The 143,581-nt window shown below is 42.7% G+C and overlaps 5 protein-coding genes and 1 pseudogene across 5 annotated transcripts; 2 read left to right on the top strand and 4 right to left on the bottom strand.

Moving 5' to 3' along the window:
• Positions 1-9,474: 9,474 nt before the first annotated feature.
• LOC139312584 (vomeronasal type-2 receptor 26-like) lies at positions 9,475-21,066 on the top strand. Its single transcript, XM_070937499.1, has 3 exons — positions 9,475-9,594; positions 15,756-15,885; positions 20,162-21,066. Exons 1-3 carry the CDS (start codon positions 9,475-9,477, stop codon positions 21,064-21,066), a joined length of 1,155 nt encoding a protein of 384 aa, XP_070793600.1.
• Positions 21,067-26,977: 5,911 nt separating this feature from the next.
• LOC139312593 (vomeronasal type-2 receptor 26-like) lies at positions 26,978-35,396 on the top strand. Its single transcript, XM_070937511.1, has 4 exons — positions 26,978-26,991; positions 29,429-29,524; positions 30,407-30,600; positions 34,492-35,396. Exons 1-4 carry the CDS (start codon positions 26,978-26,980, stop codon positions 35,394-35,396), a joined length of 1,209 nt encoding a protein of 402 aa, XP_070793612.1.
• Positions 35,397-58,496: 23,100 nt separating this feature from the next.
• On the bottom strand, positions 58,497-65,868 carry LOC139312599 (vomeronasal type-2 receptor 26-like; the record flags this gene model as incomplete). Its single annotated transcript, XM_070937524.1, has 4 exons — positions 65,847-65,868; positions 64,103-64,224; positions 62,874-62,931; positions 58,497-59,353 (listed from the first exon to the last, which is right to left on the bottom strand). Coding segments are annotated over exons 1-4 (1,059 nt in total), but the record flags the coding sequence as incomplete, so codon positions are not given.
• A 2,358-nt stretch (positions 65,869-68,226) lies between these two features.
• Positions 68,227-78,865, bottom strand: LOC139312603 (vomeronasal type-2 receptor 26-like). Its single transcript, XM_070937537.1, has 4 exons — positions 78,821-78,865; positions 77,886-78,035; positions 77,170-77,299; positions 68,227-69,131 (listed from the first exon to the last, which is right to left on the bottom strand). Exons 1-4 carry the CDS (start codon positions 78,863-78,865, stop codon positions 68,227-68,229), a joined length of 1,230 nt encoding a protein of 409 aa, XP_070793638.1.
• Positions 78,866-85,948: 7,083 nt separating this feature from the next.
• On the bottom strand, positions 85,949-93,671 carry LOC139312610 (vomeronasal type-2 receptor 26-like; the record flags this gene model as incomplete). Its single annotated transcript, XM_070937549.1, has 3 exons — positions 93,534-93,671; positions 87,677-87,806; positions 85,949-86,811 (listed from the first exon to the last, which is right to left on the bottom strand). Coding segments are annotated over exons 1-3 (1,131 nt in total), but the record flags the coding sequence as incomplete, so codon positions are not given.
• A 6,123-nt stretch (positions 93,672-99,794) lies between these two features.
• On the bottom strand, positions 99,795-100,641 carry LOC139308395 (vomeronasal type-2 receptor 26-like; annotated as a pseudogene).
• Between the last annotated feature and the right edge of the window lie 42,940 nt (positions 100,642-143,581).

Consider the following 143,581-nt stretch of genomic DNA (forward strand, 5'->3'; position numbering starts at 1 on the left):
ATCTTTCCTTCAATTTACAACATTTCCTTGCAGCTCACCTTTGTGCCCCAGACGATTCCATCAGATTTAATGGTGAAATCTTGTCCTGGGGGAGCCTCAGGATTTACTTGCCCAACCTTCTTGGGGAGAAAAGATTGATTGGGGAGGAAAACCCAGTTAAGAAGATCATAACGAGCAGATCCCAGTCCATCTTCTGAGAAGGAGACTTCCTCTCCAGCACTGTTGTTGAACTGCACATTCCTCAAATAGGGAAGAATCTGAAAGAAAGGAGACCTTCAGAAATAGGAGTATTTGGGCTAGAGCTATGGTTATGACTTCTATCAGAACATGATGACCATCTTGAGAAGATGAGTTCATGTCTGAAAAGCTAGAGGAGTTCTCTTGGTGGAGAACTGAGGAATCTGCAGTAACACCAAATATTTAACTCTGAAACTACAAATGGTTTTCCTTTGGTCCTTTGTATCATGGTTTCTTCAAATCAAGCTGTCAGCATTCCAAATTAGGCTCTCTTCCAGTTCTGACATGAAGACATGAAGCAAAGACCAGAAGCGCTGATTTATTGCTGAGATGAACTTTTACCTAGTTTTCTGCATGCAACAGATAGGGTTTCCTGGGGGACGAAGGTGGGGGCCACATTCCTGTGAGAAGTACGTGCCGGGACGTAGAGATGGATCTGCATGATGGCCAATGGGACATCGGGCTGGAGAGCAGAAGAGGAGGGGGTTGGAAGGAGGAGCCAGTTTGGCAGCAATTAGAGTCAGGAATGTCGGCTATTTCTGTTCTTAATAAAAAGTGATTTATTAAAGACTCTGCGCTTGATAATGGAACTTATTTAAGACAGAACCGAAACTTGACAGACTGCCAAACTCCCTCAAAGCCAGGCTGGCTGAGTTTAAATCATCCCGTTCCCTCCCAGACGTATGGTCAGATTGGAGGTTATCCCCCGACACTATGGCTGAAGCGAAGCTCTCGGAGGAAAGCCTGCTTCAAGCAACGAGTGGAGGAGAAGTGGTCGTGACTCCAGCCAGTTTGAAAACTACGAAGGCTCAACTCTCCCCTCCTTCCTTCTCGGAAAAACCTCAAACAAAGAAGCCTGAATCAGATAAGTACCCGGGGACTGTGCCAAAAGCTTCAGAGGCGGAATTTCCCTTTCCCAACGTGAGAGATAAGGGAAAACCTCTAAGTGAATTGGGCAGAGCTTCCTGGCTATGGGAGTGGGAACAAGCCAGAAAACAAAGTAAGCACCAAGAAATTCTAAGGAAGCCACTCGAAAGCCCCATAGATGAGTTGAAAGAAAAATTTGACCGTGCCACCCTTCAGGGGGAGGAACCATCCTGCAGACCCAAAGAAAAGAGAGAACCAGTCTGGGCTGTGGACCCGAGAGGACGTAGGCCAAGGCGCAGCCCTTCCCCCCTTCACAGCAGGAGGAGAAGGAGCCCAACGATGCATCCATGGGTCCCCCCCTCCCAGAAAGCAGCAAAGCCTAGATGAGGCAGCACCTCCCTACCCCAGGATGAGAGGTGAGGCAGAAGACTTTCAACACCGAGGGGGGCCCTACACAGCTCAGCACAGAGAGGAGCGGGTAGACAGGGAGGAGCCACCCCAGTTCAGAGGGAAGTTCGACGGTGACCCAGACAACCTCGCCCAATTTCTCGATTCAGCTGAGATATACATAGAGCATTTTGGACACCTTTTCCCTTTCCCTAGAGCCCTAGTGAATGCCATTTCGGAAGGGCTGGAGGGAGAAGCAAAGAGGTGGTCAGCATCCCTCTATAAAAACAGGGCCCCCCAGCTGCAAGATGCGGATGGGTTCTTGCAACTATTGAGAAACCGTTATGAGGAGGAGGAGGACGACCCCTATGTGGAAGATGAGCTCAGAAACCTAATGCAGAAGAGGAAGCCCATCAAAGAGCATATCCGTGAATTCAGGAGAGTCGTTGGGACACTGCCTCCCCTACCCGAGCGATTGCTGGTGTACTTTTTTAGGACAAGTCTAGATAAGAGAATTTCCCAAGTGACTGCTTATCGTGACATCCCAAACCGACTCTCTGAATGGTTCCGGGTAGCGATAAAAGTCGACAGAGGGTTGCGGGCGAGCGACACGCCGAAACCACCAGAGGGAAAGGAGAGAGGTCGATCAGACCAAGGGCCACTCAACAGATGGGAAACCCCAACATCACAGCCCTCCCACAGACCAACTGCCCCATGGAGCTCACTGAAATGCTACCGATGTGGGGGGAGCGGCCACATAGCAGCAAGATGTGGAACGCCTAGACCGGGACCAGCTCCACCGCCCAAAGCACGACCGGAACGAGGGCCCAAGCGCGCCACCCACGTATCGCGGGAAAACCCCCAAAACCCGGAGTTTTTCGCTCACCTGACCGAAACCAGAGGAACCCCAGATGAGGGAGATCAGTTCCCCGAACTCTACGACACAGAGGACGAAGGCGAAGATGATCCGATGGTGAGTGGACCTGTCCATCCTTTTCTTTTCCCCATACACCTAACAGCCCCCAAAACAGGGGCCCAAGAGACTTTCCAAGCCCTAATAGACTCTGGTAGCACACGGTGCCTAATCAACCTACCCACAGTTCTGAAATTGGGAATCCGAGCTAAACAGCTCAAACAACCAATTCGTTTTGAGCAAGTTGATGGGTCCCTAGTGGGGGGAGCGTACGCCACACACTTGACCGAACCCGTGAGATTAGAACTAGCAGATCACTGGGAGACGATCCGCTTCATAATAGCCCCCAAGATGACAGAACCAGTCATATTGGGACTCTCGTGGTTGGACAAATGGGGTCCAATCATTTGGTGGCAAGAGGGGACCCGCAGACTGAGAATAGCAAAGGGGCCCCAACCCCTGCCGCCCCGACCAGAAGAATTCCCTCCCACGCTGAAACCCCAAAGCAGCCCCCCACCACAAAACAAAACACCACCAACACAAGGGTCCCTCCCAGAAGGTACAGTAAAGCAATTAGCAGCCGCACCCACCACCGCTTGTAATGCAGATCAGATCCCAGGGGAGTACCAAGACCTTGCCGAAGTATTCAGCGAGGCCGACTGTGACATTCTGCCCCCCCACCGCGAGACCGATTGTGCCATCGAGATTATCCCGGGAGCGAAACTACCCAAACCAAAAATGTATGCCATGACGCCCCGAGAAATGCAGGAAATGCGGCACTACATAGACAAAAACTTACAAAGGGGATTTATTGAGCCAGTAAAACCAAGAGTAGCGGCGCCGGTCATGTTTAAAGAGAAAAAGGACGGCTCCATGAGATTGGTGGTCGACTTTCGAAGTATCAACGCTGTATGCGTACAAAACTTGTACCCCCTCCCCCTCATGAAAGACATGCTAGCCCACCTAGCCAAAGGGAAGATTTTCACCAAACTAGACCTTCGAGAAGCTTATTACCGGGTACGCATAAAGGCAGGGGATGAATGGAAAACAGCGTTCAACTGCCCCCTGGGTAGTTTCCAGTTTAAAGTAATGCCCTTTGGTTTGCAAGGAGCCCCAGCAGTATTCATGCAGTTAATAAATGAAGTTTTACGTGAACACCTTTACAAAGGGGTCCTCGTCTACCTGGACGATATTCTTATCTACACGGAGACCATAGATGAACATATACCCCTCGTCCGCCAAGTACTGAAAAAACTGCTACAGGCAAACCTATATGTCAAACTGTCAAAATGCGATTTCCACCAATCACGGCTAGACTACCTAGGCTACCGAGTATCAAACGAGGGGATAGAGATGGACCCAGCCAAGGTCCAATCAGTTCTACAATGGCAACCCCCTCGCACCCGCAGACAACTGCAAAGTTTTCTAGGCTTTGCAAATTTCTACAGACAATTCATCCCCTCATTCGCAAAGATTGCCAAACCTTTGACGGACCTCCTAAAAACAGGAAGTCCAGCGATGAAACCTCGCCCGGGACAACCCTTACAGTGGGACCTGACCTGCCAACAGGCATTCAAGACACTAAAAGGACTGTTCGCGAAAGAACCTGTCTTAAAACACTCGGATCCGGAACAGCCTTTTGTCATCCAAGCAGACGCAAGTGATGTGGCAGTAGGAGCCGTGTTACTCCAAAAGAACAACCAAGGTGATCTACAACCCTGTGCCTACACCTCCCGCAAACTCACCGATACAGAGAGACGATGGGCGGCGTGGGAGAAGGAAGCGTTCGCAGTAAGATGGGCCTTGTTGACCTGGCGGCACCTACTAGAGGGAGGCCAGAAACCATTTGAAGTCTGGACTGATCATAAAAACCTAGAGGCCCTAAAAACCCCACGAAAACTGTCGCCCAGGCAAGTGCGGTGGGCACAATACTTCAATCGTTTCAATTTCAAGCTTAAGCACATCCCAGGAGGGAGAAATTTCCTGGCTGACGCCCTCTCCCGGATGCCCCAATACAACAGTGAGCGGGAGCAGGTAGTGAATGCCATCATCCCCTCCACCCAAGCTGCAGCCCAAGTGATCACCAGACGGCAACGACGTGACCAGCAAGGCCAACTTGCTAGCGACTTAACTGCAAAATTAAAAAATGAAATGCTGACAGACCCCTGGTATCGGGACAATCAACATCTCTTAACAAAAAGAGATGAACTAGCATGGAGGGGGACAAAGCTCTATGTCCCACAAAGTTTACGCATCCTGATTCTCAAGAGGAGCCATGATGTTAAACCAGCAGGACACTTCGGGTTCCTAAAGACTTTGCACCTAGTACGAAGGCAGTTCTGGTGGCCACATATGAGAAAGGACATAGACAGTTATGTAAAAAGCTGCACCATTTGTGCCACAATGAAGACAAGGCCAGGGTGCCCGCCTGGATTGTTGCAACCAGTAGCTGAGCCAACAAGACCATGGGAGGAGATTGCAATGGACTTTATAGTAGACCTACCGAGGAGCAGTGGAAATACAGTGATCTGGACTGTAATAGACTTATTCTCCAAACAGGCACATTTCATTCCTTGTAGTGGACTGCCTTCAGCCCGTCAGTTATCCAAACTGTTCCTGAAGCACATTTACCGCCTACATGGAGTCCCCAGGAGAATCATTTCCGACAGAGGGGTCCAGTTCACAGCAAAATTCTGGAGGGAGTTTCTACGATCCATAGGTTCATCCCAAGGGCTCAGCTCAGTTTTTCACCCGAGCACCAATGGGGGGGTAGAAAGACTGAACGCTATGATAGAACAGTATTTAAGATGCTACGTCGACTACCAGCAGTCCAATTGGGCAGACCTCCTATATTTTGCGGAGGTTGCATATAATAATGCTGTCCACAGCAGCACGGGGCTAACCCCGTTCAAAATAGTGAGTGGCATGGATTTTGTTCCCATGCCAGAATACCCGAGGGAGCCCCTTCCTCAGTCAGTTTGACCGACTGGATGGCAATGTTGAGACAAACTTGGGAAAATGTTAAGAGGGCGCTGGCAAAAGCGGCTCAATCCTATAAGGACCAAGCAGACAAGCACCGAACTCCCCAAAGACCATTTCAGCTGGGAGAGAAAGTTTACCTCTCCACCAAGTACTTGAGACTTAGACTCCCGAGCAGGAAATTGGGCCCAAAATTTATAGGACCATTTCCTATAATAAAATAATTAACCCCGTTACAGTGCAATTGCAGTTGCCACGGCTTTTGGGGAAAATTCACCCCGTTTTTCACAGTAGCCTTCTAAAACCTGTAGTGGGGTCTACTTTAAGGCCAACGCCACGTGAACCCCCTGGGCTCCTGGTTGTTGGGGGCCAAACGCACTACGAAGTGCAGCGGATTCTTGATTCAAGATTGCACAGGGGGCGCCTTCAGTACTTAATTAAATGGAAGGGTTACCCATTGTCAGAGGCTTCCTGGGTGAAGAGTGCAAACATCCAAGCTGATCGCCTTATAGCAAAATTCCATGCAGACCACCCGGGAAAGCCGGGAGGGGGGGGTGCACAGCCAGGGAGGGGCTGATGGGACTAATCTTCTTGTGTTTTCCCTATGGGATAGGTGATGTCGCAGAAGTGAAGGGAGAGGGGCCGGATGTCAGCATTCCAAATTAGGCTCTCTTCCAGTTCTGACATGAAGACATGAAGCAAAGACCAGAAGCGCTGATTTATTGCTGAGATGAACTTTTACCTAGTTTTCTGCATGCAACAGATAGGGTTTCCTGGGGGACGAGGGTGGGGGCCACATTCCTGTGAGAAGTACGTGCCGGGACGTAGAGATGGATCTGCATGATGGCCAATGGGACATCGGGCTGGAGCGCGGAAGAGGAGGGGGTTGGAAGGAGGAGCCAGTTTGGCAGCAATTAGAGTCAGGAATGTCGGCTATTTCTGTTCTTAATAAAAAGTGATTTATTAGAGACTCTGCGCTTGATAATGGAACTTATTTAAGACAGAACCGAAACTTGACACAAGCTTTATCAGAATAAGTACACTGAAAGATTTTAGTGCCACATTCCAAAATTAATCATATTTTTTAAATTAATCAATTAATTAAATTTATTTATTTGTCAATCATATATAAGATAACAGGTAAAAGTATAAACAGAATTTGGATACATGAAAAGATTAAAAAAAAAGGAATATTAGGACAGGGACATAAGGCTTGTTGGTATGCTTATGCACGCCACTTACAGACGTCTTGGGAATGGGGTGAGGTCAACAGTAGAAAATCTAAGGTTAAAGTTTTGGGGGTTTGGGGAAGTAACCACAGAGTCAGGTATTGCATTCCAGGCATTGAGCACTCTGTTGCTGAAGTCGTATTTTCTGCAATTGTGTTTGGAGCGGTTTACCTTGAGTTTGTATTTATTGTGTGCTCGTGTATTATTGTGGTTGAAGCTGAAGTAGTCATTGACAGGTAGGACATTGTAGCAGATAATTTTGTATACTACATTTAGGTCAGACTGAAGGCGGTGTAGTTCTAAATTGTCTAATCCCAAGATTTCGTGCCTGGTAGCATAAGGTATTCTGTTGTGAGCAGAGGAGTGGAGGACTCTTCTCGTGAAATATCTCTGGACTCGCTCAATTGTATTAATGTCTGAAATACAGTGCGGATTCCAGACAGATGAGCTGTATTTAAGAATTGGCCTAGCAAAGGTTTCGTATGTCCTAGTTTGCAGTATAATATTACCAGAAATGAAGCTTTGCAAGATTAGATTAACAACTCTTAATGCTTTTTTGGCAATGTTGTTACAGTGAGCTCTGGCACTTAGAACATTTCAGATGAGTACTCCAAGATCTTTGACAGAATGAGGGTCGTCTACGGGGTCGTATATGGTTTTCCTCCTGTAATACTTGATTACATGTAGTTTTAAATATTTACTTTGTCCTGGGGTCTTGTAACCGATAAATTCACTTTAGGAACAATTAAATAATTGGTATGAGAACAGAGTATAATTCCTCTGATTTTCTCTGTCTGAGAATTCAACAGAGCAAGAACGAAGTCTGATGAAATGGGCATCAAGGAAAAGGAAAGGCTTGTTTTTTCTCTTCACTGTCCAGAGAAGTTCAACGTCTATCCATTAATGCAGAAAAGTCTGATGTGTTTGAGACAAAAAACCCATTAAAACTATTTTGAGTCCTGCTTTATGTGCTCAGGTGAACCAAGATTTGCTGCATTCACACCACAACCTGAGCCGTACGATAAATGTAAAACTGGACAAATTGGGTGGGGTCAAACAGGATGTTAACTGATAGAAACATAAACCAAGGTTAAAAGGAATTGAGTGTCTTTTTACAAGTTGGATTTGGGTTATATGGTAAGGGAAACGGAGGTTGTTATGCAACTGTCTCAAGTAGGACTTCTACTGACTTCTGGAAGCTTCTTTCTCAAACACAACCAGATTGTTCTTTTTGGTCTCAGCTGACATCTACTCCCTGTCATGGTTACCTCCTGAAACTCTGGCAACCATTGAAGCCTTTCAGGACTTTACGAAGGTCTTTCTTCTATGGATCTTATGGACAGCCCATTTGGTTTATTTCTCTTCTCCCCCCCCCCCAAACTCTTCCAACAAAACATTATTCTTATTTCATATATTTGTAATAAATGCTTTTAATATGTTTTCCTTTCTAAGGAAGCCACAGAAATTACCTGCCATGACTGGACATTAGAGATCCTCTTTCCAAGACTCATCATGGTCGGTCAGGCTCTGGGTCCATACATTGCATGTAAAGTGTGTGCCACAGCAAAAATGGCATTGTAGATATTGTAACTTTCAGCTGTCATGCTTGTTTCAAAAATGTAATTGGGCAGATTCTGCAGATTCTCCTTTCCTGTACATTGTTTTTCCCCCTTTGGAAGGATCTTGCCTGGTTGGTGAATCTTGCAGCGAAAGACCTTTTCCCACCATAGAGGGAGAAATACATCCCCTTGTGGGTTCAAGGGGTCTAAAGACAGAAGAAAATGTTTTAATTCTGAGACATCCCCGGTGTGGTCCCTGAAATGCAAGACTCCATGGAAAGACTTTAGAAATCGCAAGGTGTTTTTATATTCCCTCACACTAAGTTTCCAATGGGAGGTTAAGATCCAAACATTCTGAAATGTTTTTATCTTTAAATTTTTATGGAGAGACAAAATTGTCTGTACACTGAAAGTACAACTGGGGTCTCCAAAGAGAATAATCACTTCAGTTTTTGACCAAGTCTGGAAATTGAGAAGTAATTATTTGAATATAATCTCAAAATCATGTGATTTCAGCCTTTTAGTGAAGGCCAGGCCGATCTCCTTCTCCTTAAGCATTGGCATCAGAGTTGAGATGAAATGTTCTCCTCTGTCATCTTCAGAGGCCAGAAGCCCAACCCAGTTCCACTCGAAATACAGGAGCAGCTGGACTAAACCCACATACTGAGGAGATTCCTTAGGATTAATCGGGAAGAAGGAAGGATAAACTCTTCTCTCTCCCTGAGAGAACTCAAAGCTAACACCGAGCTGAAAAACAGTGAGATTCATCTTTCAAAGACAAAGTAAAGTCTTAGGGCAACTTTAGGAGTCACCATTGTGTGGATTTTGCTCCACCAGTCAGGCTGAGTGACCCTCAGTGGCAAGCTTCATCTCCTTCCCTTCTTAGGGAGAGCCACCACTTACACATCTTGACTAATTGTGATATGTCAGAAGACAAGAGACGAACCCAACAACCTGATACAGAGAATAAATGGCACTAAAATGATGGCTACTCTTTTATGAAGAAAAAATGAAGAGTCACAGGCTCATGATGTGCCTCCCCCAAACTACTTTTAATTTCCTCTTGGTTTATGTGTGTGTTTTCATCTTTGTCTTATCCATATTGTATCCAAGGGAGCTCTCTTACCTGTGGGACCTTGAAGATGCTGAAGATGGAGGCCATCAGCCTTGAGAGTTTGGAGTTGAGATCACCAATGACAGACAGCAGAGTGTCCTGCAGCTCACATTTGTACCCTGGAACCACTTGGCCTCGTGAGGAGAGCATGGAGAGGCTGTTTAAAGAAATAACTATCACAGTCTGGAAATGGCCATGGATGTGGAAGTCAAGGGAGATGTTGGGGAGCAGAAGAAAATCCTTATTGACCTCAGAGACAGCAAACATCAATGCAAGGAACTGCTGGTAGTTACTGGCAATGAATCTGTAGTGAGCAAAACATTGGCAAACATTACAAGAAAGCTTGTGCATGGCTGTAGAATTTGCTTTACTGTTTGGGGGGACTTTTGAGGGCAGAAACTCCCAAATTTCATTGGGTTGGGTTTTTTTCAGAGGATTTTCCTTGGCTAAACTTGGATGACTTTGTGAGAAAGGAAACAAGTCTTTCCGTAGATATCCGGACTGTTTTATACTCTCTATCATCCCAGCCATATTCACTTTGCTGCGGTGGCTGTAATCCTTTCCAACTGCTTCACTTTCAATGTAATTATTTAAGGTCTCTCTTGGAGCAGCTTCTTCAGGTGTGGTAAGGATTGCTGAGCACAGGACTACAGTGGGGATCACCTCATAGATTTACTGAAGGTCACTATTCATCAGCAATGCTGATTCCAACACTGAGAGGGATCTTTGTAACTCCTGAACACTTGAAGCGTGCTGAGCTTTTATTTGTATTTTCTATCAGAAGTTAGTGGTGAGATTAATATTATAATTTGACTTCTTCACTAGTCCAGCAAAGCTTCCCTCTTCATTTTTGTTGTTTATCATCTATCTGATGAGGAGATTGAGAATTCCAGCCTATTTGAAGAGCTTCCTAATTTATCGAGAAAAGCACAAAATATGCACTACACCAGAACAGTTCAAAACACTAGAAGTATTTTTTGAAAAAAGTCCCTGAATGTAAAGCAAAGAAACAATTTATCTCCATGTTTCCCCTTCAGCTGAAACTTACCCCTTTTTAAAAACAAGCTTCACTGTATTAAACTGTAGGACAGGAGACTCATTAATGCTTCCCAAGGGCAAATTCCCACCAATAACGAGATCACCAGCCCTGTAGTAGCTTCCATCTAATTCGATATAATCCCTGAACACACACATGGTTTGCAGCCTCTTTGCTGTAGTTGGAGCCAGGAGCCAGAAGAGCATCAGCATCAGAAGTAGCATAACTCCTGCCCAGTCTTTCTTCACACACATATGGTTTGCAGCCTTTTCAGAGAAGTTGGAGATAGAAGCAGGAAGGGCATCAGCAGTAGCATGACTCCTGCCCCGTCTTTCTTGTCTTCTTCCCTCCTAGAACAGAAAAGAAACTTTGTCAACTGACAAATGCCCTCCAGAGGCTCAGACATGGAAGTTGCTAGGCAGCAAGGAGGCTGGTACAGTAGTAATGATCCCAACTGGTCCTGTGAAGGAATCTTCCAGAAAAGAATTTCAGACCTGGCAATTTGGGGAGCAGCACCCCAAAAGACCCAAAGAGATGCCCGGATGACAATTCCTACCCTTAGGCTACAGCAACAGAAATTTTCAAGTCTTGCAATAAATTGCAGTTAATATCCTGAGATTCTTCCTAGGCTATTGCTTAACGCAGTGATTCCCAAACTTGGCTATTTTAAGATGCATGGACTTCAACTCCGAGAATTCCCCAGCCAGTATGCCTGGTTGAGGAATTCTAGGAGTTGAAGTCCATACATCTTAAAATAGCCAAGTTTGGGAAACACTGGCTTAACACATTGTAAGCCGCCCTGAGTCTCCAGAGAAGGGCAGCATATAAATCAAATTAAAAAAAATAAATCCATTTATGCCTTGTGCCACTATTTGCAAGTTGCCCTCCTATTATCTGACCAAACTAGGGCATAAGCCAAAATCCATCTTGTGCGCAGGAGTCACTTCCATGTAGGTCAACAACACAATTTCCCCATGACTCCATCTGCCCTGGGAATTACAAGAGACACAAAGATGTTTTCCATTCTGCTGCATGAAGAGAACCTGTTGCTAAGGGGACACGTCAATGGCTTTTCCCTGCAATTATCACAAGAACAGTCATTTTTCATTTATCCCCTGTGGATTTCCAGACACAAAGATCTTCCAGGATGAAACTTGCTTTAAAAATCATCTCTGAGTTCACCAGATGGGGGGCAGATTGTGTCACCTTAGCCTGTCTTGCAAAGAGCTCAGTCCTGGGTTTGAAGAGACTCACACGGCTTTGTTTCCTCTATGGTCACAGCCCAAACTCAGGTAAGAGGAATTATTTTTGATATAAATTTGTCCTGGTGCCATCCAGGTGGCACAGGTGGTGTCTGATCTGCTAAAGTTCCAGTGAGATTTCAACAGGAACCTTCAAATCAGTTTCTGCATAAACCTTGATTTCTGTTCTAGGAGGGAAGGTGAGAAGAATGACTGGGCAGGAGTCATGCTACTGTTGATGCTGATGCTCTTCTGGCTCCTGGCTCCAACTACAGCACAGAGGGTGCAAAACATATCTGTGTTCAGGGATTATGGACAGTTAGAGGAAAGTAACTACAGGCCTGGTGATCTCATTATTGGTGGGAATTTACCCTTGCGAATGATTTTAAAGCCTCCTGCCCTAGATTTTAATACAGTGAATCTTCTTTTAGAAAATATGTAAGTTTCAGCTGAAGGAGAAACATGCAGATAAATGTTCTCTTTGCTTAAAATTCTGGGACTCCTTTCAGAAATACTTCTTCTAGTGTTTTGAACAGTCCTGGTGTAGTGCGCATTTTGTGCTTCTCTCAGTAAATTAGCAAGCTCCTCAAATAGGCTAGAATTCTCAATCTCTTCATTAGGAAGATGATAAACAATAAAATGAAGAGGGAAGCTATGCTGACCTAGTGAAGAAGTTAAATTATAATATTAATCTGAACAGAAGCTTCTGGTAGAAAATTCAAATAAAAGCTCCACACTTTTCAAGTGTTCAGGGGTTACAAAAATCCCTCTCAGTTTTGGAATCAGCATTGCTTATGAATAATGGCCTTCAGTAAAGCTATGAGGTGACTCCCACTGCAGTCCTGTGCTCAGCAATCCTTACCACACCTGAAGAAGCTGCTCCAAAAGGGACCTTAAATAATGATGGTGAAAGGGGAGCAGTTGGAAAGGATTACAGCCCCTAAAGCAGAGTGAATATGGAAGGAATCGATAGAGAGTATAAAACAGTCCATGATATTTATGGAAAGGCTTGTCTCCTCTCTCACAAAATCATCCAAGTTTAGTCAAGGGAAATCCTTTGAATAAAAATGCAAACACAATGAAATTTGGGAGTTTCTCCCACCATAAGTCCCCCCAAACAGTGAAGCAAATTCTACAGCCATGCACAAGCTTTCCTGTCATGTTCTCCAATGTTTTTCTCACTACAGTCTCCTACCCAGTAACTACCAGGAGTTCCTTGCATTGATGTTTGCTGTCTCCCAGGTCAATAAGGAGTTTCTTCTGCTCCCCAACATCACCCTTGGCTTCCACATCTACCGCCATTTCCAGAGGGAGGAGATTATTTCCTTAAACAGCCTCTCCATGCTCTCCTCACGAGGCCAAGTGGTTCCAGGGTACAAATGTGACCTGGAGGACACTCTGCTCTCCGTCATTGGTGGTCTCAGTGCCAAGATTTCAATGGAGATGGCCTCCATCTTCAGCATCTTTAAGGTCCCACAGGTAAGAGAGCTCTCTTGGATAGAGTATGGAACAGACAAAGATCAGAAGCACAGACAGAAGCCAAAAATAAAACTAAAAGTATTTTTTGTTGGGGTGGGGAATATAATGAGCTTGTGACTCTTAGTTTATTTTTTATTAAACAGTAGCCATCATTTTAGAGCCATTTATTCTCTGTATCAGGTTGTTGGTTTCTTCTCTTGTCTTCTGATGTACCACAACTAATAAAAATGGCTAAGAAGGGAAGAAGATGAAGCTTGCCAGTCAAAGTGAGTCAGCCTGTCTATGAGGGCCATCAACCAGACAATGGTAACTACTAAAGTCAACATAAAACTTACTATGTCTTTGAAAAAATAATCTCACTTTCTCCAGCTCGGTGTTGGCTTTGAGTTCTCTGAGGGAGAGAGAAGAGTTTATCCTTCCTTCTTCCGGATTAATCCCAAGGAATCTCCTCAATATGTGGGTTTAGTCCAGCTGCTCCTGCATTTCCAGTGGAACTGGGTTGGGCTTTTTGCCCCTGAAGATGAGAGGGGAGAACGTTTCATCTCAACTCTGATGCCAATGCTCCAGGAGAAGGAGATCTGCCTGGCCTTCACTCTAATGCTGGAATTGGATGATACTGAAATCAATCATAAGAAGTTTATTCTTAATTTCCTTACCTTGTCTAAAACAGAAGTGTTTATTCTGTTTGCAGACTCAATTGTTACTCTCACTGTAATAGAGGGGATGTATTCTTTTGAAAACCAGAGGAAAGTATCATTTAGGAAAGTTTATATCTTCACTTCCCATTGGAAACTTGGCGTGGAAGAATCTGAACACACATTGCAATATGTAAAGCTTCATCATGGGGTCTTGCATTTTAGGGACCACCCCGGGAATGTCTCTGAATTCAGCCACTTCCTCCTGTCTTTAGACCCCTTGAACCCCCAAGGAGATGTCTTTCTCCCTGTATGGTGGGAAGCAGTCTTTGGCTGCAAGATACATAAATCAGGAAAGATCCCTCCGAAGGGGGAAAAACAATGTACAGGAAAGGAGAATCTACAGAATCTGCAAAATTACATTTTTGAAACAAGAATGACAGGTGACAGTTACAATATCTACAATGCTGTTTATGCTCTGGCATATGCTTTGCATGCAATGTATGGATCCAGAGTTCGACCGACCATGATGAGGCTTGGAAAGAGGATCTCAAATGTCCACTCATGGCAGGTAATTTCTGTGTCTTTTGACTCAGTCCACAGATAGAAACTAACCAAGGAGAGAAGCAACCTAGAACTAAGGAGAAATTTCTAAAGGAAGGGTTTACCTTTACAAATCGTAGGTGCCCCATTGCTGGAGCCATTTAAGAAGAGACAGGATGGCCACATGTCTAAAACTGTAGAGGGTCTGTTTCTTGAGCAGAGGGTTGGATTAGAAGACCTCCAATGTCCCTTCCAATAATAGGATTCTGTTTCTATGACAACCACAGCACAGAGCAAGATTCAAAGTGGTCCTAATGGGTTCCTGATCTGAAATTCATCAGAATTTTCTGCATCAAAGGCTAAAATGTTGGACATCTCTGAATAGTGAAGTGACCAACCAGGTCAGATGCTTCCTTCCATGTGGCCCAGTAGATCAAAACCAGTTCCTGCATTCTTCTGCCTGAGAATGAGCTAGAGAAAATCAGTGGAATTTTCCATAGTTCTGATAGAAATGATTTATTTATTTCAAACATTCATTAATCAGTCAACAAGACCTTGGAACTATTTCAAAGTGCACGTAGCGAAGTATACAAGAGGAAAATCCTAATATTAAATTTAGATTGTGGAACTAAAATTCTTGTATTTTAGTGAAATTGGAGTTGGAAACCATGCCCAGTGATAAAGGGAAAACTTAGTTTCAGAGTAAAATACACCCAATTCTTCAGATTGCCACCAAAAGGTGGAACTATGATGTTCCATTTGTAGCTCTAGCCCCAATACTCCTATTTCTGAAGGTCTCCTTTTTTGTAGATTCTTCCTTATTTGAGGAAGGTGCAGTTCAACAACAGTGCTGGAGATGAGGTCTCCTTCTCAGAAGATGGACTGGGATCTGCTCGTTATGATCTTATCAACTGGGTTCTCTTCCCCAATCAATCTTTTGTCCCCATGAAGATTGGGCAAGTAAATCCTGAGGCTCCCCCAGGCCACGATTTCACCATTAAATCTGATGGCATTGTCTGGGCCACAAAGGTGAGCTGCAAGGAAATGTTGTAAGTTCACAGAAAGATTAATTCTCTTCTTCTGATGCAGAACATCTTTCTCAATTGAAAAATATTCAGTTGAGTCAGAAATCATGGCAGTCATTTGGTGAAAAATCTGCTTTGAGGTCTGATTTGTGTCATTCCACAAAGGGTTAGCCTTGGGATCAATATCTGCTTGAAATGCAGGGTGCAATTACAGAAAGCAACAGTGATTTCCATGGAACTCAGTTGTATCCTCATGGTTCTTTCTTTTAGAAATGCTGCAGTTGAGTCACAAGCCTTCCTCCTCATGATGGAACCCCAGTTCCAATCTCCAGCATCTATTAATGTCTCAGGAATGCCAGTGGCCTGAATCCCTCAGGAGCTGTTCCATATTTCTGATAGACGGTGGCACTGTACCTCTTTAGAAGAGAATCTGAACATAAAAGTAGGAATGGGGAAAAGAATGAATGCAGCAGGTTTGTTCCTTAAGTAATTACAAATACTTATCTTTTAGACCATCCCCATTGCCAGGTGTGGACGGAAGAGGTGCCATGCAGGAGAGAGGAGAAGAGTTCCAGAGGGCAAGAAGGTTTGCTGCTACCAATGTGACCCTTGTCCAGAAGGGACCATTTCTAATCAGACAGGTAGACCATACTTCAAATTTATATCTTCCAGAATCCAGGAAGACATTCATAAAATCAGTATATTTTTGTTATTGTGACCATTTTTGATAAAATTGACATGCACTGATACTTTTCAATAGAAACTTTCTATTGATCTAAACTGCCCTGGCCTGCCATCGGCCAAAAAATGTCAGCTGACAGCCCCCAGGGGGAGAGCCTTCTGTGTGGGGGCACCCGCCATCTGGAACGAGCTCCCCCCGGAGATACGGAGGATCCCGGACCTGCGCGCTTTTCGCCGTGCCATCAAAACATTTCTTTTTCAGCAGGCCAGCCTGGCCTAACCTCTCTTTTAAACTTTTAAACTTTTTTTAAAAAATTAAATTTTAAATTTGTCTTAAGAATTTGGGGTGTTTTAAATTTCGTTTTCTGGGCCAAATTATTTAATTGTATTTTAATGCTTTTTAACATTTGTATTATATGTATTTTATCTGGCTGTTCACCGCCCTGAGTCCTTCGGGAGTAGGGCGGTATACAAATTTAAATAATAATAATAATAATAATAATAATAATAATAATAATAATAATAATAATAATAATAATAATAATAATAATAATAACCTCTGAGGAAATAGACCTGCCAGAGAAAGAGGAATTCCATCTATTTATGTCTATTCGATAGGGCAGAAAGGGAGGAATGAACAGATTTTTTAAAAGTTTTTTATATTTATCTATTTATTTATTTATTTATTTATTTATTTATTTATTTATTTATTTATTTATTTATATTTGAATTTATATACCGCCCTTCTCCCCCTAGGGACTGAGGGTGGTGAACAGCCAAAATTAAAATACATACAATATTAAAGTTAAGATAGCTATAATAAATTAAATCAATCGGCCCCCAATTTAAAACCCCAAAGCTATACAATTAAAACTAACCCATAAAAAACCTAATTAGGCTAGGCCGGCTTGCTGAAATAAAAACATCTTCAGGGCCTTACGGAAAGTGCGGAGATCCGGGATCAATCGTATTCCGGGAGGAAGCTCATTCCAGAGGGTGGGTGCCCCCACAGAGAAGGCTTTCCCCCTGGGGGCTGCCAGCTGATATTTCTTGACTGACGGCACCCTGAGGAGGCCCTCTCTGTGAGAGCATATTGGCCGCTGGGAGGTTATCGGTAGCAGAAGGTGGTCTCATAAATACCCTGGCCCTAAGCCATGGAGCGCTTTAAAGGTGAGAACCAACACCTTGAAGCGCACCCGGAAGTTCACCGGGAGCCAGTGCAGCTCGCGCAGGAGAGGTGTTATATGGGAGCACCATGTTGCTCCCGTAATCACCCGCGCGGCCGCATTCTGGACCAGTTGGAGCCTCCGGGTGCTCCTCAAGGGGAGCCCCATGTAGAGAGTGTTACAGTAGTCCAGGTGGGAAGTGACGAGAGCGTGAGTGACTGTGCATAAGGAATCCCGATCCAGAAAGGGACGTAACTGGCATATCAGGCGAACCTGATAAAAAGCCCCCTTGGCCACGGCCGTCATATGCTCTTCTAAAGACAGCCGTGTATCCAGGAGGACGCCCAAGTTGCGAGCCCCCTCTTTGGGTTTCAATGACAGCGATGACATCAGCTGGCTATATCGGGATGCCGGCATCCACAGCCACTCGGTCTTCGAAGGGTTGAGTCGAAGCCTGTTCCTCCCCATCCAGACCCACAAGACGGTGCCTCTCACCCACAATCCCTCCAGCCAGTGCAGCATGATACCATGGTCGATGGTATCAAAAGCCGCTGAGAGGTGTAATAGGACCAGAAAAGAGGAGCAACCCCTGTTCAACCAATGCGACCAATGCTGTTTCTGTGCTGTACCCAGGCCTGAAGCCGGACTGGCACGGATCTAGATAGATGGTTTCATCCAGGTACTGCGGGAGCTGTTGCGCAACCACACTCTCAACAACCTTCGCAATAAAGCGAAGGTTGGAGACAGGACGGTAATTTGCCAAAACAGCTGGGTCCAGAGAAGGCTTCTTGAGAAGGGGCCTCACCACCGCCTCTTTCAAGGCAGATGGCAAGAAACCCTCCCCCAGAGAAGGGGAGGGTTTTATACATCTCATTTTGTGAATGGTTTGATTCCTGGGTTTCATACATTTCAATATAAATAATCATAACAATATTATTCTTAATAATTACAGCCCATTTTCATTTTTAATTTTACTAACATAATTTCTACTGTCAACTTTCAACTCTAAACCTTCTCATAATTCTATCATACTTCATATCATCTTAATATCTGTTTCTACTATTTTCCCCCTCATATTTCTACTTCTATTTTAGCCCTCTTTTTCCCCCTTACCCCTATCATTCTAATAATCAAAGATTTTCCTTTTTTATTATTCAATATTCCAATATATCAATCATGATCTTTCTCTAGCTTTTTGTTAATAATTACATTTTTAATATATATATATATATATATATGTAGGTCTTTGGTTATTCGGGTCTTCTCCCACGTAAAATTGGAAGTGTCTTGGCGACGTTTCGACGAAGTCTCATTCGTCATCTTCAGGCTGGTGTTCTCGGCTTCGTGCTTCCAGGAGGTGTTCCTGGAAGCACGAAGCCGAGAACACCAGCCTGAAGATGACGAATGAGACTTCGTCGAAACGTTGCCAAGACACTTCCAATTTTACGTGGGAGAAGACCCGAATAACCAAAGACCTACATACAAACACCCGCGAAAACCTGAGAAAACAAATATATATATATATATATATATATATATATATATATATATATATAGTTAATATTTCGGGTACATACATACATACCCGTGAAAACTTACATAAACATATATATATATATATATATATATATATATATATATATATATATATATATATATATATATATATATATATATATATATATATATATTATCTCCAATCATTCATTTCTTATATTCATTATGTTACTACCAGTAGTGGGTTGCTCCCGGTTCACACCGGTTCTATAGAACTGGTAGTAAAACCGGTGGGAGGCTCTGCCCACTGACCCCGATGTCATCAAAATGCTTCTGCGCATGAAGCTTCAACTCCTTATGTTGTTCTTTTGTAAAATCCTTCATGTCTTGGTATGTCAGCTCCATATCATTATATCCACTTATTTCCATTTTACAGTCAGTCCAATTTTTTTAAAAAAATCCAGGGGTTATCCACGTCCCTTCCAATCACTTTTATTTCTTCAAAAGTTTTGTCTTTTGAAGTTTAAAATAAATTTGAACTAACTCCTTATAATCCAACAAAGATAAAAATTCCCATAGATGCACAGTTCTCCTCTTAGCAGCAGATGGCGCTCATGATTCAGCTTGGTATTGCCTCTCTGCATAGTGCTGATTATCCATTTTTAATTATTTTAGATTGTAAATCCAATAGGTGGGCGAACGAATAATAATAAAATTTGATAGTCATAAAATATAAACAATTTCCAGATCAAATTGCAGTATATATATTATTTAAAAAATACCTTTTCAATCTCACATCTTCACTTTGAGAGTTCAATTTTTAAACTTAGTTTTCTTTAAAAAGTTTTCTTCTTAAATATTATAGCTTTTATATATATATAAATAAATGTGCTTATTCCGCAGCTAGCAAATAGTTCCAGTATTCAGCTTCAGGCAGCCATGTTTGCTGCCGTTGCTCCCTGTCGTTGGCGGAGTGGGCTTTCCTAGTCAGGGAAGGGAGACGTGACTCCCCTCTACCTGCTAAGCTGTCCCCCTTTCCTTCACCACCCCTCCAGGGTGGCTGTGGTCCCGATTTGACCCCTCCAATAATGAGAGGTCAGAGCTGACCACGGAGCTCGCAGATCAGGCTTCCGAAGGCACCAGAAGTACAACCGGAAGTCAGGAATGAACAGATTTAAAGTACAAAGCAGAGATGTTAAGGCAGGAATAATCTACTCAAAACAAAACAGCAACATTTCTGGATAACGGATCTGCTGTTCTTCTTTGTGTTCGATTATAAAATGGCGGAAAGACAGACAGGAATCTCAGACTGAAAGCCACATTAGTCATGGAAGTGCATGGACAGCTGGAACTGAATAAATCCTTGTCTCTGGCTAATCTATCCCCAGGATCATCATAAATGAAGGATGATTTGCTCTTTTTGATGCCCCATAAATAGCACAGGGGATAGTTTCATTACTCCCTTTGTAGGAAGGTCAACAGCAGATAGGCAATACTCATATCATTTATGCGGGAGGGATAATGTGCATGGTAGTTGTTCAAGAAATCCTTAGACAAAGACTTTTGATTTCAGATGCAGCTCGCTGTGACCCCTGCCCAGAAGACCAATTTCCCAACAAGGAAAAGGACCACTGCATTGCCAAGAAGATCCACTTCCTTGCCTATCAAGACACCCTGGGATACATTTTAGTTTTTCTTGCTCTTTTTCTCTCTGTGATCACTTCTGCAGTCCTGGTGATTTTCTATAAACATCATGACACACCAATTGTCAAGGCCAACAACCGAGATCTCACCTACATTCTCCTGGTCTCCCTCCTGCTCTGCTTCCTTTGCTCCTTCCTTTTCATTGGTCGACCAGGGAAGATCACCTGCCTCTTACAACAATCTGCCTTTGCCATTCTCTTTGCCCTTGCAGTTTCCTCTGTGTTGGCAAAAACTGTCATGGTGGTTCTGGCCTTCATGGCTACCAAACCAGGGAACAGGTCAAGGAAACTCTTAGGAAAATCACTGACTAACTCTATTGTCTTAGCTTGTCCCCTGGTCCAGGCAGTACTTTGTGCCACCTGGCTGACAACTTCTCCCCCATTTCCTAATTTGGATTTCCACTCCTTGTTTGGAGAGACCATCTTAGAATGTAAACAAGGCTCAACTGTAATGTTTTATATTGTCCTCTCTTACCTAGGACTTTTAGCCTTTGTCAGTTTCTCAGTGGCCTTTCTGGCTAGGAAATTGCCTGATAGTTTTAATGAAGCCAAGTTCATTACTTTCAGCATGCTGGTCTTTTGCAGTGTTTGGATCTCCTTCCTCCCTACCTACCTGAGCACCAAAGGGAAATCCATGGTGGCTGTGGAGATCTTCTCCATTTTGGCCTCTGGAGCTGCTCTCTTGGGTTGTATCTTTTTCCCCAAATGCTACATTATTCTGCTGAGGCCGGATCTGAATTGTAGAGAAAATATAGTAAGAAACAAGAATTTCTAACTAATGCAAGGATAGTTCTCATTTATATTTATCTTTGAGATGTGAGTGTGATGATTTCTAAAAGATGATGGCATAAAGGAGGTATTTCTCCATTAAAAATTCCTTATCAAATGCTGCAACTGGTTAGAATTTAACTGTGGTCAGCCAGGCTCACCCAGTCTTTTATTTATCATGCCTTCAAAGTATCCTTGTGTTGTCCAGTGCCCAATGTGGATGGAAAACTGTTTATTAAAGATGTGTTCATTATTTCAAGGAGGACATTTCACATTCTATTCTTTTTAATTTAATTATTTTTAAGGTAGTGATTTAAAGGGTTGATATCAGTGCTTTTAAGCATGTATGGTTGTTTCCTTAGATGGCTGAGGCTTTATAGAGATCTCTACCAGTATTCAATTATTTTTAATAACATCTCCCTTTCCATAAAATGACCTCTCGTATGAGAAATAGAAACAATGGAGGAATGGATTCTAATTGGCCCATGAAGTATCAGACTTGAATTTTCTGGTTTTCAATGAGCTTTATCAAAAATTTCTATGGCAACGTAACTGACATACTTCTTCATTGGGAGAATATTTCTCTGCTGAAAAGTAGAAGAGTAGCAACATAATTGATAGTTTGTTAATTATGAATAGGTACTTACATCATCTATTCCTTATGCATATATCATTTTCTAGAAGCTCTAGCTCAGATATGTCGAACACAAGGCCCATCCCACCCCAATGCACACATAGGAGTTGGCAAGCACACTGGAGCCAATGGTGTTTTGTAGAAGCTGCAGCCTACTGGCGGACACTGTGGCTCCACAGCCCATTCTGGGCAGGTGGGTCTGAGTGCTGGGACCACTGGGCCGGCCCTCCAAGCAGCAGGCAGAGGTAGAGCCATGGGGTCAGGCATGTGATCCAGCCTGCTGAATGCACTGGCAGCCACCCACTCACCCGTCCACTCTGATCCACCGTTTGTTTTTGCTTGCACATGATTATCTCAGCTGGGATGGGGCAGGCAGCTGTATGACCACTTTGAAGGCCAAATCTCATGCCCCCCACCATGCATCTGCTTCCACCTGGTCCTTATGCTGCCACCATGGGTCTCAGCCCACACCGTCCAAACCTCCTCCACCTCCGCTAGACACTTGGCATGAGCCTCCCACCCACCACCCCACCTGCAATGGCCCCAGTTTATGGAAAGAGCAGAAGCCCCCATCCCCAACAGGAAGCTGGGACTTCCCTCCCCACTCTGCCTCTCAAAAATCAAATCAAAATTAAAAAAAAGATGCACACATAGGAGTTGGCAAGCATGCTGGAGCCAATGGTGTTTTGTAGAAGCTGCAGCCCACTGGCGGACACTGTGGCTCCACAGCCCATTCTGGGCAGATGGGTCTGAGTGCTGGGACCACCTGTCCGGCCCTCCAAGCAGCAGGCAGAGGTAGAGCCATGGGATCAGGCATGTGATCCAGCCTGCTGAACGCACTGGCAGCTACCCACTCACCCGTCCACTCTGATACACCATTTTTTTTTTAATTTGATTTATATGCCGCCCTTCTCCGGAGACTCAGGGCATCTTACAATGTGCTAAGCAAAAGCCTTCATCCTTTTGTATATTTATACAAAGTCAGCTTATTGCCCCCACAACTGGGTCCTCAATTTACCTACCTTAGAAAGGATGGAAGGCTGAGTCAACCTTGAGCCTGGGGAGATTCGAACCTGCAGTAATTGCAGGCAGCTGGTGTGACCACTTTGTTTTTTGTTTTTGCTTGCCCATGACCATCTCAGCTGGGATGGGGCAGGCAGCTGTGTGACCACTTTGAAGGCCAAATCTCATGCCTCCCACCATGCATCTGCTTCCACCTGGTCCTCGTGCTGCCACCATGGGTCTCATCCCACACCATCCAAACCTCCTCCACCTCCGCTGGACATTTGGCATGAGCCTCCCATCCACCACCCCACCTGCAATGGCCCCAGTTTATGGAAAGAGCAGAAGCCCCCATCCCCAACAGAAAGCTGGGACTTCCCTCCCCACTCTGCCTCTCCAAGGCCCAGAGCTGACTCACCACACCCTGAACCCACATATCTTGGAGCCCCACAGCTAGGCAAGCCATGCCTTGACCCCTGCCTCACCTTGCAGCAGCAACACCAGCAGGAACAGCCCCCTCCATCAGGACCCACACTGTCCCTCACCAGCCCCACCAGCCCAGGAAGCCCAGCCCAGGCAAGGAGAGTCAGCAGAACAGCAGCAGCCTGGAGCAAGAGGCAAGTAGACCCAGGCATACAACTGGGGAAGTGCGGCTGGGCTGCAGACTCCCAGTGCTCTTGGAGCTCAAGGGTCAGATTCCTGCTGCCCAGGACCCCAGGGAGCCCATGCTGCCATCCAGGGCTGTTCCCCATGGCCCAAGACGGTCAGTGAGGCTTCTCTGGAGGATGAGTGTCTGGCACGCACTCTGGTCCCACCCCCCACCCCCCGATGTGAGGAATGTCAAGCTGGCGTGGCCTACCTTGGCCACGCCCACACAGGCAACTGCCCCCCCCGCCCCCCTCAGGCAATAACAATTCTGATCCAACTCTCAATGAAATGGAGTTTGACATCCCTGCTCTAGCTCTTGTTCCACCAGATTCATCCCTCAGGTTTCTTCAGCAGAGCTCTAGATGTCTCTTGATCCGTGGTAGGATTCAAATCATTTAACAACCGGTTTGTCCAGGGTCACGTTGGCTGTTGTTGGAGGCATGGCCCATCCCATGGGAGGCCTGGCCCATCCTGAGCCTCCTGTGAGAAGCCAACCTGACCCTGGGCGAACCGGTTGTTAAATCTCTCCACCCCACTATCAAAGGGTTCCGGGCACTGCACTGCAATGGAGGAAAGGGAAATGGAGCAGCCAGCACAAGGGGAGGAGGAGGAGCAGTGAAAGAGGCCTCCTTCCCTCACTCTGGGCACTCCCTTTCCTGTTTCTCCATTGCAGCCCAAGGCCACAGAGCTTGCCCCCCCCCCACCACCACCCAAATGCCCTCGCTTCTCCCAAGCGTTTCTTTGCCTACCTGATTTCCAGCTCCGTCGCATTTCTCTCTTGCGTTTCTCTCTTGTGCAGAGAAAGAAGTTCGTGGGACTAAAAGAAATTACTCAATTCCAACTTCATGAGATCTTTTTTCGTGAGAAGATGGAATTGATTTATTGAACTTTTGTTTTCTTTAGTCCCACACATATTGTTTCACTGCACACAATGGTGAGAAACGTGATGGAGCTGGAAATCAAGTAGGCAAAGAAATGTTTCGGGGAAGTGAGGGCATCTGGGCGGTGGTGAGGCAAGTTCTTCGGCCCACAAAAACCTCGTCTTTGGCTGCCGACCCCGAAAAGTAGAGAAAGAGTTGCCAGGAAGAAGCCAGTCAGGCTGGGAGTTGCGGATTCTTTCTCCCCTGCCCCAGTCCTCCTCACCTGCCACCCCCAAATTGCATCAGTAAAGGTGGCTGGTGGCTAAGTGAGGGTCAGGAAGCTCTGCCATGCCCAGTGAGGGGGGAAGAAAGGGCAAGAGGAGCCTTGTCTCTCTCCATGTGACCCACTGAAAGGAAACGGCAGCCTGACCACTTTCCTTCCTCACCCTCTCTGGTGCTGGAAACCAACTGTCAGCGACAGGCCCAGCTGCCCATTTATACCTCTCACGCTTTGTGTTTCTGGGCTCACCCAGTGAGGGGAGGAGGAGAAGGAGGAGGAGGGGTGCTGAGATGGATCCATGGAGAGAGGGAGGGCTCACCTGCAAGCCACTGCCCATGAAGAGGCTGCCCAGGTAGCCACTCAGTGCCCGCAGCAGCTCGTGTATCATGGCGCAACACAGGAACCAAGCCTGAGCCCCTCTTTGCAGGAGCCCCAATGACACCCCCAACCTCCTTAGGGTAGAGCTGGCAACACTAAATTGGCCTGTGAAGCCCATTGTCTGCTGAGCAGCCCAGGTGAGGCCTTGCTCACAAGCCACCGAGGCGCCTGAACTCCAAGTAACAGATGGGGTCCTTCAGGCACTTAGCTCAGCTGCCTATTTATAACTCCATCCTCTCCCTCCAAGCGCCTTGTCAGAGTTCCCTTGGGGTCTTGCCTGCACCAATGGTGCTTGCTGGGAGGGGGAGGGGGGCAGTAAGAAGAGCGCTGAGCTGCCAAAATGGCCGAAGTAGAGCCGGGCAAGGCCAGGAGTGACTTGGAGGGGAGGGGCAAGCCATGGGGTTAGGGGGGCTGGGCATGGTTATGCACACAAAGTTAACTACTAGTTCGGCAAAACCAGTGCAAACCGGCTGAATCCCACCACTGCTCTTCATCCTATTTACCACCCTCAGTTGAATGATGGGGCAATGTTGGGAACAATGGACCAAGAGACGCTGCATGCAAGTGATCCTATCCAAGGCCTCAGTAGCTTTTCTATTCCAGGTTGTGGCCAGGGTCTCAGAAGGATCATAAAAGCCTCGGGTATAATCCTCGGTTCCCTTTGGAGCCCCATCAGTCACTAAGAGAAGAATGGTCAAATAGATCCGGCCTCCCTGCAGAGATGGGATGCAAAAAAGAATCTCAAAGCCATCAGGCTATGATCTGACAGGCCAAAGGGAAACAGGTTAGCTCCCCCTCAGATCCCATTGGAGGTGGTCTGCTTTGAGTTGAGCCAAGAATGATGGTGGCCATTTTGAGATGCCTGTAAAGCCTGCCCCAGGGATGGCAAATGGACATCGCTCAAGACCATCAGTCTGGGGAACCCCACAGTCAACTGTGAAATGTTCTCCAGAGGCTCAGAAACGGAGGTTGCCCTGCAGCAGGAAGGCTGGTACAGTGGCAACGATCCCAACTGGTCCTGTGAATGAATCTTCAAGAAAAGAATTTCAGACCTGGAAATATGGGGAACAGCACCCCAAAAGACCCAAAAAGACACCCGTATGACAATTGCTATCCTTAGGCTAGAGCAACAGAAATTTGCAAGTCTTGACAAAAAAATTGCAGTTAATAACCTGAGATACTTTCTCAAACTCCATTTCTGCCTCGTGCCATTTTTGGCAAGTAGCACTCCTATGATCTGACCCAACTAGGGCATCAGCCAAAATCCATCTTGTGTGCAGGGGTCACTTTCACATAGGTCAACTAGACAGTTTCCCCATGACTCCATCTGCTCTGTGAATTACAAGAAGAGACACAAACATGTTTTCCATTCTCCTGCATGAAGAGAAGCTGTTGCTAAGGGGGGAGGACAATGGCTCTTCCCTGCAATTATCAGAAGAACAGATACATGCTTCATGTATCCCCTGTGGATTTCCACACACAAAGATCTTCCAGGACAGCGGTTCTCAACCTGGGGGTCGCGACCCCTTTGGGGGTCGAACGGCCATTTCACAGGGGTCGCCAAAGCCCTCTCTCGCCCCCCCCCCCACACCTTCACTCACACTCACCCTCTGCCTCTGTTGGATCGCCGGTCGCCGTTCGCTTACCCCGCCCACTCCCAATCTATTGCTGCCTCTGGAGTCCCAGCTGATGGCTAGAGGGAAACAAACCAGTGGTGGGATTCTGCCGGTTCTAGGTGGTTTGGCCGAACCGTTTGTTAAATTGCTGGCTCGCCCCGCCCCTTGCCAATAAATAGTGGGGGTGGGGCGGGGCGAGGGGTGGGCGAGCCAGTAATTTAACAAACGGTTCAGTGTTTTTTTTGCAATTTATTGGCCTCGCAGCACACCGAACCGTTTGTTAAATTGCTGGCTCATCCGTCCCTCGCCTCCCACCCGCGCGGCATCAGCCTACCCTAGCCCAGGGCTGGGCAATTGTGGCTCTTTTTCAACCTGTGGACTTCAACTCCCGCCTAGCCCATTCTGGGGAATTGTGGAGAATTCTGGGAGTTGAAGTCCACAAGTCTTAAAGCTGCCAAGGTGGGAGACATCTGCTGTTACACTGTAGAATCCTTTCAAGCATGAAGATGGCCAAGTAAGTATCCTCCTTGAGAGACAATAGTTGAATATCAGGAGGGCTATTAGAGGGCAGGGCTACATTTGGAAATTTTTGCATTTTTGCAGGTGGTGCAATACGATCTGGTGTCTGCAATGGAGAGCAAAATCCGGCTTCTTCTCTCCGCTGTAAGTGCGGCATCAGGATTCCACCTTGGTATATTTGCAGCACAAGGCAGCCCTCCTCTCTTGCAGCTTGGGACTTGGAGCGGTAAACAGCGTCCGGTTTGGGGATCAGCGGATTTTGCTCTCCATTGCTCTCTCAGCCCCCTGCAAGCTCTCATCTCTCGAGGAGCGCTCCCTGAAGTGGGGCGGGAAACTTTGGTTGGGCTTCTCGAGAGATGAGAGTTTGCATGGGGCCGAGAGAGCAATGGAGAGCAAAATCCAGCTGCTCCCCGAACCAGACGCTGTTTACCGCTCCGAGTCGGGAGGAAACGAGGGCTGCCTTGCACCGCAAATATACCAAGGCAGAATCCTGATGCTGCACTTACAGCAGAGAGAAGAAGTTGGATTTTGCTCTCCATTGCAGACACCAGATCAGCCCCCTGCAAGAGAATGAGAGAGAGAAAGTGGGGGAGAGTGGCGGAGAGAGAGAAGGGGGAGAGAAAGAATGAGAGAGTGGGGGAGAGAGAGAAGGGGGAGAGAAAGAATGAGAGTAGGGGAGAGAGAGAAGGGGGAGAGAGAGAAAGAGAGAGAGAGAGAGGGGGGGGAGAGAGAGAAAGAGAAGGGGAGAGAAAGAGAATGAGAGAGAGAGAGTGGGGGAGAGAGGGAGAAAGGGGGGGAGAGAAAGAGAGAATGAGAGAGGGGGGAGAGAGAGAGAAAGGGGGGGAGAGTGCCTGAAGGACCCTATTCCATCACTGGGAGTCCAAATGCTTCAGCAAGTGGCGCACTGGATTCGTATTAGTGGTCTGCGAAATTTAAAATTATGAACTTGGTGGTCCCTGAGGTCCAAAAGGTTGGGGACCCCTGTTCTGGAGGATTTAAGTAGCTTAACTGTGCTTGCTTGTCAATACCAGAATTACAGAGTTGGAAGGGACCTTTGGAGGTTTCTAGTCCAGAGATCTCCAACCTTAGCAACTTTCTTTGCCTGGACCTGATGCTTCCTGAGAGGCAGTGGGTCTCTCCGAATGGGACCCCCTCCCCAAAAGGCTGGTCCCAAAGCCCTAGCTCAGAGGTCTTCAAACTTGGCAGCGTTAAGACTTGTGGACTTCAACTCCCAGAATTCTCTAGCCAGCATAGCTGGCTGGGGAATTCTGGGAGTTGAAGTCTGCCAGGCTTAAAGTTGCCAAGGTTGGAGATCTCTGGACTAGAAGATAAATGATGGCATAAATGATGACTGGTTAAAAGTGCGAGGACCTGTCAGAAATCACTTTTTTCAGCCCTCTGGATAGTCCCCATGTGCATATGGACTACTCAGAGGGCTGAAAAAGTTATTTTTGACCGGTCCTCGCACTTTTGACCAGTCCTTGAACTTACGACTGTCCTCACATTTCACATTTTGCGCCCTATCTTGTCACCGTGGTGAAGAGAAGTAGTGGTGAAATGATTGACATGGTTGTTAAGAATGCCACAATGGGCATAAATGTGAGGATGGTCATAAGTGCGAAGACCGGTCAAAAGTGCGAGGACCAGTCAGAAATCACTTTTTTCAGCCCTCTGGGTAGTCCTTTTGTGCACATGGACTACTCAGAGGGCTGAAAAAGTTATTTTTGACAGGTCCTCGCACTTTTGACCAATCCTCGAATTTACAACTGTCCTCACATTTTACGTTTTTTGCCCTATCTTATCACCATGGTGAAGAGAAGAAGTTGTGAAATGAGTGACATGGTTGTTAAGAATGCTGCACGGGCATAAATATGAGGATGGTCATAAGTGTGAGGACCAGTCAAAAGTGTGAGGATCTGTCAGAAATGACTTTTTTCAGCCCTCTGAGTAGTCCCTATACACATAGCCATGTCCACCCGGTCACATGACCAGCTAGCCACGCCCACCCAGTCACATGACCTCCAAGCCACGCCCACAGAACCGATAGTAAAAAAAATTAGAACCCACCCCCGGTTGGGGGTCACCATAACATGAGGAACTGTATTAATGGGTCGCGGCATTAGGAAGGTTGAGAACCACTGTTCCAGGATAAAACCTGCTTTAAAAATATCTCTGAGATCATCAGATGGGGGGCAGAAATGTCACGTTAGCCTGTCTTGCAAAGAGCTCACTCCTGGGTTGGAAGAGACTCACATGCCTTTGTTTCCTCTATGGTCACAGCCTAAACACAGGTAAGAGGAAGCATAGTTGCTATAAATTTGTCCTGGGGACATCCAGGAGGCACAGGTGGTGTCTGATCTGCTAAAGGTCCAGTGAGACTTCAGGAGAAATCTTCAAATCAGTTTCTGCATAAACCTTGATTTCTGTTCTAGGAGGGAAGGAGACGAGACTGACAGTCATGCTACTGCTGTTGCTGATGCTTTTCTGGCTCTTGGCTCCAACTACAGCGAAGAGTCTGAAAACCATCTGTGTGTTCAGGGGTTATATCGACTTAAAGGAAAGCTACTATAGGCCTGGTGATCTCATTATTGGTGGGAATTTGCCCTTGGGAACCATTGTAATGTCTGTTCTCCCAGCCTTTGATACAATAAATTTTCCTATTAAAAGTGGGTAAGTTTCAACTGGAAGGGAAATATGCAGATAATTGTTTTCTTTGCTTTAAATTCAGGGAGTTTTATCAGAAATACTTCTAGAGTCTGTACTGTCCTGGTGCAGTGCACATTTTATGCTTTTCTCAATAAAAGAGCAAGCTGTTGAAATATGCTGGAATTCTCAATCTCTTCATTAGGAAGATGATAAACAATAAAATGAAGAGGGAAGCTGTGCTGGACTAGTGAAGAAGTTGAATTGTAATATTAATCTGACCAGTAACTTCTGGTAGAAAATTCAAATAAAAGGTCAACACTCTTCAAGTGTCCAGGATACAAAAATCCCTCTCAGTGTTGGAATCAGCATTGCTCATGAATAATGGCCTTCAGGAAACCTATGAGGTGACCCCCACTGTACTCCTGTGCTCAGCAATCTTTACCCCACCTGAAGAAGCTGCTCCAAGAGAGACCTGAAAGAATTACAATGAAATGGGAGCAGTTGTAAAGGATTTCAGCTACCGAAGCAAAGTGAATATGGCAGGGATGATAGAGAGTATAAAACAGTCCATGATATTGATGGAAAGGCTTGTCTCCTTTCTCACAAAGTCATCCAAGTTTAGCCAAGGGAAATCCTTTGAAAAAAACCCAAACCCAGTAAATTTGGGAGTTTCTGCTCCCAGAATTCCCCCCAAACAGTGAAGCAAATTCTACAGCCATGCACAAGTTTTCCTGTAATGTTCTCCAATGTTTCTCTCACTACAGACTCATCCTCGGTAACTACCAGCAGTTCCTTGCATTGATGTTTGCTGTCTCCGAGGTCAATAAGGATTTTCTTCTGCTCCCCAACATCACCCTTGGCTTCCACATCTATGGCCATTTCCAAAGGGAGAGGTCTATTTCCTTAAACAGCCTCTCCATGCTCTCCTCACAAGGCCAAGTGGTTCCAGGGTACAAATGTGACCTGCAGGACACTCTGTTCTCCATCATTGGTGGTCTCAGTGCCAAATCCTCGAGGCAGATGGCCTCCATCTTCAGCATCTTTAAGGTCCCACAGGTAAGGGAGCTCTCTTGGATACAGTATGGAGTAGACAAACTCTTAGCTTTCCAATCCACATCTATGTGAACGCTGAAACAATCAAATCCAGTTCACTGTGTTTGGATGATCAGTGTTTGGTGTAATTCGCTATACACGGGAATCAGGAAAAGATGAGAATTCTCCATACAAAGTCGGCACTGAGAGCAAACACCTCTCAGCACAATTTAAACAAGCTGCGCCACCTGCACCCCTGCCTCGTAATGAGTCTCAGCTGTTTGGCAGCCACTTCCTGCTCACTCTAACCAGGATATGGGATCATGACACTCCCGAAGCTACAATGATGTTGATTCGTCGGCCACATATCCCCTCATCTCGCACCCGTTCTACCATCACCAGTAGTCCACTAGTGCCTCTACCACAACCAAAACCTAGCCACCCGGTGCACATCCCCTCCTGGAATCATTGCAGGAGCGTTGTGTGTGTGAACGTTCTCGTGATAAGCCATGTCTGGGCTCGACACAAACATCAGAAGCATACTCAGAAGCGAAAGAGGGAGTTTTTTCTGGGAGGGGGCATATAACGAACATGTGACATCAAAATGTGTTGCTGGGAGATCTTCCTAAAAAGGGGAGGAGATTAATCTTGCCACTCAAAATGAGTCAACCTGACTGCTGGGGCCACAAACCACACAATGGTGACCCCTAAAGTCAAATATCTACCTTTACTTTGTTTTTGAAAAAAGACTCTCTTTTTCTCCAGCTCGGTGTTGGCTTTGAGTTTTCTCAGAGGGAGAGAAGAATGTATCCTTCCTTCATCCGGATGAATCACAAGGAATCTCCTCAGTATGTGGGTTTAGTGCAGCTGCTCCTATATTTCCAGTGGAACTGGGTTGGTCTTCTGGCCCCTGAAGATGACAGGGGAGAACATTTCATTTCAATTCTGATGCCAATGCTCCAGGAGAAGGAGATCTGCCTGGCCTTCACTGAAAGGTTGAAATTAGATGATCTTCAGATTATAATGAAAAAATTACTTCTCAATTTACAGACTTGGTCAAAAACTGAAGTGATTATTCTGTTTGGAGACTTCGATTGTAGTTTCAGTGTACAGACAATTTTGTCTGTCCAGGAAAAATTGAGCAAGACAACATTTCAGAATGTTTGGATCTTAACCTCCCATTGGAAACTGAGTGTGGAGCAATCTCAAAACACCTTGCTATTTCTAAAGTCTTTCCATGGAGTCTTGCATTTCAGGGACCACACCGGGGATGTCTCAGAATTCAATCATTTTGTTCTGTCTTTAGACCCCTTGAACCCACAAGGGGATGTATTTCTCCCTCCATGGTGGGAAGATGTCTTTGGCTGCAAGATTCACCAACCAGACAAGATCCCTCCAAAGGGGGAAAAACAATGTACAGGAAAGGAGAATCTGCAGAATCTACCAAATTACACTTTTGAAACAAGCATGACAGCTGAAAGTTACAATATCTACAATGCCATTTTTGCTGTGGCACATGCTTTACATGCAATGTTTGCATCCAGAGCCCAACTGACCATGATGAGGCATGGAAAGAGTATCTCGATTGTCCAATCATGGCAGGTAATTTCTGTGGCTTCCTTAGAAAGGAAAACATATTAAAAGCAATTATTAGAAAGATATGAAATAAGAATAATGTTTTGTTGGAAGAGTTTAGAGGAGGGGGGGGAAGAGATTCATAAGATCCATGGAAGAAAGACCTTCGTAAAGTCCTAAAAGGCTTCAATGGTTGCTAGAATTTCTGGGGGTAACCATGACAGGGAGTAGATGTCAGCTGAGACCAAAAGAACAATCTGGCTGTGTTTGAGAAAGAAGCTTCCAGAAGTCAGTAGAAGTCCTAGTTGGCATATTTGCAGAACATCCTCTGTTTCCCTCAGCATGGAACCCAAATCCACCTTGTAGGAAGACACTCAATTCGTTTTAACCTTGGTTTATGTTTCTATCAGTTAACATCCTGTTTGACCCCACCCAATTTGTCCAGTTTTACATTTATCGTACTGCTCAGGTTGTAGTGTGAATGCAGCAAATCTTTGTTCACCTGAGCACATAAAGCAGGACTCAAAATAGTCTTAATGGGTTGTTTGTCTCAAACCCATCAGACTTTTCTGCATTAATGGATAGACATTGAACTTCTCTGAACAGTGAAGAGACAAACCAGGGCAAGCCCTTCCTTTTCCTTGATGCCCATTTCATCAGACATTGTTCTTGCATTGTGCTCTGTTCAATTCTCAGACAGAGAAAATCAGAGGAATTGTACTCTGTTCTCATACAAATTATTTAATTTGTTGCTAAAGTGAATTGATCAGTTACAAGACCCCAGGACAAAGTAAATATTTAAAACTACATGTAATCAAGTATTACAGGAGGAAAACCATATACGACCTCGTAGACAACCCTATAATAATAATATAATAATATAATATAATATAATAATATAATAATCAATTGAGTCAGAAACCTTGGCAGTCATTTGGTGTAAAATCAGCTTTGCATGTAACACATTTGATGCCTGATTTGTGTCATTCCACAAAGGGTTAGCCTTGGGAACAATGTCTGCTTGAAATGCAGGATGCAATTTCAGCAAGCAACAGTGATTTCCATGGACCATTGATGCTCAGTAGTATCCTCGTGGTTTTTTTTTTTTTTTTAGAAATGCTGTAGTTCAGTCACAAGCCTTCCTCTACAGGCTGAGATCCCAGTTCCAATCTCCAACATTTAATGGTAGGTTGGGAGTGCCAATGGCCTGAATCCCCCAGCAGCTGTTCCTGGTTTTTGATAGATGGTGGCAATCTATTTCTTAAGAAGAGAATCTGAAAATAGAAGTAGGAATAAAAAAGGGAAATAGGAATGAGGGAAAGAATGAATGCAGCAAGTTCATTGCTTAAGTAATTTCAAATATTTCTCTTTCAGACCATCCCCTTTGCCAGATGTGGCATAAAGAGGTGCCATGCAGGAGAGAGGAAAAGAGTTCCAGAGGGAAAGCAGGTTTGCTGCTACCAGTGTGACTCTTGTCCAGAAGGGACTATTTCTAATCAGACAGGTAGAGCAAACTTCAAAAGTAAATCTTCCAAGATCAAAGAAGACATTCATTAAATCTATTTTCTTTATTGTGATCATTTTTGATATGATTGGCATGCACTCGTACTTTTCACTAGAACTTTTCAGTTGATGGATCTAAATTGTTCTGGCCACAGAAGTCACCTTTCCCAATCCTCAGCAGTTCCATGCAGGACAGTTTTAGAGCAGAATTTATGAATCTCCAACTTGCATTTCAACTCCTCCTCTAATATCTAATTGTGAAACCCAAATTCTAATCTTTTCCTAAGGAAGTGGGGTTTTCAGTCCAAGCTTTAATTCTTATTACTTAGGGCACGCTTCATCCATCTATACTTTCAAACTCTGAGGAAATAGACCTGCCAGAGAAAGAGGAGATATGTCTATCAGTGTCTCTCTGATAGAGTAGGAGCGATCAAGTAAGTTTGAATGAACACTTTTGAAGCACAAAGCAGAGAGGTTAAGGCAAGGATAATGTACACATAAACAAAACAGCAACATTCCTGGATAACAGATCTATCGATCTTCTGTGGGTTCCATTATAAAGTAGGGGAGAAAACAGGCAGCAATCTCAAACTGAAAGCCACATTATTCATGGAAGTGCATAGTGAATGGATAGCTAGAACTGAACTAATCCTCGTCACTGGCTAATCTATCCTAGAATTATAAATGCAGCATGATTTACTTGAATGAATGAATTCTTAAACAAAATTCTTGATTTCAGATGCAGCTCAATGTGAACCTTGCCCAGAAGACCAATATCCCAACAAGGACAAGGACCAATGCATTGCCAAGAAGATCCACTTCCTTGCCTATCAAGACACCCTGGGATACACTTTAGTTTCTCTTGCTCTTTTTCTCTCTGTGAGCACATCTGCAGTCCTGGTGACTTTCTATAAATATCATGACACACCAATTGTCAAGGCCAACAACCGAGATCTCACTTACATTCTCCTGGTCTCCCTCCTACTCTGCTTCCTCTGCTCCTTCCTCTTCATTGGTCGACCTAGAAAGCTCACCTGTCTCTTCCAACAATCTGCCTTTGCCATTCTCTTTGCCCTTGCAGTTTCCTCTGTGTTGGCAAAAACTGTCATGGTGGTTCTGGCTTTTATGGCCACCAAGCCAGGGAACAAGACAAGGAAACTCTTAGGAAAACCACTGACTAACTCTATTGTCTTAGCTTGTCCCCTGGTCCAAGCAGTCCTTTGTGCCACCTGGCTTGGAACCTCTCCTCCATTTCTCAACTTGGACTTCCACTCCTTGTTTGGAGAGACCATCTTAGAATGTAAGGAAGGTTCAGCTTTAATGTTTTACATGGTCCTCACCTATCTAGCTTTTTTGGCCCTTGTCAGTTTCACAGTAGCATTTCTAGCTAGGAAATTGCCTGATAGTTTCAATGAAGCCAAGTTCATTACTTTTAGCATGCTGGTCTTTTGCAGTGTCTGGGTCTCCTTCCTCCCCACCTACCTGAGCACCAAAGGAAAGTCCATGGTGGCTGTGGAGATCTTCTCTATTTTGGCCTCTGGAGCTGCTCTCTTGGCTTGTATCTTTTTTCCCAAATGCTACATTATTCTACTGAGGCCCGATCTGAATTGTAGAGAAAATATAGTAAGGAACAAGAATTTCTAACTAATACAACAGCTGGCTCGTTTATATTTGTCCTTATATTTGCATTTTTAGAATGTGATAAAATTTCAGAAAAAATGATGACATGAAAGAGGAATTTGTCCCTAAAATAGCTGCTTATCAATTGCTGCTACTGGTTACAATATACCTGCTTTCAGCAACAATCACCCAGCCTTTTGTTTATCATGTCTTCAAAGCAACCTTGTGTTATCCAGTGTCCTGTGTGGGTAGAAAGATAGTTTTTAAAAATGTGTTTATTATTTCAAAGAGGAAATTTTCTCATGTTAATCTTTTGCCCTTTAGTTGTTTTTTCATAGAGTGTTTTAAAGGTTTTCGTTCAGTATCAGTTTTTTAAAATATATATGGATGTTTCATTAAATGTCTGAGGCTTCATGGAGTTCCCTACCAGTATTAAGTTATTTTTTATAACATCTCCCTTTCCTTCAAATGGTCTGTCATGTGAGAGAAAGAAACATAGAAAGAGTGTTTGCTAATTGACCCAAAAAATAGCAAACTTAAATTCTTTGGTTTTCAATAAGTTTTAACAAAACGTCTATGGCAATGTAAGGTAATGTAATATATGTTCTTTGATTAAAGAGAATACTTCTTTGTTGATGATAGTAATAGTAGATAAGTGGGAAAACACTTATCTGATAGGCTGTTAATTACGAATATGTATGATTACATCATTTATTTCTTACGCATAACTCATTTTCTCCTCCTTTCTCAAACGTACAAATATGAGTGCATCCTTTGGTCTTCAAGATTTCCTCCCACTATTCTCTGGATAGAATTTATCCAGGACATACTCATCATTGTCTTATTCTTTTAATGATCCCATAATGCTTTGCATTTTGGAGTCTGGGCAATTGAATGGAGCTAACAGAATGTTTACTGATTGGAAGGACCTTCTGCGACCAGTTTAGGTCTGGGAATACTTGAGATGCACATGGCTAATTTTCCCACATGGTAAATCTGTTTAGAGAATTGTCCCACAGTGAATTGCCCAGAGAGAGGCAGTGGGGGAGGGTCAGATATCAACTGCATAGAAGGAGAATTTGCATAAGATGTTTTATAGGTAGCACTTTCCACTGGAAAGATTAGCAAAGATGTTTAAAGATAAATCAGTCAAATGTTGGAAATGTCATCAGATACTGGGGTCATACTATCATAGGTGGTGGACATGTGTAAAAGCTAAAAAATATTGGACAAAAATTCATATGTGGTTGGAGAAGATGATACAACAACATATTGACTTTAAACCAGAATTATTCTTGTTGGGGATTTTATCAGAAATGTATAGTAATGAAAATGTATATTTGATTATTCATGTAATAACTACAGCTAGAGTTGTATTTGCACAAAATTGGAAAAATGAAGAGGTCCCTACGGATGAGAAAGTGTTTAAGAAAATCTTAGAATGTGCAGAAATGAATAGATTAACACTTGCAATTAAAGAAAAGGAAGAATCTGATTATTATAGTAAATGGGAGTTATTTTATCAATGGTTAGAGAATAAATATGAAAATTAGAAATGAAAGCAGAGGAGTGAAAGAGGGAAACTGTATTAATAGAGTTAAATAAGTTAAGGGGATTATTACAATAGTATGTTATGTGTTAGTATCAATTTAAGAATAGATAAGATAATGAACATGGCTGTAATTTTAATGTTTATTGCACAAAATATTTGTACCCAGACGACACGCTGTTTAATGAAAGATGGAATGTTTGTATTAAAATAAAAAACATTTTTTAAAAAAGAATTTACGCAAAGGACCACCTAGTCACAACTGTCACCTGTTCCTCAAGAAAGAGTTCTGAGACCAGGAGGGCTCTCACCAGCTCAGTCTGAAGCATTGCAACCCCTTAATGTCCAATGATGATAAACACTCAGCTAGAGGAACTCCCACCCACCCACAACCACTCCATCCTACCAAGGTTCAGTTGAAGCCCTTCGTTCCCCATCCAGATCCCTACAGCATCCAGGCACCATGAAGGAACATCCATAGTATCTGTTAGTTCACCTGGGACACAGATGTACAATAGGGTATCATCTGCATACAGATATATCTCATTCTATGGTAACATGTAGATGTTAAATGGGAACAAAGAGAGCACCAAGTCCTCTGGCATCTCACAAGGCAGGGGCTGCCTGGTAGACCTCTCATTCTCCTTTGAGATCCATTGGGACTGGCACAGGAGATCAACCAGCGAAAAATTCAAAAGCCATAGAAGAGACTGCAAGGACAAGAATGGACCCATGACCTCTGTCCTGCTTCCACCAGTGATCATACAAAAGTGTGACTAATGGTGTTGCTGTCCCTTATCGGGCTTGAAACCTGACTGGATGGAGTCTAGATAATCCATTTAATCCAAGATCCTCTCAAGGTGCAGCCCTACCACTTTCTCAATCACCTTCTCTTAAAAGAGGAGGTGGAAGACTGGATGAAATAATCAACATGGTGGGGTCTACCAAAGGTTTCTTGAGGAGAGGCCATAACAGCAGCTCTTTAAATGATGCTGGGAAGACCCTCTTCCTCAAGGATGAATTAACCATCATTAGGATCCACCCACATGTCACCTCCTAGGTGGCCTTGGCCAGCGAAGAGGGGCATGGATCTAGTTCAAAGGTGGTCACATCTACATCCCAAGGACTCTGTTGACTTCCTTGGGATCAAGAGGACCAAAGTGTTCCTAGATAACTGGATAAATCCTTTCCCAAGCCATCTCTATAGGATCTACACCATGCTTGGCCTCCAACAAGGAACAGATCCAAGGAATTTTGTCAACCAGCTGCATGGAGAATTCCTCTGTGAGGCCTGAAGGAAATCCTAAATGTGACCCTTACCCAGAAGGTTCCGGATAATCTTTTAAAAGTCCATAGGGTTCATTCAGTGTTCTAAGAAGTGCAATAAGAATGGAGAAATATTGACAGTTTGCACCTTGTACTGCCATGAGGTAGGCCTTAATAGAAGCTCTAGCTCAGATATGTCAAACACAAGGCCCCTCCCACCCTGGTGCACCCACAGGAAATGGTGAGAACATGGGGGCCAATAGTGTCTGGCAGTAAACGCATCCAACTGGCACACAGTGGGACTCTGCAATCCATGCTGTGCAGGTGGGTCGGAGCACTGGGACCACCAGGCCGGCCCTCCAAGGAGCAGGTGGAGGCAGAGGTATGGGGCGGAGGCATGTGATCTGGCATGCAGAATGGACCAGCAGCCACCCACTCACCCACCCATTCTGTCCCACCATTTGTTTTTGCTTCCCCGCGGACATCCCAGCTGGGACGGAGCAGGTGGCTAGGTGGCTTCCTTGCAGGCCAAATCTCGTGCCTCCCTCCATGCATCTGCTTCCACCTGCTGCTGGTGCTGTCACCATGGGGCTCAGCATGTGCCGTCCAAATATCCTACTCCAGCTCCACCAGACGTGTGGGATGAGCCTCCCCGCACCATCCCACCCACAATGGCCCCAGTTTATGGGAAGGGCAGGGAGACCAAGAGGCATCCCCGAGAGGCAGCTGGGACTCCCTTCCCCATTCTGCCCAACCCACGGCCAGCCCCAGTGCTGACCCACATGCTCTGCACCTGTGTGTATCAAGGCCCCGCAGGCAGACCACACCCACCTTGCCCTCTGCCTTGACTTCAAGCACTGGCACCAAAAGCAGAAGCCCCCTCCAGTTTTGAGTTGAGCCAAGAATGATGGTGGCCATTTTGAGATGCCTCTAAGGCCTGACCCTGGGATGGTAAATGGACATCTCTCAAGACCATAAGCCTGGGGAACCCCACAGTCAACTGAGAAATGCCCTCCAGAGGCTCAGACACGGAGGTTGCTCTGCAGCAGGAAGGCTGGTACAGTAGTAATGATTCCAACTGGTTCTGTGAATGAATCTCCTAGAAAAGAATTTCAGAGCTGGTAATTTGGGGAGCAGCACCCCAAAAGACCAAAAGAGACACCCGGATGACAGTTCCTACCCTTAGGATACAGCAACAGAAATTTTCAAATCTTTCAAGGGTCTAGATATTAAGAAATATAAATAGAATTTTCATGCATAAATTGAAATAAAAAAGGAGCTGTATTCAATTTAAAATTAAGATGTGTGATGATAAAATTGTAAGGTAAATAATCAGATTAAGAGATTAGAATATTTTTTTTTTAAAAAAAATATGCTTTGATATTGTTTTAAAAGGTGTAATGAAGGGAATTTGGGAAAGAACCAGATATAATTGAATCTATAAATGGTTAAAAAATGAATTTTGGTGGTGATATAAAAGAATGGTTCTGATCAAGATATTAGAATTTATGTTAAAAAAGTTTTTTATGTTTTGATTTTTAATCTTAGAAGATGTAATGGGAAATTGTGAATGGAGTCTTTTTTTTTTTTTTTAAAGAAAATTTAAGCGACTGTACCCATCTACGACCAGATCGAGACTTCGCTCTTGAAAGATATATTTTATGTTTATGTTGGGAAAAAAATAAAAAAATATATATATTTTTTTAAAAAAAAGAAATTTTCAAGTCTTGCCAAAAAAAAAAAAATGCAGTTAATATCCTGAGATTATTCCTCAAATTCCATTTCTGCCTTGTGCCACTTTTTGCAAGTAGCCCTCAAATGATCTGATGTGTGAAAAACAGTCATAAGTCACTTTTTTCAGGGCCTTTCTAACTTTGAATGAGGATGGCCTGTATAATGTCACATAAGGGTTTTAAACTCCTTCTGCGTTTAATTTTTATATTGATTGTATAGTTTTTGGTTTTTGGTTTATTTAGATCAATAGGCCAATTTTAAATAGCACATTTTCTCCTTTTATTGTAAGATGTTCTGCACTCAGAAAATAAAAGAAATAAATGAAATCACCGTTGTTGACCCCCACCTGAAACTTCCCCTTCGCTGGAGCTCCAGAGTTTTCTGCAATGCTGCACAAACAGCCAGAGGGAAGCAGAACGAATCTCTTTGTCACAAGGCCACCTGGTGCAATGACAGAAGCGGCCACCATATTCCAAGGGACCACAACTGAATGAGGCCACTGGTGGCTGCTACCAAAATCATGCTGGAAGTGCTTGCTTAGCGAATCTGTCCCAACATTGATGAAGAACATTATTTGTTTATGCATATTAAACCTGTGAACATGGTCAATGTGTAGTCTAGGATAATTGGCTACATCCACTTCATCCCAGCCCCCTCACCCCAGCTGACCCATGGCATTCACCCCTCCCCAGCTGCAATGGTTGATGCTCCCCTCTTTGCAAAGTGGACAACCCAGCCAGGCCATGGCAGGAGTGATCACGATTGCCTTTTGACTCCCTTTGAGCTGCCCCACTTTGGTGGAAGTGCATAAAATGAGCATGTAGGCCAGACAGATCTGCCCCCACCATGCAGCAGCCAATCCAGTGCTTCAGTTTGGTGACCAATTCTATGGCCTGGGGTGTCCAGTTTGCAAAGAGAGGCCTGCAAGCTGTAGCCTGCTATCAATACAGGACAGGACTGGGCTCTCTGTACAGTTATCTGGGAGGAAAAATAATTCAATCTCTCCTGGAGTGACAGAGCCTCTAATTTAGGAAGCATCATCTATGGCTCTCCAGTTGGGACCACCAGTTGTATAATGCCTTTGTTGGCCTTGCTGGTGGACAGAATGTCAGGCCTGTCCCAGCTTAGACATTTAGGAAAGAAAAATCCTTGACTCTATTTGTAGAGTTGAGTATACTTTTACTAAAATTCAAGTGGTTGCAGCATAAGCAAACTCAGATCTGAAGATTCCCTCATAAACCATGTGATTTTCCCTTCTCCCAGGACCTTCCCCAGATGTCATCCTGTTAGTGTCCAATGAGGTTAAAATGAGCTGTTTTGGTTTCTAAAGTTTGGAGCCGGTTTGGTGGCCCTTTGCATTCTGTTCCCATGCCTCTGTCCTTGGATCATTCAGTCATTGTCTCTGGTTGCCTCTTCTGTTACCTGTCATTCCCCCCTTTCCTATCTCCCTCCTCTCATCCTTTATGGCAGATATGACATAGAGCCTCTTACTGTCTGCCACCCATATGGCCCCGATCCCTCTTTGCTGAGAGTGATTCTCATGTGGGGGGGCAATGAAAAAAATGGGGAATGGGCCCCAAGTCCAGGAGTCAATAGAGGAAGAGGAGGTTGGTGCAGTGGGAAGGACCTTCTGAGAATGGTTTTTTTCTGGGAACAGTTGAGACACACAGGGCTAATTGTCCGATGTTGCAAATCTGCCAGAGCAATTTGTACTACAATGTATCACCCAGTGTGAGGCAGTGGGGGAGGGTGGCTGGAGAGGGGTGGCTAGAAAGAATCAGTGGGGGGGGGGGCTGATGGGGAAGAGCTACCAGGGAGAGACTGATGGTGAGGGGTGGCTATGATGGGTTAGCTGAAATGGGGAGGCTGGGGTGAGGTGTCCAGGGCAAGGCGACTGCATGCAATTGTCCCATTTCCATCAGTGTGTTGGGTTGCAAAGTTACTATTTCATCATTGCTGCTAAACAAGCACAATCTGTCATATTTATGCAGCTATTACAACTGCTTAAGCCTTCAGGCTTCAAATGCAGGACCAAAAACCAATAATCAAGTCTCAGAGCAGAATTGCTTGTTAAGAGTGTGCCCAGGATACATTTTCTCCAGAGAATAGTGGGAGGAACTCTTGGAGACCAAAGATTGCACTCATATTTATACATTTGAGAAAGAAGGAGAAAATGATTGATGCATAAGGTGGTATAATCATACTTATTCATAATTAACAAACTATCAATTATGTTGCCACTCTACCACTGTTATACTTAATAAAAAAGTATATCAGTTACGTTGCCATAGAAATGTTGATAAAGCTTATTGAAAATCAGAGAATTTGAGTTTGCTATTTTATGGGACAATTTGCACACATTCCTCCACTCTTTCTATTTCCCACACGAGAGACCATTTTATGGAAAGGGAGATGTTATTAAAAATAACTGAATACTGGTAGAGAACTCTATAAAGCCTCGGGAATCTAAGGAAACAACGATATAGGCCTAAAAGCTCTGATACCAACTCTTTAAAAGACTATTTTAAAACATAATTAAATTAAAAAGAATGGAATGAGAAAATGTCCACCTTGAAATAATGAATACATCTTTATTAACTAGGTTTGGATCAACATCAGGCACTGGACAACACGAGGATATTTTGAAGACATGATAAACAAAAGGCTGGGTGATTGCTGTTGACCACAGGTAAATTCTAACCAGTTGCAGCATTTGATAAGGAATTTTTTAATGGAGAAATTACTCTTTGATGACATCATATTCTAAACATGCCACAAAGAGAAATATAAATGAGGCAGATCCCGGCATTAGTTAGAAATTTTTGTTTCTTACAATATTTTCTCTACAATTCAAATCGGGTCTCAGCAGAATAAAGTAGCATTTGGGAAAAAAGATACAAGCCAAGAGAGCAGCTCCAGAGGCCAAAATGGAAAAGATCTCCACGGCCACCATGGACTTCCCTTTGGTGCTCAGGTAGGTAGGAAGGAAGGAGATCCAAACACTGCAAAAGACCAGCATGCTAAAAGTAATGAACTTGGCTTCATTAAAACTATCAGGCAATTTCCTAGCTAGAAATGCCACTATGAAACTGACAAGGGCCAAAAGTCCTAGGTAAGAGAGGACACCATAAAACATTACAGCTGAGCCTTGCTTACATTCCAAGATGGTCTCTCCAAACAAGGAGTGGAAGTCCAAGTTTAGAAATGGAGGAGAGGTTCCAAGCCAGGTGGCACAAAGGACTGCTTGGATCAGGGGACAGGCTATGACAATGGAGTTGGTCAGTGGTTTTCCTAAGAATTTCCTTGTCTTACTCCCTGGCTTGGTGGACATGAAGGCCAGAACCACCATGACAGTTTTTGCCAACACAGAGGAAACTGCAAGAGAAAAGAGAATGGCAAAGGCAGATTGTTGGAACAGACAAGTGATCTTCCCTGGTTGACCAATGAAAAGGAAGGAGCAGAGGAAGCAGAGCAAGAGGGAGGCCAAGAGGATGTAGGTGAGATCTCGGTTGTTGGCCTTGACAATTGCTGTGTCGTGATGTTTACGGAAAATCAGCAGGACTACAGAAGTGATCACTGAGAGGAAAAGAGCAAGAAAAACTAAGGCATATCCCAGGGAGTCCTGATAGGAAAGGAAGTGGATCTTCTTGGCAATGCATTTGTCCTTGTCCTTGTTGGGAAATTGGTCTTCTGGGCAGGGTTCACAATGAGCTGCATCTGAAATCAAGAGTCTTTGCCTAAGGATTTCTTAAGCAACTACTATTCACATTATCCCTCCTGCAAAGGTGAAATGCTTGTTGTCTTTCTGCTGCTCACCTTCCATCAAAGGGAGTAATGAAATAACCCACTGAGCAACTTATGGGACATCAAAAAGAGCAAATCATTCTTCATTTATAATGATGCTGAATAGCCAGTGATGAGGATTCATTCGGTTCCAACTATCCATTCACTTTGCACTTCCATGAGTAATGTGGCTTACAGTTTCAGGTTACTGCCTGTTTTTTCGCTCACTTTATATTGAAACCCACAGAAGACCAACAGATCTGTTATCCAGGGGTTTTAAATTGGGAGGCCGATTAATTTAATTCATTTTTAGTTATCTTAACTTTTATATTATATGTTATTTTAATTTTCGGCTGTTCACCGCCCTGAGTCCCTTCGGGGAGAAGGGCGGTATATAAATTCAATTAATAATAATAATAATAATAATAATAATAATAATAATAATAATAATAATAATAATAATAATAATGGTGTTTTGTTTGTGTGTACATTATCCCTGCCTTAACCTCTCTGCTTTGTAGGTCAGATCTGTTCATTCACATTTCTTTCCCTCCCTCCTGCTCTATCAAAGAGACATAAATGTACGGATCTCCTCTTTCTCTGGCAGGTCTAATTACTCAGAGGTTGATAGAGATGCCAGAAGAAGCTCACTCTAAATGACCAAATAAAAGCTACCCCTTTTCTCAGGAAAAGACTGAAAGTTGGTTTCCCAACTGGATGTGAAAGTAGAAGTAGAAACGGAAGGTGGGGATTGATAAATTGTGCCCTCAAACTATCCTTGATGAGGGTCAGGAAAAGTGGCCTTTGTGGCTAGGGCAGTTTAGATTTGGAAACTGAAAGTTCTCCTGAAAAGTGTGAGTGCATGTCAATCTTATCAAAAATGACACAATAACAAAAACATATTAATTTATTGAATGTCTTCCTTGATTCTGGAAGATTTAAATTTGAAGTCTGCTCTACCTGTCTGATTAGAAATGGTCCCTTCAGGACAAGCATCACACTGGTAGCAGCAAACCTGCTTTCCCTCTGGAACTCTTCTCCTCTCTCCTGCATGGCACCTCTTCATGCCACACCTGGCAAAGGGCACCTTCTGAAAGAGAAAAAAGGAAATACTTGAGATGGCCTAAGCAATCAACCTGATGCATTCATTTTCTCCCCATTCCTATTTCCCTTCTATGTTCCTACTTCTGTTTAGATCCTTTTCTAAGGAAATAGATGGCCACCATCTATCAGAAATCAGGAACAGCTCCTGAGGGATTCAGGCCAGTGGCATTCCTGACACACCCATGGACATGGGAGATTGGATCTAGAATCTCAGCCTGCAGAGGAAGGCTTGTGACTGAACTACAGCATTTCTAAAAGAAAGAACCAGAAACTGAGCATATGGAAATTTCCATTTCTATGGAAATCACTGTTGCTTGCTCTAATTGCATTCTGCATTTCAAGGAGATGATGTTCCCAAGCCTAACCCTTTGTGGAATGACACAAATCAATTGTGTTACATGCAAAGCAGATTTTTCACCAAAGGACTGCCATGATTTCTGACTCAAATAATTATTTTTCAAGGTAGAAAGAGGTTCTGCATCTCAGGAAGAGAATGAAACTTTCCCTCAAATTACAAGATTTCCTTGCACCTCACCTTTGTGACCCAGAGGATTCCATCAGAGTTAATGGTGAAATCCTGGCCTGGGGGAGCCTCAGGATTTACTTGCCCAACCTTCATGGGGAGAAAAGATTGATTGGGGAGGAAAAGCCAGTTGAGAAGATCATAACGAGCAGATCCGAGTCCATCTTCTGAGAAGGAAATCTCATCTCCAGCACTGTTGTTGAACTGCACATGGCCCAAATAGGGAAGAATCTTAAAGAAAGGAGACCTTCAGAAATCAGAGATTTTGGGGTAGAGCTACAAAGAGACATCATGGCTTTTATTCTATCTTGATGGCCATCTTGAGCAGATGGGTTTATGTTGAGTTCTCTTGGTGGAAATCTGAAGACCAGATATTTAATTCTGAAACCAGAAAAATTTCCCTTTATTACAGAGCATGGTTTCCAACTCCCTTTCATCAAAATACAAGACATAAAAAAATTTTTGTTCTGGATCCAAAGCTTAATTATATGGTTTTCCTATGGTGATTCTTGGCTACATGCAATTTCAAATAATTACTTTGGTCCCAGGTCTTGTTAATGGACAAATGGATTTTAGAAATGAATAAATAATCCCACTGACTTTCTCTAGCTCATAATCAAAGGCAGCAGAACGCAGGAACTGGGTCTGACCAAGTAGGACCATGTAGAAGGAAGCACCTGCTCTGATTGGTCACTTTGCTATTGAGAGAGGTCCATCTTTTGGCCTTTGATGCAGAAAATTTTGATGAATTCCCGCCTATGAGCCCATTAGGACAACTTTGAATCTTGGTGTGTGCTGTGGTTGACATAGAAACAGAAGCACAGTGTTTGAAGGAAGCTTGAGCTCTTCCAGTCCAACCCCCTGTTTAAACACTGGTGAGGTCTCATATTAAGACCTACCTAGTGGTGATAAAAACGGCAAAATCTAATTATTTTTCCGCGCTTATCGACTCTGATCAACAATTAATACAAAATTATAGGCCTATCTCCCTATTGAATTCTGACTATAAAACATGCATGCCAATAATTACTGATAGATTAAAAGTGATTCTGAACAAACATATTCATATGGATCAAAGTGGATTCTTGCCAGGACGTCAAATTAAAAATAACACATGTACGATAGTTGATATATTAGAGTTCTATGAAGCACATCCAGAAAAACAAATTTCACTGGTTTTCCTTGACCCGCAAAAGGCATTCGACAACCTGAATTGGAATTTTATGATACAACTAATAAAGAAATTGGAATATGGACAAAAATTTAGAAAACTGGTTGAAAAAATATATTCAAAACAGACTGCAAAAGTAATGTTTAATCAAGATATGACAGAAGATTTTGAGATAACAAAGAGAGTAAGACAAGGATGCCCACTCTCCCCACTTCTTTTTATTCTATCTCTGGAGCCACTTTTACATAGAATTAGGGAAGATCAAGAAATAAAAGGATTGAGAATAAACAAGGAGGAGTATAAAGTCCAGGCATATGCGGACGATATGGTTTTTATAATTGAAGAACCTTTAAAATCAGGCCCTAAATTAATTTAAAAAATAGAAGAATTTGGTGCAGTAGCAGGCTTAAAAATTAACAAGAATAAATCAAAATTATTAACTAAAAACCTTACAAAAAACAAGATATAGAATTAGAAAAGATTATGAATATACAAACAACAACAAAAATTAAATACTTGGGAATTTGGTTGACTGCAAGAAGCTCCTCAATTAAATTAAAGAAATTATGATAAATTAATTTGGCAAATTGGGAAAGATCTGGAAAATTGGTCAAATTTGAAAATTTCATGGATGGGGAGAGTGGCAGCAATAAAAATGAATATCTTGCCCAAAATTCTGTTCTTCTTCCAGGTTATACCGATAAAACTAGGGAAAAACTTTTTTGATCTATTAAATAGGGTGACTACAAAGTTTATTTGGCAAGGGAAGAAGCCTAGGATTAGACTAAAAGTATTACAAGACACTAGAGACAGAGGAGGAGCAGCCTTCCCTGACTGGGAGACCTATTATCAAGCAGCAGGTCTAGCTTGGATAAAGGACTGGATAGAGTTAGAAAATAAAAGACTTTTATTATTAGAAGGTCATGATTTATGTGGCTTGCATTTCTATGGGGGGAAAAACAGAATACCCATGAATATTTTAAAAGACACACAATTAGAAATTCATTATTAATAATTTGGAATAAAATTAAAAAAACAACATTATATGAAAGTACCGCCTTGGATTTCACCAGAAGAAACATTAACACACCCAAACTTAATTGACTGGACCAAAATAATCAGATATAAGGACATAATAAATGAGGAGGGAATATTAAAAACTAAATATGAATTGGAACAGGATCTAGGCAGGGAAGTGCAATGGTGGACATATCTTCAAATTAGATCAAAGTATACAGAGGAGATAAAAAGGGAACAAGTTCGATTAGAAAACACTGAATTAGATAAAATATTATTAGGGAATGAACAAAAATTGATTAGTAGAATTTATAAATTTCTGTTACGGTATAAAATGGAAGAGGAAACAGTGAAAGTTACGATGATCAAATGGGCAAAGAATTTTAATCATGCAATAGAATTAGAGAAGTGGGAGAAGATGTGGAATACAAATTTGAAACTGACAATTGCGACATCATACAAGGAAAATCAGATGAGAATGTTTCATAGATGGCACCTTCCACCAGCGAGAATTGCGAAAATGTTCCCCAATAACTCCCCGAAGTGTTGGAAATGTAAGAGCAGTTACGGAACATATTACCATCAATGGTGGACATGCCCAATTACAAAAGAATTCTGGGTGAAAATTAAAATTTGGATTGAAGAAATTAGTCAGAATTCAATAGAGGGAGAGCCAGAATAGTTTCTGTTAGGAATTGTGATAGAACATTATACTAAAGAAATACAATATCTTATACTGCATATATTGACTGCTGCACGTATTGTATATGCGCAATATTGGAAAAAAGAATATGCAACATCTGAAGAAGACTTAATTAAAAAAAATTGGAATGCGCAGAACTAGATAAATTAACTAAAGAAATTAAGGGGAAAGAAGAATCAAAGTACTATAAGGTGTGGGGCAGATGGTATGAATGGTTGAAAAATAGGGAAATTAGCTAAACGAGTGAAGAAAGGAAGGGGGAAATGTGATAGATCAATTTATAGGACAGAGGGAATGAAGGAATGCGATAAATGAATGGTGAATAAGTTGATATTTAAATATCTGTAAATATTGATACATAGTAAGAAAGGATCTCTGCAATAGCTGAAAAGAAGAGTGATATATTTTTATTTTTATCAATGTTGTATGTTTATGTTTTGTTTTTAATGTGTTCAAAATAAAAAGCTTTTTATAAAAAAAAAAGAAAAGAAAAGAAAACTAAGATCATGGCATCCGGCCCTCTCAATTCCTGTCAAATAGATGGGGAAGAAATGGAGATAGTGACAGATTTTATTTTCATGTGCTCCAAGATCACTGCAGATGGGGACTGCAGCCAAGAAATTCAAAGACCGCTTGCTCCTGGGGAGGAAAGCTATGGCAAATTTAGAAAGCAGAGACATCACCAAAAGTGCGTATAGTCAAGGCTATGGTTTTCCCAGTTGCAATGTGTGGCTGTGAAAGTCGGACCATAAGAAAGGCTGAGCATCAGAGAATTGAGACCTTTGAACTCTGGTGCTGGAGAAAACCCCTACGAGTCCCTTGGACTGCAAGGCAATCAAACCGGTCAGTCCTAGAGGAGATCGACCCTGACTGCTCTTTAGAAGGCCAGATCCTGAAGATGAAACTCAAATACTTTGGCCACCTAATGAGAAGGAAGGACTCCCTGGAGAAGAGCCTAATGCTGGGAAACATTGAAGGCAAAAGAAGAAGGGGACGACAGAGAATGAGGGGACTGGATGGAGTCACTGAAGCAGGAGGCATGAGCTTAAATGGACTTCAGGGGATGGTAGAGGACAGAAAGAATTAGAACAGTGGGACAAACTATGGACAAGGAACTGTAAACTTACAATAGCAGTTACCTACAAAGAAAACCTCTATAAAATGGCATTTGCCCTCAGCGATATTGGCCAAAATGTACCCAAATTTATCCCCCAAATGCTGGAGATGTAATCACAAATTTGGAACATTCCATCACATGTGGTGGATGTGCCCCATCAAAAGGAAATATTTTTGCAAAATTCAAAAATGGCTGGAAGAAATTACTGAGTAAAAAACAGATTTGAAACCGGAACTATTTTTATTAGGAATATTGGACTCAAAAATGAATAAAAAACTTCAATACATCACACTACACATACTCACTGCAGCAAGAATCATATTTGCACAAAACTGGAAACAAAATAATTTACCCTCAGACAAAATAGCAATCAGAAAAATTCTTGAATGCACAGAAATGGATAAAATGACTATGGAGCTAAAAGAGAGGGATGATTCAGACTATTATGAAGTATGGAATAAAATGTACAGTTGGTTTGAAAATAGAAACCAAAACAGGAAATGTTTAACTTAGTACTGATGAAACCTAACTTGGAGTAATTGAAAAAGATTAAACAAAGAGATGTAAATATAAATGAATATAAATTGGTAGACAAGAATAATGAATAACTACTATATGTGTTAATATACAGTATACGTTGATGTAAAATTATTATACTACTATCGAGAAGTAAATAGATATGATAGAATAGAGAACCACAAGAGCAAAATACATATGCAGATATAGAAAGCTGTAAAATGATCTTAGATGGTATATATTGTTTGCTGTGTTTTGTTTTGTTTTTATGTATTTGTGGTTGTTTTTTAGGTTGCTTTTAAAGAAAAAATTGTTTAATAAAAATTATTTTTAAGAAACAACAACAACAATGGGTCTTATGGAAAGCTCCTTTCTTTGCTTCTCTTTTCCCCCCTCTAAACTCTTCCAACAAGACATTATTCTTAACTCACATTTTTCTAATAATTGTTTTTAATATGCATTGATATAATAACATGCAGATATTTAATCAGTAATTGAAGGAATGCATATGGGAAGCTTCCTCTCTAAGGAAGCCAAAGAAATTACCTGCCATGACTGGATATTGGAGATCCTCTTCCCAAGCCTCATCATGGTCGGTTGGGCTCTGGATGCAAACATTACATGTAAAGCCTGTGCCACAGCATAAATGGCATTGTAGATCTTGTAACTTTCAGCTGTCATGCTTGTTTCAAAAATGTAATTGGGCAGATTCTGCAGATTCTCCTTTCCTGTACATTGTTTTTTCTCCATTGGAGGGATCTTGCCTGGTTTGGGGAGTTTGCAATGAAAGACAGTTTCCCACAATACTGGGAGAAAGACATCTCCTTGGGGGTTCAAGGGGTCTAAAGACAGGAGGAAATGGTTGAATTCTGAGACATCCCCGGTGTGGTCCCTAAAATGCAAGGCTCCATGGAAAGACTTTAGAAATAGCAATATGCTTTCAGATTCCTCCAGACTAAGTTTCCAATGGGAAGTTAAGATCCAAACATTCTGCAATGTTGTCTTGCTCAACATTTCATGGTAAACTAAAAGTCCCTGTACAGTATTACTACAACCATAGTCTCCAAATAGAATAATCACTTCAGTTTTTGTCCAAGTCTGTAACTTGAGAAGCACTTTGTCTATTCTAATCTGAATATCATCTAATTTTAAACTTTCAGTGAATGCCAGGCAGATCTCCTTCTCCTGGAGCATTGACGTCAGAGTTGAGATGAAACGTTCTCCCCTGTCATCTACAGGGGCCAGAAGCCCAACCCAGTTCCACTGGAAATACAGGAGTAGTTTGACTAGACCCTCATACTGAGGAGATTCCTTGGGATCAATCCTGAAGAAGGAAGGATAAACATTTCTCTCTCCCTGAGAGAACTCAAAGCCAACACCGAGCTGAAAAACAGTGAGATTCATCTTACAAAGACAAAGTAAAGTCTTAGGGCAACTTTAGGAGTCACCATTGTGTGGCTTTTGCGCCACCAGTCAGGCTGACTGACCCTCAGTGGCAAGCTTCATCTCCTTCCCTTCTTAGGGAGAGCCACCACTTACACATCTTGACTGATTGTGATATGTCAGAAGACAAGAGAAGAAACCAACAAACTGAGGCAGGAAATAAATGTCACTAAAATGATGGCTACCCTTTTATGAAGAATAAACGGAGAGTCAGAGGCTCATGATGTGCCTCCCCCAAACTACCTTTAATTTCCTCTTGGTTTATTTGTGTGTTTTGATCTTTGTCTACTCCATATTGTATCCAGTGGAGCTCTCTTACCTGTGGGACCTTAAAGATGCTGAAGATGGAGGCCATCTGCCTTGAGAACCTGGCATTCAGATCACCAATGACGGATAGCAGAGTGTCCTGCAGGTGACACTTGTAACCTGGAAGCACATGGTCTTGTGAGGAGAGCATGGAGAGGCTGTTTAAGGAAATAAATACCCCAGTCTGGAAATGGCCATAGATGTGGAAGCCAAGGGAGATGTTGGGGAGCAGAAAAAAATCCTTATTGACCTCAGAGACAGCAAACATCAATGCAAGGAACTGCTGGTAGTAACTGGTGATGGGTCTGTAATGAGCAAAACATTGGCAAATATTACAGGAAATCTTGTGCATGGCTGTAGAACTTGCTTTACTGTTTGGGGGGGACTTTTGGGGGCAGAAACTCCCAAATTTTATTGGGTTTGGGTTTCTTTCAAAGGATTTCCCTTGGCTAAACTTGGATGACTTTCTAAGAAAGGAGACAAGCCTTTCCATAGATATCATGGACTGTTTTATACTCTCTGTCATCCCTGCCACATTCATTTTGCTGCAGTGGCTGTAATTCTTTCCAACTGCTCCCCTTTCAATGTAATTATTGAAGGTGTCTCTTGGAGCAGCTTCTTCAGGTGTGGTAAAGATTGCTGAGCCCAGGAGTACCGTGGGGGTCACTTCATAGATTTACTGAAGGCCATTATTCATCAGCAATGCTGATTCCAACACTGAGAGGGATCTTTGTAACTTCTGAACACTTGAAGCGTGCTAAGCTTTTATTTGTATTTTCTATCAGAAGTTACTGGTGAGATTAATATTATAATTTGACGTATTCATTAAGCCAGCACAGCTTCCCTCTTCATTTTTCTTGTTTATCATCTTCCTGATGAAGCGATTGAGAATTCCAACCTATTTGAAGAGCTTGCTACTTTATGGAGAAAAGCACAAAATGTGAACTACACTAGGACAGTACAAATAGTAGAAGAATTATTTTTTTGAAAAAAAGTCCCTGAATGTCAAGCAAAAAGAATGTTTCCCATCCAGCTGAAACTTACGCAATAGAGGAAATACGATTCACTTTATTAAAGTCTTGGACAATAGAACTGTACATGGCTCCCAAGGGCAAATTCCCACCAATAATGAGATCACCAGGCCTGTAGGAGCTTTTCTCTATGTCAATATAATCTCTGAGCACGCATATGGTTTGCAGCCTCTTCGCTGTAGTTGGAGCCAGGAGCCAGAAGAACATCAGTATCAGCAATAGCATGACTCCTGTCTGGTGATTCTTATCACCTTCCCTCCTAGAACAGAAATCAAGGTTCATGTAGAAACTGATTTAAAAGTTGCTCCTGAAATCTCGCTGGAATTTTAGTAGATCGAACACCACCTGTGTCTCCTGGTCCAGGACAAATTTATAGCAACTATGCTTCCTCTTACCTGAGTTTGGGCTGTGACCATATAGGAAACAAAGGCAAGTCAGTCTCTTCAAACCCAGGAGTGAGCTCTTTGCAAGACAGGCTAAGGTGACATGATCTGCCCCCCATTTGGTGAACTGAGAAATAATTTTTAAAGCAGGTTTTATCCTGGAAGATCTTTGTGTCTGGAAATCCACAGGGGATAAATGAAGAATGACTGTTCTTCTGATAATTGCAGGGAAGAGCCATTGTCCTGTCCCCTTAGCAAGAGCTTCTCTTCATGCAGAAGAATGGAAAACATCTTTGTGTCTCTTGTAATTCACAGAGCAGGTGGAGTCATGGGGAAGCTGTCTAGTTGACCTATGTGAAAGTGACCCCTGCACACAAGGTGGATTTTGGCTTATGCCCTAGTTGGGTCAGATAACAGGAGGTCTACTTGGGAATAGTGGCACAGGCAGAAATGCAATTTGAGGAAGAATCTCAGGATATTAACTGCAATTTTTTGGCAAAACTTGGAAATTTTTGTTGCTGTATCCTAAGGGTAGGAATTGTCATTTGGGTGTTTCTTTTGGTCTTTTGGGTGCTGCTCCCCAAATTGCCAGGTCTGAAATTCTTCTCCTGAAGATTCATTCACAGGACCAAATGGGATCATTACTACTGTACCAACCTTCTTGCTGCACAGCAATCTCTGTGTCTGAGTCTCTGGAGGACATTTCTCAGTTGACTGTGGGGTTCCTGAGATTTATGGTCTTGAGAGATGTCCATTTGCTATCCCTTGGGCTGGCTTTAGAGGCATCTCATCATGGCCATCATCATTCTTGGCTCAACTCAAAACTGACCACTTCCAATGTGATCTGAGGAGGAGCTATCCTGGTCCCCTTTGTCCTGGCCAGATCATGGCCTGATGACTTTGAGATTCTATTATGCTGCCCCTCTCTGCAGGGAGGCTGGATCTCTTTGACCAGTCCACTCTTAGTGACTGATAGGGTTCCAAAGGGAACTGAGGATTATACCCCAGGCTCTGCTGAATGGTCCTTCTGAGGCCTTGGCCACTGCCTGGAATAGGAAAGCTACTGAGGCCTTGGATAGGATCACTTGCATGTAATCACTCTTGGTCCATTGTTCCCAACATGCCCCATCATTCAATTGAGGGAGCTGAAAAGGATCAAGGGACATCCGGAGCTCTGCTGAAGGATGAATGGATGAGGGATTCATGAGGGATGAATCTGACTGAACTTGAGCTGGAGCAGGGGTATCAAACTCCATTTCACTGAGGGCCAGATCAGGATTGTTGTTGCCCTTAGGGGAGCCGGGTGTGGCATGGTTGTGTGGTTGTGGGTTGATGGGTGGGTGTGGCCAGGGTGGGCATGTCGAGCTTAATGTCCCTAATGTTGGGGGTGGGACCAGGCTGATCCACTGGAGGAGACTCACTGACCCTCTCGGGCCATGCGGAGGGTACAGATGGCAGCATGGGTCATCTGACCTTTGAGCTCCCAGGGCACCAGGACTCCACAGCCCTGCCCCACTTTCCTGAAGGGATGCCTGGGCTCACTTGCCTCCTGCTCCAGGCTGCTGCTGCTGTGCTCATTCTCCTTGCCCAGTCTGGGCTTCCTGGATTGGGAAGAGGGGCTGAGGGACAGTGGGGCTCCTGTTGGAGGGCTCTGCTACTGCTGGTGCCGCTGCTTGAAGGCAAGGCAGAGTAGGAAGGGGAGTCCTGGCTGCCTCTTTGGGATGGGTCTCCCTGCCCTTCCCATATACTGAGGCCATTGCAGGTGGGGAAGTGGGTGGGAGGCTCATCCCCATGTCTGGTGGAGCTGGAGGAAGAAGTTTCGAAAGCACAGGCTGAGCCCCATGGTGGAAGCAACAGCAGGTAGAAGCAGATTCTTGGGGGAAGGCATAAGATATGGTCTGCAAGGAGGCCATGCATCTGCTTGCCCTGTCCCAGCTGGGATGGCCGTGGGCAAGCAAAAACAAATGGTGGGACAGAGTGGGTGAGTGAGTGGGCAGCCACGTGGTACATTCTGCAGGCCTGATCATGTGCCTCCCCCGAAGGCTCGGCCTCTGCTTGGAGGGCCAACCTGGCAGTCCCAGTGCTTGGACCCACCTGCCCAGCATGGGCTGTGGCTACTGCCAGACACTGTTGGACCCTGTGCACTCGTCCCCTCCTGTGTGTGGACTGGGGTGGGAGGGGCCTTGTGTTTGACATATCTGAGCTAGAGCTTCTATTAAGGCCCACCTCATGGCACTACAAGCCTCAAAATGTCAATATTTCTCCATTCTTTTTGCACTTCTTATAAAACTGAGTAACCCCCCTGGCCTTTTTAAAGATGATCTGGAACCTTCTGGGTAAGGGTCATGTTTAGGTTTTCCTTCAGCCCTCACAGGATGTTATAAAGATGGTGGACCGTAACTTTATATGTTTACAATCTATGAAATAAATGAGCCTCATGAAGATTTTTAAACTAAACTGTTTTATTTACGAAAATAAACAAAGCCTATTCAACAGAATATCAGTTGTCTGTCTCTTCCTTGAGTATCTTGTCAGCTCTTTCTACAGTCGCCCTGCATGATTGGAGTTTGGGCCTTTCTTCCTCAGAAGGGAGAGGCTTTAGGGCCTTCAGCTCTGCCTCTGATCCCGAACTGGGTTAGCCTGCTGGCAAGCAGCTCCTTATATACTGACAGTTAGTGACAGTTAGTGACAGTTAGGGAAGGCATAGAAAAAGGCCCGGAGATTCAAATCCAGGAGCTGCACTCTGATTGGCCTATTCAATTATCTAAGCCAAAGGCCATTAATAGGCACAGCAACTCTGAGGGAATTTTTTTTTCTCACACTCACAGAGGAATTCTGGTTGATAAAATTGCTTGGATCTCTTCCCAGTTGGAGGCCAAGCATGGTGTGGATCCTATGGAGAAGGCTGGGGAAAGGACTTTTGCAGTAATTTAGGAACAGTTTGATCCGGCTGATCCCAAGGATGTCGACAGAGTCCATGGGATGGAGTTGTGACCACCTGTGAACTAGATCCATGCCTGCCTGTTAATGACATGGTTGTTAAATGAATCTGGCTTCCCCATTGACCTGGCTTGTTGGAAGGTCAGAAAAGAGGATCCCAGGACACTGCAACCATCATAAATATGAGTCAGTTGCCAAGGGCCCAAATTTTGACCACATGCCCATGAGAATGCTGCAATGGTCGTAAGTGTGAAAAACAATCCTAAGTCACTTTTTTCATTGCCTTGTAACTTTGAACAGTCACTGAATGAACTGTCGAGGACAGCCTGTATGAATCACATATGGATTTTAAATTCCTTCTGTGTTTAATTTATATATTTGTTATATAGTTTTTGATGTTTTAAAATTTAGGTCAATAGGCCAACATTAAATAGCATATTTCTACTTTTAATATAAGATGTTCTACACTCGGAAAATGAAATAAATAAATAAAATCACTATTGTTGATCCTCACATGAACTCCATCTTCACGGGAGCTCCAGAATTTTCTGCAATGCTGCACAAACAGCAAGAGGGAAGCAGAACGAATCACTTTGTCATAAGGCCACATGGTGCAATGACAGAAGCGGCCACCATATTCCAAGGGACCACAACTGAATGAGGCCACTGGTGGCTGCTCCCAAAATCATGCTGGAAGTGCTTGCTTAGCGAATCTGTCCCAACATTGATGAAGAACTTCATTTTTTTATGCTTTATAGACCTGTGAACATTGTCAATGTGTAGTCTAGGACAATTGGCTACATCCACTTCATCCCAGCCCCCTCACCCCAGCTGACCCATGGCATTCACCCCTCCCTAGCTGCAATGGTTGATGCTCCCCTCTTTGCAAACTGAATACCCCAGGCTGTGGCAGGAGTGATCATGATGGCCTTTTGAGTCCCTTCGAGCTGCCCCACTTTGGTTCAATGCAAAGGGTGAGCACATGGGCCAGACAGCTTCTGTTCTCACCATTCAGCAGCCAATTCAGCACTTCAGTTTGCTGATCAATTCCATGGCCTGAGGTGTGCAGTTTGCAAAGAGGGGCTTGAAAGCTGTAGCCTGCTGTCAATGCAGGGCAGGACTGTGCTCTCTACAACTATCTGGGAGGGGAAAAAATTCAATCTCTCCTGGAGTGACAGAGCCCTTAATTTAGGAAGCATCATCTATGGCTCTCCAGTTAGGACCACCGGTTGCATAATGCCTTTGCTGGCCTTGCTGGTGGACAGAATGTCAGGCCTGTCCCAGCTTAGACATTTAGGAAAGAAAAATCCTTGACTCTAGCTGTAGAGTTGGATATACTTTTACTAAAAGTCAAGTGGTTACTGCGTAAGCAAAGCCAGGTCTGAAGATTTCTGTATAAACCATGTAATTTCCCCTACTCCCATATGTCCGATATGTCATCTTGTTAGTGTCCAATGAGGTTAAAATTAGTTGTTTTGGTAATAGTTCTAAAGTTTGATGCTTATTTGGTGGCCCTTTGCATTCTATTCCCATGCCTCTGTCCTTGGATCGTTCAGTCATTGTCTCTGGTTGCAAAGTGACTATTTCATCATTGTTGCTAAACAAGCACTATCTGTCATGTTTATGTAGCTATTACAACTGCTTAAGCTTTCAGGCTCCAAATGCAGGACCAAAAATCAATAATCAATTCTCACAGCAGTATTGCTTGTTAAGAGTGTGCCCAGGGTAAATTTTCTCCAGAGAATAGTGGGAGGAACTTTTGAAGACCAAAGATTGCACTCATATTTATACATTTGACAAAGAAGGAGAAAATGATTTATGCATAAGGTGGTATAATCATACCTATTCATAATTAACAAACTATCAATTATGTTGCCACTCTTCTACTGTTACTATCTTCAACAGAGAAATATTCTCTTAATAAAAAAGTATATCAGTTACATTGCCATAGAAATGTTGATAAAGCTTATTGAAAGCCAAAGAATTTCTATTTTATGGGCCAGCTAGCACACATTCCTCCATTCTTTCTATTTGCCACATGAGAGGCCATTTTATGGAAAGGGAGATGTTATTAAAAATAACTGAATACTGGTAGAGAACTCTATAAAGCCTCAGACGTCGAAGGAAACAACCATATAGGCCTAAAAACATTTATTCCAACTCTTTAACACACTATTTTAAAAAATAATTAAATTAAAAAGAATGGAATGAGAAAATGTCCTCCTTGAAATAATGAATACATCTTTAATAACTGGTTTTCCATCAACATTAGTCACTGGAAAACAAGAGGATATTTTGAAGGCATGATAAACAAAAGGCTGGGTGATTGCTGTTGACCACAGGTAAATTCTAACTAATTGTGGCATTTGATAAGGAATTTTTTAATGGAGAAATTCCTCTTTGAAGACATTATTATTTTTGTAGAAATCATCATATTCTAAACATGCCACAAAGAGAACTATAAATATAAAAAGCAGATCCCGGCATTAGTTAGACATTCTTGTTTCTTACTATATTTTCTCTACAATTCAAATCGGGCCTCAGTAGAATAATGTAGCATTTGGGGAAAAAAATACAGGCCAAGAGAGCAGCTCCAGAGGCCAAAATGGAGAAGATCTCCACAGCCACCATGGACTTCCCTTTGGTGCTCAGGTAGGTGGGGAGGAAGGAGATCCAAACACTGCAAAAGACCAGCATGCTAAAAGTAATGAACTTGGCTTCATTAAAACTATCAGGCAATTTCCTAGCTAGAAAGGCCACTGTGAAACTGATGAGGGCCAGAAAACCGAGATAGGCAAGGACAATGTAAAACATGAAAGCTAAACCCTGCTTACATTCCAAGACAGCTTCTCCAAACACAGAATGAAAGTCCAAATTAGGAAACGGGGGAGAGGTGATCAACCAGGTGGCACAAAGTACTGCTTGGACCAGAGGACAGGCTATGACAATGGAGTAGGTCAGTGGTTTTCCTAAGAGTTTCCTTGTCTTGTTCCCTGGCTTGGTGGCCATGAAGGCCAGAACCACCATGACAGTTTTTGCCAACACAGAGGAAACTGCCAGGGAAAAGAGAATGGCAAAGGCAGATTGTTGTAAGAGACAAGTGACCTTCCCAGGTTGACCAATGAAGAGGAAGGAGCAGAGGAAGCAGAGCAGAAGGGAGACCAGGAGGATGTAAGTGAGATCTCGGTTGTTGGCCTTGACGATTGGTGTTTCATGATGTTTATAGAAAATCACCAGGACTGCAGATGTGCTCACAGAGAGAAAAAGAGTGAGAGAAACTAAAGTGTATCCCAGGGTGTCTTGATAGGCAAGGAAGTGGATCTTCTTGGCAATGCATTGGTCCTTGTCCTTGTTGGGATATTGGTCTTCTGGGCAGGATTCACAGTGAGCAGCATCTGAAATCAAGAATCTTTATTTAAGAATTCATTTGTTCAAGGAAATCATGCTGCACTTATATTGATTCTAGGATAGATTAGCCAGTGATGAGGATTAGTTCAGTTCTAGCTATCCATTCACTATGCAATTCTACAAATAATGTGTCTTTCAATTTGAGATTGCTGCCTGTTTTCTCCCCTACTTTATAATGGAACCCACAGAAGATCGATAGACCTGTTATCCAGGAATGTTGCTGTTTTTTTTATGTGTACATTACCCTTGCCTTAACCTCTCTGCTTTGTGCTTCAGATATGTTCATTCAGACTTATTTGATTGCTCATACTCTATCAAAGAGGCACACAGAGATGAATCTCCTCTTTCTCTGGCAGGTCTATTTCCTCAGAGTTTGATAGTCTAGATGGATGAAGCATGCCCTAAATAATAAGAATTAAAGCTTGGACTGAAAACCCCACTTCCTCAGGAAAAGATTAGAATTTGGGTTTCACAACCAGATATTAGAGGAGGAGTTGAAATGCAAGTTGGAGATTCATAAATTCTGCTCTAAAACTATCCTGCATGGAACTGCTGAGGATTAGGAAAGGCGACTTCTGTGGCCAAGACAATTTAGATCCATCAACTGAAAAGTTCTAGTGAAAAGTACGAGTGCATGCCAATCATATCAAAAATGATCACAATAAAGAAAATAGATTTAATGAATGTCTTCTTTGATCTTGGAAGATTTACTTTTGAAGTTTGCTCTACCTGTCTGATTAGAAAAGGTCCCTTCTGGACAAGCGTCACACTGGTAGCAGCAAACCTGCTCGCCCTCTGGAACTCTTCTCCTCTCTCCTGCATGGCACCTCTTTGTTCCACATCTGGCAAAGGGGATGGTCTGAAAGAGAAATATTTGAAATTACTTAAGCAATGAACTTGCTGCATTCATTCTTTCCCTCATTCCTATTTCCTTTTTTTATTCCTACTTCTATTTTCAGATTCTCTTCTTAAGAAATAGATTGCCACCATCTATCAAAAACCAGGAACAGCTGCTGGGGGACTCAGGCCATTGGCACTCCCAACCTACCATCAGATGTTGGAGATTGGAACTGGGATCTCAGCCTGTAGAGGAAGGCTTGTGACTGAACTACAGCATTTCTAAAAAAAGAACCATGAGGATACTACTGAGCATCAATGGTCCATGGAAATGACTGTTGCTTGCTGTAATTGCATCCTGCATTTCAAGCAGACATTGTTCCCAAGGCTAACCCTTTGTGGTATGACACAAATCAGACATCAAACGTGTTACATGCAAAGCCGATTTTTCACCAAATGACTGCCAAGATTTCTGACTCAATTGATTATTTTTCCACTTAGAAAGATGTTGTACATCTCAAGAAGAGAATGAATCTTTCCTTGAATTTACAACATTTCCTTGCAGCTCACCTTTGTGCCCCAGACGATTCCATCAGATTTAATGGTGAAATCTTGTCCTAGGGGAGCCTCAGGATTTACTTGCCCAACCTTCTTGGGGAGAAAAGATCGATTGGGGAGGAAAACCCAGTTGAGAAGATCAAAACGAGCAGATCCCAGTCCATCTTCTGAGAAGGAGACTTCCTCTCCAGCACTGTTGTTGAACTGCACATTCCTCAAATAGGGAAGAATCTGAAAGAAAGGAGACCTTCAGAAATAGGAGTGTTTGGGCTAGAGGTATGGTTATGGCTTCTATCAGAACATGGTGACCATTTTGAGAAGATGAGTTCATGTCTGAAAAGCTAGAGGAGTTCTCTTGGTGGAGAACTGAGGAATCTGCAGTAACACCAAATATTTAACTCTGAAACTACAAATGGTTTTCCTTTGGTCCTTTGTATCATGGTTTCTTCAAATCAAGCTTTATCAGAATAAGTACACTGAAAGATTTTAGTGCCACATTCCAAAATTAATCATATTTTTTAAATTAATTAATTAATTAAATTTATTGATTTGTCAATCATATATAAGATAACAGGTAAAAGTATAAACAGAATTTGGATACATGAAAAGATTAAATAAAAAGGAATATTAGGACAGGGACATTAGGCTTGTTGGTATGCTTATGCACGCCACTTACAGACGTCTTGGGCATGGGGTGAGGTCAATAGTAGAAAATCTAAGGTTAAAGTTTTGGGGGTTTGGGGAAGTAACCACAGAGTCAGGTATTGCATTCCAGGCATTGAGCACTCTGTTGCTGAAGTCGTATTTTCTGCAATTGAGTTTGGAGCGGTTTACCTTGAGTTTGTATCTATTGTGTGCTCGTGTATTATTGTGGTTGAAGCTGAAGTAGTCATTGACAGGTAGGACATTGTAGCAGATAATTTTGTATACTACATTTAGGTCAGACCAAAGGTGGCGTAGTTCTAAATTGTCTAATCCCAAGATTTCGAGCCTGGTAGCATAAAGTAGTGGAGGACTCTTCTCGTGAAATATCTCTGGACTCGCTCAATTGTATTAATGTCTGAAATACAGTGTGGAGTCCAGGCAGATGAGCTGTATTCAAGAATTGGTCTAGCAAAGGTTTTGTATGCCCTAGTTTGCAGTGTAATATTACCAGAAATGAAGCTTTGCAAGATTAGATTAACAACTCCTAATGCTTTTTTGGCAATGTTGTTACAGTGAGCTCTGGCACTTATATCATTTGAGATGGGTACCCCAAGGTCCTTGATAGAGTGAGGGTCGTCTACGAGGTCGTATGTGGTTTTCCTCCTGTAATACTTGATTACATGTAGTTTTAAATATTTACTTTGTCCTGGGGTCTTGTAACCGATAAATTCACTTTAGCAACAATTAAATAATTGGTATGAGAACAGAGTACAATTCCTCTGATTTTCTCTGTCTGAGAATTGAACAGAGCAAGAACAATGTCTGATGAAATGGGCATCAAGGAAAAGGAAAGGATTGTCCTGTTTTTTCTCTTCACTGTTCAGAGAAGTTCAATGTCTATCCATTAATGCAGAAAAGTCTGATGGGTTTGAGACAAACAACCCATTAAGACTATTTTGAGTCCTGCTTTATGTGTTCAGGTGAATCAAGTTTTGCTGCATTCACACCACAACCTGAGCAGTACAATAAATGTAAAACTGGACAAATTGGATGGGGTCAAACAGGATGTTAACTGATAGAAACATAAATCAAAGTTAAAAAAAAATTGAGTGTCTTTCTACAAGTTGGATTTGGGTTATATGCTGAGGGAGGTTGTTATGCAAATATGCCAACTAGGACTTCTACTGACTTCTGGAAGCTTCTTTCTCAAACACAGCCAGATTGTTGTATTGGTCTCAGCTGACATCTACTCCCTGTCATGGTTACCTCCTGAAACTCTGGCAACCATTGAAGCCTTTCAGGACTTTACGAAGGTCTTTCTTCTATGGATCTTATGGACAGCTCATTTGGTTTACTTTTCTTCTTCCCCCCCCCCAAGCTCTTCCAACAAAACATTATTCTTATTTCATCTCTTTCTAATAATTGCTTTTAATACATTTTCCTTTCTAAGGAAGCCACAGAAATTACCTGCCATGACTGGACATTGGAGATCCTCTTTCCAAGCCTCATAATGTTTGGTTGGGCTCTGGGTCCATACATTGCATGTAAAGCTTGTGCCACAGCAAAAATGGCATTGTAGATATTGTAACTTTCACCTGTCATGCTTGTTTCAAAAACGTAATTTGGCAGATTCTGCAGATTCTCCTTTCCTGTACATGTTTTCTTTCCCTTTAGAGAGATCCTGCCTGGTTTGTGGATCTCGCAGTCAAAGATTATTTCCCACCATAGAGGGAGAAATATATCCCCTTGTGGATTCAAGGGGTCTAAAGACAGAACAAAATGATTGAATTCTGAGACATCCCCAGTGTGGTCCCTGAAATGCAAGGCTCCATGGAAAGACTTTAGAAATAGCAAGATGTCTTCAGATTCCTCCACACTAAGTTTCCAATGGGAAGTTAAGATCCAAACATTCTGAAATGTTGTCTTCCTCATTTTTTTATGGACAAACAAAAATGTCTGTATCCTGACACTACAATCAGAGTCTCCAAACAGAATAATCACTTCAGTTTTTGACCAAGTCTGGAAATTGAGAACTAATTTCGTCGCTATAATTTGAAGATCATCTGATTTCAACCTTTCAGTGAAGGCCAGGCAGATCTCCTTCTCCTGGAGCATTGGCATCAAAGTTGAGATAAAATGTTCTCCCCTGTCATCTTGAGGGGCAAAAAGTCCAACCCAGTTCCACTGGAAATACAAGAGGAGCTGGACTAAACCCACATACTGAGGAGATTCCTTGGCATTAATTCGGAAGAAGGAAGGATAAACTCTTCTCTCTCCCTGAGAGAACTCAAAGCCAACCCCGAGCTGGAAAAAATGAGATTCATCTTTTAAAGACAAAGTAAAGTCTTAGGGCAACATTGGGAGTCACCATTGTGTGGCTTTTCCTTCACTTGTCAGGCTGACTCACTCTGAATGGCAAGCTTCATCTCCTTCCCTTCTTAGGGAGAGCCACCACTTACACATCTTGACTGGTTCAGGTATGTCAGAAGACAAGAAGACACGAGAAGAAACCAACAACCTGATACAGAGAATAAGCATCACTAAAATGATGGGTACCCTTTTATGAAGCATAAAGGAAGAGTCACAGGCTCATGATGTGCGTTCCCCAAACTACCTTTAATTTCGCCTTGGCTTATGTTTGTGCTTGTGATCTTTGTCTATTCTACTCCATATTGTATCCAAGGGAGCTCTCTTACCTGTGGGACCTTAAAGATGCTGAAAATGGAGTCCATCAGCTTTGAGAATTTGGAGCTGAGACCCCCAATGACGGAGAGCAGAGTGTCCTGCAGGTCACATTTGTAACCTGGAACCACTTGGCCTTGTGAGGAGAGCATGGAGAGGCTGTTGATGGAAATAAATATCTCCCTCTGGAAATGGCCATAGATGCGGAAGCCAAGGGTGAAATTGGGGAGCAGAAGAAAATCCTTATTGACCTCAGAGACAGCAAACATCAATGCAAGGAACTGCTGGTAGTTACCAGGTATGAGCCTATAGTGAGAAAAATATTGGGGAACATTACAGGAAAGCTTGTGTGTTGCTTCACTGTTTGGGGCAGTGTTGGAGCAGCAACTCCCAAATTTTATTGGGTTTGGGGTGAGGGTTAGGGTTAGTGTTGAACTTCGATTTGAGTTTTCTAACAACAAGTTACTATTTGGGTTAATATTATAATTCAAGTTCTTCACTAAGCCAGCTATTTATCTTTTTCTTGTGGAGAGGTTGAGATTTCCACCCTATTTTAACAACTTGGTAGTTTATTGAGAAAAGCACAAAATATGAACTACACCAGGACAGTGCAAAATACTAGAAGGATTATTTCTGAAAAGGGTCCCAGAATTAAAAGCAAAGAGACCATTTATATATAAGTTTCTCCTCCAACTGAAACTTACGCATTATGTACATGAAGATTCATAGTATTAAAGTCTTGGACAGGAGATTTTAAAATAGTTCCAAAGGGCAAATTCCCACCAATAATGAGATCACTAGGCCTATAGTAGCTTTCTTCTAATGGGATATAATGCCTGAGCACACAAATGGTTTGCAGCCTCTTCACTGTAGTTGGAGCCAGGAGCCAGAAGAGCATCAGAACCAACAGAAGTAGCATGACTCCTACCAGTCATTCTTATCGCCTTCCGTCCTAGAACAGAAATCAAGGTTTATGCAGAAACCGGTTTGAAGGTTTCTCCTGAAATCTCACTGGAAGTTTAGCAGATCAGACACCACCTGTGCCACCTGGATATCCCCAGGACAAATTTATATCAACCATGCTTCCCCTTACCTGTGTTTGGGCTGTGACCATAGAGGAAACAAAGGCATGTGAATCTCTTCAAACCCAGGAGTGAGCTCTTTGCAAGACAGACTAAGGGGACACGTTCTGCCCCCCATCTGGTGAATTCAGAGATATTTTTATCCTGGAAGATCTTTGTGTCTGGAATTCCACAGGGGATACATGAAGAATGACTGTTCTTTTCTGATAATTGCAAAGAAAGGCCAGTGTCCTATCCCCTAAGCAACAGCTTCTCTTCATGCAGCAGAATGGAAAACATGTTTGTGTCTCTTGTAATTCACAGAGGAGATGGAGTCATGGGGAAGTTATGTTGTTGACCTTCATGAAAGTGACCCCTGCACAGAAGATGGATTTTGGATTTTGCCCCAGTTTGGTCAGATAATAGGTGGGCTACTTGGGAATAGTGGCACAAGGCAGAAATGTACCATATTTTTTGGAGTGTAAGACACACTCCCCCCCCCAAAAAAAGTGGGTGATAATGTTGGTGCCTCTTATACATCGAATACGGTCAGTTTTGCCCTCCCGAGGCCCCGCCCATCCCATTTTTGTGAGAAATGGGCCCATTTTTCACAAAAACAGGGTGCGCAGAGGGTTTGGGAGGCCTGCAGAGTGCTCCTGGGGACTGGGGAGGGCAAAAACCTGTTTTTCTTACTTACCTCTTCGAAATCTTTGGTGCATCTTATGCACCGATTTGTTTTATAGTCAGAAAAATGCAGTAATTTGAAGAAGTATCTCAGGATATTAACTGCAATTTTTTTTACTAGACTTGCAAATTTCTGTTGTTGTACCCTAAGGGTAGCAGTTGTCATCTGGGTGTCTGTTTCGGTCTTTTGGGGTGCTGCTCCCCAAATTGCCAGGTCTGAAACTCTTTTCTTGAGGATTCATTCACAGGGCCAGTTGGGATCATTACTAGTGTACCAGCCTTTCTGCTGCACAGCAACCTTCATGTCTGAGCCTCTGGAGGACATTTCACAGTTGACTGTGGGGTTCCCCAGACTTATGGTCTTGAGAGAGGTCCATTTACCATCCCTGGGGCTGGCCTTAGAGGCATCTCAAAATGGCCATCATCATTCTTGGCTCAACTCAAAACTGACCACTTCCAACCTGCTATTTCAAAAACAATTGAGTAGTGGTAGAGAAGTTCCATAAAGCCTCAAACATCTAAGGAAACAGCCTATATGTTTAGAAACACTGATATTGAGCCCAATCCTTTAAAACACTTCCTTAAAAATAAACTAAATAAAATAAGGAACAAAATAAGAAAATTTCCTCCTTGAAATAATAAACACATCTTTTTCCAGTTTAACATTTTTATTAGGTTATAAGATAAAAAAGAAAATACAAAAGTAAATAGGAAGACAGAGTGTGTTGAGGGGGAAAGAGGGAGAGAAAAGTGAGGAGAAATTGGGGAAAAGAAAAGAAGAAACATTGACTTCCGACTCCCTCTGTTGCGGTAAAAAAAACAAAGCATTAACATCAAACCACAACTTTTTGTCTTCCCATAGTAATATAAACTATCCATTTCTATAAAAACATATCAATCTAATCGGTAAAACCCAAAATCAAAGTTTCATTTTTATCCACCTCAAGAACAAAGTTCAGAAGTATTCTTTCCTTTAACCAAAATGATCAATTTTGCCACTTCTGCCAACTCCATCAGCTTCTGTAGCTATTCGTCCATAAGCGTCCTTCCATTTTTGTGCGTATAATAGTTTTGCTGCTGTCAACATATAGAAGATCAAAATTTTTCTCCAAGTCTTTTTCCATTAAACCCAAAGGAAAAGTTTCTGGTTTCATTTTTATTTTCTTTTTAATAATATTCTGTATTATAGTATGACTCTTACTCTTAAAATTTCTTAACTTACCACTATAAAAGGGTAGAAGTTCCTTCTTTCCTTTACAAATTCATTTGAAATGCCTTTTTGCATTCTGCATAACTTATCCGGTGTTAAATGCCAGCGATACATGATCTTATAAAATTTTTGTTTTTAGTGTAAATTTTAAACCTTTCATCCACATATTTTCCTATTGTTCAAGCATCATATTATATCCAAAATTCCTTATCCAGAGAATCATACAATGTTTTACATGGTCACTTTCCAAATTCAAGTTCAATAACATTTTATAAATCTTAGCAATAATATGCTCATCACTACCACACAGTAAGATTTCCAATTCATTCTTAGCAAAATCAAGCCCACAACTCTTTTTTGTTTTATTTAAATTATTCTTTCAGTTCTTGATATGTAAACCAATGGCAAACATAACCTTCTAATTCAAGTTCTTCCCTCAACTTTAATGTATCTTCACCAGAGTTGAAAGATAATATTTTACCATACGTCCAGCGGTCTGCCTTCGCCACCATTTATTTTCTTAAAAAAGCTTCTTGTGGGGACACCCAAAGAGGCAACTTCGTATAGAACCTTGTTTTATATTTATTCCAAACTCTTAGTATGGCACGTCTAGCAAAGTGATTACTAAAATCAACATTCTATGCCGCCCAGAGTCCCTTGGGAGTGGGGCAGAATAGAAATGTGGCAAAATAAATAAATGAATAAATAAACATTAACTTTAACTTTATCATACCATAAATAACCGTACCATCCAAACCTTAATTCGTGGCCCTCTAATTCAAGTAGCCTCTTAATCTGGAGGTTCATCAAGTCTTTTAATCAGGCCAGACAACATCCCTCAAAATACAATTTCAGATCTGGTAAACCCAACCCCCACTTTTTCCTAAGCATCTTGCAATAGTTTGTATCTAATTATTGGTTTTTTCCTGTTCCATATAAACTTAGAAATATCTGAAATAATAAACACATCTTTAATAACAAGGGCTTTGGAACTCACTAAGGAGACTTTGAAAACACAAAAAAGAAAAAACTGACCGCCGGAATATTGTAAGCAGTTGCAGAACTTCATAAGGATATTCTTTTATGGACAAATTCCTCCTTCACATCATCATTTATTAGAAATCTTATCACATTCTAAACATACCACAAAGACAATTATAAATGAGGCAACTCCTTGCATTGGTTAGAAATTCTTGTTCCTTACTATATTTTCTCTACAATTCAGATCGGGCCTCAGCAGAATAATGTAGCATTTGGGAAAAAAGATACAAGCCAAGAGAGCAGCTCCAGAGGCCAAAATGGAGAAGATCTCCACAGCCACCATGGACTTCCCTTTGGTGCTCAGGTAGGTGGGGAGGAAGGAGATCCAAACACTGCAAAAGACCAGCATGCTAAAAGTAATGAACTTGGCTTCATTAAAACTATCAGGCAATTTCCTAGCTAGAAATGCCACTGTGAAACTGACTAGGGCCAAAAGTCCTAGGTAAGAAAGGACACCGTAAAACATTACAGTTGAGCCTTGCTTACATTCCAAGATGATCTCTCCAAACAAGGAGTGGAAGTCCAAGTTAAGAAATGGAGGAGAGGTTCCCAGCCAGGTGGCACAAAGGACTGCTTGGATCAGGGGACAGGCTATGACAATGGAGTTGGTCAGTGGTTTTCCTAAGAGTTTCCTTGTCTTGTTCCCTGGTTTGGTAGCCATGAAGGCAAGAACCACCATGACAGTTTTTGCCAACACAGAGGAAACTGCAAGGGCAAAGAGAATGGCAAAGGCAGATTGTTGTAAGAGACAGGTAAGCTTCCCTGGTTGACCAATGAAGAGGAAGGAGCAGAGGAAGCAGAACAGGAGGGAGACCAGGAGAATGTAAGTGAGATCTCGGTTGTTGGCCTTGACAATCGGTGTGTCATGATGTTTATAGAAAACCACTAGGACTGCAGAAGTGATCACAGAGAGGAAAAGAGCAAGAAAAACTAAAATGTATCCCAAGATGTCTTGATAGGCAAGGAAGTGGATCTTCTTGGCAATGCAGTGGTCCTTGTCCTTGTTGGGAAACTGGTCTTCTGGGCAGGGATCACAGCGAGCTGCATCTGAAATCAAAAGTCTTTGTCTAATGATTTCTTGAGCAACTACCATACACATTTTCCCTCCTGCAAAAGTGATACGTTGTACTGGAAATGGCTGTATGTTCTACCTTGGCTTTCTAGACTATTGAATGGACCCCGAGTCATGCTTCTCGCCTCCATCTCTGACACTTGAGATGTACATGACAACCAGTCTTCTTGCACTGCGAGATTTCCCCCTCTTGCAGGCGTGGCCCTCCACATTATCGAGGGCCTTCCTCAATGACGGGTTTTGGGACCCAGAGAGATGACATGCAAAAAAAAGGGGGCTGAGGGTTTTTTTAATTAGGGTATCAGGGAAGTTTTTAAGGGGATCCGGGAGGGGGGAGGGGGCTGTAGAGATGGACCTGGGTGGGTCCATATGGCCACTGAATGGGGTGGTGAGTCAGATGGGTGTCACAGAGGGGATGGGGATGGAAGTTTGACTGGGGTGCCGGGGGGTGAAATGATGGGCAGCTCAATTGAGATAGTGAGTGGGAGGGGCAAATATGAGGGGCGCAGGGGGCCATATCATGTTTCGGGAGTACGCTCTTGCTGCTTACGAGCGATTGCATACTCCAGCCCCCAATGCGCTGCTCATTTCCCAGGTTGCACAGAGTCTCAGGCCCTGGGTCCTCGGCTGATGTTGTGCAATGCCAGGTCGGTGGTAAATATAGCCCCCCTCATTTACGATCTTATTTTGGAGGGGGGGTAGACCTGGCAGGGATTACGGAGACCTGGTTGGGCCAGGAGGGGGGGTGTTCCCCTCGTTGAAATGTGCCCAACAGGTTTCCGTGCATTCCATCAGCCAAGGGCTCAGGGGAGGGGCAGTTGGGGAGGGGCGGCGATTATTAGGGAAAGTCTTTGTCCAAGGGAAACCACTGTTCCTCAGATAGCCGGATGTGAGTCCCTTCTTGTGAAGTGGGGTTGTGGTATGCAGATGGGCCTGCTTACTGCATATCTGGCTCCCTGCCATGTAGCAGCGGCCCTTCCTGAGCTGCTCAATGTTATTGCCGGGGTGGTGGTGGATACCCCCAGACTTATTGTCATGGGGGATTTTAACCTGCCATCCGCTGGTGAAGCATCAGAGGCAGCGCGGGAGTTCATAGCTTCCATGATGGCCATGGACCTGACCCAGTTAGTTCAAGGCCCCACTCACATAGGGGGACATACTTTGGACTTGATTTTTGTCTCTGATCAGTGGTTGAATGATCTAGGAAAGGGGATTTAGACATCAAGCCCTTGTCATGGACAGATCATTCTCTCCTTCAATTAGACTTTCGAGCCGCTTCCACCTGCCACAGGGAGACGGAACCGACCAGGTGGTTCTGTCCCAGGTGCCTGATGGACCCGGAAAGGTTCCTAAAAGAGCTTGGGCCATTCCCTGAGACCCTGGCACACGACTTGATTGAAGACCTGGTGGCCACCTGGGATAGGGTGGCCGCCAGAGCTTTGGACCGCGTCGTGCCTTTGCGGCCACTGACCCGATGCCGATCTCAATTGGCTCCCTGGTTCTCTGAGGAGCTGAGAGAGATGAAGCGTCAGAAAAGATGGCTGGAGAGCGATTGGAGGACTAGCCAATCCGAATCTGACTGAACACTGGTGAGGTCTTATATCAAGATCTACCTAGTGGCAATAAAAGCGGAAAAATCTAATTATTTTTCTGCTCCTATCGCATCTGCAGAGATCCGCCCAGCTGCTCTGTTTAGGGTGACCCGCTCCCTTCTTTGGGGGGCGGAGCGTGGGAAGATCCCTTGCAGGGTCGGGCTGAGGATTTCGTGCAATTCCTGTATGATAAAGACACTCAGATTCGGGAAGGCTTGGACTCCAATTGGGTAAGTCCAGGGGAGGAGATGGGGGTAGGTCTTGAGAGTATTATCTAGGAAAAGTTTGACCCTGTGGCTCCCGAGGACGTGGACAGGATTCTGGATAGGCTTAGCGCTGCCACATGTTTATTCGACCCGTGTCCCTCCTGGTTGGTACTGGCCTCCCGGGAGGTTGCACGAGGCTGGCTCCAGGGGATTATTAATTCTTCTTTGAGTGAGGGTGCCTTTCCTGCTGCCTTGAAATAGGCGGTGGTGAGGCCCCTCCTCAAGAAGCCTTCCCTGGACCCGGATGTATTAGCGAATTATCGTCCGGTTTCCAACCTTCACTTTGTGGTCGGGATACAGCACGGAAATGGCATTGGTCGCATTGGTTGATGATCTCTGAGGGCTCAGGACAGGGGTTGCTCCTCTGTCCTGGTCCTATTAGACCTCTCAGTGGCTTTTGATATCATCGACCATGGTATCATGCTGCAGCGGTTGAGGGGGTTAGGCATAGGGGGTACCATGCTGTGGTGGTTCTCCTCCTTCCTCTCCGACCACTCGCAGTTTGTATTGACAGGGGGTCAGAGGTCAACTTCGAGGTGCCTTGCTTGTGGGGTGCCACAAGGGTCGGTCCTCTCGCCCCTTCTGTTCAACATTTATGTGAAGCCACTGGGTGAGATCATCCGTGGTTTTGGGGTGAAGGTCCATCAGTACGCTGATGACACTCCGCTGTACATCTCCACCCCAGACCACCCCAATGATGCCCTTAACGTGATGTCCCGTTGCCTGGAGGCCGTACAGATCTGGTTGGGGAGAAATAGCCTCAGACTCAACCCTTCCAAGACCGAGTGGCTGTGGCTCCCGGCATCCCGGTATAGACAGCTGGTGCCATCGCTGACTATTGGGGGTGAAACCTTGGCCCCCACAGAGAGGGCTCGCAACCTGGGTGTCCTCCAGGATGCACGGCTGTCCTTAGACGAGCATATGACAGCCGTGGCCAGGGAGGCTTTTTATCAGGTTCGCCTGATCTGCTAGTTGCGTACCTTTCTGGACCGGGATATCTTGCGCACGGTCACTCACACCCTTGTCACCTCCTGTCTTGACTACTGCAATGCTCTCTACATGGAGCTCCCCTTGAAGAGCACTAGGAGGCTCCAACTGGTCCAGAATTCGGCGTGCGGGTGATTATGGGCGTAACTCGTTGTGCCAATGTAATACCTCTCCTGTGCGAGCTGCACTGGCTTCCAGTGGTCTTCTGGGTGTGATTCAAGGTGCTGGTTACCACCTTTAAAGCACTCCATGGCTTAGGACCTGGGTACATACGAAACCGCCTTCTGCCACCAATAGCCTCCCATCGGCCAGTTCGCTCCCACAAGGAGGGACTCCTCAGGGTGCCGTTGGCCAAATTATGTCGACTGGCGACACCCAGAGGGACAGCCTTCTCTGTGAGAGCTCCTGCCCTTTGGAATGAACTGCCCCTGGAGATACGTAAGATCTCCAACCTCCGTGTTTTTCGCTGCGCCCTCAAGACCCTGTTGTTCTGACAGGCAGGGCTGACTATGTAGATGAATTTTAATTTGGAATTTTAACTTTGGGTTTTAAATCAAACTGGCCCGAAATTGTTTAATAATTTTAATAATTTTCAATTTAAATTTATGATGTTTGTATGTTTTTGTGTTGTTATTCTCGCTGTACACCGCCCTGAGTCCTTCGGGAGAAGGGCGGTATAGAAATAGAATCAAATAAATGAATGAATGAATGAATGAATGAATGAATGAATGAATGAATGAATGAATAAATAAATAAATAAATAAATAAATAAATAAATAAATAAATAAATAAATAAATAAATAAATAAATAAATGTGTTGCCTTCCTGCTGTTGATCTTCCTACAAAGGGAGTAATGAAACAATCCCCTGTGCTATTTATGGGGCATGAAAAAGAGCAAATCATCCTTCATTTATGATGATTCTGGGGATAGATTAACCAGAGACAAGGATTTATTCAGTTCCAGCTGTCCATTCACTGTGCACTTCCATGAGTAATGTGGCTTTCAGTCTGAGATTCCTGCCTGTTTTTCCTCCACTTTATAATTGAACACAAAGAAGAACGGCAGATCTGTTATCCAGAAATGTTGCTGTTTTGTTTTGAGTACATTATTCCTGCCTTAACATCTCTCCTTTGTACTTCAAATCTGTTCATTCCTGACTTCCAGTTGTACTTCCAGTGCCTTCAGAAGCCTGATCCGCGAGCTTCGTGGTCAGCTCCGACCTCTCATTATTGGAGGGTTCAAATTGGGACTATAGCCTCCCTGGAGGGGTGGTGAAGCAAAGGGGGACAGCCTAGCAGGTAGAGGGGAGTCGCGTCTCCCTTCCCTGACTAGGAAAGCCCACTCCACCAATGACAGGGATCAGCAGCAGCAAACATGCTGCCCTGAAGCAGAAGACAACCTGAATACCCAAGACTGAGCAGGAGCAGAGAAAGTGGGTGGCTTGTGAACTGGGCAAAAGAATAATTTTCTTTGAAAATATCCCCAAGAAATATGAGGGGGAAGAATACTGGAACTATTTGCTAGCTGCGGTATAAGCACACACACACACTCTGTTTTCTGAGGTTTTCGCGGGTGTCTTTGGTTATTCGGGTTTTCTTCCACGTAAAATTGCCAAGACACTTCCAATATTATATTATATTATAGCTTTTATATATATACAAAAGCTATAATATTTAAGAAGAGAAACTTTTTAAAGAAAACTACGTTAAAAAATTGAACTCTCAAAGTGAAGACATGACATTGAAAAGGTATTTTTTAAAGATTATATATACTGGAATTTGATCTGGAAATTGTTTATATTTTATGACTATCAAATTTTATGACTATTCGTTCACCCACCTATTGGATTTACAATCTAAAATAATTAAAATTGGATTATCAGCACTATGCAGAGGGGCAATACCAAGCTGAATCATGAGCGCCATCTGCTGCTAAGAGGAGAACTGTGCATCTATGGGAATTCGTATCTTTGTTGGATTATAAGGATTTACTTCAAACTTACTTTAAACTTCAAAATACAAAACTTTTGAAGAAATAAAAGTGATTGGAAGGGACGTGGATAACCCCTGGATTTTTTAAAAAAATTGGACTGACTGTAAAATGGAAATAAGTGGATATAATGATATGGAGCTGACATATCAAGACATTAAGGATTTTATAAAAGAACAACATAAGGAAATGAAGCTTCGTGCGTAGAAGCTTCTGCACATGCGCAGAAGCATTTTGATGATGTCGGGGTCAGTGGGCAGAGCCTTCCGCTGGTTTTACTACCAGTTCTGTAGAACTGGTGCAAACTGGGAGCAACCCACTACTGGGTAGTAACGTAATGAATATAAGAAATGAATGGTTGGAGATAATATGTATATTTAAAAAATGTGATTATTAACGAAAAGCCAGAGAAAGATCATGATTGATATACTGGAATATTGAATAATGAAAAAAGGAAAGATCACGTCTTTGATTATTAGATTGATAGGGGAAATTGGGGAAAAAGAGGGCTAAAATAGAAGTAGAAATATGAGGGGGAAAATAGTTAAAACAGATATTAAGATGATATGAAGTATGATAGAATTATGAGAAGGTTTAGAGTTGAAAGATAACAGTAGAAACTACATGTTAGTAAAATTAGAAATGAAAATGGGCTGTAATTATTAAGAAAAATATTGTTATTTTATTATTATTATTTATTATTATTATTTATTATTTTATTATTTCTATACCGCCCTACTCCCAAAGGACTCAGGGCAGTGCACAGCCAAACAATAAAAACACATACATACAAAATTTAAAAATAGAATAAAATCAAATTAAATAATTTTGGCCCCGACAAATTTAAAACCCCAAACTTTTAAAACCAATTTAAAATTGAATATATAAAATACTAAAAGATATTTAAAATTTTAAAAATCTTTTATAAAAGAGGGGGAAAATTAGGCCAGGCCAGCCTGGTGAAATAGTAAGGTCTTTAAGGCGCGGCGGAAGGTGCGCAGATCCGGGATCCTCCGTATCTCTGGGGGGAGCTCGTTCCAGATAGTATGTTTATTTATATTGAAATATATGAAACCTAGGAATCAAACTATTCACGGAATGAGATGTATAAAATAAAAATATAAAAAGCTTTTTAAAAATCTGTTCATTCCTTCCTTTCTGCCCTATCGAAGAGACATAAATAGATGGATTTCCTCTTTCTCCAGCAGGTCTATTTCCTCAGAGGTTGATAGAGATGCTGGAAGAAGCGGGCACTAAATGACCAAATAAAACCTTGGACTGCATTCTCCACTTTCTCACTGGGTGAGGGTGCCTTTCCTGCTGCCTTGAAAGAGGCGGTAGTGAGGCCCCTCCTCAAGAAGCCTTCCCTGGACCCGGCTGAATTAGCCAACTATCGTCCAGTCTCCAACCTTCGTTTTGTGGCGAAGGTTGTTGAGAGCGTGGTGGCACGACAACTTCCCCGGCACCTGGATGAAGCTATCTATCTAGACCCGTACCAGTCGGGCTTCAGGCAGGGGTACAGCACAGAAACGGCATTGGTCATGTTGGTGGATGATCTCTGGAGGGCTCGGGACAGGGGTTGCTCCTCTGTCCTAGTCCTATTAGATCTCTCAGCGGCTTTTGATACCATCGACCATGGTATCATGCTGCAGCGGTTGAGGGGGTTAGGAATGGGGGGCACCGTTTTGCGGTGGTTCTCCTCCTTCCTCTCCGACCGCTCGCAGTTCGTGTTGGCAGGGGGGCAGAGGTCGACCTCGAGGCGTCTCGCATGGGGAGTGCCGCAAGGGTCGGTCCTCTCGCTCCTCCTGTTCAACATTTATGTGAAGCCGCTGGGTGAGATCATCCGTGGTTTTGGGGTGAAGTGCCATCTGTACGCTGATGATACTCAGCTGTACATCTCCACCCCAGACCACCCCAACGATGCCCTTGATGTGATGTCTCGCTGCCTGGAGGCCGTGCGGGTCTGGATGGGGAGGAACAGGCTCAGACTCAACCCCTCCAAGACCAAGTGGCTGTGGCTTCCGGCGCCCCGATATAGTCAGCAGGTGCCATCGCTGACTATTGGGGGTGAATCTTTGCCCCCCACGGAGAGGGCTCGCAATCTGGGTGTCCTCCTGGACGCGCGGCTGTCTTTAGAAGAGCATATGACGGCCGTGGCCAGGGGTGCCTTTTATCAGGTTCACCTGATTCGCCAGTTGCAGCCCTTTCTGGATCGGGACGCCCTGCGCACGGTCACTCATGCCCTTGTTACTTCCCGGTTGGACTATTGTAATGCTCTCTACATGGGGCTCCCCTTGAAGAGCACTCGGAGGCTCCAACTGGTCCAGAATGCAGCCGCGCGGGTGGTTATGGGCGCAACTCGTTATGCCCATGTGACACCCCTCCTGCGCGAGCTGCACTGGCTCCCGGTGGTCTTCCGGGTGCGATTCAAGGTGTTGGTTACCACCTTTAAAGCGCTCCATGGCATAGGACCCGGGTACCTCCGAGACCGTCTTCTGCCACCAATAGCCTCCCACCGACCAGTTCGTTCCCACAGAGAGGGTCTCCTCAGGGTGCCATCAGCCAAGTTATGTCGGCTGGCGATGCCCAGGGGGAGGGCCTTCTCTGTGGGAGCCCCAGCCCTGTGGAATGAACTGCCCCCGGAAATTCGTAAGATATCTGACCTCCGGGTGTTTTGCTGCGCATTGAAGACCCTGTTGTTCCGCCAGGCCGGACTATCAATACAATAGTTTTAAATTGGGGTATTTAAATTTATTGGGGTTTTAAATTTGAGCCACTTATTTAATTATTTTAAATTTTATATCATTGTTTTGTCTGTGTTTTTAAATAGGCTGTACACCGCCCTGAGTCCTTCGGGAGAAGGGCGGTATAGAAATAAAATTATTATTATTATTATTATTATTTATTAAAAGACCGAAAAGTGGTTTCCCAATTGGAGGTGAAAGTAGAAGCAGAAACGGAAGTTGGGGATTAATAAATTGTGCCCTCAAACTATCCTTGCTAGGGATCGAGAAAGATGGCCTCTGTGGCCAGGGCAGTTTAGATCAAAAGAAAGGTTTTATTGAAAAGTATCAGTGCATGTCAATTTGATCAAAAACGGTCACAATAACAGAAATATATTGATTTTATGAATTTCTTCCTTGATTCTGGAAGATTTAAATTTGAAGTATGGTCTACCTGTCTGATTAGAAATGGTCCCTTCTGGACAAGGGTCACACTGGTAGCAGCAAACCTGCTCACCCTCTGGAACTCTCCTCCTCTCTCCTGCATGGCACCTCTTCATGCCGCACCTGGCAATGGGGATGGTCTAAAAGATAAGTATTTGAAATTACTTAAGGATTGAACCTGCTGCATTCATTCTTTTCCCCATTCCTATTTCTATGTTCAGATTCTCTTCTAAAGAAATGCATTGCCACCATCTATCAGAAATATGGAACAGCTCCTGAGAGATTCAGGCATTCCTGAGACATCAATAGATGCCGGAGATTGGAACTGGGGTTTCATCATGAGGAGGAAGGCTTGTGACTGAACTGCAGCATTTCTAAAAGAAGGAACCATGAGGATGCAACTGAATTCCATGGAAATCACTGTTGCTTGCTGTAATTGCATCTGGCATTTCAAGCAGATGTTGATCCCAAGCCTAAACTTTTGTGGACTGACACAAATCAGACCTCAAAAGGTATTACATGTAAAGCAGGTTATTCACCAAATATCTGCCATAATTTCTGACTCAATTTATTATTTTTCAAGTTAGGAAGATGTTCTGCATCTCAGGAAGAGAATGAATCCTTTCCCTGAACTTACAACATTTCCTTGCAGCTCACCTTTGTGGCCCAGACAATGCCATCAGATTTAATGGTGAAATCCTGGCCTGGGGGAGCTTCAGGATTTACTTGCCCAATCTTCATGGGGACAAAAGATTGATTGGGGAGGAAAAGCCAGTTGAGAAGGTCATAACGAGCAGATCCCAGTCCATCTTCTGAGAAGGAGACTTCCTCTCCAGCAGTGTTGTTGAACTGCACATTCCTCAAATAAGGAAGAATCTGAAAAAAAGGAGACCTTCAGAAATAGGAGTATTTGGGCTGGAGCTACAAATGGAACATCATAGTTCCATTTCTTGGTTGCCATCTGAAGAATCAGGTGTATTTTACTTTGAAATTCAGTTTTCCCTTTATCAGTGGGCATAGTTTCCAACTACAATTTCACTAAAATACAAGAATTTTAGTTCCACAATCTAAATTTAATTTTAGGATTTTTCTTTTGTGATACTTTGCTATGTGCACTTTGAAATAGTTCCAAAGTCTTGTTGATTGATAAATGAATGTTTGGAGTGAATAAATTATTTCTATCAGAACTATGGAAAATTCCACTGATTTTCTCTAACTCATTGATAAAGGCAGCAGAAGCCAGGAACCGGTCTTGATCTACTGGGCCACGTGGAAGGAAGCATCTGACCTGGTTGGTCACTTCACTATTCAGAGAGGTCCAACATTTTAGCCTTTGATGCAAAAAATTCTGATGAATTTCAGACCAGGAACCCATTAGGACCACTTTGAATCTTGCTCTTTGCTGTGTTTGTCATAGAAACAGAATCACAATCTTGGAAGGGACATTGGAGGTCTTCTAGTCCAATCCCCTGGTCAAGCAACAGACCCTCTACAGTTTCAGATGAGGGGCTATCCTGTCTCTCCTTAAATGGCTCCAGCTATGGGGCACCCACGACTTCTAAAGGTAAACTGTTCCTTAAGAAATTTCTCCTGAGTTCTAGGTTGCTTCTCTCCTTGGTTAGTTTCTATCTGTGGATTGAGTCAAAAGACCCAGAAATTACCTGCCATGAGTGGACATTTGAGATCCTCTTTCGAAGTCTCATCATTGTCGGTCAAACTCTGGATCCATACATTGCATGCAAAGCATGTGCCAGAGCATAAACAGCATTGTAGATATTGTAACTGTCACCTGTCATTCTTGTTTCAAAAATGTAATTTTGCAGATTCTGCAGATTCTCCTTTCCTGTACATTGTTTTTCCCCCTTTGGAGGGATCTTTCCTGATTTATGGATCTTGCAGTCAAAGACCTTTTCCCACCATGGAGGGAGAAAGACATCTCCTTGGGGGTTCAAGGGGTCTAAAGACAAGAGGAAGTGGCTGAATTCAGAGACATTGCCGGAGTGGTCCCTAAAATGCAAGACCCCATGCAAAAGCTTTACATATTGCAATGTGTATTCAGATTCTTCCATGCCAAGTTTCCAATGGGAACTGAAGATATAAACTTTCCTAAATGATACTTTCCTCTGGTTTTCAAAGGAATACATCACCCCTATTACAGTGATAGTAACAATTGAGTCTGCAAACAAAATAAACACTTCTGTTTTAGACAAGGTAAGGAAATTAAGAATAAACTTCTTGTTATTGATTTGAATACTATCCAGTTCCAGCATTAGAGTGAAGGCCAGGCAGATCTCCTTCTCCCAAAGCATTGGCATCAGAGTTGAGACGAAACGTTCTCCCCTCTCATCTTCAGGGGCAAAAAGTCCAACCCAGTTCCACTGGAAATACAGGAGCAGCTGGACTAAACCCACATACTGAGGAGATTCCTTGGGATTAATATGGAAGAAGGAAGGATAAACTCTTCTCTCTCCCTGGGAGAACTCAAAGCCAACACCGAGCTGGAGAAAGTGAGATTATTTTTTCAAAGACATACTAAATTTTATGTTGACTTTAGTAGTTACCATTGTCTGGTTGATGGCCCTCATAGACAGGCTGACTCACTTTGACTGGCAAACTTAATCTTCTTCCCTTCTTGGCCATTTTTATTAGTTGTGGTACATCAGAAGACAAGAGAAGAAACCAACAACCTGATACAGAGAATAAATGGCACTAAAATGATGGCTACTGTTTAATAAAAAATAAACTAAGAGTCACAAGCTCATTATATTCCCCTCCCCAACAAAAAATACTTTTAGTTTTATTTTTGGCTTCTGTCTGTGCTTCTGATCTTTGTCTGTTCCATACTCTATCCAAGAGAGCTCTCTTACCTGTGGGACCTTAAAGATGCTGAAGATGGAGGCCATCTCCATTGAAGTCTTGGCACTGAGACCACCAATGACGGAGAGCAGAGTGTCCTGCAGGTCACATTTGTAACCTGGAACCACTTGGCCTCGTGAGGAGAGCATGGAGAGGCTGTTTAAGGAAATAATCTCCTCCCTCTGGAAATGGCGGTAGATGTGGAAGCCAAGGGTGATGTTGGGGAGCAGAAGAAAATCCTTATTGATCTCAGAGACAGCAAACATCAATGCAAGGAACTGCTGGTAGTTACTGGGTAGGAGACTGTAATGAGAAAAACATTGGAGAACATGACAGGAAAGTTGTGTATGGCTGTAGAATTTGCTTCACTGTTTGGGGGGACTTATGGTGGGAGAAACTTCCAAATTTCGTTGTGTTGGGCTTTTTTTTTCAAAGGATTTCCCTTGACTAAACTTGGATGACTTTGTGAGAGAGGAGACAAGCCTTTCCATAGATACCATGGACTGTTTTATACTCTCAATCGATTCCTTCCATATTCACTTTGCTTTAGTGGTTGTAATCCATTCCAACTGCTCCCCTTTCACCATCATTATTTAAGGTTTCTCTTGCAGGACCTTCTTCAGGTGTGGTAAAAATAGCTTTACTGAAGGCTATTATTCATCAGCAATGCTGATTCCAAAACTGTGAGGGATTTTTGTAACCTCTGAACACTTGAAGAGTGTGGAGCTTTTATTTGAATTTTCTATCAGAAACTTTTATTCTGATTAATATTATAATTTGACTTCTTTACTAGGCCAACATAGCTTCCCTCTTCATTTTATTGTTTTTCATCCTCCTGATGAAGGGATTGAGAATTCCAGCCTATTTGAAGAGCTTCCTAATTTACTGAGAGAAGCACAAAATGCGCACTACACCAGGACCGTTCAAAACACTAGAAGGATTTTTTGAAAAAAGTCCATGAATGTAAAGCAAAGAGAACATTAATCTGCATATTTCTCCTTCAGCTGAAACTTACACATTTCGTAATGGAAGATTCACTGTATTAAAATCTAGGCCAGAAGACTTGAAAATGATTCGCAAGGGCAAATTCCCACCAATAATGAGATCACCAGGCCTGTAGTTACTTTCCTCTAATGGGATATAATCCCTGAGCACACAGATGGTTTGCAGCTTCTTTGCTGTAGTTGGAGCCAGGAGCCAGAAGAGCAGCAGAAGCATCAGAAGTAGCATGACTCCTGCCCGGTCATTCTTATCACTTTCCCTCCTAGGACAGAAATCAAGGTTTATGCAGAAACTGATTTGAAGTTCTTGAAATCTCACTGGAATTTTAGCAGATCAGACACCACCTGTGCCTCCTGGATGGCACCAGGACAAATTTATAGCAACCATGCTTCCTCTTACCTGAGTTTGGGTTGTGACCATAGAGGAAACAAAGGCATGGGAGTCTCTTCCAACCCAGGAGTGAGCTCTTTGCAAGGCAGGCTAAGGTGACACATTCTGCCCCCAATCTGGTGAACTCAGAGATATTTTTTAAAGCAAGTTTCATCCTGGAAGATCTTTGTGTCTGGAAATCCACAGGGGATACCTGAAGAATGACTGTTCTTCTGATAATTGCAGGGAAATGCCATTGTCCTATCCCCTTAGCAACAGCTTCTCTTCATACAGCAGAATGGAAAACATGTTTGTGTCTCTTCTTGTAATTCACAAAGCAGATGGAGTCATGGGGAAACGGTCTAGTTGACCTATGTGAAAGTGAACCCTGCACAGAAAATGGATTTTGTCTTATGCCCTAGTTTGGTCAGATAATAGGAGGGCTACTTGGGAATAGTGGCACAAGGCAGAGATGTAATTTGAGGAACAATCTCAGGATATTAACTGCATTTTTTTGGCAAAACTTGTAAATTTCTGTTGCTGTAGCCGAAGGGTAGCAATTGTCATCCAGGTGTCCCTTTTGGTTTTTTGTGGTGCTATTCCCCAAATTGCCAGGTATGAAAATCTTTCCTTCATTGGATTCATTCACAGGACCAGTTGGGATCATTACTACTGTACTAACCTTCCTGCTAAATAGCAACCTCCGTATCTGGGCCTCTAGAGGGCATTTCACAGCTGACTGTGGGGTTCCTCAGATTTATGGTCTTGAGAGATGTCCATTTGCCATCCCCGGGGCTGGCCTTGGAGGCATTTCAACATGGCCACCATCCTTCTTGGCTCAACTCAAAACAGATCACTTCCGACGTGATCTGAGGAGTTGCTATACTTGTCCCCTTTGCCCTGGCCAGATCATGGCCTGATGACTTTGAGATTCTTTTATGCTGCTCCTCTCTGCAGGGAGGCTGGATCTCTTTGACCAGTCCACTCTTAGTGACTGATGGGGTTCCAAATGGAACTGAGGATTATACCCCAGGCTCTGCTGCGTTGTCCTTCTGAGGCCTTGGCCACTGCCTGGAATAGGAAAGCTACTGAGGCCTTGGAAAGGATCACTCACATGAAACCTCTCTTGGTCCATTGTTCCCAACATGCCCCATGATTCAATTGAGGGAGCTGAAAAGGATCAAGAGACATCTAGAGCTCTCCTGAAGGAACATGAGGGATGAAACTGACTGAACATGAACACTCTTTTAACCAGACCAGACAACATGACTCAAAATACAATTTCAGGCCTGGTAAACCCAAACCTCCTCTTTCCTTAGCATCTTGCAGTAGTTTGTATCTAATTTTAGGTTTTTTCCTTTGCCATATAAACTTAGAAATATCCAAAATAATAAACACATCTTTGACAACAGGTTTTCCTTCCATACAGGGCACTGGACCTCACTAATGACACTTTGAAAACATGAAATACAAAAAACTGACCACTGGAATATTGTAAGCAGCTGCAGAACTTCATAAGGAATGCTTTCATGGACAAATTCCTCCTTCACATTGTCATTTATTAGAAATCTTATCACATTCTAAACATGCCACAAAAACAAATAAAATTGAGGCAACTCCTTGCTTTAGTTAGATATTCTTGTTTCTTACTGTATTTTCTCTGCAATTCACATCGGGCCTCAGTAGAATAATGTAGCATTTGGGAAAAAAGATACAACCCAAGAGAGCAGCTCCAGAGGCCAAAATGGAGAAAATCTCCATGGCCACCATGGACTTCCTTTTGGTTCTCAGGTAGGGAGGGAGGAAGAAGATCCAGCATGCTAAAAGTAATGAACTTGGCTTCATTAAAACTATCAGGCAATTTCCTAGCTAAAAACGCCACTGTGAAACTGATGAAGGCCAAAAAACCTAGGTAGGAAATGACAATGTAAAACATTATAGTTGAGCCTTCCTTGCATTCCAAGATGATCTCTCCAAACAAGGAGTGGAAGTCCAAGTTAAGAAACGGAGGAGAGGTTCCCAGCCAGGTGGCACAAAAGACTGCTTGGATCAGGGGACAGGCTATGACAATGGAGTTAGTCAGTGGTTTTCCTAAGAGTTTCCTTGCCTTGTTCCCTGGTTTGGTAGCCATACTGTTTTGTGGTTCTTTCCTTCATCTTAAGGTGGTTGCCATTTAAATGTTGGTTGGTGAGAAGAGACTGAGTCCAATCCACTGTAAGGCCTTCTCAGTTTAAGGTCAGGTATCATTTGTAAGCTGATTATATTCACTTCTATAACCCCAGACTGACCAAGCAATACTGACCAAGCAATACTGACCAGGTTTTATTGCCCTAGTGCACAAAGGCTGTTGGATGGGGAGGAACAGCCACGGTTTAAATCCTAGGCTGCATTAACAGAGGGATAGAATCAAGATCACGTGAAGTGTTAATGCCACTTTATAATCCCTTGGGAAGTCAACATGTAGAATTCTGCATCCAGTTTTGGTCGCTATGATATAAAAAAAAATGCTTAGACTCTAGAAACAGTGCAGAGAACAACAACAAAGATGATTAGGCAGCTGGAAGCTGAAGCCTACGGTCAGATCCCATAGATCCCAATCGAGACACTGCCATTCCTGTGGAGAGGGGAGCTGGGTGCATTCTTTAATTTATAGCCTTTTTCCTGGTGCCTATCTATCCTGTACTTTGATTTACCTTCTTGGGAATATAAAGGGGGAGGGCCATCTGTTTTATCTCAGCTTTGGAGCCTCCAGTAAGTGATACATGAGAACAACTTCTTATCACCTTCTCAGCCTGCAATTCTCAAAACAACTTCACACCTGTGAATTGGCCTATTCAACACCGGACTGAGGGGAGGGGTTTCTAACTGCTATAACTTAACCGAATTGCGTGGGACTCCTCAGATCCTGCTTTCTTTGTCTTGCTATCACTTTCCTTTTGATAAAAGCTTCCTTTTGAAATGCTAATTGTTTCAAGAGTTCTACTTTCTTGAATGGAGAGGAGAAGCAGTCCTTACACCTACGATGAATGATATCAGGAACTTTGTATATCTAGTCTAAGAGAGGTGACATGAAAGCAGTCTTCCAATATTTGAGGGGCTGACACAGAAAAAAAAGGGGGTTAACTATTCTCCAAAGCACTTGATGGCAGGACAAGAAGTAACGGATGGAAATTTATCAAGGAGTGATCCAACCAGAACTAAGGAGAAATTTCTTGACAGGGAGGACAATTAATCAGTGGAAAGAGTTGCCTTCAGAAGTTGTAGGTGCTCCAACACTGGAACCTTTTCAGAAGGGACTGGACAACCATTCACTCTAAAATGGTATGGGATCTCCTGCTTCAGCAGGGGGTTGGACTAGAAGACCTCCAAGATCCCTTCCAACTCTGGTATTCTGTTATAACATGAGGAAAAGGAAAGTATTTTCAGAATGGCAAGATTGTATTAAAACCAAGCAGGCGTGGATGATTGGTCCTCCCAGAAGTGGAATTTTTCATCTTTGGTTCTGAATGACAGTTCACTGTCCTTAAGACTCTTGTGCAATCTACAGTTTTTCTGGACTATTAATTTTTGCTGAAGGAGCAGTATGGTGGCTATCTCAAAAAAAGTCTTTCTAAATATTGTATCAGGTGCAAAACATTTAGACCACCTGTGAAGTTCCAATTAGGCTGATTTAGTACTAGTCATCCCTATCCATAGGAAGCTAATAAAGTAATGGTTAGTAACATCTTGGTGTTAGATAAGGGTCATGTCAGGGTTCCAGAAAACGCCCCCAACAAAAGACTCTGAGACTAACATTTCCTCAAAGGTCCATTTTATTAGAAATGTCATGTTGGAACATCTGGGAAAACCTGCATCTGAAAATTCTGGGTTTTCCCCACCCAAAATAAACTCAAAGATCCATCCCCTGCACCCACAAGTACATCACATGGTCCAATCATTTGTTCAACGCAATTGGAGACAGTCGCCAGTCACTCCCATCAAGGTGCAGGGCAGTTGTCCTTGACTCCCAGAGAAAGGAATGTTGTTATGGCTAATCTTCCACCGCTCCTTGCAAATCCCCCTCCCAATTTCCCAGGCACAAAAAATGTGGCAGCCCTGAAGCTCCAAAAGAAAAGATGGCTTCCAGGACTGACAGGTCAATGGAATTCATTTGTGGTTACATAGAGAGTTTAGGCTGATTCCTCTTTTGACTCCATGCCCAGGTTTTGTCAATCCTCCTACAGCTTCAGTTTGTTAAATAGAATGAAATTGAGCTCTGGAGAATCTGAATATCTATGAGAGTAACAGAGAGGACAGAGGCAAGAGTGGTGGAAGAGTGGAGGCAGAAAGTCTTCTATTATTGGGAACAACCTCACAGTTGAGATGCAGCCAACCTGCATTCATCAAGTAAAGTGCAACACTTGGTAAGGAATTCTTTAACGTATAAGTTCCTCCTTCTTGTCAACATTTTTTTTAAAAAAAATGTCACATTCTAAAGATGCTTCAAAGACAAATATAAATGAGGCCGATCCTTGCATTAGTTAGAAATTCTTGTTCCTTACTATGTTTTCTCTACAATTCAAATCTGGCCTCAGTAGAATAATGTAGCATTTGGGGAAAAAGATACAAGCCAAGAGACCAGACCCAGAGGCCAAAATGGAGAAGATCTCCACAGCCACCATGGACTTCCCCTTGGTGCTCAGATAAGTGGGGAGGAAAGTGATCCAAACACTGCAAAAGACCAGCATGCTAAAAGTAATGAACTTGGCTTCATTAAAACTATCAGGCAATTTCCTAGCTAGAAATGCCACTGTGAAACTTATGAAGGCCAAAAAACCCAGGTAAGCAAGGACAATGTAAAACATTAAAGCTGAGCCTTCCTTGCATTCCAAGATGATTTCTCCAAACAAGGAGTGAAAGTCACAGCTGGGAAATGGAGGAGAGGTTCCCAGCCAGGTGGCGCAAAGAAGTGCTTGGATCAGGGGACACGCTAAGACAATAGAGTTGGTCAGTGGTTTTCCTAAGAGTTTCCTTGTCCTGTTCCCTGGCTTGGTGGCCATGAAAGCCAAAACTACCATGACAGTTTTTGCCAATACAGAGGAAACTGCAAGGGCAAAGAGAATGGCAAAGGCAGATTGTCGGAAGAGACAGGTGATCTTCCCAGGTTGACCAATGAAGAGGAAGGAGCAGAGGAAGCAGAGAAGGAGGGAGACCAGGAGGATGTAAGTGAGATCTCGGTTGTTGGCCTTGACAATCGGTGTGTCATGATGTTTATAGAAAACCACCAGGACTACAGAAGTGATCAGAGAGAGGAAAAGAGCAAGAAAAACTAAAGTGTATCCCAGGGTGTCTTGAAAGGCAAGGAAGTGGATCTTCTTGGCAATGCATTGGTCCTTGTCCTTGTTGGGAAATTGGTCTTCTGGGCAGGGTTCACAGTGAGCTGCATCTGAAATCAAAAGTCTTTGTCTAAGCATTTCTTGAGCAATTATCATGCACATTTTCCCTCCTGCATAAATCATAGGAGTGTTGTCTTTCTGCTCCTGACCTACCTACAAAGGGAGTAATAAAATAACCTCCCTGTGCTATTTATGGGGCATCAAAAAGAGCAAATCATCCTTCATTTATGATGATCCTGGGGACAGGTTATCCAGAGACAAGGTTTTGTTCAGTTCCAGATATCCATTCACTGTGCACTTCTATGAGTAATGGGGCTTCCAGTCTGAGATTACTGCCTGTTTTTTTTCTCCCATTTTATAATGGAACCGACAGGAGACTGATAGATCTGATATCCAGGAATGTTCCTGTTTTGCTTGTGTGTATATTATCCCTGCCTTAACCTTTCTGCTTTGTATCTCAATTTGTTCATTCAGATGTTTTTTGCTCCCTCCTATTCTATCAAAGAGACATAGATAGATGAATGTCTGCTTTCCCTGACAGGTCTATTTCGTCAGAGGCTGATACAGCTGAAAGAATGAGCATATTCTGAATGATACAAATTGAAGCTTTGACCGCACAGCCCACTTCCTTAGGATAGATCGGAAGGCAGTTTTTGCAATTGGAGGTTGGAGTAGGAGTGGAAATCCTAGTTGGACATTCATAAATTCTGCCCTAAAGCTATCCTGCATGGAACTGCTGAATATCAGGAAAAGTGGCCTCTGTGGCCAGGGCAGTTTAGATATGTGAACTGAAAGGTTTTGCTGAGAGATATGATTTCATCTCAATCTCATATAAAATGACAACGAGAACAAAAGAAATGACTTAATGAATGTCTTCTTTGCTACTGGAAGATTAACATTTGAAGTCTTGTCTACCTGTCTGATTAGAAAAGGTTCCTTCTGGACAAGCATCACACTGGTAGCAGCAAACCTGCTTGCCCCCTGGAACTCTTCTCCTCTCTCCTGCATGGCACCTCTTCATGCCACACCTGGCAAAGGGCACCTTCTGAAAGAGAAAAGAGAAATACTTGGGATGAGCTAAGCAATAAACTGCATTCATTCTTTCCCCATTCCTATTTCCCTTTCTTATTCTTACTTCTACGTTCAGATTCTCTTCTAATGAAATAATTTGCCACTGTCTATCAAAAATCAAGAACAGCCCTGAGGTAATCAGGCCAGTGGCATTCCTGACACACCCATGGATGTGGGAGATTGGATCTGGAATCTCAGCCTGCAGAGGAAGGTTTATGATGGGATGAGAGCATTTTTAATGAGGATACAACTGAATGGAAATGGTCCATAGAAATCACTGTTGGTTGCCGTAATTGCATCCTGCGTTTCAAGCAGATGTTGTTCCCAAGTCTAACCCTTTGTGGAATCAGACACTAATCAGACCTTAAACGTGTTACACGCAAAGCAGATTTTTCACCAAATGATTGCCATGATTTCTGACTCAGTTGATTATTTTTCAAGATAGGATGATGTTCTGCATCTCAGGAAGAGAAGAGAAGAGATTGCAGAAAATACGACTTCAGTAACAGAGTTGTCAACTCCTGGAATGCACTACCTGACTCTGTGGTTTCTTCCCCAAATCCCCAAAACTTTAACCTTAGATTGTCTACTGTAGACCTCACCCCATTCCTAAAAGGGCTATAAGGAGCATGCATAAGTGCACCAGCATGCCTACCATCCTAATGTTTTCTTTTATTTGTATCCTTTTCATGTATTTATAATTATGTTTACACTTGTATCTGTCATAAAATGCATGCTTGATGAAATAAATAAATAAATAAAATAGGATGAATCTTTCTCTGAACTTACAATATTTCCTTGCAGCTCACCTTTGTGGCCCAGATGATTCCATCAGAGTTAATGGTGAAATCCTGGCCTGGGGGAGCCTCAGGATTTACTTGCCCAACTTTCATGGGGACAAAAGATTGATTGGGGAAGAGAACCCAGTTGAGAAGATCATAACGAGCAGATCCCAGTCCATCTTCTGAGAAGGAGACTTCCTCTCCAGCACTGTTGTTGAACTGCACATTCCTCAAATAGGCAAGGATCTGAAAGAAAGGAGAGCTTCAGAAATCGGAGTATTTGGGCTAGAGCTACAAATGGGACATCATGGCTTCTTTCATCACATAATGGCCATCTTGAGACAATGGGTTTATATTTGAGAAGCTATTTCCATCTCTTGGCGATCTGTAGAATCAGGTGTATTTAACTCTGAAACTAAATGTTTTCTCTTTATCACTGGGCATGATTTCCAACTCCAATTTCACCAAAACACAAGAATTTAGTTCCACAATCTAAATTTAATTTTAGGATTTTCCTCTTGTGATACTTGGCTACATGCACTTTGAAATAGTTCCAAGGTCTTGTTGACTGATAAATGAATGTTTGGAGTGAATAAATTATTTCTATCGGAACCATGGAAAATTACACTGATTTTCTCTGGCTCATTGTCAAAGGCAGCAGAATGCAGGAACCAGGTTTGATCTAATGGGCCATGTGGAAGGAAGCATCTGACCTTGTTGGATCCTTATCCTACAGTTGAGTAGATAATATATAGAAAACTATGTTCTGTAACTTTAACTGCTACAAAGATGACTAATTGGCTGTGCTAAGCAGACATATAAAGGAAGGCAGGAAGTTTATTCATTCCTGCTCCTGCTCCTGCTATTAGAAGGTTGAACTGCATTTGAAGAGAACTGGAATTGTAAGCAAACTATGTTTTTGTGTTGAACCGTGATTGTTTGAAGAAGTTGTTTTGAGAAGCCAAGTTTGTTTTTACTACAAGTAAAGACTGTTTATTTTTCTTTAAACGTTCAGAGTCTTTGATTATCTGTGTATTTTGCTAAGCATCGTATCTATTCGCTGTCTGGTCCATTGCACTAATTTGCAGAGGGCAGTTTTGCCTTCAACACTGGTTATGGGCCCAGTGCCAGAGTGTGTGTACCAGTTACAGCAATAAGAGAGTTGCGACACACATTATTGCTCCAGATGTTCTGATACTTATTAAATATCCTGGTGAGGATGGCACAAGGTCACGCTCCCAACTTATCGCTGGTTACCTGGCTGGATGGCACCAACTACAAATCCTGGTCCACCAAGTGCAGTCTCCTGTTGCACAAAGAAGGGCTATGGGATGTAGTGCAGAATCCACCAGATGTGACCTCCTGGAATGCTGACGATGCCGAGGATGCCAGGAAGATAGCCGAGTTCCAGAGGAGGAATGAGAGTGCATTATGTATTATTGGTTTGTCTCTAGACGATACCCAGCTTGTTCATATTGAGGGTGAACAGTCTGCTGCAAAATGCTGGGGAAATTTGAAACGTCTTTATGTTTGTGACACTGTAGGGGCGCAAATTAACATTACACGAAAGTTGTTTCGCACACGACTCCTTAAGGGTGGTGACATGTTAACACACCTGAATTGCATAAAAAGCATTTTTCAAGAGCTACAACAGAAGGAGGTAGTTTCCGAGCAACAACAGGTTTATATACTGTTATCATTGCTAGATGAAAGCTACGATGACGTAGTAACATCATTTGAAGTTCTCACACAGCAGGAACTAACTTTGGCCAATGTAACCTCACGACTACTAGAAGAGGCCAGAAGGAGAGAAGAAAGAAAACAATTAAGGGAAGAACCTGAGTTGATTAATGTAAATGTAAAGGCAAATAACCATGTATATGCTGTAAAACATTGTTTTAATTGTGGCAAGAAGGATCATATAGCCAGGTTTTGCAGAAGGCTGAAAACTAGGGGAGGATTTAAATTATCCCAAACTGATAAAATTAATAATCTATTAAAACAGTTCAGAATGGAATTGTATAAACCATCAAAGACACCTATGGTTCAAGATTATTGCAACACTGATGTGCAAAGTCCATTGTCTGATAAAGGGATATACCAATCATTGATTGGCAGTTTATCATACATTAGCAATTGGTCTAGACCCGATATTTCTTATAGCGTGAACCAATTAGCTAGATTCAACACGGAACTTACAGAAAGACACTGGCAAGGAGCAAAACGTATTCTTAGATATCTGAAATATACCATGCATCATGCATTGTATCTACAACCATCAGAAGAATTGCATGTAACCGCTTATGCAGATGCTAGTTTTGCAACAGATGTGAATACAAGAAAATCAACCTCAGGAATCGCTGTATTTCTGGGGAAAGCTTTGATATGGTGGCGTTCAATAAGACAGCAGCATTTAAGTATGTCTAAAATGGAAGCAGAGTTTTCTTATTTATCTTTGTTATGTACGGATTTGATCAGTATTAAGCAGCTGATGCTAGATTTAGGAATAGATATACAAGATCCTATAATAGTACATGAAGATAATCAGGCAGCGATAAAAATGGCAACAAATATAGTTGTAAAGACTAGAACAAAACAAACAGATCTTCAATATCTCAATGTAAGAGGATGTATAATGAACAAGATGATAGAACTTGTATATTGTGCATCAGAGGACAATGTGGCTGATCATTTCACAAAAGCACAGGGAAGTAGGAAACATATAGATACATGTGAACAGTATGGTTTAAGATTGTAAATATATTAGTCTACCCAAAGGGGAGAATGTTGGATCCTTATCCTACAGTTGGGTAGATAATATATAGAAAACTATGTTCTGTAACTTTAACTGCTCCAAATATGACTAATTGGCTGTGCTAAGCAGACATATAAAGGAAGGCAGGAAGTTCGTTCATTCCTGTTCCTGCTCCTGCTCCTGCTATTAGAAGGTTGAACTGCTTGAAGGAACTGTGTCTGTGTTTGAAGAGAACTGGAATTGTAAGCAAACTATGTTTTTGTGTTGAACCGTGATTGTTTGAAGAAGTTGTTTTGAGAAGCCAAGGTTGTTTCTTACTACAAGTAAAGACTGTTTATTTTTCTTTAAACGTTCAGAGTCTGTGACTATCTGTGTGTTTTGCTAAGCATCGTATCTATTCGCTGTCTAGTCCGTTGCACTACTTTGCAGAGGGCAGTTTTACCCTCAACAGACCTGGTTGGACACTTCACTATCCAGAGAGGTCCAACATTTTAGCCTTTGATGCAGAAAATTCTGGTGAATTTCAGACCAGGAGTCCATTAGGACCACTTTGAATCTTGCTCTGTGCTGTGGTTGTCATAGAAACAGAATCACAGTATTGGAAGGGACATTGGAGGTCGTCTAGTCCAACCCCCTGCTCAAGCAACAGACCCTCTACAGTTTTATACAAGTGGCTATCCTCTCTCTTCTTCAATGGGGCACCCATGACCTCTAAAGGTAAACCCTTCCTTAAGAAATTTCTCCTAAGTTCTAGGTTGCTTCTCTCCTTGGTTAGTTTCCATCCATTCTTAGTGAGAAGCTGTTTTCACACAGCAAACTGAGTAGCACAAGAAATGGTAAACTAAAAAGAAGGGTAGGGTCTCAAATAAGTTGATATGCAGACATTGAATCAGGAACTGAAGAAATTCATATGGGGAGCTTCCAATTAAAGTGTCTGCGGACTGAATCAAAAGCCCCAGAAATTACCTGCCATGACTGGACATCTGAGATCCTCTTTCCAAGCCTCATTATGGTCGGTTGAATTCTGGATCCATCCATTGCATGTAAAGCGTGTGCCAGAGCATAAACGGCATTGTAGATATTGTAACTTTCTCCGTTCATTCTTTTTTCAAAAGTGTAATTGGGCAGATTCTGCAGATTCTCCTTTCCTGTACATTGTTTTTCTCCCTTTGGAGGGATCTCTCCTGATTTATGGAACTTGCAGTCATAGACAAATTCCCACCATGGAGGGAGAAAGACATCTCCTTGGGGGTTCAAGGGGTCTAAAGACAGGAGGAAGTGGCTGAATTCAGAGACATCCCTGGAGTGGTCCCTAAAATGCAAGGCCCCATGCAAAGCTTTTATAAATTGCAATGTTTGTTCAGCTTTCTTCATGCCAAGATTCCAATGCGAAGTTAAGATATAAACTTTCCTAAATGATACTTTCCTGTATTTTTCAAAATAACGTACTGCCCCTATTACAGTACCAATAACAGCTAAGTCTGCAAAGAAAATAAACACTTCTGCTTTAGACCAGGAATGGAAATTGACAACCATCTTGTTCAGAGCTATTTGAATATTATCCAATTTCAGCATTAGAGCGAAGGCCAGGCAGATCTCCTTCTCCTGGAGCATTGGCATCAACATTGAGAAGAAACGTTCTCCTCTGTCATCTTCAGGGGCAAAAAGACCAACCCAGTTCCACTGGAAATGCAGGAGCAGCTGGACTAAACCCACATACTGAGGAGATTCCCTGGGATTAATCCAGAAGAAGGAAGGATAAACTCTTCTCTCTCCCTGGGAGAACTCAAAGCCAACACCGAGCTGGAGAAAATGAGATTCTTTTTTCAAAGACAAAGTAAAAGTTTCATGCTGACTTTAGTAGTGACCACTGTGTGATTGATGGACTTCCAGTCAGGCTCACTCACTTTGATTGGCAAACTTAATCTCCTTAGCCATTTTTATTGGCTGTGGCATGTCAGAAGACAAGAGAAAAATCAACAACCTGATACAGAGAATAAATGGCACTAAAATGATGGCTACCCTTTAATAAAGGATAATCTAAGAATCACAAGCTCATTATATGCCCCCCAACAAAAAAAACTATCTTTAGTTTAATCTTTGGCTTCTGTGTGTGCTTTTGATCTTTATCTATTCCATACTGTATCCAAGGGAGCTCTCTTACCTGTGGGAGCTTAAAGATGCTGAAGATGGAGGCCATCAGCCTTGAGAACGTTGCACTGAGATCACCAATGACGGACAGCAGAGTGTCCGGATAGTCACATTTGTACCCTGGAACCACTTGGCCTCGTGAGGAGAGCATGGAGAGGCTGTTTAAGGAAATCTCAATCTCCCTCTGGAAATGGCGGTAGATGTGGAAGCCAAGAGTGATGTTGGGGAGCAGAAGAAAATCCTTATTGACCTCGGAGACAGCAAACATCAATGCAAGGAACTGCTGGTAGTTACTGGGTATGAGACTGTAGTGAGAAAAATATTGGAGAACATTACAGGAAAGCTTGTGCATGGCTGTACAATTTACTTCACTGTTTGGGGGGACATTTATTTATTTATTTTATTTATATTTGAATTTATATACCGCCCTTCTCCCCCTAGGGACTCAGGGTTTTTTTTTAAATGATTTCCCTTGGCTAAACTTGGGTGACTTTGTGAGAAAGGAGCCAAGCCTTTCTACAGATATCATGGACTGTTTTATACTCTCTATCATCTCTGCCATATTCACTTTCTTGCAGTGGCTGTAATCCTTTCCAACTGCTCCACTTTCAATGTAATTATTTAAAGTCTCTCTTGGAGCAGCTTCTTCAGGTGTGATAAAGGTTGCTGAACACAGGACTGCAGTGGTAGTCACCTCAGAGATTTACTGAAGGCCATTATTCATCATCAATAATGATTCCAATGTTGAGAGGGATTTTTGTAATTCCTGAACAGTTTAAGCGTGTTGAGCTTTTATTCGAATTTTCTGCCAGAAGTTACAGTTCAGATTAATATAATTTGACTTCTTCACTAGGCCAGCACAGCTTCCCTCTTCATTTTTTGCTGTTTATCATCTTCCTGATGAATAGATTGAGAATTCCAGCCTATTTGAAGAGCTTCCTAATTTATCGAGAAAAGCACAAAATATGCACTACACCAGAACAGTTCAAAACACTAGAAGTATTTTTTGAAAAAAGTCCCTGAATGTAAAGCAAAGAAACAATTTATCTCCATGTTTCCCCTTCAGCTGAAACTTACCCCTTTTTAAAAACAAGCTTCACTGTATTAAACTCCAGGACAGGAGACTTGTTAATGATTCCCAAGGGCAAATTCCCACCAATAATGAGATCACCAGGCCTGTAGTAGCTTCCATCTAAATCGATATAATCCCTGAACACACACATGGTTTGCAGCCTCTTTGCTGTAGTTGGAGCCTGGAGAAAGAAGAGCATCAGCATCAGAAGTAGCATAACTCCTGCCCGGTCATTCTTATCACCTTCCCTCCTAGAAAAGAAATCAAGGTTTATGCAGAAACTGATTTGAAGGTTTCTCCTGAAATCTCACTGGATCTTTAGCAGATCAGGCACCACCTGTGCCACCTGGATGGCACCAGGACAAATTTATAGCAACTATGCTTCCTCTTACCTGTCTTTGGGCTGTGACCATAGAGAGAACAAAGGCATGTGAGTCTCTTCAAACCCAGGAGTGAGCTCTTTGCAACACAGCCTAAGGTGACACGTTGTACCCTCCATCTGGTGAACTCAGAGATAATTTTTAAAGCAGATTTTATCCTGGAAGTTCTTTGTGTCTGGAAATCCACAGGGGATAAATGAAGAATGACTGTTCTTGTGATAATTGCAGGGAAAAGCCATTGACCTGTCCCCTTAGCAACAGCTTCTCTTCATGCAGCAGAATGGAAAACATCTTTGTGTCTCTTGAAATTCCCAGAGCAGATGGAGTCATGGGGAAATTGTGTTGTTAACCTACATGAAAGTGATCCCTGCACACAAGATGGATTTTGGCTTATGCCCTACTTTGGTCAGATAATAGGAGGGCTACTTGGGAATAGTGGCACAAGGCATAAATGGAATTTGAGGAATTCCATTTATATTAACTTCAATTTTTTTTGCAAGACTTGAAAATTTCTCTTGCTGTATCCTAAGGGTAGAATTGTCATTCGGGTGTTTCTTTTGGTCTTTGGGGGTGCTGCTCCCCAAATTGCCAGGTCTGAAATTCTTTTCTAGAAGATTCATTCACAGGACCAGTTGGGATCATTACTACTGTACCAGCCTTCTTGCTGCACAGCAACTTCCATGTCTGACCTTCTATAGGGCATTTCTCAGTTGACTGTGGGGTTCCCCAGACTTATGGTCTTTAGAGATGTCCATTTGCCATCCCAGGGGCAGGCCTTAGAGGCATCTCACCATGGCCACCATCATTCTTAGCTCAACTCAAAACTGACCACTTCCAACCTGATCTGAGGAGGAGCTGTCCTTGTCATCTTTGTCCTGGCCAGATCATGGCCTGATGACTTTGAAATTCTTTTATGCTGCCCTTCTCTGCAGGGAGGCTGGATCTCTTTGACCAGTCCACTCTTAGTGACTGATGGGGTTCCAAAGGGAACTGAGGATTATACCCCAGGCTCTGCTGTCTTGTCCTTCTGAGGTCTTGGCCACTACCTGGAATAGGAAAGCTACTGAGGCCTTGGATAGGATAGACAAATAAATAGAAGGGAGAGGCTTTAGGGACTTCAGCTCTGCCTCTGATCCCAAACTGGTTTAGCCTGCTGGCAAGCAGCTCCTTATATGCTTACAGTTAGTGACAGTTAGTGACAGTTAGGGACAGTTAGGGAAGGCATAGAAAAAGCCCCGGAGATTCAAAACCAGGAGCTGCACTCTGATTGGCCTATTCAATTATCTAAGCCAAAGGCCATTAATAGGCACAGCAACTCTGAGGGAATTTTTTTTTCTCACACTCACAGAAGAATTCTGGTTGATAAAATTACTTGGATCTCTTCCCAGTTGGAGGCCAAGCATGGTGTGGATCCTATGGAGAAGGCTGGGGAAAGGATTTACGCAGGAATTTAGGAACAGTTTGATCTGGCTGATCCCAAGGATGTCGACAGAGTCCATGGGATGTAGTTGTGACCACCTCTGAACTAGATCCATGCCCCCCTGTTAATGACATGGTTGTTAAATGAATCTGGCTTCCCCATTGACCTGGCTTGTTGGAAGGTCAGAAAAGAGGACCCTGGGACACTGCAGCCGTCGTAAATATGAGCCAGTTGCCAAGGGCCCAAATTTTGACCACATGCCCATGGGAATGCTGCAATGGTCATAAGTGTGAAAAACAGTCATAAGTCACTTTTTTCAGGGCCTTTATAATTTTGAACGAGGATGGCCTGTATAATGTCACATAAGGGTTTTAAACTCCTTCTGCGTTTAATTTTTATATTGATTGTATAGTTTTTGGTTTTTGGTTTATTTAGATCAATAGGCCAATTTTAAATGGCACATTTTCTCCTTTTATTGTAAGATGGGGGCGAATCATTGTCCCCCACGGAAAGGGCCCGCAACTTGGGCATCCTCCTGGACGCACGGCTGTCTTTAGAAGGGCATATGACGGCCGTGGCCAGGGAGGCTTTTTATCAGGTTCGCCTGATACGCCAGTTGCGCCCCTTTCTGGATCGGGACTCCCTACGCACAGTCACTCAAGCACTCGTCACCTCTCGTCTGGACTATTGTAACGCTCTCTACATGGGGCTCCCCTTGGGGTACACCCGGAGGCTCCAACTGGTGCAGAATGCGGCCGCGTGGGGGATTATGGGAGCGACGGGGCGCTCCCATGTGACTCCTCTCCTGCGCGAGCTGCATTGGCTTCCGGTGGACTTCCGGGTGCGCTTCAAGGTGTTGGTGATCACCTTTAAAGCGCTCCATGGCTTAGGGCCAGGGTACTTACGGGACCGCCTTCTGCCACCAATAGCCTCCCACCGGCCAGTTCGCTCCCACAGAGAGGGCCTCCTCAGGGTGCCGTCGGCTAGACAATGCCGGCTGGCGACCCCCAGGAGGAGAGCCTTCTCTGTGGTGGCACCTACCCTTTGGAACAATCTACCCCCAGAGATACGAGTGATCTCCGACCTCCGGACCATTCGTCGGGCCCTAAAAACTCATCTCTTTCAGTTAGCCGGTCTCTCTTGATTTTATGATTTTATGGTTGGTTTTAAATTTTGATATGGATTTTAAATTGATAAATTTTAAACTATGGGCCAAATTTAATTATTTTAAATCTATTTTTTAATCGCACTTATGTATAAATGTTTTTTATTTTGGCTGTTCACCGCCCTGAGTCCGAAAGGAGAAGGGCGGTATAGAAATTCGAGTAATAAATAAATAAATAAATAAAATGTTCTGCACTCAGAAAATGAAATAAATAAATAAAATCACTATTGTTGATCCTCACATGAACTCCATCTTCACGGGAGCTCCAGAGTTTTCTGCAATGCTGCACAAATAGCCAGAGGGAAGCAGAACGAATCACTTTGTCACAAGGCCACATGGTGCAATGACAGAAGCGGCCACCATATTCCAAGGGACCACAACTGAATGAGGCCACTGGTGGCTGCTACCAAAATCATGCTGGAAGTGCTTGCTAAGCGAATCTGTCCCAACATTGATGAAGAACATCATTTTTTTATGCTTTACAGACCTGTGAACATGGTCACTGTGTAGTCTAGGACAATTGCCTACATTCACTTCATCCCAGCCCCCTCACCCCAGCTGACCCCTGGCATTCACCCCTCCCTAGCTGCTATGGTTGATGCTCCCCTCTTTGCCAACTGGATACCCCAGGCTGTGGCAGGAGTGATCACGATGGCTTTTTGATTCCCTTTGAGCTGCCCCACTTTGGTTCAATGCAAAGGGTGAGCACATGGGCCAGACAGCTTCTGTTCTCACCATGCAGCAGCCAATTCAGTGCTTCGGTTTGCTGATCAATTCCATGGCCTGAGGTGTGCAGTTTGCAAAGAGGGGCCCACAAGCTGTAGCCTGCTGTCAATGCAGGGCAGGACTCTGCTCTCTGTACAACTATCTGGGAGGGGAAAAAATTCAATCTCTCCTGGAGTGACAGAGCCTCTAATTTAGGAAACATCATCTATGGCTCTCCAGTTGGGACCACCGGTTGCATAATGCCTTTGCTGGCCTTGCTGGTGGACGGAATGTCAGGCCTGTCCCAGCTTAGACATTTAGGAAAGAAAAATCCTTGACTCTATCTGTAGAGTTGGGTATACCTTTACTAAAAGTCAAGTGTTACTGCGTAAGCAAAGCCAGATCTGAAGATTTCTGTATAAACCATGTAATTTCCCCTACTCCCAGGCCTTCCCCCATATGTCATCTTGTTAGTGTCCAATGAGGTTAAAATTAGTTGTTTTGGTAATAGTTCTAAAGTTTGATGCTTATTTGGTGGCCCTTTGCCTTCTATTCCCATGCCTCTGTCCTTGGATCGTTCAGTCATTGCCTCTGGTTGCAAAGTTACTATTTCATCATTGTTACTAAACAAGCACTATCTGTCATGTTTATGTAGCTATTACAACTGCTTAAGCCTTCAGGCTCCAAATGCAGGACCAAAAATCAATAATCAATTCTCACAGCAGTATTGCTTGCTAAGAGTGTGCCCAGGGTAAATTTTCTCCAGAGAATAGTGGGAGGAACTCTTGAAGACCAAAGATTGCACTCATATTTATACATTTGAGAAAGAAGGAGAAAATGATTTATGCATAAGGTGGTATAATCATACCTATTCATAATTAACAAACTATCAATTATGTTGCCACTCTTCTACTGTTATTATCTTCAACAGAGAAATATTCTCTTAATAAAAAAGGATATCAGTTACGTTGCCATAGAAATGTTGATAAAGCTTATTGAAAGCCAGAGAATTGCTATTTTATGGGCCAGTTAGCACACATTCCTCCATTGTTTCTATTTCCCACATGAGAGGCCATTTTATGGAAAGGGAGTTATTATTTAAAATAACTGAATACTGGTAGAGAACTCTATATAGCCTCAGATGTCTAAGGAAACAACCATATAGGCCTAAAAGCACTGATTCCAACTCTTTAAAACACTATTTTAAAGAATAATTAAATTAAAAAGAATGGAATGAGAAAATGTCCTCCTTGAAATAATGAATACATCTTTAATAACCAGTTTTGCATCAACATTAGGCACTGGACAACACGAGGATATTTTGAAGGCATGATAAACAAAAGGCTGGGTGATTGCTGTTGACCACAGGTAAATTCAAACCAATTGTGGCATTTGATAAGGATTTTTTTAATGGAGAAATTCCTCTTTGAAGACATTATTTTTTTTTTTAGAAATCATCATATTCTAAACATGCCACAAAGAGAAATATAAATATAAAAAGCAGATCCCAGCATTAGTTAGACATTCTTGTTTCTTACTATATTTTCTCTACAATTCAGATCGGGCCTCAGCAGAATAATGTAGCATTTGGGGAAAAAAATACAGGCCAAGAGAGCAGCCCCAGAGGCCAAAATGGAGAAGATCTCCACAGCCACCATGGATTTTCCTTTGGTGCTCAGGTAGGTGGGGAGGAAGGAGACCCAGACACTGCAAAAGACCAGCATGCTAAAAGTAATGAACTTGGCTTCATTAAAACTATCAGGCAATTTCCTAGCTAGAAATGCTACTGTGAAACTGACAAGGGCCAAAAAAGCTAGATAAATGAGGACCATGTAAAACATTAAAGCTGAACCTTCCTTACATTCTAAGATGGTCTCTCCAAACAAGGAGTGGAAGTCCAAGTTGAGAAATGGAGGAGAGGTTCCAAGCCAGGTGGCACAAAGTACTGTTTGGACCAGGGGACAAGCTAAGACAATAGAGTTAGTCAGTGGTTTTCCTAAGAGTTTCCTTGACCTGTTCCCTGGCTTGGTGGCCATGAAGGCCAGAACCACCATAACAGTTTTTGCCAACACAGAGGAAACTGCAAGGGAAAAGAGAATGGCAAAGACAGGTGACCTTCCCTGGTTGACCAATGAAGAGGAAGGAGCAGAGAAAGCAGAGTAGGAGGGAGACCAGCAGGATGTAGGTGAGTTCTCTGTTGTTGGCTTTAACAATTGGTGTATCATGATGTTTATAGAAAATCACCAGGACTGCAGATGTGCTCACAGAGAGAAAAAGAGTGAGAGAAACTAAAGTGTATCCCAGGGTGTCTTGATAGGCAAGAAAGTGGATCTTCTTGGCAATGCATTGGTCCTTGTCCTTGTTGGGATATTGGTCTTCTGGGCAGGGTTCACAGTGAGCAGCATCTGAAATCAAGAATCTTTGTTTAAGAATTCATTCATTCAAGGAAATCATGCTGCATTTATAATGGTTCTAGGATAGATTAGCCAGTGACGAGGATTAGTTCAGTTCTAGCTATCCATTCACTATGCAATTCTACGAGTAATGTGGCTTTCAGTTTGAGATTGCTGCCTGTTTTCTCCCCTTCTTTATAATGGAACACACAGAAGATCGATAGACCTGTTATCCAGGGAATGTTGCTGTTTTGTTTATGTGTACATTATCCTTGCCTTAACCTCTCTGCTTTGTGCTTCAAAAGTGTTCATTCAAACTTACTTGATCGCTCCTACTCTATCAAAGAGATACTGATAGATATATCTCCTCTTTCTCTGGCAGGTCTATTTCCTCAGAGTTTGATAGTATAGATGGATGAAGCATGCCCTAAGTAATAAGAATTAAAGCTTGGACTGAAAACCCCACTTCCTCAGGAAACGATTAGAATTTGGGTTTCACAATCAGATATTACAGGAGGAGTTGAAATGCATTTTGGAGATTCATAAATTCTGCCCTAAAACTATCCTGCATGGAACTGCTGAGGATTGGGAAAGGCGACTTCTGTGGCCAGGGCAATTTAGATCCATCAACTGAAAAGTTCTAGTGAAAAATATGAGTGCATGCCAATCATATCAAAAATGATCACAATAAAGAAAATAGATTTAATGAATGTCTTCTTTGATCTTGGAAGATCTACTTTTGAAGTTTGCTCTACCTGTCTGATTAGAAATGGTCCCTTCTGGACAAGGGTCACACTGGTAGCAGCAAACTGGCTTGCCCTCTGGAACTCTTCTCCTCTCTCCTGCATGGCACCTCTTTCTGCCACATCTGGCAAAGGGGATGGTCTGAAAGAGAAATATTTCAAATTACCTAAGCAATGAACTTGCTGCATTCATTCTTTCCCTCATTCCTATTTCCCTTTTTTATTCCTACTTCTATTTTCAGATTCTCTTCTTAGGAAATAGATTGCCACCATCTATCAAAAACCAGGAACAGCTGCTGGGGGATTCAGGCCATTGGCACTCCCAACCTACCATCAGATGTTGGAGATTGGAACTGGGATCTCAGCCTGTAGAGGAAGGCTTGTGACTGAACTACAGCATTTCTAAAAAAAGAACCATGAGGATACTACTGAGCATCAATGGTCCATGGAAATCACTGTTGCTTGCTGTAATTGCATCCTGCAGCATTTCAAGCATTGTTCCAAAGGCTAACCCTTTGTGGAATGACACAAATCAGGCATCAAATGTGTTACATGCAAAGCTGATTTTACACCAAATGACTGCCAAGATTTCTGACTCAATTGATTATTTTTCCAGTTAGAAAGATGTTGTACATCTCAAGAAGAGAATGAATCTTTCCTTCAATTTACAACATTTCCTTGCAGCTCACCTTTGTGCCCCAGACGATTCCATCAGATTTAATGTGAAATCTTGTCCTGGGGGAGCCTCAGGATTTACTTGCCCAACCTTCTTGGGGAGAAAAGATTGATTGGGGAGGAAAACCCAGTTAAGAAGATCATAACGAGCAGATCCCAGTCCATCTTCTGAGAAGGAGACTTCCTCTCCAGCACTGTTGTTGAACTGCACATTCCTCAAATAGGGAAGAATCTGAAAGAAAGGAGACCTTCAGAAATAGGAGTATTTGGGCTAGAGCTATGGTTATGGCTTCTGTCAGAACATGGTGACCATCTTGAGAAGATGAGTTCATGTCTGAAAAGCTAGAGGAGTTCTCTTGGTGGAGAACTGAGGAATCTGCAGTAACACCAAATATTTAACTCTGAAACTACAAATGGTTTTTCTTTGGTCCTTTGTATCATGGTTTCTTCAAATCCAGCTTTATCAGAATAAGTACACTGAAAGATTTTAGTGCCACATTCCAAAATTAATCATATTTTTTAATTAATTAATTAATTAAATTTATTTATTTGTCAATCATATATAAGATAACAGGTAAAAGTATAAACAGAATTTGGATACATGAAAAGATTAAAAAAAAAGGAATATTAGGACAGGGACATTAGGCTTGTTGGTATGCTTATGCACGCCACTTACAGACGTCTTGGGAATGGGGTGAGGTCAACAGTAGAAAATCTAAGGTTAAAGTTTTGGGGGTTTGGGGAAGTAACCACAGAGTCAGCACTCTGTTGCTGAAGTCGTATTTTCTGCAATAGAGTTTGGAGCGGTTTACCTTGAGTTTGTATCTATTGTGTCCTCGTGTATTATTGTGGTTGAAGCTGAAGTAGTCATTGACAGGTAAGACATTGTAGCAGATAATTTTGTATACTACACTTAGGTCAGACTGAAGGCGGTGTAGTTCTAAATTGTCTAATCCCAAGATTTCGAGCCTGGTAGCATAAGGTATTCTGTTGTGAGCAGAGGAGTGGAGGACTCTTCTCGTGAAATATCTGTGGACTTGCTAAATTGTATTAATGTCTGAAACACAGTGCAGAGTCAAGGCAGATGAGCTGTATTCAAGAATTGGTCTAGCAAAGGTTTTGTATGTCCTAGTTTGCAATATAATATTACCAGAAATGAAGCTTTGCAAGATTAGATTAATAACTCTTAATGCTTTTGTGGCAATGTTGTTGCAGTGAGCTCTGGCACTTAGATCATTTGAGATGAGTACTCCAACATCCTTGACAGAGTGAGGGTCGTCTACGAGGTCGTATATGGTTTTCCTCCTGTAATACTTGATTACATGTAGTTTTAAATATTTACTTTGTCCTGGGGTCTTGTAACCGATAAATTCACTTTAGCAACAATTAAATAATTTGTATGAGAACAGAGTACAATTCCTCTGATTGTCTCTGCCTGAGAATTGAACAGAGCAAGAACAATGTCTGATGAAATGGACATCAAGGAAAAGGAAAGGCTTGCCCTGGTTTTTCTCTTCACTGTTCAGAGAAGTTCAACGTCTATCCATTAATGCAGAAAAGTCTGATGCGTTTGAGACAAACAACCCATTAAGACTATTTTGAGTCCTGCTTTATGTGCTCAGGTGAACCAAGATTTGCTGCATTCACACTACAACCTGAGCAGTACGATAAATGTAAAACTGGACAAATTGGGTGGGGTCAAACAGGATGTTAAATGATAGAAACATAAACCAGGGGTAAGAGGAATTGAGTGTCTTTCTACAAGTTGGATTTGGGTTATATGCTGAGGGAAACGGAGGTTGTTCTGCAACTGTCTCAAGTAGGACTTCTACTGACTTCTGGAAGCTTCTTTCTCAAACACAGCCAGATTGTTCTTTTGCTCTCAGCTGACATCTACTCCCTGTCATGGTTACCTCCTAAAACTCTGGCAACCATTGAAGCCTTTCAGGACTTTATGGATCTTATGGACAGCTCATTTGGTTTACTTCTCTTCTTCCCCCACCCCCGCAAACTCTTCCAACAAAACATTATTCTTATTTCATCTCTTTCTAATAATTGCTTTTAATACATTTTCCTTTCCAAGGAAGCCACAGAAATTACCTGCCATGACTGGACATTGGAGATCCTCTTTCCATGCCTCATAATGTTTGGTTGGGCTCTGGGTCCATACATTGCATGTAAAGTGTGTGCCACAGCAAAAATGGCATTGTAGATATTGTAACTTTCACCTGTCATGCTTGTTTCAAAAATGTAATTTGGCAGATTCTTCAGATTCTCCTTTCCTGTACATTGTTTTTCCCTCTTTGGAAGGATCTTGCCTGGCTGGTGAATCTTGCAGCCAAAGACTATTTCCCACCACGGAGGGAGAAATACATCCCCTTGTGGGTTCAAGGGGTCTAAAGACAGAACAAAATGATTGAATTCTGAGATATCCCCGGTGTGGTCCCTGAAATGCAAGACTCCATGGAAAGGCTTTAGAAATAGCAAGGTGTCTTCAGATTCATGCAAACTAAGTTTCCAATGGGAGGTTAAGATCCAAACATTCTGCAATGTTGTCTTGATCAATTTTTCCTGGACAGACAAAAATGCCTGTACACCAATAGTACAATCGAAGTCTCCAAACAGAATAATCACTTCAGTTTTTGACCAAGTCTTTAAATTGAGAAGTAATTTTTCCATTATAATCTGAATATTATCTAATTTCAACCTTTCAGTGAAGGCCAGGCAGATCTCCTTCTCCTGGAGCATTGGCATCAGAATTGAAATGAAATGTTCTCCCCTGTCATCTTCAGGGGCCATAAGACCAACCCAGTTCCACTGGAAATACAGGAGCAGCTGCACTAAACCCACATACTGAGGAGATTCCTTGGGATTAATCTGGAAGAAGGAAGGATAAACTCTTCTCTCTCCCTGAGAGAACCCAAAGCCAACACCGAGCTGGAGAAAAAGAGATTCTTTTTTCAAAAACAAAGTAAAGTTAGATATTTAGGGGTCACCATTGTGTGGTTTGTGGCCCCAGCAGTCAGGTTGTCTCATTTTGAGTGGCAAGCTTAATCTCCTTCCCTTTTTAGGAAGATCTCCCAGCAACACATTTTGATGTCACATCTTTGTTATATGCCCCCTCCCAGAAAAAACTACCTCTTTCACTTCTGAGTATGCTTCTGATGTTTATGTCAAGCCCAGCCATGGCTTGTCACAAGAACGTTCACACACACAACGCTCCTGCAATGATTCCAGGAGGGGATGTGCACCGGGTGGCTAGGTTTCGGTTGTGGTGGAGGCACTAATGGACTACTGGGGATGGTAGAACGGAAGCGAGATGAGGGGATATGTGGCCGATGAATCAACATCATTGTAGCTTCGGGAACGTCATGATCCCATATCCTGGTTAGAGTGAGCAGGAAGTGGCTGCCAAACACCTGAGACGCATTACGAGGGTGGGGTGCAGGCGGCGCGGCTTGTTTAAATTGTGCTGAGAGGTGTTTGCTCTCAGCGCCGACTTTGTATGGAGCATTCTCGTCTTTTCCTGATTCCCGTGTATAGTGAATTAAACCAAACACTGATCATCCAAACACAGTGAACTGGATTTGATTGTTTCAGCGTTCACATAGATGTGGATTGGAAAGTTGAGAGTTTGTCTACTCCATACTGTGTCCAAGAGAGCTCCCTTACCTGTGGCACCTTAAAGATGCTGAAGATGGAGGCCATCTGCCTCGAGGATTTGGCACTGAGACCACCAATGATGGAGAACAGAGTGTCCTTCATGTCGCAATTGTACCCTGGAACCAGTTGGCCTCGTGAGGAGAGCATGGAGAGGCTGTTTAAGGAGATAGACCTCTCCCTCTGGAAGTGGCCATAGATGTGGAAGCCAAGGGTGATGTTGGGGAGCAGAAGAAAATCCTTATTGATCTGGGAGACAGCAAACATCAATGCAAGGGACTGCTGGTAGTTACTGGGTATAAGACTGTAGTGAGAAAAATATTGGAGAACATTACAGGAAAGCTTGTACATGGCTGTAGAATTTGCTTCACTATTTGTGGGGAATTCCCCACTGTTTGGGGGGAATTCTGGGAGCAGAAACTCCCAAATTTTACTGGGTTTGGATTTCCCTTGGCTAAACTTGGATGACTTTGTGAGAAAGGAGACAAGCCTTTCCATCAATATCATGGACTGTTTTATACTCTCTATCATCCCTGCCATATTCACTTTGCTTCGGTAGCTGAAATCCTTTCCAACTGCTCCCATTTCAATGTAATTCTTTCAGGTCTCTCTTGGAGCAGCTTCTTCAGGTGTGGTAAGGATTGCTGAGCACAGGACTACAGTGGGGGTCACCTCACAGGTTTACTGAAGGCTATTATTCATGAGTAATGCTGATTCCAACACTGAGAGGGATTTTTGTATCCTGGACACATGAAGAGTGCTGAACTTTTATTTGAATTTTCTACCAGAAGTTACTGGTGAGATTAATATTATAATTCAACTTCTTCACTAGGCCAGCACAGCTTCCCTCTTCATTTTTGTTGTTTATCATCTTCTTGATGAAGAGATTGAGAATTCCAGCATATTTCAACAGCTTGCTATTTTATTGAGAAAAGCATAAAATGTGCACTGCATCAAGACAGTACAGACTCTAGAAGTATTTCTGAAAAAATTTCCTGAATTTAAAGCAAAGAAAACAATTATCTGCATATTTCTCCTCCAGTTGAAACTTACGCACTATCTATAGGAAAATTCATTGTATCAAAGGCTGGGAGAACAGACATTACAATGGTTCCCAAGGGCAAATTCCCACCAATAATGAGATCACCAGGCCTATAGTAGCTTTCCTTTAAGTCGATATAACCCCTGAAAACACAGATGGTTTTCAGACTCTTTGCTGTAGTTGGAGCCAGGAGCCAGAAAAGCATCAGCAACAGCAGTAGCATGACTGTCAGTCTCGTCTCCTTCCCTCCTAGAAGAGAAATCAAGGTTTATGCAGAAACTGATTTGAAGGTTTCTCCTGAAATCTCACTGGACTTTTAGCAGATCAGACACCACCTGTGCCTCCTGGATGTCCCCAGGACAAATTTATAGCAACTATGCTTTCTCTTACCTGTGTTTAGGCTGTGACCATAGAGGAAACAAAGGCATGTGAGTCTCTTCCAACCCAGGAGTGAGCTCTTTGCAAGGCTGGCTAAGGTGACACGATCTGCCCACCCCATCTGGTGAATTCAGAGATATTTTTAAAGCAAATTTTATCTTGGAAGATTTTTGTGCCTAGAAATCCACAGGGGATAGATGAAGCATGTATCTGTTCTTCTGATAATTGCAGGGAAGAGCCATTATCCTATCCTTTTAGCAACAGCTGCTCTTCATGCAGGAGAATGGAAAACATGTTTGTGTCTCTTGTAATTCACAGAGCAGATGGAGTCATGGAAAAGTTGTGTTGTTGACCTATGTGAAAGTGACCCCTGCAGAGAAGATAATAGGAATGCTACTTGGGAATAGTGGCACAAGGCATAAATGGAATTTGAGGAAGAATCTCAGGATATTAACTGCAATTTTTTGGCAAGATTTGAAAATTTCTGTTGCTGTATGCTAAGGGTAGGAATTGTCATCCGGGTGTCTCTTTTGGTCTTTTGGGGTGCTGCTCCCCAAATTACCAGGTCTGAAATTCTTTTCTAGAAGATTCAGTCACAGGACCAGTTGGGATCATTGCCACTGTACCAACCTTCCTGCTGCAGAGCAACCTCAATATCTGGGGCTCTGGAGGGCATTTCATGGTTGACTGTGGGGTTCCCTAGACTTAAGGTCTTGAGATATGTCAATTTGCCATCTCTAGAGCAATCCTTAGAGGCATTTCAATATGGCCACCATCCTTCTTGGCTCAATTCAAAACAGACCACTTCCAATGGGATCTGGGGAGGAGCTATCCTGGTCCCCTTTGTCCTGGCCAGATCATGGCCTGATAACTTTGAGATTCTTTTCTGCTACCCCTCTCTGCAGGGAGGCTGGATCTCTTCGACCAGTCCACTCTTTGTGTCTAATGGGATTCCAAAGGGAACTGAGGATTATACCCCAGGCTCTGCTGTGTGATCCCTCTGAGGCCTTGGCCACTGCCTGGAATAAGAAAGCTACTGAGGTCTTGGATGGGATCAAACACATGCAACCTCTCTTGGACCATTGTCCCCAACATGCCCCATGATTCAATTGACGGACCTGAAAAGGATCAAGGACACCCAGAGCTCTGCTGAAGGAACATGACAGATGAAGCTGACTGAACATGAGCTGGAGCAGGGGTGTCAAACTTCATTTCATTGAGGGCCAGATCAGGATTTTTGTTGCCCTTAGGGGAGCTGGGTGCGGCATGGCTGTGTGGTTGTGGGTGGATGGGTGGGTGTGGACAGGGTGGACATGGCGAGCTAGATGTCCCTCATGTTGGGGGGTGGGACCAGGCTGATCCACCAGAGGAGACTCACTGACCCTCTTGGGCCATGTGGGGGTACAGGTGGCAGCATGAGTCATCTGACCTTTGAGCTCCCAGGGCACCAGGACTCCACAGCCCTGCCCCACTTCCCTGAGGGGCTGCCTGGGCTCACTTGCCTCCTGCTCCAGGCTCTCTCTCCTTGCCCAGTCTGGGCTTCCTGGACTGTGGGGAGGGGCTGAGGGACAGTGGGGCTCCTGCTGGAGGGCTCTGCTACTGCTGGTGCCACTGCTTGAAGGCGAGGCAGGGGGTGAGGCTGTGTGGTATGTCTGAGGGGTCCCAATGTACGCTGGTGTAGGGTATGTAGGTCAGCTCTGGGGCTGGGCTCAGGCAAGGCAGAGTAGGAAGGGGAGTCCTGGCTACCTCTTGGAGATGGGACTCCCTGCCTTTCCCATATACTGGGGCCATTGTGGGTGGGGAAGTGGGTGGGAGGCTCATCCCACATTTCTGGTGGAGCTGGAGGAAGAGGTTTGGACAGCACAGGCTGAGCCTCATGGTGGCAGCAATAGGAGCAGGTGGAAGCAGATGCCTGGGGGAAGGCACGAGGTTTGTTCTGCAAGGGGGCCATGCATCTGCCTGCCCTGTTCCAGCTGGGATGGCCGTGGGCAAGCAAAAACAAATGGTGGGACAGAGTGGGTGAGTGAGTGGGCAGCCACCTGGTGCATTCAGCAGGCCTGATCACGTGCCTCCCCACACGGCTCTGCCTCCCCCTTTTGCTTGGAGGGCCGGCCTAGCAGTCCCAGTGCTTGGACCCACCTGCCCAGCATGGGCTGTGACTACTGCCAGACACTGTTGGACCCTGTGCACTCGTCCCCTCCTGTGTGTGGACTGGGGTGGGAGGGGCCTTGTGTTTGACCTATCTGAGCTAGAGCTTCTATTAAGGCTACCTCATGGCACTACATGCCTCAAAATGTCAACATTTCTCCATTCTTTTTGCACTTCTTATAACACTGAGTGACACCCGTGGCCTTTTCGAAGATGATCTGGAACCTTCTGGGTAAGGGTCATGTGTAGGTTTTCCTTCAGGCCTCACAGGATGTTATAAAGATGGTGGACCATAACTTTATATGTTTACAATCTATTAAATAAATGAGCCTCATGAAGATTTTTAAACTAAACTGTTTTATTTACGAAAATAAACAAAGCCTATTCAACAGAATATCCGTTGTCAGTCTCTTCCTTAAGTATCTTGTCAGCTCTTTCTCCAATCGCCCTGTACGATTGGAGTTTGGGCCTTTCTTCCTCAGAAGGGAGAGGCTTTAGGGACTTCAGCTCTGCCTCTGATCCCGAACTGGGTTAGCCTGCTGGCAAGCAGCTCCTTATATACTGACAGTTAGTGACAGTTAGTGACAGTTAGGGAAGGCATAGAAAAAGCCCCGGAGATTCAAAACCAGGGGCTGCACTCTGATTGGCCTATTCAATTATCTAAGCCAAAGGCCATTAATAGGCACAGCAACTGTGAGGGGATTTTTTTTTTCTCAAACTCAGAGAAGAATTCTGGTTGATAAAATTGCTTGGATCTCTTCCCAGTTGGAGGCCAAGCATGGTGTGGATCCTATGGAGAAGGCTGGGGAAAGGACTTTTGCAGTAATTTAGGAACAGTTTGATCCGGCTGATCCCAAGGATGTCGACAGAGTCCATGGGATGTAGTTGTGACCATCTGTGAACTAGATCCATGCCCCCTTTGTTAATGACATGGTTGTTAAATGAATCTAGTTTCCCCATTGACCTGGCTTGTTAGAAAGTCAGAAAAGAGGACCCAGGGACACTGCAACCGTCATAAATATGAGCCAGTTGCCAAGGGCCCAAATTTTGACCACATGCCCATGGGAATGCTGCAATGGTCATAAATGTGAAAAACAGTCATAAGTAACTTTTTTCAGTGCCTTTGTAACTTTGAACAAATATGGCCTGTATAATCTCACATACAGTTTTTAAATTCCTTCTGCGTTTAATTTTTATATTGATTGTATAGTTTTTGGTTTTTGGTTTATTTAGATCAATAGGCCAATTTTAAATAGCACATTTTCTCCTTTTATTGTAAGATGTTCTGCACTCAGAAAATAAAATAAATAAATGAAATCACCGTTGTTGATCCCCACCTGAAACTTCACCTTCGCTGGAGCTCCAGAATTTTCTGCAACGCTGCACAAACAGCCAGAGGGAAGCAGAACGAATCACTTTGTCACAAGGCCACATGGTGCAATGACAGAAGCGGCCACCATATTCCAAGGGACCACAACTGAATGAGGCCACTGGTGGCTGCTACCAAAATCATGCTGGAAGTGCTTGCTTAGCGAATCTGTCCCAACATTGATGAAGAACATCATTTGTTTATGCTTTATAGACCTGTTCACATGGTCAATGTGTAGTCTAGGACAATTGCCTACATCCACTTCATCCCAGCCCCCTCACCCCAGCTGACCCATGGCATTCACCCCTCCCTAGCTGCTATGGTTCATGCAACCCTCTTTGCAAAGTAGACAACCCAGCCAGACCATGGCAGGAGCGATCATGTTTGCCTTTTGACTCCCTGTGAGCTGCCCAACTTTGGTGGAAGTGCATAAGGTGAGCATTTAGGCCAGACAGCTCCGCCCCCACCATGCAGCAGCCAATACAACACTTCAGTTTGTTGACCAATTCTATGGCCTGAGGTGTCCAGTTTGCAATGAGGGGCCCACAAGCTGTAGGCTGCTGTCAATGCAGGGCAGGACTGTGTTCTCCATACAACTATCTGGGAGGAAAAATAATTCAATCTCTCCTGGAGTGACAGAGCCTCTAATTTAGGAAGCATCATCTATGGGTCTCCAGTTGGGACCACCAGTTGTATAATGCCTTTGTTGGCCTTGCTGGTGGACAGAATGTCAGGCCTGTCCCAACTTAGACATTTAGGAAAGAAAAATCCTTGACTCTATTTGTAGAGTTGGGTATACTTTTACTAAATGTCAAGTAGTTGCAGTGTAAGCAAAGTCAGATCTGAAGATTCCCGCATAAACCATGTGATTTTTCCTTCTCCCAGGTCTTTCCCCATATGTCATCCAGGTGTCTCTTTTGGTCTTTTGGGTGCTGCTCCCCAAATTGTCATGTCTGAATTTCTTTTCTTGATTCATTCACAGAACCAGTTGGAATCGTTGCCACTGTACAAGCCTTCCTGCTGCAGGGCAACCTCCCTGTCTGAGCCTCTGGAGGGCATTTCACAGTTGACTGTGGGGTTCCCCAGACTTATGGTCTTGAGAGATGTCAGTATGCCATCCCTGGGGCAGGCCTTCGAGGCATCTCAAAATGGCCACCATCATTTTTGGCTCAACTCAAAGCAGACCACTTCCAATGGGATCTGAGGAGGAGCTATCCTGGTCCCCTTTGTCCTGGCCAGATCATGGCCTGATGGCTTTGAGGTTGTTTTATTCTGCCTCTGTCTGCAGGGAGGCCACATCTATTTGACCAGTCCAATCTTAGTGACTAATGGGGTTCCAAAGGGAATTGAGGATTATACCGCAGGCTCTGCTCCATGGTCCTTCTGAGGCCTTGGCCACTACCTGGAATAGGAAAGCTACTGAGGCCTTGGAAAGGATCAATCACATGCAACCACTCTTGGTCCATGGTTCCCAACATGCCCCATCGTTCAATTGAGAGAGCTGAAAAGGATCAAGAGACATCCAGAGCTCTGCTGAAGGAACATGAGGGATGAAACTGACTGAACATGAGCTAGATCAGGGGTGTCAAATTCCATTTCATTGAGGGTCAGATGAGGATTGTTGTTGCCCTTGGGGGGCCAGGGTGGTGGTGACTGGGTGGTTGCAGCTGCCTGGGTGGGCATGGCCAGTGTGGGTGTGGCCAGTTCAATGTCCCTTGTGTTGGGGGTGGGACCAGGGTGGGTGCCAGGCCCTGATCCACTGGCGGACTCTCATTGATCCTCTCAGACCATGTGGGCAGGTCCTGGAGGGCAGCATGGGCTACCTGGGACCCTGGGCAGCAGGTACCCAAACATTGAGTTCCCAGGGCACCGGGACTCTACTGCCCAGCCCCACTTCCCTGAGTGGATGCCCGGGCCTGCTTGCCTCCTGATCCTGGCTGCTGCTGCTAGTGGTGCCACTGCTGCAAGGCAAGGCAGGAAGGAAACCGGGGTGGCCTGGCTGTGGGGCCCCAAGATACAAGCAGTGTGTGTGGGTCAGCTCTGGAGCTTTGCTCGTGTGCGGAAGAGTGGGGAGGGGAGTCTCAGCTGCTTCTTGGGGATGGGGCCTTCCTGCCCTCCTGGACTCACAACTCTTTCTAGTTGCATAACTTCTTAAAGTGTGCCAGTTGGACTTTTTCCTGGATCATGATTCCCTGGGCTCAGTCACTCATGCCCTGGTCCTCTTGCATTTGAATTCACACAATGGGCTCTACATAGGGCTACCTTTGAAGAGCATTTGGAAGCTACAGCTGGTGCTGAATGAAGCAGGGTGGACAATGTTATCTATCCCTAGAATGGCTCATGTCATAGCCCTGTTTTACAAGCTGCATTGGTTTCTGCTTTGCATCCGTGTCCAACTGAAGGTTTGGGTTATCAAATTGAAGGTCCTCCATGGCATCCTCTTTGATACAATAAACACATCTTTTTGCAGTTTAACGTTTTTTATTAGGTTATTAGATAAAATACAAAATACAAAAGTAAATAGGAAGACACACTGTGTATGAGGGGGAAACAGGGAGAGAAAAACGAGGAATGGAATAGAATAACAGAGTTGGAAGGGACCTTGGAGGTCTTCTAGTCCAACCCCCTGCCCAGGCAAGAAACCCTACACCAGGAGAAATTGGGGAAAAGAAAAGAAGAAACATTGACTTCTGACTCCCTCTGTTGAAGAAAAAAAAAAGCATTAACTTCAAACCACAACTTTTTGTTTTTCCATAGTAATATAAACTATCCATTTCTATAAAAACATATCAATCTAATCGGTAAAACCCAAAATCAAAGTTTCATTTTTTTCCACCTCAAGCACAAAGTTCGGAAGCAGTTTCCATGTGGAAATAAAGGTACCTATATTCTTTCCTTTAACCAAAATGATCAATTTTGCCACTTCTGCCAACTCCATCAGCTTCTGTAGCCATTCCTCCATATTGGGAATCTAAGTGTCCTTCCATTTTTGTGCGTATAATACTCTTGCTGCTGTCAATATCTATAAGATCAAAATTTTTCTCCAAGTCTTTTTCCATTAAACCCAAATGAAAAGTTTCTGGTTTCATTTTTACTTTCATTTGAAGAATATTCTATATTGTAATATGAACCTTACTCCAAAATTTCTTTGCTTTATCACATGTCCACCATAAATGGGAAAACTTCCTTTTTTCTTTTACACGTCCAACATTCATTTGAAATACCGTTATACATTCTGGATAACTTATCTGGTGTTAAATTCCTGCGATACATCACCTTATAAAATTTTTCTTTTAAATTATAGTTTAGTGTAAATTTTAAACCTTTCATCCGCATATTTTCTAATTGTTCAAGATCACATTATATCCGAAATCCCTTAGCCAGTGAACCATACAGTGCTTTACATGTTCACTTTCCAAATTCAATTTCAATAACATTTTATAAATCTTAGCAGTAATATGCTCATCACTACCACACAGTAATATTTCCAATTCATTCTTTAGCAAAATCAAACCCACAACTCTTTTTATTTGATTTAAGCCATTCTTTCAGTTCTTGATATGTAAACCAATGGCAAACATACCCTTCTAATGCAAGTTCTTCCCTCAACTTTAAGGTAGGTTCACCAGAGTTGAAAAATAATATTTTACCATACGTCTAGCGGTCTGGCTTCGCCACCATTTATTTTCTTAAAAAAGCTTCTTGAGGGGACACCCAAAGAGGCAACTTTGTATAGAACCTTGTTTTATATTTATTCCAAACTCTAAGTATGGCACATCTAGCAAAGTAATTATTAAAATCAACATTAACTTTAACTTTATCATACCATAAATAACCAAACCTTAATTCCTGGCCCCCTAATCCAAGTAGCCTCTTATTCTGGAGGCTCACCCACTCTTTTAACCAGGCCAGACAACATGCCTCAAAATACAATTTGTTAAAACTCTACATCTTGTTAAAAGACAGTTTTGGTGGCCTGCCCTCAAAAAGACATAGAAGCATATGTGGCTAGTTGTCCGGTGTGTGCCTCAGCTAAAAGACCTCCGGGGAAGCCACCTGGTTTGCTGCAGAGTGTGGCAAGACCGGACGCCCCTTGGAAGGAAATATCCATGGATTTTATTGTTGACCTACCAGAAAGTGAAGGGTGTACAGTCATTTGGGTAGTAACCAATTATTTATTAGGTTATTAGATAAAATACAAAATACAAAAGTAAATAGGAAGACACACTGTGTGTGAGGGGGAAATAGGGAGAGAAAAGTGAGGAATAGAATAGAATAACAGAGTTGGAAGGGACCTTGGAGGTCTTCTAGTCTAACCCCCTGCCCAGGCAAGAAACCCTACACCAGGAGAAATTGGGGAAAAGAAAAGAAGAAGAAAAGAAGAAACATTGACTTCTAACTCTCTAAAAGCATTAACTTCAAACCACAGCTTTTTGTTTGTCCATAGTAATATAAACTATCCATTTCTATAAAAACATATCAATCTAATTGGTAAAACCCAAAATCAAAGTTTCATATTTTTCCACCTCAAGCACAAAGTTCAGAAGCGGTTTCCATGTGGAAATAAAGGTACTTATATTCTTTCCTTTAACCAAAATGATCAATTTTGCCACTTCTTCCAACTCCATCAGCTTCTGTAGCCATTCATCCATAGTGGGAATCTAAGTGTCCTTCCATTTTTGTGCATATAATAGTCCTGCTGCTGTCAATATCTATAAGATCAAAATTTGCAAGTTCTTCCCTCAACTTTAAGGTAGGTTCACCAGAGTTGAAAAATAATATTTTACCATACGTCTAGCGGTCTGGCTTCGCCACCATTTATTTTCTTAAAAAAGCTTCTTGAGGGGACACCCAAAGAGGCAACTTTGTATAGAACCTTGTTTTATATTTATTCCAAACTCTAAGTATGGCACATCTAGCAAAGTAATTATTAAAATCAACATTAACTTTAACTTTATCATACCATAAATAACCAAACCTTAATTCCTGGCCCCCTAATCCAAGTAGCCTCTTATTCTGGAGGCTCACCCACTCTTTTAACCAGGCCAGACAACATGCCTCAAAATACAATTTCAAGTCTTGAAAACCCAAGCCCCCTTTTTCCTGAGCATCTTGCAGTAGTTTGTATCAGATTCTTGGTTTTTTCCTTTGCCATATAAACTTAGAAATATCCAAAATAATAAACACATCTTTAACTAGAAGTTTTCCTTCCATACAGGGCACTGGACCTCACTAAGGACACTTTGAAAACATGAAAAACAAAAGACTGACCCGAGGAATATTGTAAGTAAGGATAAGGAATTCTTTTCTGGATAAATTCCTCCTTCATGTCATCATTTATTAGAAATCTTATCACATTCTAAACATGCCAGAAAGACAAATATAAATGAGGCAACTCCTTGCCTTGGTTAGATATTCTTGTTTCTTACTATATTTTCTCTACAATTGAGATCGGGCCTCAGCAGAATAATGTAGCATTTGGGGAAAAAAATACAAGTCAAAAGAGCAGCTCCAGAGGCCAAAATGGAGAAGATCTCCACAGCCACCATGGATTTCCCTTTGGTGCTCAGGTAGGTGGGGAGGAAGGTGATCCAAACACTGCAAAAGACCAGCATGCTAAAAGTAATGAACTTGGCTTCATTAAAACTATCAGGCAATTTCCTAGCTAGAAAGGCCACTGTGAAACTGATGAAGGCCAAAAAAGCTAGATAGATGAGGACAATGTAAAACATTACAGCTGAGCCTTGCTTACATTCCAAGATGATCTCTCCAAACAAGGAATGGAAATCCATGTTGGGAAATGGAGGAGAGGTACCCATCCAGGTGACACAAAGGACTGCTTGGACCAGAGGACAGACCAAGACAATGGAGTAAGTCAGTGGTTTTCCTAAGAGTTTCCTTGTCTTGTTCCCTGGCTTGGTGGCCACGAAGGCCAGAACCACCATGACAGTTTTTGCCAACACAGCAGAAACTGCCAGGGAAAAGAGAATGGCAAAGGCAGATTGTTGGAAGAGACAGGTGATCTTCCCTGGCTGACCAATGAAGAGGAAGGAGCAGAGGAAGCAGAACAGGAGGGAGACCAGCAGGATGTAGGTGAGTTCTCTGTTGTTGGCTTTAACAATTGGTGTGTCATGATATTTATAGAAAATCACCAGGACTGCAGATGTGCTCATAGAGAGAAAAAGAGTGAGAGAAACTAAAGTGTATCCCAGGGTGTCTTGATAGGCAAGGAAGTGGATCTTCTTGGCAATGCAGTGGTCCTTGTCCTTGTTGGGATATTGGTCTTCTGGGCAGGGTTCACAGTGAGCAGCATCTGAAATCAAGAATCTTTGTTTAAGAATTCATTCATTCAAGGAAATCATGGTGCACTTATAATGATTCTAGGATAGATCAGCCAGTGACAAGGATTAGTTCAATTCCATTCATTATGAAATTCCACGAGTAATGTGGCTTTCAGTTTGAGATTTCTGCCTGTTTTCTCCCTTACTTTATAATGGAACACAAAGAAGATCGATAGACCTGTTATCCAGGAATGTTGCTATTTGTTTATCTGTACATGATCCCTGCCTTAACCTCTCTGTTTTGTGCTTCAAATCTGTTCATTCAGACTTATTTGATCACTCCTACTCTATCAAAGAGGCACAGATAGATGAATCTCCTCTTTCTCTGGCAGGTCTATTTCCTCGGAGGTTGATAGTCTAGATGGATGAAGCATGCATTAAGTAATAAGAATTAAAGCTTGGACTGAAAACCCCACTTCCTCAGGAAAAGATTAGAATTTGGGTTTCACAATCAGATATTACAGGAGGAGTTGAAATGCAAGTTGGAGATTCATAAATTCTGCCCTAAAACTATCCTGCATGGAACTGCTGAGGATTAGGAAAGGTGACTTCTTTGGCCAGGGCAATTTAGATCCATCAACTGAAAAGTTCTGCTGAAAACAGAACTCAATCATATCAAAAATGATCACAATAAACAAAATAGATTTAATGAATGTCTTCTTTGATCCTGGAAGATCTATTTTTGAAGTCTGCTCTACCTGTCTGATTTGAAAATGTCCCTTCTGGACAAGGGTCACACTGGTAGCAGCAAACTGGCTTGCCCTCTGGAACTCTTCTCCTCTCTCCTGCATGGCACCTCTTCATGCCACATCTGGCAAAAGGGATGGTCTGAAAGTGAAATATTTGAAATTACTTAAGCAATGAACTTGCTGCATTCATTCTTTCCCTCATTCCTATTTCCTTTTTTTATTCCTACTTCTATTTTCAGATTCTCTTCTTAAGAAATAGATTGCCACCATCTATCAAAAACCAGGAACAGCTGCTGGGGGACTCAGGCCATTGGCACTCCCAACCTACCATCAGATGTTGGAGATTGGAACTGGGATCTCAGCCTGTAGAGGAAGGCTTGTGACTGAACTACAGCATTTCTAAAAAAAAAAGAACCATGAGGATACACTGAGCATCAATGGTCCATGGAAATCACTGTTGCTTGCTGTAATTGCATCCTGCATTTCAAGCAGACATTGTTCCCAAGGCTAACCCTTTGTGGAATGACACAAATCAGGCATCAAACGTGTTACATGCAAAGCTGATTTTACACCAAATGACTGCCAAGATTTCTGACTCAATTGATTATTTTTCCAGTTAGAAAGATGTTGTACATCTCAAGAAGAGAATGAATCTTTCCTTGAATTTACAACATTTCCTTGCAGCTCACCTTTGTGCCCCAGATGATTTCATCAGATTTAATGGTGAAATCTTGTCCTGGGGGAGCCTCGGGATTTACTTGCCCAACCTTCTTGGGGAGAAAAGATTGATTGGGGAGGAAAACCCAGTTAAGAAGATCATAACGAGCAGATCCCAGTCCATCTTCTGAGAAGGAGACTTCATCTCCAGCACTGTTGTTGAACTGCACATTCCTCAAATAGGGAAGAATCTGAAAGAAAGGAGACCTTCAGAAATAGGAGTATTGGGGCTAGAGCTATGGTTATGGCTTCTATCAGAACATGGTGACCATCTTGAGAAGATGAGTTCATGTCTGAAAAGCTAGAGGAGTTCTCTTGGTGGAGAACTGAGGAATCTGCAGTAACACCAAATATTTAACTCTGAAACTACAAATGTTTTTCCTTTGGTCCTTTGTATCATGGTTTCTTCAAATCAAGCTTTATCAGAATAAGTACACTGGAAGATTTTAGTGCCACATCCCAAAATTAATCATAATTAATTAATTAATTAAATTTATTTATTAATTAATTAATCAATTAATTAATTAAATTTATTTATTTGTCAGTCATATATAAGATAACAGGTAAAAGTATAAACATAATTTGGATACTTGAAAAAATTAAGTAAAAAGAAATATTAGGACAGGGACATTAAGCTTTTTGGTATGCTTATGCATGCCACTTACAGACATCTTGGGAATGAGGTGAGGTCAACAGTAGAAAATCTAAGGTTAAAGTTTGGGGGTTTGAGGAAGTAACCACAGAGTCAGGTATTGCATTCCAGGCATTGAGCACTCTATTGCTGAAGTCGTATTTTCTGCAATCGAGTTTGGAGCGGTTTACCTTGAGTTTGTATCTGTTGTGTGCTGTGTATTATTGCAGTTGAAGCTGAAGTAGTCATTGACAGGTAGGACATTGTAGCAGATAATTTTGTATACTACACTTAGGTCAGACTCGAGGCGGTGTAGTTCTAAATTGTCTAATTCCAAGATTTCGAGCCTGCTGGCATAAGGTATTCTGTTGTGAGCAGAGAAGTGGAGTACTCTTCTCGTGAAATATCTCTGGACTCGCTCAATTGTATTAATGTCTAAAATACAGTGCGGAGTCCAGGCAGATGAGCTGTATTCAAGAACTGGTCTAGCAAAGGTTTTGTATGTCCTACTTTGCAGTATAATATTACCAGAAATGAAGCTTTGCAAGATTAGATTAACAACTCTTAATTAACTCTTAACTCTCTGCTTTTTTGGCAATGTTGTTACAGTGAGCTCTGGCACTTAGATCATTTGAGATGAGTACTCCAAGATCTTTGACAGAGTGAGGGTCGTCTATGAGGTCGTATATGCTTTTCCTCCTGTAATACTTGATTACATGTAGTTTTAAATATGTACTTTGTCCTGGGGTCTTGTAACCGATAAATTCACTTTAGCAACAATGAAATAATTGGTATGAGAACAGAGTAGAATTCCTCTGATTTTCTCTGTCTGAGAATTCAACAGAGCAAGAACAAAATCTGATGAAATGGGCATCAAGGAAAAGGAAAGGCTTGTTTTTTCTCTTCACTGTCCAGAGAAGTTCAACGTCTATCCATTAATGCAGAAAAGTCTGATGTGTTTGAGACAAACAACCCATTAAGACTATTTTGAGTCCTGCTTTATGTGCTTAGGGGAACCAAGATTTGCTGCATTCACACTACAACCTGAGCAGTACAATAAATGTAAAACTTCACAAATTGGGTGGGGTCAAACAGGATGTTAACTGATAGAAACATAAACCAAGGTTAAAAGGAATTGAGTGTCTTTTTACAAGTTGGATTTGGGTTCCATGCTGAGGGTAACAGAGGTTGTTATGCAACTGTCTCAAGTAGGACTTCTACTGACTTCTGGAAGCTAATTTCTCAATGACAGCCATTGTTCTTTTGGTATCAGCAGACATCTACTCCCTGTCATGGTTACCTCCTGCAACTCTGGCAACCATTGAAGCCTTTCAGGACTTTATGAAGGACTTTCTTCTATGGATCTTATGGACAGCTCATTTGGTTTACTTCTTTATTTACTTTATTTCTCTTCTCCCCCTCTCCAAACTCTTCCAACAAAACATTATTCTTATTTCATATCTTTCTAATAATTGCTTTTAATATGTTTTCCTTTCTAAGGAAGCCACAGAAATTACCTGCCAGGAGTGGACATTGGAGATACTTTTTCCATGCCTCATCATGGTCGGTCGGGCTCTGGGTCCATACATTGCATGTAAAGTGTGTGCCACAGCAAAAATGGCATTGTAGATATTGTAACTTTCAGCTGTCATGCTTGTTTCAAAAATGTAATTGGGCAGATTCTGCAGATTCTCCTTTCCTGTACATTGTTTTCTCCCCATTGGAGGGATCTTGCCTGGCTGGTGAATCTTGCAGCGAAAGACCATTTCCCACCATGGAGGGAGAAATGCATCCCCTTGTGGATTCAAGGGGTCTAAAGACAGAAGAAAATGTTTGAATTCTGAGACATCCCCGGTGTGGTCCCTGAAATGCAAGACTCCATGGAAAGTCTTTAGAAATAGCAAGGTGTTTTCAGATTCCTTCACACTAAGTTTCCAATGGGAGGTTAAGATCCAAACATTCTGAAATGTTGTTTTCCTCCTTTTTTTATGGAGAAACAAAAGTGTCTGTATACTGACAATACATTTGGGGTCTCCAAACAGAATAATCACTTCAGTTTTTGACCAAGTCTGGAAATTGAGACGTAATTGTTTGTATATAATCTCAAAATCATGTGATTTCAGCCTTTTAGTGAAGGCCAGGCAGATCTCCTTCTCCTTAAGCATTGGCATCAGAGTTGAGATGAAATGTTCTCCCCTGTCATCTTCAGTGGTTAAAAGTCCCACCCAGTTCCACTGGAAATACAGGAGTAGTTTGACTAGACCTACATACTGAGGAGATTCCTTGGGATTAATCCAGAAGAAGGAAGGATAAACCCTTCTCTTTCCCTGAGAGGACTCAAAGCCAACACCGAGCTGAAAAACAATGAGATTCATCTTTCAAAGACAAAGTAAAGTCTTAGGGCAACTTTAGGAGTCACCATTGTGTGGATTTTGCTCCACCAGTCAACCTTGCAAGCTTCATCTCCTTCCCTTCTTAGGGAGAGCCACCACTTACACCTCTTGACTGATTGTGATATGTCAGAAGACAAGAGAAGAACCCAACAACCTGATACAGGAAATAAATGTCACTAAAATGATGGCTACTCTTTTATGAAGAATACATGAAGAGCCACAGGCTCATGATGTGCCTCCCCCAAACTACTTTTAATTTCCTCTTGTCTTATGTGTGTGTTTTCATCTTTGTCTTATCCATATTGTATCCAAGGGAGCTCTCTTACCTGTGGGACCTTGAAGATGCTGAAGATGGCGGCCATCTGCCTCGAAGATTTGGCACTGAGACCACCAATGACGGACAGCAGAGTGTCCTGCAGGTCACATTTGTACCCTGGAACCACTTGGCCTCGTGAGCCGAGCATGGAGAGGCTGTTTAAAGAAATAACTATCACAGTCTGGTAATGGCCATGGATGTGGAAGCCAAGGGAGATGTTGGGGAGCAGAAGAAAATCCTTATTGACCTCGGAGACAGCAAACGTCAATGCAATGAACTGCTGGTAGTTACTGGTGATGAATCTGTAGTGAGCAAAACATTGGCAAACATTACAGGAAAGCTTGTGCATGGCTGTAGAATTTGCTTTACTCTTTTGGGGGACTTTTGAGGGCAGAAACTCCCAAATTTCAACGGGTTTGGGTTTTTTTCAGAGGATTTTCCTTGGCTAAACTTGGATGACTTTGTGAGAAAGGAAACAAGTCTTTCTGTAGATATCCGGACTGTTTTATACTCTCTATCATCCCAGCCATATTCACTTTGCTGCGGTGGCTGTAATCCTTTCCAACTGCTTCACTTTCAATGTAATTATTTAAGGTCTCTCTTGGAGTAGCTTCTTCAGGTGTGGTAAGGATTGCTGAGCACAGGAGTACAGTGGGGGTCACCTCATAGATTTACTGAAGGTCACTATTCATCAGCAATGCTGATTCCAACACTGAGAGGGATTTTTGTAACTCCTGAACAGTTGAAGCGTGTTGAGCTTTTAAACTTACCCCTTTTTAAAAACAAGCTTCACTGTATTAAACTCTAGGACAGGAGACTTGTTAATGCCTCCCAAGGGCAAATTCCCACCAATAACGAGATCACCAGGCCTGTAGTAGCTTCCATCTGATTCGATATAATCCCTGAACACACACATGGTTTGCAGCCTCTTTGCTGTAGTTGGAGCCAGGAGCCAGAAGAGCATCAGCATCAGAAGTAGCATAACTCCTGCCCAGTCTTTCTTCACACACATATGGTTTGCAGCCTTTTCAGAGAAATTGGAGATAGGAGCTGGAAGGGCATCAGCAGTAGCATGACTCCTGCCCCACCTTTCTTTTCTTTTTCCCTCCTAGAACAGAAAAGAAACTTTGTGCAGAAACTGATTTGAAGGTTGCTCCTGAAATCTCACTGGAACATTAGTACAGCAGACACCACCTGTGGCACCTGGATGGCACCAGGATAAATTTATAGCAACAATGCTTCCTCTTACCTGTGTTTGGGCCATGAGCATAGAGGAAACAAAGGCATTCAAGTCTCCTGAAACCCAGGAATTAGCTCTTTGCAAGGCAGCCTAAGGTGACATCTTCTGCCTTCATCTGAAGAACTCAGAGAGATTTTTTTTAAAGCAGGGTTTATTTTGTAAGATTTTTTATTGAGAAATCCACAGGGGACACACTATGAATTACTGTACTTCTGATAATTGCAAGGAAAAGCAATTGTTCTACCTATGGAGCAATAGCTTCTCATTCACCAGAAGGGAAAAACATGTTTATGTGTCTTGTAATGCACAGGATAGAGGGAGTCATGCTGAAGTTGTGAATCTGACCTCCATGAAACTGACCCCCTGGAAACAAGATGGAGTTTGGCCTGGGCCATAGTTGGTCAGCTAGTGTGAGAGTCATGGGGTTTGGTGGCATACAACTATCAGTTGTCCCCTTGTAACTGTGAGCAGTCATGCCAATGCTTGGATGGAATAACCATTTTTTTAATAACCACATGGCAGTGGATGAAATCAGAAACTGGGATAACAAAGAATGGGTATATAGTGTTAGGTGAGTCTCTCCTTCACCTGAAGGTGGTTCCATTCAGTGTTGGTTGCAGGAGTGAGACTGAGCCAAATCCATTGACTTTCAGGATCCATCTGGAAAGCCTTTTCAGTTTGAGGTCAGGTATCATTTGTATGCTGATGATATTCAGTTGTACAACCACCTATTGACCAAGCGGTGCTATGAAGGTTTTGCCCTCGTGCATGAAGGTTGGATGGGAAGGGAGAGTCTCAGTTTGAATCCTAGCAAAAACAGGCAGCTGTGCATGATTGGTTCTCCCAGAAGTGGAATTTTTCATCTTTGTTTCATCATGACATTGAACTGTAATGCTTAGGACTCTTCTTCACTCTAGGATCTTCCTTGACTAATAGTTTCTGCTCAAGGAGCAGAATGGTACCTATCTCAAGAAAGAAGTGTGCCTGCTTGGAGAATAAGTCTCCGCTTAGTGGGGGCCAAAAGCAGGTATACTAAGCAGGTATATACAGAAGTATGAAGGCTATTGCTTAACACATTGTAAGCTGCCCTGAGTCTCCGGAGAAAGACAGCATATAAATCGAACCAATAAATAAATAACAAATAAATCACAGTGCAGATCATGGCTAAATTCTGGAGGGAGTTCCTGCGGTCCATTGGGTCATCCCAAGGCCTTAGCTCGGCCTTTCATCCAAGCACCAATGGGAGGGTAGAGAGACTGAACGCCATGGTAGAACAATACCTGAGGTGTTACGTGAACTACCAGCAGTCCAATTAGACAGACCTCTTGCCATTCGCTGAGGTCGGGTACAATAATGCTGTTCACAGTAGCACGGAACTAACCCCTTTCAAGGTAGTCAGTGGTATAGGCTTCGTCCCAATGCCAGAATACCCAAGAGATCCCCTTTCTTCAATCAGCCTGATGGATTGGCTGTCAAGGTTCCGACCACTGCCTAATAAGAGCAGGAGCCTCAAGCAAAGTTTCAAGGAAAATCCAGTTGTTTATTAAATGCATCATGTCAGCACGGACCAAGTGAAGCCAGTTTCACTCAATTTATGTCTTGCCTCTGACCCTGTTTCCCTCTCCACCCCAAGGTGTGTCATCAGTCACAGTCCCCAACGAATCAATTTTGCAGGTCGTAGAAGTCACTCCCTCTGGCCATTACTGGTTTCTATGGCGATGGCCTTGACTTTGGCCAGCTAGGACTTTGTAAATGTTCTGTCAGGTGCAAAACATTTGGATCAGACATGAACTTCCAACTAGACTGATTAATTTCTCATCATTCAAGCAGTAACTTTCTCAATTAACGTTTAGCACTATCTTGGTATTACATAAGGGTTAATGGAATTCATGAGGGATTGGACTTAGTTTATTTGTGGCTACGTAGAGACTTTAGACTGATTCCTCTTATAACTCCATGCCCAGGTTCTGCCACTCCTCCAATAGGTTAAGTTTGGTAAACAGAACGAAATTGAGCAGTGGAGAGTCAACTTGCATGAGAGCAACAGAGGTGATGGAGGCAAGAGGGGTGGAAGGGTGGAGGCAGAAAGTCAGGAGTTCTTGGGAACAAAGCTACAGTTCATACCCAGCATGAATTCATCCTTGAAAGATGGGTGTGTTCACCCACCTATGAAGGATTACTTGGTTTGGCTAATACGCAAGAAACAATTCCTGGGTCCTACCATACTGGACAATTTTAGTGGAACTTTGATAAATCCTGATTTCTGTGAAAATTCAGGCCTTTAATGGGATGGAAATGGCATGAGTTGAACTTTTAGATGAACTTTGGAAGGAGCAGGATGAGGCCAGTGCATCCATTCTGGCTCAATATGACCTCTTGGTGGTCTATAATGTCATCAACCATCAAACACAGCTGCATGGCACAATTACAGAAGTGCTCACTATTTTCTAAGTGACCATAATTAAATGGGATCAGTGGTGGCTGCTTTGAAAATCATGTCGGAAGTGTTTGCCAAGTGAAACTGTTGCAAGAATTATGACTTCAGTTTTTGTATGCTTTACAAACATTCAAATGTTGTCAATGTGAAAAGTTGCAAAGTTACTTTTTCATCATCATTGCTCAAGTAGAACCAATTGTAATGTTTTTGTGACTATTACGACTGCTTAATCCTTCAGGCCCCCTCCATCCAAAAACCACTGTGGAATGAAATGCAGGACAGAAAACCAATAATCAAATCTCATTGGAAAACAAACCACTGCCACAATCTAAACCTGAGCTATGAACATTCTCTACTGTTTCATGCTGCAATGTTCTTGCATTAGGGCTACCCTTGAAGACCCCTTGAAAACTGCAGCTGGTCCAAAATGAAGCCCACAATATTGGACCCTTCTAGATTCACCCATTTCAGACTTCTGATGTATAGCTTGCAGTGGCCCCCAGGTTCCCCCAAGGCACCATTCAAGGTGCTGGTTATCACCTTTGAATAACTGCATGTCACAGAACTGGGTGATTGACAGATGCCTCCTGACTTAAATTACAAAGCTGGGATGACTCTCATGCCCTGGATGACATTGCTAGTAACAGATACCCATTAAGAAAATTATGTTGTGATCCTGGGTCAAATTATTCCTCTGCAGACTCTCTGTGCACAAAGATCTGATAGACCACCTTCATTCACCAAGGATGTCCAAGAGATGAAATATCATGAGAGGTTATTAATATAATGCAAACAGTTAAGACATACTTTGCTCATCCATCTCAGGAAAATTCTGCCTGACATTGACAAGGAAGTTTATCAGATCTGGATGTGTGAGAGATTTAAACTCCACCATTTCAAAAATCATTGAATAGTGGTAGGTAATTCTATAATGCCTCAGATATCTAAGGAAACAACCATATTTGCTTAAAAACACGAACACTGAACACACCCCTTTAAAATACTAACTTAAAAATTAACTAAATTAAAAGGAATAAAATAAGAAAATTCTCTCCTTGTAATAATAAACACATCTTTATGAACAAGCTTCCCATCAAATCAGGGCTCTGGACATCACTGAGGACACTTTGAAAACATGATAAACAAAGACTGGAGGATCGTTGCTGACCACAGGTTAATTGTCATGTAAGGTCCTGCCTCGCCAGTCTTCTCAAGAAAGCAGATCTCTTGAAACAATCATCATTTGAAAGGGAACTTTTATTGAAAGACAGTGATAGCAAAGGAGATATAGGCAGGAACTAAAGTTTCCCACTCAAAGTGTTAGGCTAAGCCGCTACAAGCAAAGCCCTTCCCAATGTCCAGTTCAACATTGAGCCAATCCCAAAGTGTGAAGATGTTTTGAGAACCTCGGGTAGAGATGATGATAACTGTAAACTCCCAGGTGCTTCAATTTCACTTTCTCTAGTGGTGAGATAAAGCAGATGGCTCAAAGCGCATTCCTTTCCCCCTCCCTATTTCCCACAAGGTACAGCAAAGCAAAGTAAATGAAACCCTGCACAAAGAATCTCACACAAGCCTCCCCCTCCCGCCAGAATGGTAGTTTCCCGATAGAGATCTATGAGACCTGACATGTAACCAGTTGTAGAACTTGATAAGGAATTCTTTAATGGACAAGTTCCTCCTTCTTGTCAACTTTTTTTTTTTTAAATCAGATTCTAAATATGTCTGAAAGACAAATATAAATGAGGCCAATCTTTGCATTAGTTAGAAATTCTTGTTTCTTACTATATTTTCTCTACAATTCAGATTGGGCCTCAGCACAATAATGTAGCATTTGGGAAAAAAGATACAAGCCAAGAGAGCAGCCCCAGAGGCCAAAATGGAGAAGATCTCCACGGAAAAAGAGTGAGAGAAACTAAAGTGTATCCCAGGGTGTCTTGATAGGCAAGGAAGTGGATCTTCTTGGCAATGCATTGGTCCTTGTCCTTGTTGGGATATTGGTCTTCTGGGCAGGGCTCACAGTGAGCTGCATCTGAAATCAAGAGTGTTTGGCTAAGAATTTCAGGGGTATCTGCCATATGCATTATTCCTCCTACAGAGGTGATATGACTTTCTCTTTCTGCTGTTGGCCTCTCTACAAAGGGAGTGATGAAAGGTCTCCCTGTACAAGTTATGGGGCATCAAAAATGGCAAACCATCCTCCATTTATGATGATCCTGGGGATAGATTAGCCAGAGACAAAGATTTGTTCATGTCCAGCTATACATTCACTGTGCACTTCCATAACTGATGAGGCTTTCAATTTGAGATTCCTGCCTGTTTTTTCTCCTATTTTCTAATGGAACCCACAGAAGAACAATATATCTGTTATCCAGAAAGGCTGCTGTTTTGTTTGTGTGTATATCATCCCTGCCTTAATCTCTCTGCTTTGTACCTCAAATCTGTTCATTCAGACGTTTTTTACTCTCCCCTGCTCTATCAAAGAGACATAGATAGTTGAATGTCCTCTTTCCCTGGTAGGTCTATTGCCTCAGAATTGATAGTGCTGACAAAAGGAGCATATTCTGAATAATAAAAATTAAAGCTTGGTCCACATACCCCACTTCCTCAGGATAGATTGGAATGAGGTTTTTGCAATTAGATGTTAGATTCTGCCCTAAAGATATCCTGCATGCAACTTCTGGGGATTGGGAAAGGTGGCCTCTGTGGCCAAGGCAATTTAGATCTGTAAACTGAAATGTTTTGCTGAAAAATATGATTAAATGTCACTCTTATCAAAAATGATAATAATAACAAAAAATGACTTAATGAATATCTTCTTTGATCCTGGAAGATTAACATTTGAAGTCTGCTCTACCTGTCTTCTTAGAAATGGTCCCTTCTGGACAAGCCTCACACCAGTAGCAGCAAACCTGCTTGCCCTCTGGAATTCTTCTCCTCTCTCCTGCATGGCACCTCTTCCTTCCACACCTGGCAAAGGGCACCTTCTGAAAGAGAAAAGAGAAACACTTGAGATGACCTAAGCAATGAACCAGCTGCATTCATTGTTTTCCCCATTCCTATTTCTCTTCCTTGTTCCTACTTCTGTGTTCAGAATCTCTTCTAAAGAAATAGATTGCCACCGTCTATCAGAAATCAAGAACACCCCTGAGGTAATCCGCCAGGCAGGGCTATTAACATAACGTTTTAAATTGGGGTATTTTAAATTTCTGGGATTTTAATTGGAGCCTAATTATTTAATGATTTTAAATTTTAAATTGTTGTCGTGTTTTTTGTGTTTTTAAATAGGCTGTACACCGCCCTGAGTCCTTCGGGAGAAGGGCGGTATAGAAATAAAATTATTATTATTATTATTATTATTATTAATCAGGCCAGTGGCATTCCTGACACCCCCATGGATGTGAGAGATTGGATCTGGAATCTCAGCCTGCAGAGGAAGGTTTATGATGGGACGAGAGCATTTCTAAAAGAAAGAATCATGAGGATACAATTGAGCATAACTGGTCCATACACATCACTGTTGCTTGCTCTAATTGCATCCTGCGTTTCAAGCAGATGTTGTTCCCAAGCCTAACCCTTTGTGGAATGACACAAATCAGACCTCAAACGTGTTACACGCAAAGCATATTTTTCACCAAATGACTGTCATGATTTCTGACCCAATTGATTATTTTTCAAGGTAGAAAGATGTTCTGCATCTCAGGAAGAGAATGACTCTTTCCCTGCAGTTACAGCATTTCCTTGCAGCTCACCTTTCTGGCCCAGACGATTCCATCAGAGTTAATGGTGAAATCTTGGCCTGGGGCAGCCTTAGTATTTACTTGCCCAACTTTTATGGGAACAAAGGATCGATTGGGGAGGAGAACCCAATTCAAAAGATCATAACGAGGAGATCCCAGTCCATCTTCTGAGAAGGAGACCTCATCTCCAGCACTGTTGTTGAACTGCACATTCCTCAAATAGGAAAAAATCTGAAATAAAAGAGACCTTTAGAAGTAGGAATATTTTGTTAGAGCTACGGTTATGGCCCTCTTTATGGATTATTTTCTTGTTGTGGCAAAGGGGCTTGTGTAGCTCAATGAAGCTATGAGCTATGCCATTCAGGGCCACCCAAGATGGACAGGTCATAGTAGAGAGCTCTGACAAAACGTGATCCACTGGAGAAGGAAATGGCAACCCTCTCCAGTATCTTTGCCATGAAAACCCCTTGGACAGTAGTACCAAAAGGCAAAAAGATATGATGCTGGAAGTTGAGCCCCTCAGGTCGGAAGGTGTCCAACATGCTATTGGGGAAGAGCAGAGGGCTAGTAGTAGTAGCGCCAGAAAGATTGAAGCAACTGGGCCGAAGCCAAAAGAATGCTCAGCTGTGGATGTATCTGGTGGTGAAAGGAAAGTACGATGCTGTAAATATCTGTACTCCATAGGAACCTGGAATGTAAGATCCATAAATCTAAGCAAGCTGGACATGGTCAAACAAGAGATGACAAGACTGAACATCGACATCTTAGGAATCAGCAAAGTAAAATGGACAGGAATGGGTGAATTTAATTCAGATGACCATCAGGTATACTACTGTGGGCAAGAATCCCTCAAAAGAAATGGAGTAGTCTTCATAGTCAATAAAAGAGTAGGAAAAGCAATACTGGGATACAATGTCCAAAATGACAGAATGATCTCAGTTTGAATCCAAGGCAACTCATTCAACATCACATCAGTCCAGGTCTATGCCCCAAGCATTGTGCTGAAGAGGATGAAGTTGACCTGTTCTATGAAGCCCTACAGCACCTTGTAGAATTAACACCAAAAAACGATGTCTTTATGATCATGGGGGATTGGAATGCTAAAGTAGGAAGCTAAAAAATAACTGGAATAACAGGCAAGTTTGGCCCTGGAGTACAAAATGAAGCAGGGCACAGGTTGATAGAATTTTGTCAAGAGAATAGGATGGCCATAGCAAACGCTCCTTTCCAACAACTCAAGAGATGACTCTACACATGGACATCACCAGACAGTCAACACAGAAATCAGTCTGACTATGTGCTCTGCAGCCAAAGATGGAGAAACTCTTTACAGTCGGTAAAAAAAAAAGACCAGGAACTGACTGTGGCTCATATCACGAGCTTCTCATTGCAAAATTTAGGCTTAAATTGAAGAAAGTAGGGGAAAGCACTAGGGCACTCAGGAATGAACTAAATCATATCCCTGATGAATATACAGTAGAGGTGACAAATAGATTTAAGGAATTAGATCTGGTAGACAGAGTGCCTGAGGATCTATGGACGGAGGTTCACAACATTGTACAAGAGGTAGCAACTAAAACCATCCCTAAGAAAAAGAAATTCAAGAAAGCAAAATGGTTCTCTGAGGAAGCTTTATAAGTGGCTGAAGAAAGAAGGGAAGCGAAAGGCAATGTCAGGCCTGGAAGCCATGTTTTATATTAGGCCTTCAGATCTGCTACATTTACTACTGTGGGAAATTGGGAGGGGGGATTGTATAGAACATGGGAGATGTATAGTAATAATAACATTCCTTTCTCAAGAAGTCAAGGACAACTTGCCCTGGACCTGGAAGGTTGGAATTGAGAGGCATGTGCTGGAGAAGACTCCTGCAAGTCCCTTGGACTGCAAGGCGATCAACCCTGACTGCTCTTTAGAAGGCCAGATCCTGAAGATGAAACGGAAATACTTTGGCCATCTAATGAGAAAGAAGGACTCACTGGAGAAGAGCCTAATGCTGGGAAAGATTGAGGGCAAACGAAGAAGGGGACAACAGAGAATGAGGTGGCTGGATGGAGTCACTAAAGCAGTAGGCAAGAGCTTAAATGGACTCCGGGGGATGGAGAGGACAGGAAGACCTGGAGGAACGTTGTCCATGGGGTCTTGATGGGTTAAAGACGACTTCTCAACTAACAAGAACAACAGTTATGGCTTCTATCAGAACAAGGTGACCATCTAAACAGAAGATATATACCATTCAAATGGATAACCCCGGAAGGAATGTTAGTAACGTGGCAGGGAAAGAAAATCAAGGTGGATTCACACAGCAAAGCAAAAGAATTATATGACCAAATGATGGGTGCTGAAGCAACAAATGGTAATAAAGAAGAAGAAGGACGGAATATCAAAGGAAAACAGAAGAGAGATCGGGAAAGAACACCACAACAAGGAGGGAAAGTAGATGAAGGAGAGACCCAGGAAGAGGAAGGAGTGCAGACAAGAGGCAAAAAAAAAAGGAACAGGAAGAAATAAAGAAGAAACAACAGGAAAGTCAATAAAAAAATGGAACGGACTTTAAAAATACTATCTGTAAATGTTAATGGACTCAACTCACCATCCAAACGACACCAAATTTACAAAAAAATTTTGAAACAAAAATCAGACATTGTGTGCCTCCAGGAGGTACATATAAGAAAACAGGATATCAAATATATACAATATAAAAAATTAGGTAAAGAATACGCTTCATTGGCAGAGGAAAAAAAAAGAGGAGTGGTGGTATATATCAAGGAAGGAATAGACAGTAATATGAGGTATGTGGATACAGAAGGTAGGATAGTCATGGTAGAGCTAAATCTTGAGTTCAAAAAGATATTATTGGTAGCAATATACGCCCCAAATAGTCAACAATTAGAATTCTACAAAAAAATGCATGAGAAAATTATAGAACAAAAAATGGAGAATGTCTGTCTGATTGGGGATTTCAATGCTATTTTAGATGTAAGAAAAGATTATGAATGTGGTCAGCAAAACAAAAATAAAAAAAACGTATTACCTAAAACCTTTATGGATATGGTGGAAGAGTTAGATATGGTAGATAGCTGGAGATGTCTTAACCCCGAAACAAGAAATTATACATATTATTCGAATCCGCATAAATCGTGGTCAAGGTTAGACATGATTTGGGTAACTAAGATGTTAATAATGGAGATAGAAGAAGTAGATATTTTACCAAATAATTGGGCTGACCACAACCCGATAATGATGAAGTGGAGAGGACAGCAGAGAAAGAAGAATAGATGGACTATGAACACACAGATACTGCAAGAAAAAGAATATAAGAATTACATAGAAAAGGAGCTAGAATGGTTTTATAAGGAAAACACAAAGCAACGTACTTCCCTACAAAACTTATGGGATACAACCAAAGCATATGTAAGAGGCCTCACGATATCATATAATGTAAAACGGAGAAAAGAGAGAGAGAAAGAATATAACAAATTATTAGAAGAAATTCAAAATTGGGAACGTAAATTGCAAAGAAACCCAGGGGATGAAAAAATAAGGTTAAATTGGTTAACAGCAAAACATAACTTAAACATATTAGAGCAGGGGAAATATGCAACAGCATTGAAATATATAAGACAAAATTACTTTGAAAATGCAAACAAACCAGGGAGATGGCTGGCGTATAGGCTGAGGAAGGAAAGAGAAAAAAGAACAATTCAGAAGTTACGAGATGATGAGGGAAGGATTCAATGGGCCCTAGAGGGAAAAAAGGACATAACAGTTCAATATTATCAAAAATTGTATAAAAAGGATATAGTAACAGAGGAGGAAATTGAATATTATTTAAAAGGGGAGGGATTGCAAATACTAACAGAGGAAGAAAGAGAATTATTAGATGAGGAGATTATGATGGGGGAGCTAAAAGAGGCACTGAAGAGGCAAAAAAATAATAAAACCCCGGGGACAGACAGTTTACCAACAGAATTCTATAAGACATTTGGAGATTCATTAAATGGAATACTGTTAGAAATATATAATGAGGCCCTAATGGAGGCAAAGCTACCCAACACATGGAAAGAAGCATACATTTCCTTAATACCCAAAGAGGGGACAGATACCACACTAATAAAAAATTATAGGCCGATTTCTTTGTTGAATACCGATTACAAAGTTTTCATGAGCATAATTGCCAATAGAATGAAAATAATATTACAAAATAAAATACACCAGGATCAAAATGGTTTTCTGCCTACAAGGCAGATAAAAAACAATTTAAGAATAGCATTGGATGTTTTAGAATATTACGAGGTGCATCCAGAGGTAGCACTGATCTTTCTGGATGCACAAAAAGCGTTTGACCAAGTTAACTGGCAATTTATGAAGCAACAAATCAAAAGTATGAATTTTGGAGAAAGATTCACTAAAATGATAACATCGATATATCAGAATCAGAAAGCATGTGTCTTGGTGAATGGTGACCCAACAAAATTCTTTGGAATAAATAAAGGAGTAAGGCAGGGATGTCCACTTTCCCCTTTACTATTTATTTTAACATTGGAAAATTTATTAATCAGAATTAGAGCAAATAAAGAAATTCAAGGATTAAAGATCAAGAGAGAGGATTACAAGGTCCAAGCATTTGCAGACGACCTTGTTTTTTTCGTAGAAAACCCATTAGAAACAACCCCAAAATTAATAAAAGAGAGTGAAAAATTTGGAAAGGTAGCAGGTTTAAAAATTAATAAAGAAAAGACAAAAATGATAACAAAAAACATGACAACAAAACAAGTAGAGAAATTAGTAAAAGAATCCGGTCTGCAGACAGCTAAAAAAGTTAAATACCTAGGGATAAATTTGACGGCCAAAACGACAACAATAAAAGAAGACAATTATGATACTTTAGTCCAGAAAATAAAGGAAGATTTAGAAAAATGGGGGAAACTAAAATTGTCTTTATTGGGGAAAATAGCAGCAATAAAATCAAACATACTGCCAAGACTCCTTTATTTATTCCAAACAATTCCAATAAAATTAGATAAGAAATTCTTTGATAATTTGGATAAAATAACTAAAAAATTTGTGTGGGAAGGGAAGAAATCAAGAATAAAATTGAATATACTACAAGATGATAAAAGTAGAGGTGGATTCGGACTCCCGGCATGGGATAAATATTACAAGGCTGCCAGTTTATTATGGATTAAAGATTGGATAACCTTAGATAATCAAAGATTGCTAAATTTAGAAGGGCATGATTTAATGAAGGGATGGCACGCCTTTATATGGAGTTCAGGAAATAAAATATATAAACATTTTAATAACCATACAATTAGGAGATCTTTAATTAACACATGGCTACAAATTAAACAAAAACACTACATGAAAATTCCCGGCTGGCTATCGACCATAGAAGCAATAACTCACCCCAACATATTATCAAAACAAAAGATTCTAAGATACAGGGAAATAGTAGATGTTCAGGGGAAATTGAAAACTAGGGAAGAGCTCAAAGAACAAGGAATAGTAATAGACTGGTGGCCCTACTCGCAAATAAAAGTAAGATACAGAAAAGACCAAGAGGAAGAAGGAATAGATTTAAAACAAAATCGATTGGACAAACTATTAGAATCAAAAGAAGGGAAACTAATTTCAAAAATTTACAAATATTTACTCGAATTCGATTTGGCAGAAGAGTTGGTCAAAGGGCAGATGATAGCCTGGGCGAGGAACATAGGGCATAATATACAATTAGAAGATTGGGAAAGAGCATGGGAAGATAATTATAGCATGACAAAATCGGTACCATACAAAGGAAATCACTATAAAATGTGGTACCAATGGTATCTGCCACCCGCAAGGTTAGCAAAAATGTATCCAAATGTGAACCCGGCTTGTTGGAAATGTAAAAAAGTGCAGGGAACTTTTTACCATGCTTGGTGGCTTTGCCCAAAAATTAAAAAATATTGGAACAAAATAAAAACATGGATATTAGAGATAACAAATCACGAAATTGAATTAACACCTGAAGTCTTTTTACTCGGCATGATCAATAAGAATATTAGGAAGGACATAAAATACCTAATACTCCACATTATAACAGCGGCAAGATTAGCATTGGCACAACTCTGGAAAATAGACCGTTTGCCAACTGATCAGGAAGTAATACAGAAAATCTATGTATGCGCAGAGATGGATAAATTAACCCTAAAACTACAGGATAAGGAAGATTCAAAATACTTTAAAATATGGAATAGCTGGTACCAGTGGATAAGTCAGAGAGAGGGAATGCTTAGAGATGAAAGTTAGGAGAAATCAATGCAAATAAACAACTGCACTGTCAGAGAGATATAGAAGGAAATAAGTCACTGTGCGTATATATATATATATGTATATATAACATTAGAAAGTAGTTAATAATGAAGTTGAGCACTATATATGTATAGTATATGTACTTGTAATTTGTGTGTTTGATTAAGAAAAACTTGTTCAGTTTTTCTTATAATTGTTTTAAATGTCTTTTTTTAAATACGAATAAAGTTTGTTTATAAAAAAAAAAAGAGAGAAGATGAGTTAATGTCTGAAAAGCTAGAGGAGTTCTCTTGGTGGAGAACTGAGGAATCTGCAGTAACACCAAATATTTAACTCTGAAACTACAAAAGTTTTTTTCTTCGGTCCTTTGTATCATGGTTTCTTCAAATCAAGCTTTATCAGAATAAGTACATTGAAAGATTTTAGTGCCCCATTCCAAAATTAATCATATACTTTCCTCTTGTGATATTTGATTACATGTAATTGTAAAGATTTACTTTGTCCTGAGGTCTTGTAATTGATAAATTCACTTTAACAATGATGAAATAATTTGTATGGCAACAGAGTACAATTCCTCTGATTTTCTCTGCATGAGAATTGAACAGAGCACAATGCAGGAACCATGTTTGATGAAATGGAGTCAAGGAAAAGGAAGGGCTTGCCCTGGTTTGTCTCTTCACTGTTCAGAGAAGTTCAACGTCTATCCATTAATGCAGAAAAGTCTGATGGGTTTGAGACAAACAACCCATTAAGACTATTTTGAGTCCTGCTTTATGGGCTCAGGTGGAGAAAGATTTGCTGCATTCACACAACAAGCTGAGCAGTGCAATAAATGTAAAACTGGACTAATTGGGTGGGGTCACAGAGGATGTTAACCTATCGAAACATAAACCATGGTTAAAAGGAATTGAGTGTCTTTCTACTAGTTGGATTTTGGTTACATGCTCAGGGAAACAGAGGACTTCTTTTTCCCCCTTTTTAAAAAAAATATTTTATTAGTTTTAAAAGTAAAACAATGGCCATTGCTAAATGTCTCTGGTTTCTAACATTTGCGTCAAATTCAAGTTAATAAGTAATATTATTCCTTAATCTATATACAAATTTACATATCTCCTATTTCATTATATATCAAGTATACAGTATTTTACTTCCTAAACAGCTATGCATATATTTAATAATCCAATATTACATTCACAAATTCAATATATCTTGATATCTTGATATACATTGATATATGCATTTCCAGACATTCATTATGTTAGTGTTCAAAATAGAAGTCAAGCTGGAATTTTTCTTACTGGGCATGACAGATGGCAAATATGACAAAAATGTAACCTATTTAATATTGCATATACTTACCACGGCAAGACCAGCATTTGCTCAAAAATGGAAGTGTAAAGAAATACCCTCAGAAGAAGAAGTAATACACAAAATCTACAGCTGTACAGAGATGGAGAGACTTACTTTAGAACTCAAAAACAAAAGTGAATTAACATACTATGAAGTCTGGAATAAATTTTATAATTGGTTAGATAAGAGGAAGAATGCCAAAAACAAGGGATAATGAATGTCTGGGGGGGGGGGGAAAGGAAACTGAGGACTTCTACTGACTTCTAGAAGCTTCTTTCTCAAACACAGCCAGATTGTTCTTTTGGTCTGAGCTGACATCTACTCCCTGTCATGGTTACCTCCTGAAACTCTGGCAAACATTGAAGCCTTTCATGACTTTACGAAGATCTTCTATGGTCCTTGAATATGGTGCTGGAGAAGACGCCTGAGAGTCCCGTGGACTGCAAGGCGATCAAACTGGTCAGTCCTAGAGGAGATCAACCCTGACTGCTCTTTAGAAGGCCAGATCCTGAAGATGAAACTGAAATACTTTGGCCACCTAATGAAAAGGAGGGACTCACTGGAGAAGAGCCTAATGCTGGGAAAGATTGAGGGCAAAAGAAGAAAGGGGTGACAGAGAATGAGGTGGCTGGATGGAGTCACTGAAGCAGTAGGCATGAGCTTAAATGGACTCCAAAAGATGGTAGAGAAGGCCTGGGGAAATGTTGTCCATGGGGTTGCGATGGGTTGGACATGACTTCACAACTAACAACAACAATGGGTCTTATGGACAGCTCCTTTATTTGCTTCTCTTTTCCCCCCTCTCTAAACTCTTCCAACAAACATTATTATTAATTCACATTTTTCTAATAATTGTTTTTAATATGCATTGATATAATAACATGCAGACATTTAATCAGTAATTGAAGGAATGCATATGGGAAGCTTCCTCTCTAAGGAAGCCACAGAAATTACCTGCCATGACTGGATATTTGAGATCCTCTTTCCAAGCCTCATCATGGTCGGTTGGGCTCTGGATCCATACATTGCATGTAAGGCATGTGCCACAGCATAAATGGCACTGTAGACCTTGTAACTTTCACCTGTCATGCTTGTTTCAAAAACGTAATTTGGCAGTTTCTGCAGATTCTCCTTTCCTGTACATTGTTTTTTCCCCTTTGGAGGGATCTTGCCTGGTTTGTGGACTTTGCAATGAAAGGCAGATTCCCACAATACTGGGAGAAAGATGGCTTCTTGTGGGTTCCAGGGGTCTAAAGACAGGAGGAAATGGCTGAATTCTGAGACATCCCCAGTGTGGTCCCTGAAATGCAAGGCTCCATGGAAAGGCTTTAGAAATAGCAATGTGTCTTCATATTCATGCAAACTAAGTTTCCAATGGGAGGTTAAGATCCAAACATTCTGCAATGTTGTGTTGCTCGATTTTTCATGTAAAAATAAAAGTGTCTGTAGAGTATCACTACAACCATAGTCTCCAAAGAGAATAATCACTTCCGTTTTTGACCAAGTCTGTAACTTGAGAAGCATTTTTTCTATTCTGATCTGAATATCATCTAATTTTAAACTTTCAGTGAAGGCCAGGCAGATCTCCTTCTCCTGGAGCATTGGTGTCAGAGTTGAGATGAAATGTTCTCCCCTGTCATCTACAGGGGCCAGAAGCCCAACCCAGTTCCACTGGAAATACAGGAGTAGTTTGACTAGACCCACATACTGACGAGATTCCTTGGGATTAATCTGGAAGAAGGAAGGATAAACTCTTCTCTCTTCCTGAAAGAACTCAAAGCCAACACCGAGCTGAAAAACAATGAGATTCATCTTTCAAAGACAAAGTAAAGTCTTAGGGCAACTTTAGGAGTCACCATTATGTGGCTTTTGCTCCACCAGTCAGGCTGACTCACTCACTTTCAGTGGCAAGCTTCATCTCCTTCCCTTTTTAGGGAAAGCCACCACTTAACATCTTGACTGATTGTGATATGTCAGAAGACAAGAGAAGAAACCAACAACCTGATACAGAGAATAAATGGCACTAAAATGATGGCTACCCTTTTATGACGAATAAACGAAGAGTCACAGACTCATGATGTGCCTCCCCCAAACTATCTTCAATTTCCTCTTGGTTTATATGTGTATTTTGATCTTTGCCTACTCCATATTGTGTCCAGTGGAGCTCTCTTACCTGTGGGACCTTGAAGATGCTGAAGATGGAGGCCATCTGCCTTGAGAACCTGGCACTGAGATCACCAATGACAGACAACAGAGTGTCCTGCAGGTGACATTTGTAACCTGGAACCACTTGGCCTCGTGAGGAGAGCATGGAGAGGCTGTTTAAGGAAATAAATAGCCCAGTCTGGAAATGTCCATAAATGTGGAAACCAAGGGAGATGTTGGGGAGCAGAAGAAACTCCTTATTGACCTCAGAGACAGCAAACATCAATGCAAGGAACTGCTGGTAGTAACTGGTGATGGGTCTGTAGTGAGCAAAACATTGGCAAACATTACAGGAAAGCTATAGAACTTGCTTTACTGTGTGGGGGGACTTTTGAGGGCAGAAACTCCCAAATTTCATTGGGTTTGGGTTTTTTTTCAAAGGATTTTCCTTGGCTAAACTTGGATGCCTTTGTGAGAAAGGAGACAAGCCTTTCCATAGATATTATGGACTGTTTCATGCTGTCTATCATCCCTGCCACATTCACTCTGCTGCAGTGGCTGTAATCCTTTCCTACTGCCTCACTTTCAATGTAATTATTTAAAGTCTCTCTTGGAGCAGCTTCTTCAGATAAAGATTGCTGAGCACAGAAAAACAGTGAGGGTCACCTCCTAGATTTACTGAAGGCCCATATTCATGAGTAATGCTGATTCCAACACTGAGAGCGATTTTTGTAACTCCTGAACACTTGAAGAGTGATGAGCTTTTATTTGAACTTTCTACCAGAAGTGTCTGTTCAGATTAATATTATAATTCAACTTCTTTACTAGGCCAGCACAGCTTCCCTTTTCATTTTTCTTGTTTATCATCTTCCTGATGAAGAGATTGAGAATTCCAGCCTCTTTGAAGAGCTTGCTATTTTATGGAGAAAAGCACAAAATGTGAACTACACCAGGACAGAACAAATAGTAGTAGAAGTTTTTTTTGGAAAAAAGTCCTGAATGTGAAGCAAAGAGAATAATTATCTGCATGTTTCCCATCCAGCTGAAACTTACGCAATAGCGGAAATACGATTCACTTCATCAAAGTCTTGGACAACAGACATGTACATGGCTCCCAAGGGCAAATTCCCACCAATAATGAGATCACCAGGCCTGTAGTAGTTTTCCTCTAATGGGATATAATCCCTGAACACACACATGGTTTGCAGCCTCTTTGCTGTAGTTGGAGCCAGGAGCCAGAAAAGCATCAGCATCAGAAGCAGCATGACTCCTGCCCAGTCATTCTTATCACCTTCCCTCCTAGAACAGAAATCAAGGTTTATGCAGAAACTGATTTGAAGGTTTCTCCTGAAATCTCACTGGAGCTTTAGCAGATCAGACACCACTTGTGCCACCTGGATGGCACCAGGACAAATTTATAGCAACTATGCTTCCTCTTACCTGTGTTTGGGCTTTGACCATAGAGGAAACAAAGGCATGTGAGTCTCTTCAAACCCAGGAGTGAGCTCTTTGCAAGGCAGGCTAAGGTGACATTTCTGTCCCCCATCTGGTGAACTCAGAGATAATTTTTAAAGCAGATTTTATCCTGGAAGATCTTTGAGTCTCGAAATACACAGGGGATAAATGAAGAATGACTGTTCTTCTGATAATTGCAGGGAAAAGCCATTGTCCTCTCCCCTTAGTAACAGCTTCTCTTCATGCAGCAGAATGGAAAACATCTTTGTGTTCCCAGAGCAGATGGAGTCATGGGGAAATTGTGTTGTTGACCTACATGGAAGTGACCCCTGCACACAAGATGGATTTTGGTTTATGCCCTAGTTTGGTCAGAAAATAGGAGGGCTACTTGGGAATAGTAGCACAAGGCATAAATGGAATTTGAGGAAGTATCTAAGGATATTAACTTCAATTTTTTTTGCAAGACTTGAAAATTTCTCTTGCTGTATCCTCAGGGTAGGAATTGTCATCTGGGTGTTTCTTTTGGTCTTTGGGGGTGCTGCTCCCCAAATTGCCATGTCTGAAATTCTTTTCTAGAAGATTCATTCACAGGACCAGTTGAGATCATTACTACTGTACCAGCCTTCTTGCTGCACAGCAATTTCCATGTCTGACCTTCTGTAGGGCATTTCTCAGTTGACTGTGGGGTTCCCAAGACTTATGGTCTTGAGAGATGTCCATTTGCCATCCCAGGGTCAGGCCTTAGAGGCATCTCACCATGGCCACCATCATTCTTAGCTCAACTCAAAACTGACCACTTCCAACCTGATCTGAGGAGGAGCTGTCCTTGTCATCTTTGTCCTGTCCAGATCATGGCCTGGTGACTTTAAGATTCTTTTATGCTTCCCCTCTCTGCAGGGAGGCCGGATCTGTTTGACCAGTCCACTCTTAGTGACTGATAGAATTCCAAATGGAACTGGGGATTTTACCTGAGGTTCTGCTGCATGGTCCTTCTGAGGCCTTGGCCACCACCGGGAATAGGAAAGCTACTGAGGCCTTGGATAGGATCACTCGCATGCAACCTCTCTTGGTCCATTTTTCCATGATTCAATTGAGGGAGCTGAAAAGGATCAAGAGCCATCCAGAGCTCTGCTGAAGAAACATGAGGGATGAAGCTGACTGAACATGAGCTAGAGCAGGGGTGTCAAACTTCATTTCATTGAGAGTCAGATCAGGATTGTTGTTGCCCTCGGAGGGCCGGGGTGGGAGTTACTGGGGGGTTGCAGCTGCCTGGGTGGGCGTGGCCAGTGTGCAGATGTGGGTTCCAAATTTTTTTACTACCGGTTCTGTGGGCATGGCTTATTTTGTGGGCGTGGCTTAGTGGTCATGTGACTGAGTGGGCATGGTCAACTCGAAGTCACTCACGGCAAGATGGGACAGCATCTTGCTGTGAGTGACATCAAGTTGGCCACGTCCACTCAGTCACATGACCGATGCTGCAGAGACAGAGCCATTTCCTATGTACCTTCCCCTGACAAAATAAAAGCCTGCCTGCCTAGCAGCCCAAACTGGAAAATGGGGGGGGAACCCTTCATGTCTAGAAAAACAGCCTTTCTTTTAATCACTTCATCAAACCACAAACTCCTCCAATCAGGGCTTTGGTCTCTGAGTAACAGGTCGGATGAAGAGAGGGGAAGCGACTAAAGGGGGAGAGAGGGACAAAGCCCCTTAACGTGGACGCACATAAAAAAGGGGTGGAATTTTGACTAACTCCCCCCCCCCCAAGACCAAGAAGAGATTCATTTCCCTCTCGCCCTCCCCCACAACATTTTCAAGAGCCTCCAACATTGCAGCAGCTGCTGCTCCTCGCCTCTCCTGTCCCGGAAGTGGAACCAGGAGCCGTTTCCTCCCCCAAGTCATTGTTGGAGCCTCAGAGTTCTAAGAAAAAGTCCTCCAGCTCTACACAATCAACTGGAAGAGATGCAAAAGAAGCGGCAGCGGAGCCGACAGGGGCTTGTGTGTGTGTTTGTCCTTCTGCAGTCCTCTCCCAGGGGAACAGCCAGGGCTTCACTTCTCCTCTTTCCCTCAGAGGCGCTGCCTCCAAATCCTTATGAAGGGACAAACACACACACACGAAAGAAGCAGCTCCACTGCTGCTTCTTTTGCGTTGGCTTCTCGCCTCTCTTAAAGTTGATCGTGAAGAGCTAGAAGACGTTTCCTTAGATCACTGTCATTGCACAATGACTTGCGGGGGAGATCTTGCACAATGACTTGTGTGTGTGTGTGTGTGTGAGAGAGAGAGAGAGACAGAGACATCCAGCCACCCTCCGCCAGCACTGCCCCTGCCCCTGCCCCTCTCACCTCCAGCACAGTGGCTCCATTTCCCTGAAGGGCTGGCACCCACCCACTGGCCGGGCTGGAAGGCAGGCAAGCATGGTAGGGCCATGGGGAAGGGAGCTACCTAGCCGAGCGGCCCCAACATGCTTGCCTGCCTTCCCGGTGGTCCCCATGGCCAGGCCCACTTGCTTGCCTTCCTCCCCCACCACCGCTTCTTTTCTTGGCTGCTTACCTTCCACGGCACTGGTCCAGTCGGGAAGGCAAGCTAACCCAAGTTTTTGGCAGCCCCCAGCCAGACGCCGCTGCTGGAAAGTGGCTGGCCAGAAAGCCTCTGAAAATGCTTTTTTGCCAGCCACTTTCTCTGCAGGCTGCCAAAAAGCATCTGCTGTTGTCTCCATGTTCTTTGCACATACCCATTCCATTGGACTTGCAAGGCAATAGGATGTACATGTGCAAAGAACATACCGGTGATGAACATGGCGGCCGGGGAACCGGTTCGGGGGCGTGGCCAGCCAGCAACTACTACCAGTTCTCTGAACGATGAGAGAGTTTTACTACCGGTATTTCGTGTTGGGGGTGGGACTAGAGTGGGTGCTAGGCCCTGATCCACTGGGGGAGCCTCACTGATCCTCTCAGGCCACATGGGCTGGCCCTGGACAGTAGCATGGGCTGCCTGGGGCCCTGGACAGCAGGCATCCAACACTTGAGTTCCCAGGGCAACGGGACTCTACTGTCCAGTCCCACTTCCCTGAGGGGATGCCCGGACCTGTTTGCCTCCTGATCCTGGTTGCTGCTGCTGAAGGTGCCACAGCTGCAAAGTGAGGCAGGAAGCAAAGTGGGGGGGGGTGGC

Source organism: Pituophis catenifer, unplaced genomic scaffold (assembly GCF_029215685.1).
Source record: "Pituophis catenifer annectens isolate HBS135680 unplaced genomic scaffold, rPitCat1.0.hap2 SCAF_1, whole genome shotgun sequence".
In the NCBI taxonomy this organism is placed as follows: Eukaryota; Metazoa; Chordata; class Lepidosauria; order Squamata; family Colubridae; genus Pituophis; species Pituophis catenifer.

Coding starts and splice junctions, on each gene's coding strand:
- LOC139312584 (XM_070937499.1), top strand. CDS start 9,475: ATGGCCATGGATGTGGAAGTCAAGGGAGATGTTGGGGAGCAGAAGAAA. Junction 9,595..15,755: donor TTACTGGCAATGAATCTGTA/GTGAGCAAAACA, acceptor CTTATCTTTTAG/ACCATCCCCATTGCCAGGTG. Junction 15,886..20,161: donor GACCATTTCTAATCAGACAG/GTAGACCATACT, acceptor TTTTGATTTCAG/ATGCAGCTCGCTGTGACCCC.
- LOC139312593 (XM_070937511.1), top strand. Junction 29,525..30,406: donor GAAGAGTCTGAAAACCATCT/GTGTGTTCAGGG, acceptor CTCTCACTACAG/ACTCATCCTCGGTAACTACC. Junction 30,601..34,491: donor AGTGGTTCCAGGGTACAAAT/GTGACCTGCAGG, acceptor TCTTGATTTCAG/ATGCAGCTCAATGTGAACCT.
- LOC139312603 (XM_070937537.1), bottom strand. CDS start 78,865: ATGATGAGACTTCGAAAGAGGATCTCAAATGTCCACTCATGGCAG. Junction 78,036..78,820: donor CAAATGTCCACTCATGGCAG/GTAATTTCTGGG, acceptor CCTTTTTTTCAG/ATTCTTCCTTATTTGAGGAA. Junction 77,300..77,885: donor TCCCCATGAAGATTGGGCAA/GTAAATCCTGAA, acceptor CTTATCTTTTAG/ACCATCCCCATTGCCAGGTG.